Genomic DNA, 124,583 nt, shown 5'->3' on the forward strand with positions numbered 1-124,583 from the left:
CTGATTTTGGAAGCATAATAGCAAATGCATTAGAATTGACAGTGACGTGTCATTGCAAGAAGAGGTTAATGAATTCATGAAGAGATCGGCCAATTCGTCACAATAGCTGATGTCGATCCCTCCGATGAACAACAATACATCCGTGTTTTGCTATTATGGCCTCAAATCTCCTCTACGAACAGCAAGGATAAAGGACAATCAAAGAAGACGATACCAATCATACCATGGCTGCCCAAGATATAACCACAACAATAGAGGGGAAAGTTGTTTTTTCATTTGGGTTGATGGGGAAATTAGTCAATCGACAATGAATGCGTCCAAAAGTTTTCACCGGAGCAATGTCGAACAACAATCAATGTTGACACATAATGAGGATCATTATGTTGTTCGATGGATGCTAAAGTCAAAGTTCTGAAGGCACAACTGAAAGATGTGAAATAAGATTCGGCAAACCTAAAGAAAGAAAATTCTAGATTGAAGATAATATTGGTTGTGTTGTTGATGTTTATAGTAATAACACCATTTTATGAGTTTGTCATAGAGTGTGTTATTTTGAACATGTTTTGTATTCATCACCATGTTTGGTACATATATGTGCATCTGTTTATGGGATGAATGAAATGAAGGTTTTTTTGCAGTCTGAAAAGCACAAATGTTTGTGGCAATGTTCTTCATGATGTTTGAGTTTTCAATAGTCGAAATCCTATGTGGAAACAAATGATGCCTAAATCAGGAATAGAGCTAGGAAATCTCATGGCCTGAGTGACACATGTTTCAAAGGAAAAAAGAGAAGCTAACAGGGACAAAAGGAATCAATTTCTTATAACATACATGTTAACTAAAATATTTCTTTAGCAGTAAGCTAAGAAAAACATGGGGGCCACTTTGCTAGTTTTTCCTCTTATCCCTTTAATCAGGTTTCCACTGAATAGGAAAGTAATAAATTGTAAATATTATATGCATAATGTTGACACTATAAGGCATAGTTCTTGCGTCGATAAAATTTTCGAAGTCGGACCGATCAACTTTTAGTAGCATTTCTCATGGGTATTAGTCTTTGTTTAGTTCACTTTGGCAGCATCTCAATAGACGAACAATGATCAATGCATGGATAAAATTGAACATCAACTATCCTTCGAACACCTGCTTCAACTTAAGCATTTATTTTACTTGTTGTAGAATATGTAACAACTAGTAATAGTAACAACAAATGAACTCTAATTTATTAGAATGAACAAGAACATTTCATTGTAATAAAGAAGGGATTACGAGTACAGTACTTCACAGATCCCCCAACCAAGTCAATGAGTCATCATCAAGCCAAAAAAAAAGAAAAACTCACAACACACTTCACTGAACCAACCTGTCATCAACAAACATAAGCATGTTTCATTGCAATAAAGAAAGGATTATAAGCACAGTACTTCAACGATCCTATAACCAAGTCAATGAGCCAAAAAAAAAAAAAACCCACAACACTACTTCAATGAACCAACCTATCATCGACAAACAAAAATATGGGCCATCATGCTACTTCATTGAACCCATAAATAACAAACAAAAATACAGCCACGACACTACTTTCTATCACTTTTTATACATTGGAGTTGCCTCCTCTCAATATTTTTCTTCTTTTTTGATGGGCCTTTTGCTTTAACTCGAAGTTCAACTGTAAGTGCTTGTAATGTTGATTCAACCTGTGTTTTTATATCAACTCTTTGTCTTTTGTCTTGTATGGCACTTGTACTCTTAATATGACATTATTAGATTTCATTAGTTAACAAAAAATTGTTAATATATTTGAATTAATCATAATACTACTCACCGTCCCTTGAACATGAGTTTTACGAGTAGAACTCGCAATTGGTGTCCCGCCAACACTGCCATTTGAACCTTTGCTTGTACGTCTCTGAACTTGGAAAAAGTAAGTTCATTTAAAGTTTTATCCATGAAGCAAGCATGACACCTTGAAAATAGAAGTACTTACAGTAAGTTTTTGCCTTGACAATTGTGTTTATGAAGTAGTAGACCAAGCCTTCTAAATGGGACATGTCAAATTGTTGTGTCCCATCTTCTTGCAAGTTCGACGAGTCATCTTCATTCCTCTTCTCGACATCCTAATTCCACTTGCCACCTCACTTTCCTCCCTTAATTTTTTATGTTTACATCTACCAAGCTTCACCTTGGTTGAAAGTCGTTCAAGTGCCTCCCTGTTAGTTTTATCCAAAATCTCTCTCCTCGAACTGGCATCATCATGTTATATGCAGCAAAGAACTTTGCCTTCTTGTAACACTCATCCACATAATCGTATGCATCCTCATGCCTATGATTTAAAGAAGAAATGGCATGGGGTAAGGGATTCCTGTAAGCTGCCACCTCCTGTAAATACAATCTCTCTTGAACACATCCATCACCTCATATCTAGTATCACCATTCTATATCACTTGGCAGTTAGTCGAACAAAGTTTATTTTCTTCCAACCTTTTTACGATTCTGGAACTACAGTACCTCCTCCATCAAGCACATGCATCCTTTTGTGTATACATCCTTGTCATTATCATTATCCTCATCTCTTCCAACATACTATAAATGGATTTACACCTAACACCTATGATTCTTCTGTTGAATGCCTCATATAAGTTGTTATATTTGACCTCAGTGGTGAAAAAAGCCCTGAACTAGTGCTTTGGCTGTGTTTGAACCAAGTCATAATACGCAACAGGATTGATTTTCTTCAGTGCTCGAGCGTGTTTATCATACTTTACCATAGTATGTTCTTAGCACATTGCCAAAACAGTCTTTGCATATGTATCTTCTTGTACTTCTTGCCCCAATCAGCATAGGTATGTCTAGCACACATTCTATACTCAATTGCATGAATAACTCAGCCACGGCTTGTAGAAGGCCCTACAAAATATGATTCCAATGAAAACAACACAATACAAGTGTGATCATTTAAGAGGCATAACAATAAAAAAAGAAATAAAGACTTAACTTTTGCTTGTTACTAATTATGACCCAACCTCGTTCATATGTGTTTATAATGTTGAGGTCCCACATCAAATTTGTCAAGAACCAAGTCCAAGTGTCTTCTCTCTCAACTCTGACAATTGCCATGATATTAAGAACATATGATCGTTTGCATCTCTTCCAACAGCACATAAGATCTCTTTTTACAAATTCTCCTTAAAAAGCAAGTATCTAACCTTACAACTTTCCTACATCCACCAAAGAAGCCTTTTTTGCATGCAGTAAAACAGATGTACAATCTCTCAAACAATGCATTTGAGTGCATGTTGGGCTTTTAAACTTTCAATGTAACAGTTTTCCAAGATTTGTTTCCCTAAGATAATTCCACAACTATAAAGGCAAGCAGCTTAACCTTAGTACACTGATTCATACTTACGTTTAAACCCAATTGATCCTTGATAAGCTCCTTCAAAGCAATGGTTTCATAATTGGCATTGCTTTAATTGTACCGAGATAGTTCTTTACCAACGAAAAACTGGTGACCCTTTTATTATTGAAGTTAAAGCTACATGTATGTTCTTTGTGGTGGGTCTTCACATGAAATAATCCAGTTCAAACATCAAAAGATGCAAAAATCTTCAAAGGACAATTTTCATCAACGCATTTAGCTTTGGCAAATTTCTTTTCATTCTTAATAAATTTTATCTCTCTACGCTCAGTCACTCAATACTCTATGAGAGCATTTTTTAAATTTCCTACCATCATAAAACTTCATAGACGTAGTAAAAACATGAACTGCGTAGTCAGGACCATACCTTAAAAACATGCTTCTCCTTCTTGTCATATCGTCATCTTCCCGCTCTACATCAGAATCCAAACTCTTATCTCTATCTCTTTCAGGACGTCTGGTAACCAGCTTCAGCAATAACCTGATCAAATTATTGGGGATTAGATGATTCTCCTACAGATTGCTGGGATATTCATACAACTTCCATGAGTAATTTTGCTATAATCTAACCATTTGTGGCCTTCCTGTGGAATTCCCTAATGTTCTTCCTTCCTTCTACAAGGTCCTCATCATCCTTATCCTCATCATCAATCAAGAACTTTGCATCGACTAGTAAGTCTGAGTGTTCGTTGTTTGAATAAATTTCCTCACCCTAACCAACACCCTCATCATCTTGAACCATAATCTAAACTAGCACCCTCGCCGGCACCCTCACTAATGCCCTTACCCTGACCAATACCCTGTCTGGCACATTCACCTACCTAATCGGCAAAATATTCTCCATAATGCATAGAAAAGTAGATCGACAACGGTGCTATCATTAAATATGTATTTTAAACCATTTTTTGGATACTTCCCAGTAAACTTAAAATAAAGCTTTTCAAATTTACCATTTATCTCATTCTCGATGTTTGTGATGAACCTTTCATAACTCATTGAGCTATTATCTATGTGTATTAAATCCATCTTCCCCCCAACATATTCAAGCTTTGGGCATTAGACTAATCTTTCACCATGGAAAAGGCAAACCAATGACTAACTTGTCCTCATCTCTACCGTATACAAAAAGACAACATATATACTACGCAGACACGTAACGAAGGGTGAACATAATAACACACATGAAGACAATTTGCCACAGACATTCTGTATTAATAGTATAATTAAAAACTCTTTTATGACCAAATATTTAAACCTCTCAGTGACATCCTTAAAGTATTGGTTATTCTTTTGTGCGTGTATACCTGCAATTTCTTTAATTTTATTGAAAATTGTAAGTAATAAGTGACAGGTTATAGCGTGGAGAGGGTTCATGAAATTCACAATTTAAACGGATATGATGTAGTTTAATTATCATGTGAACGTGAGATTTGTAGAACATCTTAAGTTCTTTTTTGCTAAATATCTTGAGTCTCACTCAAAGGACTTTAGAGCTTCGAAATGACTTAGTAAATTCTCACACGTTCACATAAACCATTGTTCATGGATCAAAATTTTCGATAAAAAAGCCATCTTTCAGGCTTCCCAACATAGAAGTGTTGAGTACAATAATGGAAAATGAGAAATTCAAGCCATGTGACCCCCTTTTACGATGCTGATAGCACCGGCAAAATGTTTCCTAGAAAAAAGAATAGCAAATGCGAACAACTGTCCTTAAAGCGCTCATATATGAATAGAAGTTCAAAGACGAAAATTTTCCAACATTTTCGTCCTTGAACTTCTGTTGGAAAATTCAAACCCTAAAGGTATAATGATGTAAGAAGATTCTAAAAACACACATGAAGACAACGAATCTTTTCATCGCATTCGAGACCAGGACAACATACCTTTATGTCACGTTCGCTGAGTGCCGACAACACAAGCAAATTAGGACCACACACTTGGTCATGTTCGTTGCAGAATCTCGAGATCGAATCGGGTCACGACTAGGATTGGGACGGGTAAAGGTGTAGGGATGAATGGGGGAGCCGATTTGATGAAAGAACAACTTGGGCTTAAGCGAAATCATTCGAATCCCTAACCGAGAAAAAAGGCAAATTTGAATAACCCTAACTGAGATTTATTTAACTCAAAAAACCCAAATCTGAAAACACGCAAATCGTTCGACTCAGGCTTGGCTAGGGTTATTTGTGTTGGAGCGACATTGAGGGATTTTTTAACGTTAGGGGCTCTCTCTTTTTTTTTTTATCTGGGAAAACAGCACTGTTTTGATCTCTGGCGTCCACTTCAGCGCCGACCATCCGCCAGTCTGGCCATGTAGGACGGCCGGCGCTAAGTGGGTATCCATGTAAGCATTTTCCGGGAAAAATTGCCCAAAATAACTAAATTGGCAAAATTGAAAAATTTAAGACTGAATTAGTCGTTGTACAATAGGTTTAGGACTTTTTGGACAATTTTTCCCTTAATAGTGGGAGATGTTTAGTTTGAAGTTTGAATGTTTTAGTTTTATTTGCACGTTTCTATATCACATCTCTTGTAAACTTGTACATATAGGAGACCCAACGATAATCTAAGCTTTCACAGGGAATTTTGACCTTGTTGGAAAATTTATATGGCATCAGAGCATATTATGTTATTTCATCGCAATATTTAGTTAGTAATATGGTTGCTCATCGAATTGGAAATCAGCATCACGAAACCGATGAGGCCATGTCGATAAATAGGATAGTGAACTTTCCGAGCGAGTATTCCATCTAGCAGAGCAAATTATTCTCTGGTTGCGTTGAAATTTCTTGGGGCTTTATGACGATGGCTTTATGACGATGGACATGGGATAGAATGAGAACTGATGGAGCCAATCACGAGTAAAATGTGGATAGATGATGTGTGTGGAAGAGGAGAGCTCCACACCAACATGAGCTAGAAAAGTCGAGGATAACATATGGGAGGGAGTCCTGTTCACTTGGTTGCGCCTTTGTAACTAGTCTTGTTCTTCAAGTCTTTCGTGTCCATTTCCCTTAGTTAACTCATGTCTTCGAGTAGAGGCGAAAGAGAAAGATCAACCGAAGGAAAGTGTCAGCCTCCAACAACAGAAGAGAACAAAGCAATGTTGCTAACTTTCATAGGAGTGAAATCTTTAGAACAATCAAAAAGATTCTTGATGAGAATAATCTATAATGAGTTCGTACAAACTTGTTTAACAATTATTGCCAAATTTATTAATATCTATGCTTCTGTGACTATTCCATTCTCTCACCTTTAAATTCTCAACCTAACAATGTAAAAACTACCATTACTCCACCAAGCTTTGGGGAACTCCTAGTTCTTTGCTCATTGTGTGGAATAACGCTTACGCAGACATGATGACGCTAAAATTTATTGCGGCAACTTTAACAATTCAAATCTCTTTATGACGTTGAAAAAAGGGAGTAATATTTGCACCACGTATTTGGAAAAGGAATAACATCAACATAGATTAAAAATAAATTCCACCATCATTAATATATGTGACCATTTGGACCGACACCGATATGGTTTGCGAATTTTTCTTTTGTAGCAAAAACGAGTGAAATCATTGAATTTGATAGCGAAATAGGAAATTTGTCTTTACAACCGAAGTAAAGACAAAGATGGGAAAAAAAAGAAAAGAGACATATATTTTTTTAATGTGGAGCTCGGATATAAATACCCTAGTAGGATGGTGCAAGATTTCTCAGAGAGAGAGAGAGAGAGTAGCGAGGGATTAGAGCAATGATGGCAGCTAATTACAATACCTCTGTCCTAACCTTATTTGCGCTTATGTTTTGCTGCATGCCAATGGCAACTCGAGCTGCTTCGGGCACCGCAACGTATTACGAGACATACGTTTGTAAGTTCCTCTTGTGCATCATTGCAAGATGTTTCTGCATAGAGTTGTGATGGAGTTAGGGATTAAAGTTAGGGGCGTTTGAGTATGATTTAGGCTCGAAAAACGTATCTAATTTTTCAATTCCACTAACTTATGAACATATGTTCGAGTCGTTCTCCGAGTTTTCAGCCCGCGTCTTATATTTGTCTATGACCTTAAATAGTATAATCCGTTGGCTCGAGAATTTCTTAAGTGGGTTTCTCATCGAAATGATGATATAAGCGCATGTCGCATCCGAATATTTATAGGAACAAAGGTATCGCGAAGTCTGAATTTATTACTCATTCGATAACGTACTTAATTTTTTTTTTCCCAATCGGGTCCTCAGATTCAATACTTTTTTTTATGCAAGTCAGTCCTTTCGTCATATGCATAGGACTGGAAATATTGACATTGCAAACCACATTAGTGCCATGTCATAGCGCTTGTCCAAATAATCGTGCGCCCGGAATAAAAAAAAAAGTTATGAAAAATCACGATCTTGAGAGAGACGAGGCTACAGGCCTCTCCCGACCTCACCAGTCACCACTCGACCGGGTCAAATTTTTGAATTAGATCGTGTTACTTTGAAATCCAATGATGTTTTTTGTAGCAGTCCAAGGGGTTGGTTTACTTTTGGGCATGCTTTGTTTGCTCTGCTCTTCTTCTTGGGACGCCCGTGGTTCGACATTCAAATCCCTTTGATGACAATGTTGGCCGGCCCGTATGGCTCGGCCGAGCGCCCTAGGATCACCATAGCGAGATATTAACAGTACGGTAAAAGGATAGATAGAATTTGTGCACTTGATTTGGGTTCCATCGTCCTGGATGCGGAAATGACGATGAACCGGTGCCGTAGGTCTTCTCCCCTGTCACCCTCGAAGTCCCGGCGCTATGAGACCGCCTCAGCTAGCTCACGGAAGCCTTAGGTGAGTTTGAGAGCGTTTGAGAGAGATTGGAGAGTGTTGGGTGCATAGGAGGGACCTGCAGCTCTATTTATAGAGTTTCCAGCCAGGCCCTCTCATAACGGGCCGGGCCGAACTCGGCCCACACAAGCAGGGCCCATATCCGACTAATTAAGAAACCTTATATCCAACCTTATTAGATCAGACTCGTAAGCGGGTAATAACAATCTCAATTAATGTAACCCACATTAGAAAAACGTTACATTCTCCCACTTGGGCTATATTAATTGAAATCGTACCTTATGTGCTGTTTTATTTGGTCTATGGATAATTCTTAATAGTCAATCCGATCCCATAAAGTTTCAAACACCGAATCATGGCGGTAACTGCATGTAATCACGCAGAGCCTTCCATGGTCATAAGTGTCTTAGACTTTACTGATATGGATTCGATATGGTTGTGTGGCAAACAGATGACACCTCATAAAGAGTGATACCTCATGTGTCATCCCCTTTGTCAGTCCTCATTCTCTTTCCTTAAGTGTCACAAAAACCTGATGTGTTACTAGAGAATATCTTTATGGTTCCAATGAACCTACATATGTCTTATCCTTATTGTTTACATTACTTTATGTGTAATAAGACATATCCTTAAGACTAATAACTGAATGCCCATAGCCTTTACTCAAGGTTTACACGGTACCTTAAGATTTTCACCTTATATGTGTATTTAACATGACAACAATGCATTTAGAAACACCTTATTGAATGTAAATGAGTTGATACACATCCAAAATGTTACAAAGAGTAACAAAATACAGATGTAAACTTTATTAGAGCATAAATAAAAGCAGCTCCCACTAAACAATAGTATCTCATGATACTCCTAAACCCATGCTAACGACATGTCTTTCAAAAATACAGGGGCGAAGGCCTTTAGTTAGTGGATCTGCTAGCATATCATCTGTGGAAATGTGCTCTACTGTAATGTCACCATCCCTGACTTTTTCCTTTATGGTCAAGTACTTGACCTCCATATGCTTAGACCCCTTGAGACCTCTGTTGTTATTAACAAACAACACTGCAGAGTTATTGTCACAATACAACTGTATGGGCCGATCCACAAAATAAAAAACGGTCAACTCCCTAATGAGGTTCCGGAGCCAAATTGCCTGAGTAGCGGCCGAAAAGCATGCTACAAACTCTGCTTACATGGTAGAGGATGTCATTGATTTCTGTTTCTCACTTTTCCATGATACTGTACCTCCTGCTAACTTAAAGACGTAACCCGTTGTCGACTTTTTTTCATCCTGACAGCCAGCAAAGTCTGAATCCGAATACCCTACCAGCTGTAGGTCTTGAACATGTCTGTAGATCAGCATATAGTCTTTTGTCCTCTTTAAGTACCTCAAAACCTTCTTGGTAGCAACCCAGTGATCGTGTCTTGGATTTGACTGATATCTACCTAGAAGTCCTATTGCAAAAGCAATGTCTGGTCTAGTGCAAACTTTAGCATACATGATACTTCCAAGTGCACTAGCATAAGGTATATCCTTTATTTGGGTTTTCTCAACATCTGTATGAGGACACTGTGACAGACTCAGTTTATCACCCTTTACGACAGGAGCAATTCCTGGCCTGCAGTGCTGCATACTAAATCTTTCTAGAATACAATCAACATATGTCCTCTGAGACAAACCCAATACTCGGCGAGAACGATCCCTATGGATCTCAATGCCTAGGACAAAAGACGCCTCATCAAGGTCCTTCATGTCAAAATTCTTCGACAACATTCGCTTTGTCTCATGTAGTAAACCAATATCACTACTTGCAAGCAAGATGTCATCTACATAGAGTATGAGAAAAATAAATTTCCTCCCACTGACCTTGCTGTATATACACTGATCCAACCTGTTCTCAACAAAAACCGAATGAAGTGACAACACTATGAAACTTCAAATACCATTGTCTAGAAGCTTGCTTAAGGCCATAAATAGACTTCTTCAATCTACACACAAGCTCACCCGAATCATCAACTGCAAAACCTTCGGGTTGCACCATATAGACTTCCTCATCAAGGTCTCCATTCAGAAAGGCATTCTTAACATCCATCTGGTGTAATTCCATGTCAAAATGAGCTACTAATGCCATAATCACTCTGAAAGAATCTTTAGAAGAGACTGGAGAAAAAGTTGCCTCATAGTCTACTCTTTCTTTCTGAGTGAAACCTTTGGCTACCAGTCTGGCTTTGAACTTCTCAATCTTTCCTTTGGAGTCTCTTTTAGTCTTATATACCCATTTGCAACCGATGGACTTGTAACCTTTAGGCAATTCAACAAGCTCCCAAACACCATTATATTTCATAGACTGTATCTCGTCTTTCATTGCATCCACCCACATATCTGATTGAGGACAAGAAATAGCATTTGAATGAGTTACTAGATCAACCACGCAGCCTATATCGTAGTCATGCTCTCCCAGATAGACCATATAATCTGGTGGTATAACCGATCGTCTCTGCCTGATAGATCTCCTTAGTGGAGCTATTACAACCTCATCCTGCACCTGAGGGGCTTAAAGTACTTCATCAGGAGCTGTTTCAATAACAGGATCTTGGACCACAACAGGCTCAGTCTCTGGTGTAGAGGTCTCCATTATCATCTGTATAGGTAGAGAGAAAGACACACTAGTACCTACCATATCATTATCCTCAATAGTCTGAGAGCAACTACCTTCTTCGGCCACATCAAATTCCAGAAACTTCGCTGTCTGTGATTCCACAATTCTTGTGCCTCCATGGGGATTATAGAACCGATACCCTTTCGAATGATCTGGGTAAGATATAAAGTAACATCGAGTGGTTTTGGATTCCAACTTGCTCAATGTTGGATTGTATAACCTTACTTTTGAAGGACACCCCCAAACTTTAAGATGATTTAGGCTAGGTTTACGTCCAGTCCATAATTCAAAAGGAGTCTTTGGAATAGCCTTGGTAGGAACACGATTTAGAATGTAGAGAGCTGTTCTCAAGGCTTCACCCCATAGAAAATTATGTAAGTTCGTCCTGCTAATCATACTCCTCATCATGTCCATAAGGGTGTGATATGAATCTGTGCGGAAGATGATCGTTCTACGAAGATCTGTGAGTTACGAATTGTTGACCTCGACCCCCAATCGAACCTGTGATTGGTAATCTCGGTATGAACGCGACCTGTTGACGAACCTGTGTCAACCAATCCACGCTATAACGCCACGAACAAGAGAATTCGCGATCTTGCTCGATAAGTTGAATTCGATCGCCACAAAGGAGCCTTGATAAGATCTAGTCCTCAAGAGAACTCAAGAAGAAAATTCCTCTATATAAAATTCTGCCCCCTCTTAGAAATCTATAAGCAACCTTATATAGGGTGCTAACCCTAATCCTAATCCTACTAGGCTTAAAATTACAAAAATAACCTTAATTACTAAAAATTCGTCCAAAAATGGAAAAAGGCCTAAAAGTTCATCTAAACGATTTCAAATCGCTAAAAAACGTCATCATTCACTACTAAAGTAGTGTGTATTGATCAGCGGCCCGTTTCCAAGCGTCCATCCAAATTTGAGCCAATTCGGAGTTTGTCAATTCTAAGCTCCTTCGGAATTCGCTGGACCAAGAGTAATCATGTTGCGCCAAGGAGCTTCATAATCTTCAAGTTTCGAATCCAGATTGTCTCCATTCCAAATATCTTGAACCATGATGCCGACAGCTTGTTTGAATTCCTTCGCTCTCGCTCGAGTGATCGGGCCTAGCGGATAGAACAACAGGTCCCTAGCACCTCCTCCTCGATAGGGTTCGATGTCCACATCAGGGTGCGATTTCGCCTTTCGGCCACACCATTTTGTTCAGGACTCCCGGGCATAGTAAATTGAGCAACTATTCCAGAATCCTCCAAGTATTTGGCAAATGGCCCTTTCAGCTGTCCAGCATCGCCATGCCTGCCATAATATTCACCACCTCGATAAGATCTGACAATCTTTATGACTTTTCCCAGCTGTTTCTCGACTTCAGTCCGAAAAATCTTGAACTTATCAAGAGACTCAGACTTCTCCTTAATCAAGAACAGATAACCATATCGGGAACAGTCGTCTGTAAATGTGATGAAATAGAAATTTCTACACAATGTTGCCGTATAGGGTCCATTGATGTCAGTATGAATGACCTCCAACAGGTCAGAACTACGGACTGCGGTTTTCTTCTTTATCTTGGTCATCTTACCCCTACAACAATCTACGCAAGTATCTAGGTCACTTTCAAGAGTAGGCAAGATGTTTGTCTTTATCAGCCTTTCCACTCTTTCCTTAGAGATGTGACCAAGTCGTTTATTCCACAATGCATAAGACAGTTCCTTAGGTAAAGGTCTTTTGGAAACAACCCTTTCAGCTATATAAGCGACGTATATATCATTGGGAGATAAACACAATCTGTACAATCCATTCGATATGTTGCAGCACCCAACCTTATTTGAATCAAAGAACATAAAAACCATATTGTTCTTTATTTCAAAAGAGTAACCACAAACATCCAAACTTGATACGGAAACTAAGTTCCATCTGAAGGAAGGTACATAAAAGGTGTTTCTTAACATCATATTAAAACCAGAATCCAAAATTAATATGACATCTCCCACGAACTCGACGTCGACTCTCTTGTTGTTTCCTACAGTGAGCTTTAATTCATCCTGATTTGGCTTCCTTCTGTTTGTGAATCCCTGTATGGTATACGCAACATGATTAGTTGCACCGCTAACTAGCCACCAAGAACTGGATGGGGCTTCTAATAGGTTGGATTCACAAACAAGTGCCAAAGAATCAATACCTGACTACTCACGCTTGGACAACCAAGTTTTATATCTATTGCAGTCTTTCTTCGTGTGACCCTTCCTCCTACAAAAGTAGCAGTGAACACCATTCTTCTTCAAAGGTGTTTTCTCAGGACCCAGATTATCTAAATGACCGGTGGTTTTAGGAGTTCCTTTCTGAGTACGATTCTTGAACTTACTACTCTTCCTGCTACTGGAACTAGAGGCATAGAAAGCAAGATTCCCTTTATCTTTCTTCAGTTTCTCTTCCTTTGCCACTACCCTAACTATCATGTCATTGACCGACCACTTTTCATCTTGGGAATTATAGTTGGTCTTTATAATTCCATACTCAACAGGAAGTGTGTTCAGGGCTTGATGCACAATGAAAGCATCAGAAAGGATAATCTCATGAACCTTTAGTTTCGTCTGTAGGTCTACCATCCTAAGGACGTAATCCCTAACCCCACTTGAACCATCATAACTCATATTACTGAGTAACTGCATGTATGTCCCAGCCTCAGCATTAGACGAGTCACGGTTCCTTGCTTGCAAGGTTTCCGTCATTTCTTTAGCAGTGCAGTCAGCTGGCAAACTACTCTTCAAATGGTCCTTAATGGATCGCTTCATCAGTAACAAGCAAATCCTATTGCTCTTTGCCCAGGCGGCACTCAGTGCTTTTTCCATATCCGTACTATCAGCAGTGACATCTGCTGGCTTATCCTCAGTGAGAGCAATATGAATATTTGCCAGTTCCATACCAAATAGAAAATCCTCTTTTCATTTCTTAAAGTTTGAACCAGTAAGAACCTCAATACTTATGGAGTTGCCGTTTATGGAGAAGGTGACTGTTAAAAAACAAGCAATGTCTATAATCAGTATCATGTGAGTACTTTCCTGAGAGTTACACACATCATCATATAATCACCTTTGGGCAGAATACATGACATGCAATTGTATACCCTCTACATAACAACGGCCATGAGAATGTATTCCAATCTTTTATGAATTCACCACCTTTGGGTGTATGAACCACTAGGATCAGTCATTCCTCACGCATGCTGTACATGCATCCCTCCATGAACCAATACATAATCACCTCCTTTGGGAGTATGACAACACATTAGAACATGAGACATCCTAACAATATGAGACTGATATTTCTCAAACTCAATCAAATGTGCCACTTTGGCGGTCACTACCAAATTGAATAATTGAAACTCTCTCATACTAAGGCATAAACTTTATGTCTCACATATACTATAAATATGTAATTCTAGACTAGAAGACATGGGCAATGTCTCTAAAATTACATACCATGCTAATTACATTGCTCTATACATTGATATATGTTGAACCTTATACATACTATCAATGAAACATGATCTACATGTCCTTATGTCATCATATACATGTAAGCTTTAATCTGTATCTCTTAAACCATAGAGAAATACAGGAAAATACGAAAATATACCCTAAAAATACGCGCATATAGGGTTCCATATGTATTTTCACATCCTTAAAAGTATCAAACATGTAAAATAAATATACCACATTGTAGATAATTCTTATACGAGCACGCCGGTACCTTGCACGCTCCAATCGGAGATTGGAAGCGCCCTCACGCGCCTCCTGAAGGGGCGGCGCGTGGGCTTCACGCGCCGGCGCTTAAGCCGGCCAAAAAGGCCGGTCCGACCGGTCATACCGCAAACCGGTCTGACTGCTTACCAATCCGATCGGTTGACCAGTTCGGTCAATAGGTCAGGTCCGGGTCGGGTCAATCCAGGGGTCGGGTCAACGGGTCGGGTCCGAAGTCGGGTCGGGTCAGCCGGATCGACCCGGCTCGCGGAAACCCTAGCACGTGCGTTGCACGCGCTGGGAACACCCGCGCGTGGCCGCGCGTGTGCCGCCGGGGCTCTCCGACGCCCTGGCGCGTGGGGGCGCGTGGGGGCGCGTGCGGCCACCTCCGGCGGCCCCCGGTGACCGGCGACCACTCATTTTACTCATCTCGCGACGATCTATCCATCTATGTAATTTATTCTAACATTCAACGGATGAAAAAAATAAAAACACATATGAACAGTACCGGCCCGTTTCTCAACTATGGCGGCTCTGATACCACATGTTGGCCGACCCGTATGGCTCGGCCGAACGCCCTAGGATCACCATAGCGAGATATTAACGGTACGGTAAAAGGATGGATAGAATTTGTGCATCTGATTTGGGTTCCATCGTCCTGGATGCGGAAATGACGATGAACCAGTGCCGTAGGTCTTCTCCCCTGTCACCCTCGAAGTCCCGGCGCTATGAGACCGCCTCAGCTAGCTCACAGAAGCCTTAGGTGAGTTTGAGAGCATTTGAGAGAAATTGGAGAGAGTTGGGTGCAGAGGAGGGACCTGCAGCTCTATTTATAGAGTTTCCAGCCAGGCCCTCTCATAACGGGCCGGGCCGAACTCGGCCCACACAAGCTGGGCCCATATCCGACCAATTAAGAAACCTTATATCCAACCTTATTAGACCAGACCCGTAAGCAGGTAATAACAATCTCAATTAATGTAACCCACATTAGGAAAACGTTACAGACAATACTCCGAAAGACAAGATGACTCTTAGCCTGACAAGATCGCAGTATGAAAATAAGGCATTTTCAACTTGGACTCTCTGAGGTGTCTAATGAAAGTTGTCGAGCTGATCCTTATTTTTTGGCTAATCAATTACATCGTCAAATTCTTTGGTCTTACAGCTTCCGCATGTTATGGATACCAGCCTCAGGGCGTGATGATAGCCGCAGCCAGCAACGTGTTCTGGTAAGGCGGGGCCGCCTGCGGAAGAAGTTACAACGTAACGTGCACCAGCGCCGCCGTCCCGGGTACTCCTAACCCGTGCACGAGCGGGACGGTCAGGGTGAAGATCGTCGACTATTGCCCGCCGCCCGGGTGTGCCGCTACCATCGACCTCTCGAAAGAAGCTTTCGCAACCATCGCCAACCCAGATGCCGGCAATGTGGAAGTCACCTATTTTCAGTACGTAAAGGATAAAATCTCTTGACAGTCGAGAACAACTTTTAATTTGCTAAATCAATCGTCATGCTCGAGGAAACGGATTGTCTGTTCGTCGGAGAGGTTTTGGAAAGGGACTCTTGGTGAATTAAAGATGGAATGATTTACGCATGCGGTGCTTTCTGTGGACAACCAATGTGCTTCTGGAGCGATACGAGTTTACATGATTGTTTTCCACGCAACGTTCGTTTACTTTCTAGTTTCTGTGCATATAATTATTTGCCCATGAGTCTTTTTGCTAATGCTCCTTCGATTCTTCACGCAGGGTTCCATGAAGATCTATGAAGACAACAACCACCCTGCAATAAAGACGGCTAGAAATGTCGATTCTAGCTTTTGCATGGCTTTTTATGTTATGTTGTCTCATCAAACGTGAACTCAGCGTCTCGAAACTGTCTGAGATGATGTCTCTATGAATAAGACTTGTAAACGTTATTGTGTAAGGTATAAAATGAGTGCTTTATTTACTCTCTGTCCTTGGATCTACCATTTCCAATGGCAACTTTTCTATATATATAAAGCATCCCAGGACAATATCATGCTGCTTCAACGAAAAGATATCGAAACCTCGTATGCCGGGCAGATATCACAACGTTTTTCGTGTCTCAAAACAAGATTCGATGAGTGAATTCGTATCTACTATATTGGATCTAAAGATGCATCGGTTCACGTCCAATTAAGTGAAACAAGGAGATGTTAAAGATACGAATACCCATATAAAAAGAAGATGAGGTGTCTTATAAAGCTTTCTTATATTCACAATCAAGATTGTGTGATTGTATGGGATATTTGATATTCCCAACTTCTACTTTAAATACTGGGATTTGAATTTTGAATGTTCTAATAGTATATCACATCTCTTGTAAACTTGTATGTGTAGGAGAATCAATGATAAGTTAAGCTTTCACACTAAGAATTTTGACCTTATTGCAAAATTTATTTGATATCAGAGCATAAGATCATTTCACCACATTATTTACAATCTTGTTTCATTGTCTTTTGTTGATCCTCCGTGGCTTCCGATCAATCCAATGTGATAAATAACCGATCAAGAAGTCAGACCTTACATGACCTAATGGTGATGGATACAAATGATCCATTGTATATTCATCCACCGATAAATAACGGTATGAGTTTAGTCTCTCAACCTTGATTGGTCAAGGGAACTCTTCAGCTTGGATCGGAGCTATGACTATTGGCGCTTCATGTGAAGACTAAATTAGGACTTATGGATGGGAAAATTCCCATGCCAAATGAAGATGCATCGAGTAGGGCTGCATGGATTACAGTGCAATGTGTTTGTTCATTCATGAATACTTAATTGAGTTTCAAATGCACACGATTATGGGCTTGACAGCCCATGGGCCCGCTGGAGCCATATCGGTCCAAATGGCACCTTTTTGCGGCTCGATTATATCGAGTATAAAACTTTTATTATGGGTAGGCTTGGACAACACTTTAGGCCCGACCTAAGTGACCTTGTAAACCCACCTATTGATCACCTCTAGTTTTAAAACAGGTGTCAAAAAAATGTTTTATTCCTCGTCACAGATCAAGAAGTGTTGAAATACACTGTCCGGAAAAGCACTATTTTTTGTGGGGTACAAGTCAAATGGATAACATTATGAGAGACCCAAATTAACTTAATTGTTCGCTAGGGCGTGTCTGTACTACCCCAATCTTGATCCTCAAGCCTTTCATGTCCTCATCTCATTTCAATGTCTCAAAGTCGAGTCGTTTTACATTTCTAAACTAAAAAAAAAAGCGGGTAATCCAGCATATCCTTCCCACCACAACTCCACGCGCAGGGCATGGAACTTTTTCGCGTCGCCGACAATGTAAAGATCGATTCCATATCACATTGGGTAGGTGAAACACGAGAGCTTGTAACCATATTGCAGTTGCCATCTTATGCACGTTTTTTTCCACATGGCCTAAGGGAAACCCCCTACTCCATAATGGGCCTTATTGTGAAAGTTCCTCTTCCTGTGGACCCGATTAGGACCTAAAGCTTAAATAGCCGAGGCCGGCAGAATCCTCAGCATAGGGCCGGGCTCGGCCTACATCATCACATTAACCCAACTAATCCTATTTATGACGTCAGGAATTAATATCACGTGGGGCCCGACGACTGTTAATTTCTGATTAGCGCAGTAATGCCATGCAACTCGGCTCAACTCGGCTCGGTTCGGTTCGGTTTGGAGTTTGGATAACGATGAATGCGGGTTGTTAGGGACGAAGGAGGTGGCCAGACATACCGGAAGGAGGAGGGCATATATTCAACGCGGGTCGTGACAAACGGAAATTAGATTTAAGATTAAGGGGGAGGGTTTCGATTAGATTAACATAAGAAGATGATTATGTTCGGGAAGGTGCGCGCTCGCATCGCCACGTGGGACCGGAATGTCCTGGAGAGACGAATATTTTATTTTATTTTTATTTATGTTTTTCGGTTTCTTTTTTTTAAATTGTCCGAATGACGGAAAAGGACGAGCGGATCTTTGGATTTTTTCGGGTCTGGGTCACGGGTCGTCTGTGGGCCCCCCCGCCACCTGCAGATGCTTCCATTCGAGAAACTGTCATCTGCTTGTTTGTTAACACGTATAATTTGTTATCTGGTGTCGCGATTAAACTAATCTGGAAAATTATTATTGGTAAAAGAAAGATTAATATTAAAAAAAGGGGTAACTTCCAAGTTAAATGACGCACCGCCAGCTTTGCGTCGATTTTCCTCGTGTCTTTTTCGGAAATTTGTCTTTTTTCACCCTTTAAATACTTCACGCGATGGCACGCGCATTAAATTAATAATGCAATTTTGAGGTTTCGTCGATGATTTCTTGTTAGCATTTCACGGTACAACACTTCATGGAATAAAAGTGATTTTTTTTTTCTTAAGTTTTCAACTTTTTAATTTCTTGCACACACATGAACCCGTCAAAATGAGTCATAGGCGCATTTCTTAATCTATATTTGATGGGTTGAGTTATTATATGCATTAATTTTATTCAGTAAATGGGTTGTAAATTGATTTAAAATGGTAAATCTCAAAATAATACGGATGTTAAATGAGTTCACAATGTACTTCGACCCAATTCACCTCTATGATTCTCTCTTTATTCTCTCTCGCCCTTGCTCGATCTCGCTCACTGCACGCTCCTACCTCGGTAAGGAATTGTTTTAGTAATATGGGTCGGGTCGGATATTGTCTTCGGTCGGGAATGGATCGATGAATTTGCATTGTATAAAAACGGGTTAAAAACGGGTTAAGTTGATCGATTTAGGTCGGACCATTTCCGACCAACCTAAATTCGATCCGGCCCACTCGTTTAATGGGTATCCACACGCAAAATGCGCGCGGATATCCCACATGCCCATACGAGCTTTTCAAGCGATCCATGTCTCTCCACGCGATTTCACTTCGTTTCCTCCCCCCACGCGAGCTCGCATGTGATGCACTTCCTAGTTTAGGGTATCAAAAGATCTTTAGCAGTAACGCAAGCGATCCTGGTCAATATCATGCTCGATTAGTCAAATCTAACCACATTCCACGTCGCGAAGAACAGGGCATTAAATAATCTAAATGCAGGCCATAATCTCCTCCGGTTGATTACAACTGTACATCGCCTCCTTAAATTCTTACACGGTCCCTTTACGTGTCCGGCATTTTGGTCCTAAGTCGCACCTAATATTTGATTTCCCGATTTAAAAGTCCCCGCGGGCCCCACGCGCATGTGCAAGCTGTCGCGTTACCCCTACCCCCACACACACACAAGAGCGCGGTCAAAATTTTGTCCTTTTCTGAGAGGCGGAAAAAAAAAACGAAAATTAGAGAAAAGGAAAGCACGCGGGGACGTAAATATGGATTTAAGAATCGGGGTACTTACTAATAAGTTAACTCATTTGGCGCGAGAAGTAATTTACATGCCTTATTACGGGAGATCTGGCACGAGGAAGGAGTAGCTAAATTTCAAATCACCACGATGACGACGACGAAAAGATAATTTATTTTATTTTACACCGAGATCGGTCTTAATATGTTCAGGATTAATGTCACGAAAAATTCTAAACTGAAATAACCCATGACGAATTTACCCAAAATTAAATACCAAATCGGCACACTTGTGAAAAATTTCACAATCAGATTGCTGAACTAAATGGCACGTGATAGCTACCCGTTTGTCGCGAGAGTACCATTTTATGATTTTTCATGATATTTATTTTAATTTAATAAAAATTAACGAAAGGTAAATTTATCGTGAATGTATTTATTTCGAGGGGTTTTGGTAGAAATGTTTTTTGGGGGGGGGGGGGCCGTCGTCATTCAATGAGCAATCCCTTCTTACCAAAAAGCAAAAGGAAAGAGAGGTTTGGTTTTTCCCTCTTTTACTCTCACTTTCCATCATAACCCACGCTTACTCCAAAAGCATTTTCCTCTCTCTCTCTCTCTCTTGATTTTCTGCATCCTCAATCGCCGCCGCTACTTCTTCTCCTCTCTCCCTCCCTCTCTCTCAAAAGCAACAGTACATCACCTCTCTCTCTCTCTCTCTCTACTGTGCGTGCAGTTTCCGTTTCCATGGTCGAACGTCAGGAGAGGCAGCGCCTCTCCCACGCGGCGGACGCCCCGCATGAACCCTAGGAAGGCCCCCGTCAAAGACCCCCCTTCCGCCTCCGCCTCCGTCCCCCGCCGCTCCCCCGCCGGCCTCCCGGCGGAACCCGCGGAGGCCCCAGATGGGTCGCCGGGTCCTCCTCGCCCTCCTCCCGGCCTTCCTGTGCTGCTGCCTCCTCCTCCTCCTCCTCCTCACCGCCGCCTCGGCCCAGACCCAGCAGGACGACGTCCTCGCAATGCAAGCGCTCAAGAAGAGCCTCGCCCTCCCTTCTTCCCTCGACTGGTCCGACCCCGACCCGTGCCAGTGGACCCAGGTCTCGTGCTCTGATAACCGGGTGACCCGGATCCAGATAGGCAACCGAGGCCTCACCGGGACCCTCCCGCCGGTCCTCGGCAACCTCACTTCCCTGGTGCGATTCGAGGTCATGACGAACAAACTCACCGGCGCCCTGCCGAGTTTCGCCGGGTTGGCTCAGCTGCAGGTACCGAGTTTTGTGGGAATTTTTTCCTTTTTTCTCTTCTGGGCTTCTCGCCGGAGCTTGCCTAGAGAATTCTTCAGGCGAAAGGTGAGTGATTTTCAATTTTTTTGTTGGCCCTTTTTTTGTAACAGGTGTTGTTTCTTAACAACAACAACTTCAGCTCCATTCCTCCGGATTTCTTCTCTGGTATGTCAGCTTTGCAAGTGGTTGATCTGAGCTATAATGACTTCGCTTCTTGGGAAATTCCTGATAGCCTGAGAAATTGCACCTCCCTTCAAAATTTCACCGCGAATGGAGCGAACGTGAACGGTCGAATCCCCGATTTCATAAATGTGGAGAATTTCCCCAGTATGTTCGAGCTTCAATTGGCCTTTCATAACCTGGAGGGCGGGTTGCCCGCGAGCTTCGCCGGGTTGCCGATTCAGATCCTCTGGCTGAATGGGAAGAGTGGGAATTCCAAGCTCAACGGGACGATGGACGTGATAGCAAATATGACCCAGTTGGCTCAGGTTTGGTTGCACAGCAACCAGTTCACGGGTCCTATACCCGACGTTTCGAATTTGAAGAATCTGTGGGATTTCAGTGTGAGGGACAATCAGTTGACTGGCGTTGTCCCCGAGTCCCTGGTGAAGCTTCCTAGCCTCAAGGTTGTGAATCTGACGAATAATCTGCTCCAGGGACCGATGCCTGCTTTTGGTACTGCTGTTCAGGTCGATATGCAGGGTCAAAATAGCTTTTGCTCGTCCACTGCGGGTGCTCCTTGCGATTCCAAAGTTAATATACTGCTCTCCATTGCTGAACCAATGGGTTACCCTGTTAAGTTCGCTCAAGGTTGGCAAGGGAACAATACTTGTGACTCGGGGAATTCGTGGACAGGGATTACGTGTTCTGGGGGCAACATCACAGTTATTAATTTCCAAAACATGGGTCTTTCTGGAACTATTTCTCCTCGATATTCTCAGCTTACATCGCTGCAAAGGTTGTTACTGTCCAAAAACAATCTTACCGGTACAATACCTGTTCAGCTTGCGACTCTGCCTAATCTCATAGTGTTGGACGTTTCCAACAACAATTTGTCTGGTAAAGTACCTAGTTTTCAGAGCAATGTGAACGTAATTACAAGTGGTAATCCTAACATGGGTAAAGACATTGCTGTACCTCCTAGCGCTCCTGATTCACCTCCCCTGGGACCGGGTGGTGACAAGAAGAAATCCAGTATTGCAAGGATTGTGGTTCCTCTAGCTGCTGGTGCTTCTGTGATTGCACTGCTCGGTTTGTTTATTTGGTATAGAAAAAGGCCCAAGAGTTCTGGTAAAGTGCAAAGTCCAAACAATGTAATGGTAATACATCCTCGATATTCTGGCGACCAAAACGGTGTGAAGATCACTGTTGCAGGATCGAGTGCTAATGGTGGTTCTAGCGAAAGCTACAGTCAAGGCAGTGGTGGGACGGGTGACGTTCATGTGGTTGAAGCTGGGAATATGGTCATTTCTATTCAGGTGTTGAGGAATGTAACGAACAACTTTAGTCAAGACAATATATTGGGAAGAGGTGGTTTCGGGACTGTTTACAAGGGCGAATTACATGATGGGACAAAGATTGCTGTCAAGAGGATGGAGTCCGGTGTAATGTCAGAGAAGGGCTTGAATGAATTCAAGTCTGAGATTGCCGTTCTTACGAAAGTCAGGCACAGGCATTTGGTTGCATTGCTTGGGTATTGCTTAGAAGGAAATGAGAGGCTTCTTGTTTACGAGTACATGCCTCAGGGGACTCTCAGTAAACATCTTTTCAACTGGAAAGACGATGGAATGAAACCTCTTGAGTGGACAAGAAGACTCAGCATTGCCTTGGATGTTGCCAGAGGGGTCGAATATCTTCACGGTTTAGCTCATCAGACTTTTATTCATCGTGATCTTAAACCATCAAATATACTGCTTGGGGATGATATGCGGGCAAAAGTGTCAGATTTCGGACTTGTACGTCTTGCCCCTGAGGGTAAATGCTCGATTGAAACGCGTCTTGCTGGAACTTTTGGGTATCTTGCACCAGAATATGCCGGTAAGTCTTCTTTGAATTACATTAAACATGAAGTTGCCTTTGTGGTGCTGTCTGTTCTTTTTCCCCGCAGATGATTACCCTCGATCAAATGACAACATGTCTTGAAATGGCTATAAACCCATAGGAAGCTACTTAAAAATGTCCAGGATTCGAGCATGTAGACGATTTCCTTGGATTTTGGCCATGATTAGGGAACCATAATTAGGTCAGTCAAAAGTCAAGTATGAGTTTCGTGTAGAATTATTAGAAATATTAGGACCAGAAGCAGGCTAGAAAATAATTAAATCATAGCGTGCATGCATGTATACTTACTGAAGAAAGAAAACGCTTGGGCTATTTGACATATTAGAAGGAAGATATCCCATCCGGAGAGCTTTATTTTGTCTATCATGCTAGATCAGTGTGATTGATGTGATACCTTATTTGGTTCTTGAATTATTGGTTTCTTGAACTAGAACTCCGTCGGTTTTTACAGTTAATAGCTTTTGGATTTTCAACACTGGCGGATTACTTGATCGCAGGTTAACGCGAACAGTAGGATCAGAGCAAAAATATTTTTATTTTCTTAGGTGATCGCATGATTTGAAGTCTTTCTCTGATTCTCAGTAGCTCTTTTTTTGGTTAGAGAGAGTCTTCCTTGGCTGCCTTGGCTGCTTCTTGCTTCCCGTGCAATGCTAAAACGAGCCCTGTAATGTTTTTATCTAGCAAATGAATGTTGCCATTGTTAAGGCGTGTCTTAGATTGGATCAGCCGACTCCTTTGTCCCGTTTCAAATGATGTGACACTTCAAGCTTTTATGGTCCAAAACTTCCAATACTTGGTGTTGCACTCTAGAATCAGCAGATTATCATTGATTAATGAACATTTGAAGGTGGCAGTTTGTGAGTTGACTGAAGTTAGTGGAATAGCATCCTACATAAATGGAGGAGCATTCTAATCTGCATGTGCAAATTCTTTTTTTGGAGCAACTGAATGCTCAATCATTTGAATAATGCTGATATCGCCAATTTGCTACTCCCAAAACGTCAAAGTGACAACCTCCTTACTTTATCTATGTTTTGCCGCTGAAGAGAATAATATTACTGTCGAATCTTATAAGTGAGGGGTGATATTAGAAATGTCTGGTAATGATAAGTAGAATAGGGATCATATACTGCATTTTCATAATGTCCTGCAAAAACTGCTTCATCATCAATACTTGATATGGCCCTACATCTGTACTTTACAGTGACTGGACGGGTGACCACCAAAGCTGATGTCTTCAGCTTCGGAGTGATCCTTATGGAGATGATCACGGGAAGAAGGGCTCTTGATGAAACCCAGCCTGAGGACAGTGTCCACCTTGTGACATGGTTCCGGAGAATGCACCTCAACAAGGACACATTCCGAAAAGCCATCGACCCAGTCATCGACCTCGACGAAGAAACACTGGCAAGTATAAGCACAATCGCCGAGCTCGCAGGCCACTGCTCGGCAAGGGAACCCTACCAGAGGCCGGACATGGGTCACGCGGTTAGCGTGCTCTCGTCGCTTGTAGAGCTCTGGAAGCCATCTGAGCCGGACTCCGAGGACATTTATGGGATCGACCTGGATATGACCTTACCCCAAGCGCTCAAGAAGTGGCAGGCCTATGAGGGAAATAGTAACATCGACGAATCTTCTTCCTCATATTTAGCGAGCGGCGAGAGCACCCAAACGAGTATACCTACGCGGCCGTCTGGGTTCGCTAGTTCATTCACTTCGGCAGATGGGAGATGAAGGTATGGGAGTTCTCGAAAGAAACCAAAAGTAAAACGGTAAATGGAGGAGTTGGGGTCGTATTGATGGTTCATGGGGGTTTGCTTTGTTCCCCGTCGTCTGTTAATTATGAGATCTTTGCTCATTTATCTCTCTCTCTCTTTCTTTGTTCCGGTATGTGCTGTAGAGATGATCATCCTATGTAGCTTAAACTTGAACGGCCGAGGTATAATTTATGTGCAGGTTTTTCTTGATGTCGGACTTGACTGTCGAACCGTTTCATGTCGAATGAGGCAGATCTTGTGGAGCTCTGAAATAAGTCGGGACCGTGTGTGATCCACATTTTCTGGTGATGAATTCAGACTCTTGTGGTCATATGTTTCATGTGCTGATTGTGTGTTGGGGAGGTCTTCGGCGTCTTTCTTTGGATCCTTTTTTGATTTCTGCTTAGTCCCCGGTCCTTTTGTTGAAGCTGAGTAGGTCAACCGTATCGACCAAGCTCGAGAAAGTATTTTTGTGGTCTTCGATTGATGGCGTCGCGAGGAGCACAGAAGGGAAAAAGAAAAACCTCTTTCTCGGCCAAATTGGTTAAGATTCGATGGCGGCAAGATAGCAAACCAAAGGGGTGGAACAGCTAAGCCAAAGACCCCACCAAATTTGTCTAGCGTTTGCTTTTTGGTATTGAATGATGATTTCTAATGGGAAAAATTCGAACTTTCTGTATCCCAACTTTCGCGTTTTTTCTACTAAATCTTTCGGTTCTCATAATCTTTTCTAATCAGGTTCTTTCCGACCCAAAATTTGTCTAAATCCAGCCGTTCACGAGGACGCGGGCATTCATATTGGTTAAATTTTGTCCATATCATGCTCCAACTTTATCTACGATGTCTAAATTTTTCCTCACATGCCCGCTTTGGCATTTACACATAGTTTTTTTATTTACATCATATCCTGGCATCGTCTGACGATCGCGTTCAGTTAAATGACATTCGAATTTGGCGTCAGAGAAGAACTCGATCAAATAAATTAAAAGTACAGGAATTTAATCAGACCAGGCTGTCTAGATGTGGTGGTGGACAGCTAAGTGTGGCGCTTTGGAGGGTTTGTTGAAACCACGACTGTGACTACGGGACCAGCATCAAATTCTATTTTTTTGGCCCCGACAACGATGGTTTTCTGTATTAGGGAGATACTGGTGCTTAGTTTCTTGTCCACTTCCCGACTTTAATAAAATCGTCTGAAATTGCCATATTCGCCTTCTTCAATAGGGACCTCGTGTTTGGGCAGGACCCCATCTTAGGTTCGTGATGTTGTGGAGGGGACCTATCGTGTGGAAAGAATATTCTACGCGACGATTTCGCGATTGACGTGGCGTAGCCGACCAATCGTGTTACATGTCCGACGTGCTTATCGATCGACTCTTACATTTCAATTTTGAATCCGATGTTTTTTTGTCGATTGGTACACAAAATACAATCTCATATCACGTCGTGCCGGAATATTCTAGAATGACGACGCAATCTTTGGACCATCGATATGGCCAGATTGGCGGATCGATTGACATATGATTTCGACAAGTGACAAAGTGACAAATGATTCGATGGAGAAGGGTTTTCACTCAATTTTCAACTCTCATCATAAGCTCTTCCTCTCCCTCTCTCGAGCATGATGGGTGTTTCCCAAGTTGTAAAAATGTGCGAATCGGCATAATTGGCACGATCGTGGCCCAAAGTGCTTGGACTCATTTGGACCGGCATCCCCCCCCCCCCCCCGTTACCCCTACCGCAATAATTCACGAATTTTCTGCATCCGGCATTATATGCTTGTTTTCTCTTTTTATAAAGTTAGCATATGCTTTTCATCTTTTTTCATAAATTCTTGCCCCTTATATTTTTTTTCAACCTTTTTTTTTTAGTAACTTTCGTAGGGTAGGTGGGTCGATGATTTCGAGATTTGGTGAAAGCAGAGTCATCAAACCTCCTCCCACCTATGCAGTGAGGCCCCTGTGCCAGAAGTGGTCACGTCACGGGGGGGCCTCGTCTTGTCCCGTCGCATTCTCTCGTCAATTATCGCTGCTATTCTATGTTTTGCCTTTTTTTTTCGGTCGTTCCGACTCGTTCAATGTTGCGGAAATCGTGGAGGGATTTTGTTTTGTATAAAAGTTCCGATTGCATTTTGACCGGGGCAAAAACAATTGCATGGTGGGAATTCAAACCGAGTGTCCCGTGTATGAAAGCCAAGTGTGCCGCGCGACGACGGTTGCACCCACCCGACAGTGGGGAAGCGGCGTGGCCAATTGGGAGCGAGAGGCTTTTGAATTTCGGGCGTCACGTGGATTGACATGTAAGATGCGGTTGTTGCGATTCTTGTGATCGGCATATTCCGAATGGCTAATGGATATCGTCAGGACCGAGCAAATAGCGCGGGAAAATTCACCGAAAAAGTTATAAAGGCTATTGCACTAATGTTAATTCGATCCTAAACATTTTAATTGTATCGATTGAGTCATAAACCTCTTTACGTTTTATCAATTAAATTCATCCGATCAATTTTGGCCGGACATCACTGACGCGGATATTTTTAGATAATATTTTAATATTTTGACAAATTTTTATTAATTTTTCTGAATTTTTTTTTTTATATTTTCTTTACTTTCCCTTTTCTTTTTGCCGGAGGCCGTCAAGCGATGGCCGGGAGGGCTGGTCTCGCCAGATCTAGGGAGACCGACCCTCGCCTGTCCAGCACCAACGGTGAACACAACAACGACCCATTTCTTTGCAGTGCTCTAAACCCAAGTTTAACCCAAGAATCATCATAGCTTGAGACCTCGAAATCCGATTCCTTCATTCTCGAGCTTGAACTAGCTAGAGCAGGATCTTGCAGAGAGAATACTCGCCGCCGCTGCGAACCAGCAATGGCTCTGATAAATCTTGAAGGGATCAAGGCGAAAAATGTAAATATCGAGACTTTCTGGCTTGACTTACTCCAATCGATTCTGGGCAGAGAGAAAAAGGAAAATGGCTATTCAACCAGGAAGAGATGCGACATTGTTGCACGAAGACTTTTGAGTTTGAAGTCTGAACTGTTCATCAGGTTATGTAAAGGATTCAGGCTTGTCTGAGTAGAGAGTTGTTCACTCACTTCAGCACTACAATTACACGCTTGTTTGGAAAATGGTCCGGCCTGTTCATCAGGCCACAGGCGAGAGGGGCCCTCACCGGCGCTCGCCCTCGCCTCAGGCCAGGGCAGCCTCGCCTAGGCCACATATTTGGCGAGGCAGACCTTTGCCCAGGCCAGTGCGGCCTTGCCGGACGTCGTCTGGGTGAGGCTTGCTTGGGTGGGGCGGGGGTCGACCTCATCGGATCTAGTGAGGGGAGCCCTTTCCAGGCGAGGCCAGCCATCTTGGCCATTGCCTGTGACCGTTGACCAGCGACCTATAAGAAGGAAAGGAAAGAAAAAGAAAGAAAAGGTTAAGAGAAAAATTTAAAAATTATTCCCATCAACGTCGCCCGACGTCTATGTCAGCAATGTCCAGTAAAAATTGATCGGATGGATTTAATTGACAAAAATATGAAAATATTTAGGACTCAATTAACATAAGTGCAATAGATTTATGACTTTTAAAATAATTTTTGTCACAAAGTGCTGTTGGCGTAGATTCACAATGCATAAAAAGAGAGAATGAATGTACCAATTGCGGGCATTCGAAGCGTGCGGTTGATTTCGGTGGAAAAGTTCGACAGCTCTTCTGTTCTGGTTCAACGAACGCGGGCCTTTTGTGTCCGCAAATGGTAAAAGCCCCCAAGCTACATTACCCTTCTCAAGTTGACTTGCTCATAAAAGAAAATTAGGTGTTCCAATTTTGTTTTACAAGATACACGTGTCTTCCCACCGGGTTTCGACCGAAAATTTTAAAAAATAATAATTTATATATACTTTTTAAGTTTTTTGTATAGACCGCGTAAAATAGTATAAATTTTAAAATGAATAATTTCGCCGATCTTTGATCGGTTTCAGTACATGGTAATCCTTCGTCACTGTGTTTGCCCAAAATAATGCGATCCAAACCCGAGATCAGTCTCCTAAAGGCAACTGGCTGTTGAGTAACCCAATTTGTCAAAAACATTTTTGAACAAATAATTATTTTTTTAACGATAAAGTTGGCCAACAAAATCTAGAAAAAATTTGACGGAAAAGTTTCTCTATAAAATAAAAAGAAAAAACGTTAAACAATGGATTAGATGGTCAAACTAGAAGGCTCGCCATCTGCTCGTGCAGCTTCGGTCCAATTCCATGTACAAGCACGCACGTGCATCGACACGAAATCACACTAATCGTAATGAACTGACGTGAGAAGAAATTTCGAGAAAAGACGTGGGGAACAAAAGGTTACCTAGTTAATCTCGTATCTAGAAGTTAATTAATTAACGGGATTTCGTGGCTAAATAGTCATACTTTTCGCTTTTTTTTTTAAACGCAGGTCAGATTGATTTGTTTGGTTAAAACCCATGTTTTATTACTTTTATATTATTAACTTTTTTTTGGGGCTAATTTTCCCGAGGCGTGAATTTAGGCGAATTTCCATCGCTCGCGTGCCATCTCTTTTCCCCCCGTCGTCGTCGCCCCCACATGCACGTACCAAGGGAAAAGTGTGGGGGCGACCGAATAAAGATGTTGCTTTTTTGACACATTGGGAAAAACTTCACGTGCTACAATAATAGTGTTGCTCCAAAACTTTACTATTCGCGCACATTCTATATGGTCAGAAATGGAAAATTCGTCGTGAATTGCTGGGAAAAGAACGACGCTCCATAGTATATTTCTTTTTATCAGGCCACATGGGTTTAGATTGCACGCATCGGGACCTCTTGCCGTACATCGCCAACAAATGTTGAAGCTGATCGCGTGATCGTCGGCGAGTTAATTGGGTAGAGTCAATTCGACAAAAAAAAAAATTTGGATACAGTCAAGACTTAGTTTTTAGCCTGACCCACTACACAAAGTTTGTGTATTTGCCAGCTTTCCTATCTCCATTCAAAGAGCTTTACAGCACCAATTAACTACTAGGGGTGAGCAACTTGGACCGCCCAAACCGGGATCGGACCGGACTGGACCGGACCGACGGATTTGGTCCGGTTCTCGGGACTATTGGTCCGGTTCCCGGTTCCTAAAAGTGGAACCGGTTTCCGGGCAGTCCGGTTCCCGGTTCCAAGGGGGAACCGGACTGGACCGGACCGACTATTTAATATATATATTTGTTATTTTTTTAAAAAAAAATTAATAAAATATGAACTAAACTCTAAGTGAACTTCATTATCATAAATTCATTGATAAAAATTAGTAAAATGGGAATTAAACCCTAAGTGAACTTCATTGACATAAATTCATTGACAAAAATTAGTAAAATATGAACCAAACCTTAAGTGTTTAACCAAAAAAAAAAACTAAACTCTAAGTGACAGGTTCCATTGGACAGGACCGGAACCGAATCGGACTAGCGGTCCAGTCCGGTTCTCGATTCTAGAACCAATCGGTCCGGTCCGCGGTTCCCAAAATTGGGAACCGGTTCTCTCGGTCCGGTTCTCGGTTCCACCTTGAAACCGGACCGGACCGGGAACCGATCATCCCTATTAACTACATAATCCGACCAAAGACCATCTAGAAGAAAAAATTGTCAAAAAAAGTCATAAATCTGTTATACAATGGCTAATTCAGTCTTAATTCTTTCAATTTTGTCAATTCAGTCCTAAACTTTTTGATAACTTGCCAATTCAGTCCTAAGCCTTTTGACAACTTTCCAATTCAGTCTTGAACCTTTTGATAACTTTCCAATTCAGTCCTAAACCTTTTGACAACTTTCCAATTCAATCCTAAACTTTTCAATTGTGCCAATTTAGTCCAAAACATTTTGATGATTTGTCAATTTAGTCATAAATTTTTTAATAAATTACCAATGTAGTCATTCCAGGTAATTTTGATCAAAAATCGCTAACTTGGCGGTCCAGTTGGTGTTACCCGGCCTACATAGCACGGCCAGTGTTGACGTGGATAATTTTTTATTTTTTAAAAAAATTTCTATTTTTAATTATTTTTATTGATATTTTTTATTATTTTCTTATTTTATCTTTTTTCCTTTCCTTCTTCAATGAGCCGGCCGGGCCTGTGGGCAACAAAGCCCTCGCTAGCCATAGCAAGGGTGAGCAAGATAGCGAGGGCGTTGCAACCCTCGCTCGCCCTCGCTGTAGTAGACGAGGGCCGAAGCGAGGGCTCGCAAGCCCCCAATGCGGCTGACAAGGGCATTGCGAGCCCTCGCCCAGGGGCCGGCGGGGGTCGCCGACCCTCGGCAAGTGGCTGGCAGCCTAGCCAGCTCAATGAAGAAGAAATAGAAAAAAAGAAGAAGAAAAGAATACAAAATAATTAAAAAATCATAACTTTTTAAAAAAAAAATTATCCACTTCAGCGTCAGTCGCACCACATAGGACAACTGGTAACGACTGGACCACCACGTCAATAATTTCTTGTCAAAATTAACCGAAATGACTGAATTAGCAAATTGTTAAAATATTTATGACTGAATTGGCACAATTGAAAGGTTTAAGACTGCATTGGCAAGTTATCAAAAGGTTTAGAACTGAATTGACAAAATTGAAAGGTCTATGATTGAATTGGCTGTCGCACAATAGGTTTATGACTTTCTTTTTTTTTTTTTTATAATCTTCCCCTCAAGAGCATTTATAAGATGCCCATTTTCCCCGTTTAAAATTTGAATTCGCCTGCTCTCTCGGTGTCATTCCAGGAGAACGAACATTCCGTACCCGTGAAATCGGTAGGCTACTCAAGGGATTTCAAAAATCTTGTAATTAAAAAAAGGGTTAATACCACCAAAAACCCCAAATTGGTATGCGTGTGACAATTTTATCTCGAACTTTTTTTTTTACCACAAAAAACCCCAAACTAGTACACCTGTGACAATTTTACTCCAAACTGGTAAACTCGTGACAAATTTACCCTAAACTATTTTTTTGACCATGAAAAACCCCAAACTACACCTATGACAATTTTACCATGAACTAATAATTTTTAATATTATTTTTTTATTTTTTTGAATTTTTTTTGAATTTTTTTATTTTTTCTTTTCTTTTCTTCATCTTCAACTTCTGGTCGGTCGCCGGACCGGCGACCGGCCAGAGGCGGAAGTCGGCGAGGTCGGCCCCGCTGGCCGCTGGCGAGGGCCGCCCTTGCCCGAGTCCGGGCGAGGGCGGCCCTCGCCGGCGTCGAGTGAGGGCTGTCCTCTCCCGCCAAGGCGAGGTCGGCCTTCGCCCGACTCAGGCGAGGGCTGCCCTCACCGGCGTCGGGCGAGGGTCGCCCTCGCTTGGGCGGGCGAGGATAGCTCTCGCCCGACGCTAGCGAGGGCCGCCCTCGCCCGACTCAGACAAGGGTCGCCCTCGCCAGCAGCCGGCGGGGACGACCTCGCCGGCCAAAGGTTGAAGATGAAGAAAAAAAAAAAGAAAAGAAAAAACAAAAAAATTAATTAAAAATTTGAAAAAATAAAAAATAATATTAAAATTTTCTCGCCAGCAGTTGGCGGGGCCGACCTCGCCGACTTCCGCCTCTGGCCGGTCACCGGTCCGTCGACCGGCCAGAGGTTGAAGATGGGGAAAAAAAAAGAAAAGAAAAAACAAAAAAATTAAGTAAAAATTCGAAAAAATAAAAAATAATATTAAAATTTTAGTTCAGGGTAAAATTGTCACATGTGTACCAGTTTGGGATTTTTTGTGGTATGTTCAATTGTCACAGGTGTACAAGTTTGGGGTTTTTTGTGGTATGTTCGGGATAAAATTGTCACAGATGTACCGGTTTCAGATTTTTTGTGGTAAAAAAAAAGTTCGGGGTAAAATTGTCACACACGCACCGATTTGGAGTTTTTGATGGTATTAACCTTTAAAAAAAATAAGAGAAATATCCATAACGTACGACCAGCGGGACCTTGGGTTGGTTCATGGCTCGAGAGCATCCCAATCTTAAGGGACAAGCATGCATGCATCTACCTAGATTTTGAAAGGGTCAGTCAACAACACGGCTAAGGACGAACCGACCACACAACTCCCGAAGCTCTTGGGTTACGCGTACGGGTGCGTGTTGTTAAGTGGCCAATATTAAGGGAGCTTAATGACGGCCCAGATCAGGTCAACGTGTCTTCGGCTTTAAGATTGATTAGAGCGATAATTAGTAATTAAAGCCAAACTAATCTGTGTACAGCAGTAGTACCTTCACATGCATGCGGAGATCGTGCGCATGGTCAGCCCCACCGACTCCGTTGACCAGAGACCACTTCCACCTCCACCTCCACCGGCTCCACGAACGTCAAACCTTTTGACCTTTGATCCACTATGTTTAAAAATATGATTGGACAACTAAGACCCTCCACTGTTTAGGTTGTCAGCCTCCTCTCTAGACGCTGTCCAATTCGTCTTTTCCCTCTCTTTCCCACCATTTCAGCGTTTCAACGGTCAACCGTTCAAAAACTCATGCCACAATACTTGTCTCTCTCTGCAACTTCCCTCTTTATCTTATTCCAACATAATTATCCGAGTTTTGAAAGTTGAACCGCGTGCATCACCCACCCTTAACCTAGCTTTTGCCTTTGCCTTTGCATTTGCATGCCCCTTGTATAAATACCAGGGAATCATTCTCCTGTCTTCCTTCAAACATTGCAGGCTGTACCTAGAACCTTGAAGACTTTCTCGTTTCCAACAGTTCAATCTCCCCCCCCCCCCCCCCAGAACTCGTTCCTTCGGCTGAAGAGATGATCTCGACGTGGAGGCGACGGATGGCTGCCCGGCGTGCCCGCAAGCTGGAGGTCCGGAGCGGGGACGAAGCCTACGAGGAAGTGGAGCTGACCGTCCCGAGCGAGTTCAAGTGCCCGATATCGCTTGACCTGATGAAGGACCCGGTCACCCTGTCCTCCGGGATCACGTACGACCGTGAGAGCATCGAGACGTGGATCGAGGCCGGGAACCGGACGTGCCCCATCACCAACCGGGCCCTCGGGAGCCTCGAGCCGGTGCCGAACCACATGATAAGGAGGATGATCCAGGACTGGTGCGTCGAGAACCGATCCCACGGGATAGAGCGGATCCCGACCCCGAGGATCCCCGTGAGCTCGATGGAAGTCGCGGAGATGCTCGCTAAGATTTCCGAGGCTAGCAAAGTGAAAGACCAAAGTGTTTGCAGGAAGCAGGTGGTGAAGATCAAGGCCTTGACCAAGGAAAGCGAACGGAACAAGAAGTGCTTCAAATCCAACGGAACGGGTTCCATCTTGGCGGCGGCGTTTGAAGCTTTCTCGGAGACATCGAGCCCGGATGAAGAGAATGATGCCGTCTTGAAGGAAATATTATCGGCTTTGACATTGTTGCTGCCTCTTGGTGTAGAGGCCAAGTCGTGCCTAGGATCGCCCTCTTCTTTACGCTGCATGGTCGGGTTCTTGACAAGCGGCGACTTGTCCTCGAGATGGAACTCGGCTTTGGCGCTGAGAGAGATCGTCTCGTCGGACAAGCGGAAGATCGAGGCTTTGGCTGAGATCGAAGGGGCCTCGAAATCCCTGTTCAAGCTCGTCAAGGAACCCATTTGCCCCGCGGCAACGAAATCTTCATTGATAGTCATTTATCACATGGTCACGTCGTCCCATCCGGCTAAGGACGCTATCATATCTAGATTCGTGCAAATGGGCTTGGTCTCTTTGCTTGTGGAGACGCTCGTGGACGCTGATCGGAGCACATCTGAGAAGGCGTTGGGGGTTCTTGATGGGATCTGCGACAATGAAGAAGGGAAAGAAGCGGTGCGTGATAATTCATTGGCCGTGCCAGTCCTGGTGAAGAAGTTGCTGCGGGTCTCGGATTTGGCCACGGAGTTCTCGGTGTCGGTTCTGTGGAAGCTGATGGCGATATGCGAGAGCGGCGAAGATGGTGGAGGGGTTTTGGCCGAAGCTCTTCTGGTGGGTGCTTTCCAAAAGCTGCTGTTGCTGCTTCAGGTTGGGTGTGGAGAGACGACCAAAGAGAAGGCGACACAGGTGGTGAAGCTGTTGAATCTGCACAGAGAGAGGTTGGAGTGTATCGATTCTCTGGACTTCAAGGATCTGAAGAGGCCTTTTTGATCGTTAACTGATCGAGTGTGTATCTTTACTGTTAATTGTAGATAGGAAAAAGGCAGGAAGTGTTATAGATTATAAGACTAAGTTATTACATGCTTCATGAGATTTACATGTACAGAATTTCGACCGATTGGAGGAAAACAAAGATACAGAATTCACTATTTCGGTTTGCTTATTTATCAGGATCTTCATATACATATGCTGGTGCAACTGTGCATGTGGAGGTAATGTTAATTTGTGATTATGATTGCAGGAAAACAAAGTTATTACATGCTTCATGAGTTGCGCTATGTTAATTTGTGAATATGATTACTTCTGATTGTCGTTCCTCTTTGTTTAGGGTCTTTACTTTAGCTCATGTTGTCTTTTGTTATAGTTGTTTAAATGTTATGTGTAACTTTAACAGATGATTCTCCTTAAGTGCTCTTAATCAAAGATCAAACGAACTAAGATTGTTTTAAAATAAATTTAAACATGAAGCGATATCTCGATATGGTAAGGAAAATCTTGTATTGGCCTTGTCATAGCCTTTCTGAATGATACAAATTTCCTTGTTTAATGAAGAACAATTGCTAGAGTCATAAGCATGCCTCGATTGAGAATGAAAGTATCCCAAGGATTGTAGTTGCATTTCTTCAGTTGTGAAATGACTATCTCAGACTATGTTTTTATTCAAGATCTTGTAGAGAAATGAACTTTCATAGAACCTTTTCTCAAGAAAGAAGATTGAACTTCTGATTTAAGGAAAACAAAAAACTTCTGGGTTAAGAATTTTCTGTCATCCATTATTTCGAAGCTCGACTCTTCCGAAATGATGGGCTGGTTTTTTCTTCATTTAATAAAAAATTTACACTTCGCTTCTTTGAGCAACCCCTGCATTAATTTTCATGATGGATAATAACACAAATAATCCCTCAACTTTGATTCAATATGCAATGTAATCCTTAAGTTTTAAATTTGTTAAATGATGCCCATGAACTTTAGCCTAATATGCAATATGATCCATGAACTTTTAATTTGTTCAGTGTAGTCCCTAAACTTGTGGTACATGTTCAAGCTAGTCCCTGGACTATATGAAAATGTTCAATATTTATTCTTCCATTAATTCAAGTCAAGTCTAAGAACAACATTGAACATTTTCATATAATCCAGGGACTAGATTGAATATTTATCAAAAGTTTAGGAATCACATTAATTGAATAGATTGAAAGTTCATGGACGATATTGCATATTGAGCTAAAGTTTAGGGACCACATTATACATTAGGTTAAAGTTCAGGGATTGTTTGTGTCATTTTCCTAATTTCATATCAAATAACCGAATGATTGCTCTATCAAAATAATTATTTTTTTGAACCAAACTGAGTTGTTTGTTGGGGGTGAGGTTTATTGTGGCAGATGAGATCTCATGATACGAGGTTTATATTAAAATGAGAGGGCCATAAGTGAAAATGAAAGGAAATATTTTTTTTGGGGGAAAATTACCCAATCAGTCCTAAAATTCCATTTATTTCATAGACTATGAACAATTTGGAAAATATTTTCCAAAAAATAATCGCTCGTATCGCTTATAAAAATAAATGAACAAAAAATATATTCATCGTTCAATAAATTTGTTATACATAAATTATTGTCGATAATAAAAATATTTTTCATTAACTAATTATTTCAAGCGATTGAAGTGATATTTTTTGGAAAATATTTTCCAAAACATTTATTTTCCGTGAAATAAACGGAGCCCACTCTATTGTATGGATGCTAATTCAATTTTAAAATTTTCAATTTTGCCAACTTAATCCTAAACCTTTATGCGGAATTCCAATATAGTTCATCTAGTCAATTTTCGTCGAAAATCTCTGACGTGGCGGTCCAGTCATTGCCCGCCGGCTATCCTGCAGGGCACAACGCTACGTCAGCGATTTTCAACGAAAATCAACCCAAAGGACTAAATTGAATTTAGCGCAAATGTTTATAACTAAACTAGAAAGTTGGACTTATGACTGAACCGTATAATAGTATTAGGATTAATTGGACACTTTCTCCCCCGACCAACCTTAATTTTCTTTCCAAAGGTGGGAGGAAATGGAGGGAGATTGCTTCGGCGTAGTTTATTTCCAATTTTACTCTTCATTCCTATTTTAAAAGAATAGGATAAAGGATCAATTTTTTTTTTGTCGTCTTATTTCTAATCCTCTCCTCATCATCTCTCCTCAATGTGCGTCCAACACAATAAATTATCTCTATTTCCTCTTTTCTCTTTATTTCATTTCTTTTATTTTCCCTTCACTTCCCTCCCAAATTCTCACATTTGAACAAAATTTCAATTTTGAAAAATCATGATAAAAATGTGAATGTGCTTCCTCATATCCATACTTATATGTGTTCGAAGATTACAGATGCTTTGTATTAAATACAGGTCAAATCATAAGAGTCACAAAACTTGTCAAACAATAGAAATAGATGCAAGCTAAAGCTAAAAACAGATCCTACATGTGCCAAATATGATTAGCTAAACAGATCCTTATATCCACTTGCTGAGAATGACCACTTACTGCTCCTATTAACTTGCTAAGTATAATAACATACTGCTTATATCCACTTCCTGAGTATGATTATTTACTGCTCATATTCACTTGCTAGGTATAATCACATACTGCTCATTTTTATTTGCTGAGTATGACCTCTTAGTGCTCATATTCACTTGTTGGGTATAGCTACATGCCGCTCATATCCACTTCTTGAGTGTGATCACTTATTGTTTATATTCACTTGCTAAGTATAACCACATGATGCTTAAATCCACTTCTTGAGCATGATTATTTACTACTCATATTCACTTGTTGAGTATTGTCTTGACCTAAATTTTTTGAAGCGGTTGGGAGAAAAAGAGGTTTTAGGGTATTGCCTAGTGGCGGGCCAATTGGCCCATCGGTTTAGGTGCGAGCTCTCTTAAGTCCATACCTCCCGTGATATTGGATTTCGTTTTAAGTTCAATTAGACTAAAGCATTTTTATGAGTTGCCGCTAGCCATTTGGGGTTGGCTAGAAACCAAATGAGACATGGGAGATTCGTCCTCTTTTCTATGCAACCAGAGATTCTAGTTCGGGGACTTGATTACGCTAATGTCTATTAACGCCCTTTCAGTACCATTAACTTAGAATGTGCATAAATTAAATACACAAGTATTGAAAACTGCTTAAAGTAAAGTACGAGAGAGGAAACCTGATACTCGTCGGGCAAACAATATATATACATGGCGTCGTTCTAAACCCATGGACATTATCCCACATGAGCTTGGTTCAAATTAAGTCCAATTTCTAACATAAAAGTTCAATTTATCTAAACCTAAGCAATCTGTAAGGTAATCACTAAAACCCCTAAACTAAAAGTTATGTCAACTCAATGAAATTAGGCATGATCTAGTACTAAACTAGGACAACCTAATAAAGACCTACCTCAAAGCCATTTTCCAAATTTTCCAAATTTAGTTAATTTTTTATTTTTTAAAAATTATTTAATTCCGAAAATGGGGACTCGGGCCTGGTCAGAATGTGGGCCGTCGTGGACTATGGGATCTGGGCCAAGGGCACAAAGACAAATGGGCTCTCTACATTAGGAAGCTTCAATTAACAAAAGAATTGGGCTCAACTCATGTAATTAAGCCCAATTCCTCCAGCAATTAACCGAACCCAACCTCAATAGATGAAGTTCAGCCCAAAGCTAATTTCAACAATCAAAGCCCAAAACTAATCTAATAACTGAGACAAGCCCAAGACATTAAACCCCAAATTTAGATAATAGCCTAGTGAGCCCATTTTCTTACTATTACCTCTTTCTTTTTAACCCAACATCCCCTTTACATTATTTTCTCTCCTAGCACGCCCAGAACACCCAAATCTCCAGCCAAGAGCCTCACATTTCAGAGTCATCCCGTACACACTCATTCATCGGAGCTCCACCATCGGCCACCATATTCAACCATCGTTACTAGCCACCACCATGAACGTCTCTACTTATAGGAATGTCTCTAATCGCAGGAATGCGACCATCGACCATCACATTGAGCCACCAACATTCACAATACAACGGTAATGGAAATGGGTTGACGCAAACCGGTGTGAACACCTCAAAGAAACGATATTCGATACATCATTAGGAAAAATTCATGTGTCAACAAGTATGATCACTTGCGGTTCATATTCACTTGCTAAATCCACTCGTGGAGTTTGACCACTTACTACTCATATTCACTTGCCAAATATAACCACTAGCTGACTATACCCATTTGCTGAGCATATCCATTTTCTATTTGCCGAATGTAAACACTTACCAAGTATTGCCCATTTGTCGATTTGCTAAGCGTGTTATTATTGCTTGTATGATAAATTAAAGGAGCTAAGCATGTTATTAGTACGTGATTAGTAAAAGGGCAAGGCAATAATATACATTGTGTAATGTACGTTGATTGTTGAAATGAGTGTTGATTTCGTTGTTGATGTATGAAAAGTCATATGATTATGATATTATCATGAACATTGTTGCTGTGCGATAAAATATGGAAAGTATTATATTTATTTCCGTCACTCATATAATAATGATGACGAAGCCCCCATGTCAAGATACCTCGTGAGTCGGGATGTCCCGTGTGTCGGGATGCCCCAAGAGTATTCGGGATGAGAAGTAAAGAATATAATACACGTATATGTGCATATATAAATATATATAAGCACACGTGTCTATTAATGGATTAATTGGTGATAAGCGTATCTCATACCATGATATGTCATTCACTTTCATTTGGAGTAAATATCCCATGCAATGTTGTTAATGGCTTCCATCGATGTATCATGAATGGAAAAATAATACATTCATTCCTACACTCGTCATGGTTATTTTGTATTGCTTTGAACTAACACTGTTTTATACTAGATTGAGTGGTAAGGTGATCTCCTACCTTAAACTTAGAATTGTCATTTACCGGGCTTCGACTTGCTTCTTTATTTTTAGATGTGTAGGATGAATCACCCATTGTCGTTGCTTTTTGGAGCTCATATGTATTTCGATTGTGTATTTGAAGATGCGCTTATACTTGGATCAGCGTTAGTATATACTAACTGTTTCACCATATGGGTCGACGTGGGGTTTCCAGGATGGGTTCCTCATCGATTTATCGCTTGGTACATGAATATCGATGTGAGTTGGTGAGATCGTTGAAGGGCTTTGATCACAACGGCAACGAGTTGCTGGGTGAGGTTGTCGATTCTTAGTGGATATTTTAACTTTTGTACAGGCAGGCTTTCGGGTGTAGGAATATAATGTTGGCGACATATGACTCCGACCCTTCCCGGGACTTTTGTAATATTTTGTAGACTATATAAAAATAATAGCTATTGATGTTTGCATAAAGATGAAGATATGTGTATTATTAAACTCGTGCGATTTCTTGTATGAGATATTGTGAAAATTCTGTTGTGCTTTTGCATGCTATTCCTAATTAGAAGATATAGTTAGAAAGATGTGTCGCCTGTGACGTTCTGTGGCATCACACCCTGCATCGGAGAAGGGCCATCAAATGGAGGGTCGGGTTGGGTAAAAAATGGTTCGACCCATGTTGACTCATACTCATTTTCATGTACTGTAAATTTAATGACCTTTAACCAACTCGATCCATATTACCGAAACACATTAATATTTAACCCAATTTAGGAAAATCCATACCCACCATTTTAACCCACTTTTATATGTTACTCGGATTAAAATTTCACATCAAATTAAAAAAGAGAGTAAATCAAACAATAAAAAAAATGAGTAAATAAAAGGTCAACACTTCGATGTTACCCTCCAATGTTACCTTTCTAATTGTTTTCCTAATCAATCATTGATCAGGATCTAATGAGAATTTAAAATGACATTATTTATGTTATTTTGGTAGCTAAAAATGATAATTTAGCCAAAGTTGCTTGTTATAATAAAAAATGTCAAAACTACGAGAGTACTAAAGGTTATTAACAAAAGACGCAACAACATTCAAGTCATATGGCATCGTTTTGTGCTCATTGTTCTCTATAATCTATCTCCCTCCCTGCCGTTCTCGGGTTCTTCCTCTCTCATGCTCTATGTCCTGCTAAACAATCGATAAATCGATCGATCAATTGAGAGAGAGAGAGAGAGAGAGAGGGGGGGGGGGGGGGGGGGTGATGTCAGCCATGGGCTACATGAAGGACGAGTTGCTTGCTCGTTTACAAGCATACCTGCTCAAGAAGCATTTGAGTGCTCGTATTTGACTCGTCGTTCACAATCGTGAAGGAGAAACATTGACCCACAACTTACGAGGATGTCCATTTTGGTGACGAGAAATGCAAAGACGCAACCCCTACAGAAATCGCAAACACAGCACAACACCACTAAATCAAAGGCCAGGCGAGAGTTTTAAGTCTCCAAAACGGAGCTCAACCCAGCTCCCACTCCCCCCCCCCCCCTTCCGTTGCTTGTAAACACACAGAAAACAACACTCTAAAGCTAGGATGAAAAAAGTAGAGAAAAAATGTGTAAGCACGAGAGCGAGGAACCCGAGCGAATCGAGGATGACAATGGAGGTTAACGACGGAGAAATGACAGGTTTTTATTTTGATTCCAAATGCATTTTTGGAAAGAAAATCGAGAGGTGTTTCTAGGGTTTATTTCATTTGCGGAGGGACGGAAGAAGCAGGGAGGGGGAGTGGCGAGATTCAAGAGGGAACGAGAGGCGAGGAGCATTAGAGTGAGAGTGGTGGTGCTGCTTCGTCGTCTATAAAGGGAGGGAGAGAAGAGAGGAGGAAGAAGTTAGACTTAGGCTCCGTTCGTTTGACGGAAAATATTCTCCCGGAAAATATTCTCCGGGTTTTCCGGTGCTCGGGGGGCGAAAAACGTTTTCCGTGGGAAAATATTTTCCTTCCCCCCCTCACAAAATAGCCTAAGTCTATGGAAAATGACTTCCGCTTCTTCAAAAGCGGAAATCATTTTCCGGAGCTTCTTCTTCTTCTTCACTAAGGTCGCCGGCCGTTGCCGGTCGCCGTCGCTGGTCGCCGTCGCCGGTCGCCGCCGCTATCCGCCTCCGCCGGCCGCCGCCGATCGCCGCCGCTATCCTCCGTCGCCGGCTGCGGTGCCACCGCCACCGGCCGCCGTAGGTCGCCGGCCGCCGCAGCCGATCGCCCGCCGCGCCGCCGGTCGCCGGCCACTGTCGGTCGCCGGCCGCCGCCGGATCGCCGCCACCGCCGCCGCCGCCGCCGCCGCCGATCGCCTGGCCGCGGCGAAAAATATTTTCCGAAACTTTTTCATATTAATCACCGAACACCGGAAAATTATGTTCCGGGAAAACATTTTCCAGGAAAATGACTTTCGAAAAAATATTTTCCAAAAGGAGAATATTTTCCGCGAAACGAACGGAGCCTCAGGCTCCGTTCGTTTCCGGAAAAAAAAATTTCCGGAAAACATTTTCCGCGTTTTTCGGTGTTCGGGGTCGGAAAATGTTTTCCTTCCCCACCCCCAAATCCTTCATTGTTTTGAGGAAAATGATTTCCTCTTTTCACAAAGAGGAAATCATTTTCCCAAAAAGTGAAGGCAAAATTGCTCATGGGAGGGAAAATATTTTCCGTGATCGCCGGTCACCGCCATCCGCCGCTTGATCGCCGCCCTAGCAGTCGCCGCCGCCGCCGCCGCCGATCGCCGGCCTTGCGTCGCCCGCCGGTCGCCGTCCGCCGCCGCGCCGCCCCGCCGCGGTCGCCGCCCGCCCGGTCGCCGGCCCGTGTGTCGCCGCCGCCGCGGTCGCGATCCGCCGCCGCCGCCCGATCCACCGCCGTCGCCGGACGCCCGCCGGTCCACCGCCGGTCGCCGGACGCCGCCGGATCGGCAGTCGCCGAACACCAGAAAATATTTTCCGAAACTTTTTCAAATTTTAGCCGAACACCAAAAAATTGTGTTCCAGGAAAACATTTTCCAGGAAAATGACTTCCGAGAGAATATTTTCCAAAAGGAGAATATTTTCCGGCAAACGAACGGAGCCTTAGTTCTCAATTTGGGTTGAAAATGGATTTGTTACTTTAAGGGGCTGTTTGATAATTAGCCGAATAGTACCAAATTCTATTCTTTTGTTTTCTGAAACAAAAAAAGAACCGAAATCCGTTTGGTAAATCTTTTGTTCTTGGGCACAAATTTGTTCCCAGAATTAGTTTTGGAATATAATCAATAAGTTGATTGTTGATTCTGGGAACAAGAATCAGTTTTGGAACAGAATCAATAAGTTGATTGTTGATTCTGGGAACAAAAATCAGAAATGGAAAAGAATTTTTTTTTTTCCTTGTTCTTCTTCTTTCTTGGCCTGTGGCCGGAGATCGGCAGGCAACTATAGGCTAGGGCCGGTGAGGGTTGGACCCTCGCTTGTGGCCAGCGAGGGCTGCGACGCCCTCGCAGGCCATGGCCAAGAAGGAGAAGAGAAGAAAAAAAGAAAAGCAACTAAAAGAAAAAAATAGAAAGAAATATTAAAAAAATTTAAAAAATTATTAATAAAAAGAAATTTTGTACAGTTACCAAACGCATTTATGTTCTTTTTCTATTTCGGGAATAGAAATTTTGGCCCGTTACCAAACGCCTTCAAATGCTTAGAAATTATTTTCGGGAACAGAATAAAAAAAATTATTTCTGAGCAGAAATTATTTTCGGGAACAGAATGGTTACCAAACGCACCCTAACCCACCAAAACCCATCTTTTTTTGGCCTTTTTTCTTTGAAACCTATTTTGACCCATATTTTAAGTTTAACCTGACCCATTTATGATCCACTTCCATAAATATGAGTTAAGATATGGATTTGTGATCCATTTTAACTACCCTAATCTTAGCTTAAGCCTATATGCTCTCTCTGTCAAAAGCACCCTAAAACTGTGGAGCACATCTTTCTCCTCTACCAATGGACAAAGAAAGTATTGTGACACCTGATTCGAACATAAAAATCTCAGATCAAGGCCTCACTCGAATGGAAGAGTGGTTTTCACGACAAGGAAGTCCAACGAACAACTTACCTTCACCAAATTTGCCGTCCGAGGTTTTCGGGCATTTGTATAAATCAAGAAATCATTTTGTCTTTAGGCAACAACGCCGGAAATCGAATAACATGTCGGGGCAAGGAAGTGTCCATTTTCCAACATCCTCCTGCCATCACTACAATAAATGCTTCGCGCAAAGGAGGTGCGAGTGGCCAAGATTGAGCAGGTGGAAGCCTTAGCTTGCTTTGAAGCACTCTGGTATTTCAGATCTAGTTTTGAATGCAAGCTCCCATTGGAGACTAAGGGCCCAATTGGCAAGTTGCTAAATAGTGAAAATTTCTATTCTTTTATTCTCAGAATCAATTTGGGAACAGAAATCCGTTTGTTAAATTTTTTGTGCCCGGGCATAAATTTGCAAAAAAATGTTCCCAGAATCAGTTTTGGAATGAAATCAAGAAGCAAAAAAAAGTAGCTTCTTGATTCTGGGAACAATTTTTCCATTTTTAATTTTTCTTGGTTTTCTTCTTCCTTTTTGGTTTGTTGTTCTTCTTCTTCCTGGCTTGCCGCCAGCCATCGGCGACCGGCCATGGCCAAGGAAGGGAAGGGAAAGAAAGAAAAAAAAAGAAAGAAATACTAAAAAATTCAAAATATTATTAATAAAAAGAAATTTTGTGTAGTTACCAAACGCATTTATATTTTTATTCTATTCTAAGAATAGAAATTTTGGGCATTTACCAAATGCCTTTAAATGCTTAGAAATTGTTTCCGGGCATGGAATAAAAAAGAATCATTTCTGAGCAGAATCAGTTCCCGGGCATATAATCGTTGCCATGCGCACCCTAATAGCTGATCAATGATAAGTGCTCTCACAGATCGTGATCTACCAAGTTGGGAAGTATGACCAATTATCACCGAATGCAAACTTTTGAAGGCCCATTACAAGAACATCCAATTGGCCCACATTTGAGGAAGCAAATCAAGTGGCAGATTATATCGCGAAAGACCAATGGCAAAAAACTTTCCCTCGTAATTGGGCTTCTAATCCCCACAAATTTATGGGACCTAATTTGCTCTAGGCCAATTTATCGTATACTCATGGACTTATTTGAAATAACGAAAGCGGTTTGTTCCTGACAATAAAAAATTAGACAAAGATATTACTATTTATACGACACAATTATCAAATGATGGAAGAAAGGAATAAAAGATGGGGAGAGAGAAAAAACAAGAAATTTCATAATTATGCATGGAAAGGGGTTCTTAAAACGAGGAGCTCTCCTTACATTCCTCGATGTAAGATACAAGGTTAACCAACCTTTAAAATTGGGATCCTTGGTATAAGGTTAAATGTTAACTTCACCTAAAAGAGGAAGCTTTCACTCCTATAAAGGACCTTCGCGGCCTTTTCTATTTCTAAAGGGTGGACTTTACGAATGTATTTCTTATTTTAACGTACTGATGTCTGCACGCCTTACACCCTCAATTTCTTCAGTATCTTTAGAATTTTTACATCCTGACGATTTCAAGGTCCGGACGAAGACTAAGATGATTCCTCTCTCTCTCTCTGAAGGTCTTGCTCCGGATCAATATGGACATGATTACGAGGTATGATGTACGGATTGAATGAAAGATGAGGAGAGAGAGAGAGAAAACAAAAAAGAAAGTTCATAATTTATGCACGAAAAAGCAGGTTCTTACACCGTGCCGTCCCTCCGGAATTTGCCTTAATCACACACACACACACATAACCACCGCAAAGTCGCGAAATTTTGCAGAGCAGGGAGAAGAGGAGCGAGGTAAAAAGCAAAAAGCACGGACCCGGGAGCGGAGCGGGGGGGACAATCGACCCGATCCCACCGGGCGAGCGCATATACCTCTCCGTCGTCTTCCCCCAGAAAATCCCAACCTGCAAAACCCTAAATCCTCTCCCTTCTCCCCTTCTCCCTCTCCGAATCGGAATCGAAGCCCCCGACCTCCTCACTCCCGCTCCACTCCCACTCCAATCTCCCCCACCCTCTCCCTCCTTCCTTCTCCGTCTCCGCGTTCATGCCGGTGAATCGGCTGAGACCCATCTGGGCGTAGCACCGATCCCATGTCTCTCCCGTCCGTGGAGTGCGCGTACGTCACCGACGACCTCGTCCGCGAATGGAAGTCCGCCGCCGGGAGCTCCGTCCCCAGGCCTCCCGACCCCGCCCCCGCGCTCCGCTTCCTCTACGAGCTCTGCTGGGCCATGGTCCGGCTCTCGCGCCCGCCCCCCCCCCCCTGATTCTCCGCTCCTTTCGATTGAATTATGCGCATTCGATTTCCGGGTCTTTTCCCCCCTTTCGGGTTGGGTTTTTTTTTTTTTTTTGTGTTCGTGGGGCTCCTTTCTCAGTTCTGCTTGTCCTGCGACAGGTGCGGGGAGAGTTGCCGTTTCAGAAGTGTAAGCCGGTGTTGGACTCGGTGGAGTTCTTGGATAGACCGTCCAAGGAGGAGCTGGGCTCGGGTTTCGCCGACATCATCAGTCAAATGGCTCTTGACGTAAGTCGTACCATCTTTTCGAGCTTCCTTTGGTTTGCTGTCTCCATTTGGTGGGTTGCCGTGGAGGAGTTGGGCTGGGGAATGTGAAAATGAGGGCTTTTGACTTGATTTTAGCGGCTGAATAGGGTGGTCTCCCTCAACGAAATTTGGCCAGTCGTGACTACGTTGCTATGGGTTATCGTAATATTTGTCATAGAAGCATCGGCTTGATAGTATATAATATGTTTGTTCAGAATAGCTCCTTTGGTACGGTTGGTGGTAGAGTTCGAAAAAATTTCTTCGGCAATTTAGCAGAAGGAAGGAGACTAGCTAGTAATTGATAGGGCTCTCAAGTTCCGGTCGCGTGGATGAAAGATGGGGTGCTGTTCTGTGGAAATGGAGTAAATCGTGGTGTTCACGGTGAAACGGCACTAATTGAGCCTTGGAAAATATTGTCGATCAGTTCGTAAGACTTTCCGTGAGAGGTAACTTGGAAAAGAAATATCCCAATAAATAGTTTCTTAATGGGGGAAGTGTATGTGGTCTTGTTCTCAGTTTAGACAACCTTCCAAAGGGAGGACAAGTTTCGGCAAATTGTTGCTTTCTATGTTTTAAGAAAGAGGAGATCGTTGCTTCCGTCTTTCTTCAGTATCCTTGGATAAGGCAGACATGGTCAAGTTTTTATACTTCAGCAAATGAATTGGGTCATGGCAGGATCCGTGGAGCATGAAATTGGGTTGGCAGTGTATAAGAGTCTCTTTTGGTGAGAACAGAGTTTGTCAATACTGTTCATTTCTCCATACTTTGGCTAGTTTGGATAAGGAGGAACAAAAGAGCTTTTCAGGGAAAAGAGCTTTCTTTTGATACTTTTAGGGTTTGAAACTTTATTCTTTTGGTATAGTGGAAGATATCCATAAATGTGAATCTGTTGATAGACATTTTAGAATCTCTCATAAATGAGCTCCTCGTTCAACTTCAAGCTCTTTCAGCCCGGTGATAACTCTTTGATGAATTTTTTAGCTTTTCAGCATTCAGAAACATTTATCTCCCACCTAAATCAAGGATAAATCAGAATGCAACACTCAATACCAAACAGAAATGGAAAATTGTGTATTGATAATAAGTTTTGTAATTTTTTCATCAAAGTTAAAACTGAATCCAAAACCAAGCACACTGGCAGAATTACTTCATATTTCAGTCATTCTAAACTACAAGATCAAGAACTCCCTTTTAATGTTTTCATGCTAAAACATTCAGCGATACCTTCCAAGAGTTTTTGTCCTACATTTTGTGAATTGCGCTTCTTGTATTTTAGCGACTCTTTGCAACATTGAGTTGTCTCATGCTATTGAGTTTTAATACCACTTATGTGCACCTTTTGATCAGAGAAGTTTTCTCTTTGCCTCTAGGTGTTTTGTTCTGCCTATCGAAAGCTAAATCTGGCTTTCTGTCTTATAGAATCTTAGTAACAGAAATGGCTGAGCTCGTACGATGGGGTATGTTAGGTAAATTCTGATCGTTCTGCTGCCTTCTTAATGGTGTTGTTTGTCAAGAGGCATGGAGTTGCACCAAAATTGTTGAGATTGAGTTACATGAGGTGGCAGGTGTTTATTTTTTGAATGTTAAAGATGTTTATCGAATGGGTGTCAACGTAGGTACCATATTTATACAAAGCTAGATGATAGTCTCATTTTATAGGATGCTCAGCTAAGTGGATCTTAGCATTAGGATAGTCTTGTGCAATTTCTTAGAAATTCAATCTCTTCTATATATGCATAAGATATGAGTCTAAAGACTCTTTGGTCAGTGGCAAGTATTCAAACTTTTGAGAGTATGTTTAATTGTGTGCATGTACCATATAGATAAAGAAAAGGAAGTTATATAATGCCAATGGAGAAACAGGTGATGCTGTTGAAGTTTGTATAATGATAGTTGCATTGTGGACGGAAACTGTCTGAGAGAGAAGAAAGTATTTGTAAAGGAAGAGGATGGAATTGTATTTTATTCAATAGAGGAAAGTCATTAGAGGGAGAATGCAAAAATGAGCTAAAAGGTCAAATTACCAATTGGGAAGTTGGAATAATAGGAATAGAGGGTAACTTACTCCAATTCCCCTTATATTTTGACCAACAAGTGTGGACACCCCTTCACCTTTCCTCTTTTTTTTTTCAAGGGAACTACTCAAAAACATTGTCAGTATGTTGGATCCACCAATTTAATAAATAAGATGAGTGGTTTGAATTTTGCGTTTATTTTTATTCGAGTAGACTAAAAATGTTAACTTGAAAGGATGGTACCCATGTCACCAAGCAACAACAATGTGAGCCTCATTCCGCTAAATGAGATCAACTATATGTTCCTACCCTTTTTAACCTTTTCTCCATCATAGAGTCCTATACTCTCATAGGAGCATCGAAAGGTTTAAGTGTCTAATTGACTTTAGATGTGCCTCTCTTTTTCTGTTGATTAGGGCGACATTGACTTTTTCTCAATTACACATTTTTGCGGGTTATGCCAGTGCTTGCACATTCAAATGAAGCATCGTAATCAACGTTATGCTCATTTTGTGCACATGATGGTTCTTGATTGCCTTTCGTGCTATTGAACATTGTTGGCTTTATTGCCATCTTGAAGATATGAAATTGGTTTGTACAGACAATGTCATAATGTTTGATGATCATTTTATTTGTTGGCATAAACATGTAATCTACAGCATAATGCACTTGCCTTTTGGGGTTGAAAACTTAGAGTTTCTGTGCATAAGGTAGGTTCCGTGGTATGACAAAGGCCCTACTTACCTCGGATGCACACCCCTTTTGACTTTATAAGCATGTTGATTCTATTGAATCAAGAGGCTCTTGACAGTCATGCCGATCATGAATGCTTATGTATGGAGCATTTATGTGATAAAGGTTCAGTGCGGCTTGCACGTGTTCTAGGATTTTATTTATTTATTTTTCTCTTTCTTTCTTTAGAGAAATGATTCTGTTTTGATTTTCATCTTTGATTGAGCTAGTCATTGCTATTCAAGCTGTGATGTACTTTTTTATAGCAGTTTTGGTTATCCATTGTGCTTTGGTGACTAAGTTTTCACTGATGACGGAAATTGAATCTTTTTTGCAGCTTACTCTGCCTGGGGAGTTTCGTGCTCGTTTGACAAAATTGGTAGGTTCTTGATAGCTCTTGTGCGGTTGTTTCATGCAGAAAGATCATTCTAGTACTTCTTTATGGATATAAAAAGGTGGCTTTTCTGTTTGTTGCGCAATTTCTTGAGCAGTTCTGTATTGCTCGTGGTTTAATGTGATTTATCACTTTTGGCACATCGAGTAAGATTTTTGGATCAATTGATGAATGTTGGGTTTGTCCAACTCCAGAGACACTCTTCACAGTAATGATGGGGAATGTAATTGGATATCTCGACATGATGGGATCTCCATCTCCTCTCCCCTCTCCTCTCCTCCCCTCCCCTCCCCTCCCCTCCCCTCAACCCCAAAAGCATTGGATAGGTCCTTTTTATTCTTGCTGAAGATTGCCCTACCCCCTTGTAGGATGTAAGTCTTATTTTTTTTCCTTAAATGATGTCTCCGGATTGATGGAAACTTTTCGGCGAGGACTGTCATTTGCTTGATGTGTTAGTTGGTTAAATAACATCATGGTAATTTGTTCTTGTTTTGCACTAATTCATGCAATTGCGCAACCATTGTAAATAATTATGAACAAACTACAAATAATTCTACATATCAATATATGTATAGTTTGAAAGGTTTAGGTGTTTCGCAGTAAACCAAAGTCAAATTTTGAGAGCCGCAAGATTTGACAAAGTAGAAGTCACTCCAATTTTGTATGGGTACATTATTGTGGCCTATCACAGGAATTAGACGTCCTTGTTATATTCTTTTGGATACCTTACCAAATGTGTTTCGTATGTTAATAATCATTACAGACTGTTGATAGTACCAGTGTCAATTGTATGATACCCCACTGTTAGAATGTCCTTGTTATATTTTTGGGTACGTTACCAATACTGTTTTGAATGTTAATAATCGTTATAGACCGTTGATAGTGCCAGTGTCAATTGTATGACACCGCACTGTTACATAAAGTATCAATGTTTTACTAATATCCAGCAAGTTTTTCTTCGCTCCTCTTTTCTAGTCAATAAAGAGAATTATCTTATTGAGCATCAGCTCTAATGTGGTGAGAATATCTCACATTTTCATAGAGTTTAGCTGACCAGGGTAGAGGAATGTTATTTTCCCTTGAATTCCGGAGTCGTTTCTCTACATTTACTTGAAGTTTTTGGGTTTCGGAAAGTTGGTATTTCTTGTATCATCTGTGGCATGGACTTCTTAATTACGATGCCTCAATTTGTGGCTTGGAATATTCTTCATCACCTGTGCCTTCTCTTCTAGGCTAAATGGCTTGTAGACTGTTCACTGGTTCCGCTTAGACTTTTCCAGGAACGCTGTGAGGTGAGTTTTCTGTAATCTTGAAACTGTCCTTGGTTACTCATATTTTAGTGTTTATAATTTCAAAAAAAGAAAAATATGACTTCTATTATTGCCTTTTCATGTTAACATAATATCTGATGTGTATCTATGGAATGTAGGAAGAATTTCTTTGGGAGGCTGAACTGATCAAGATAAAAGCTCAAGAGTTAAAAAACAAAGAGGTGAGTTGCTTGTAAATATCCGTTGCATGTCCCATATGCTTCTCGTCTAGATTATTTAGGAACAGTCACAGGTACTTAGGAATTAGCAAGATCGATGGGTTTTTTTTCTCCTAACTTCTTTTTCAGTCAAGTGATATTAACGAATAATACTTTCCCCCCCATTTACCGTGTTCCAGTCTGTCTAAGTTCGATCTACTAGATATGCACGTACTCGATGTATTCTATAAAAGATTGTCAGCAGTAACATGAAATGATAAATGCTATGGAGTGCTTGTATTGCCACATAGAGAGACGGAACTCAGTTCATTTAATAACATGTGCAAAATGGCAGGAGGACGCTATTTGTATTAGGAGAGAGAATAATAGGAAAACATGTTAAATTGGTGCTAATTTGCTGATAATGACAGGTCAGAGTTAACACACGTCTACTTTATCAGCAAACAAAGTTTAACCTTCTCCGTGAAGAGAGTGAGGGCTATGCCAAACTGGTATGATCCTGATCTATCGCAACATTTGATTCTAAAATTTTACTCTGACTTAGTTCTCCATGATGTCTTTTAGAGATAGATTTTAATGATATCTACATAATTACACGGATGCAGATATGGCGTAGATATGTGTACATATTTCATTTGTAGACACTACTTTTTCATGCATCGCTTGTGTAGATGGCTTTATCCACCTTTGCAACATGATTTACTAGTATGATTTGGTAATTGTCCTCTTTTGAAATTTGAGTTTCTTAAATAGTGTGTTTTGCTTGAGTACTCTCTAGAATTTTAGCGATCGAGTTGTTGATGACCTGGACGATGCTGTAATTTTTCAATACTTTGAAATTGCTTAGATTGGCCGCTAGTGATGTTCTGTTTGAGCAATAGGGATGTATAGTACCTCTAGTTGGAGCAATTGCTTGATCGTTGTCACAACAAATTCCCATAAGTCAGCCACTAAGGGGGGAATGGAGGTTCTTTGGAGACTTTGGATGCCTCTGTATCTGACAACTATTTCTCTTGATTCTTATGGTTCACAGGTGACCCAACTTTGTCAAGTTTCTGATGCTTCCAGCGATAGTGCAAAAGCAGCTACAATAGGCGTTATTAAGGTTATTATTAATGCTTACATGTCTTTCAGTAATCAATTTGTTCTGGACTCTAACTGTCCATATTTGATAACCCCTGCAGTCATTAATTGGGCACTTTGATTTGGACCCAAATCGTGTTTTTGACATCGTAAGTCTCTTTTGGCAAATACTTTCATCTTCTTATTTTCTGCGGGGAGGTTGTCTTCCTGCCTTACACCTGTGCCATATGTATGTGCTGTCTTGTGTGGATTTGTGCAGATTTTTACTTCTGTTTAGGAAATTCCAATATCCATAATTTCCTTGTTTGTTAATAATTGGACCTGTCAGGTTTTGGAGTGCTTTGAACTTCAGTCTGATGCAACTATATTTTTGGACCTCATTCCTATTTTTCCGAAGGTAGTGGGATGCTACTGGAGTTAAATTACATAATTTTTCTGTTTAATTATTTTGAGGAGGTAATAGTCGATCTGCTAACGGTTTCCTATTTGGTTTTGCAGTCACATGCTTCACAGATCCTGGGGTTTAAGTTCCAGTATTACCAGAGAACGGATGTAAAAAGTCCTGTACCATTTGGGCTCTACAAGCTTACAGCTTTGTTGGTGAGGGAAGCTTTCATTGATCTCGACAGTGTGTGAGTTCTTCGATCCTTTTAATTAAATGTGGTTGCATTATTTTCTTGTTTAGCGCCATAGTGCAATTTTCATCTTGTTGGGCTTGCATCCGTAGGCTATAATGTTTTTGCAAGGCATTTTTTAGGCTAAGATCATGTTTTGCCAATGCTTCTTTGAGGTGAATGGTTATTAGGTTAAGTTGGGTTGGTCTAGTTTTAGTCTTTTGAGTAAGGATATCTGGTGTGTATGGTCGAATGTCTTCCGTAGAAATTAATATAAATCTGGATGCATCACTAGGTGTTAATAAGACATTTTATGTGCTTTCAAAGCCAATGCCCTCGAAAATTATGTGGTCTAAAGCGCCTTACCCAAATTTTCTTCTGCTAAATCACTTATAGTGATGTTTGGTTTAATCTTAGTAATCTAAAATAATTCAAATTTAGGGAAGAAGAGGATATGTCTATATCTTTGTCATAAAATGCTTGGAGCATAGAAGAAGAATGTAATCATCTAGTGCCAGCATGCATCAGCTTGCTTATTGCTCTTTAAGTAGATATGCTGATTCCTGGTGATGATAGACATGTATGTCTTTCTCATTTGTAGTCTTATATACTTGTAAGATCCAGACTTGGCACTTTTAGGCTGAAGTCCCGTCAAAGTGATACTCCACAAGTGTGGACACGAGATCTACCTTAGAAATAGTCTGCATTTGGTTAGAAGAAGAAGAAAAAGGGGGGGAGGGGGGGAGAGGGAGAGAGAGAGCAGTAGTGTGGTTCTCCGCAAAAAAAAATAGTGTCTGCTTTTGTTGCTGTCATGCTTGATTTTCACAAAGTGCACCAACAAGAGCGAAAGGAAATAAAAGGAAAAGGCCCAGCACAAAGGAAAACATCGAAATCATTTTCGCAATTATTGTAATATTTAAATATTAAATTGTGCTTTTATGTAATAACTTAAGCTTTTAAAATAGTTGGCAACGGTCTTACAAAAATTTTCAGGGTCCAAGTAAGAGATCCTGAGTTTAAATCTTTTCCAACCCTCTTATTTACCTCCCCAATCCTAGCCTAAGTGTGAGTGGAGTGATAAAAACAAATATACATTACATCTCACGCTCATCTTCTAGCTTAAGCTATAGGAACAGGCAATGGTCCACCAAAATTTTTTAATAACAAGTTCAATAACGCTAGGTTCCTAGACCAAGTCATACTTGTATGTACAGTTTTAGAAAAGATGACTATCTTTGAAGAGGAATTTAGGAAAAAAACCTAAAAAGCATGTGTAAGTCAAGAAAGTAGTCAAAGATTGAGTTGAAATTTGTGCTACGATGCCTTTTAGAATTAAGATGAATTGGTGTGTCCCTGTACCATGTCCATTTGATAAATTCTTTATAGACTAGTCCCCATGTCTAGCATTTTCTCAAAAGGAAAGTTAGACATGCGGAATCGCACCGGCATTGGTCTCGCGCAAGTGCAGGTGACATAGCTTATAATGTCATGAGCTTTTTTGCTGGTGGAAGATCACTGGTTAAAATGATGTTTGAAAATCTTTACAACATGAGTGCATCTGTGTACTAGTTTAATTAAGAGGAGATGACTAAAGTTGGGGATACTTCTCTAATTAATTTATTTAAAACATGTCTCGTACTTGTTGATGGTTTAACCTCCCTCTACTCGTAGGACAGGTTCTTGTCTCTGTGCTGTGTGCCTGTGTGGATGCATGTGTCTTTCTATATCAATGTAATGTGTGTGGGCTTGTTCCTTGTGTGTATGTGATTGGGCGCGTGCGTTTACTTTGCATAAGAGGAGCATTTCTTGATATATGTACCCGAAATGGTGAAATTTGAATACGCAAAATTGTTGGTTGTTTTGAGGTCAATGATTTATGTGTGGCAATACGTGTATAAAGGTCCTTTTCACTTTGTTTTTGAAGTTGGTTATGGTATTATGCCATTGCATTAAACATTGCTTCAAGATTTTCTTTGTCCTGATTTTTTCTTCTTTTTATGCTGTGTAGATTAGGAATAGGGCAAGTTGTCTGGTGTGAATTATTATTATATCTTCTTTTCACCTCCATTAGCAGGTTCTATGCGATTGAAAGAAAATTGAGATGCGTGTTTGTTTCCTTATTGTGCGTGCGATGCAGATGTGCACATTTACTTCCTAAGGACGAGGAGGCATTTGAGCAACACAATGCGTTTTCTGTCAAGCGACTTGATGAGGTATGTAAAGCAATCTATTGAATTTTGCATTATTTTCTCTTCTGATTGTTGTAGAATTTTATTGCTTTTCCTTTTTGAGGATATTCGAAATCATCAAATCTTGAAGAGCAATGTTAGTGCTTTCTTGCAATAAGGTTTATTGTGAGCCAAGTTTATGCTCTGCTTTGCTACCAAATGATATCTAGTTTTGGTCTGTTACTGTTTGTCTTCTCTTATGAAGCCTACTTATTTGTATCTTCTTTAGTTTAGTTTGAATTGATCTTTGCGACCGTTGAATGTGTTCTGCTATCAGTGGAATGACTGGCTATTTCGTGCAGGCTAATAAAATTGGTAGAATAAACCTTGCTGCTACTGGGAAGGATCTTATGGAGGATGAGAAACAAGTCGATGTGACGGTAGATCTTTTTACTTCTTTGGACATGGAATCTGAAGCAGTAGCTGAGCATTCTGCAGAACTGGAAAACAACCAAACTTTGGGCTTGCTTTGTGGTTTCCTTTCTGTGGATGACTGGTATATTAATAGCAGTTCTTTTATTTTCAACTTCCTGGTTGTTTTACTTTTCTGTAACTATTGGCGTGAGTATCCTTCTTCCTCAGTTTGGGGTCTCTGAGCTGTGAGTGTCAGTTATTTGCGTCTGTTGTCTGATTTTGTCTGGCACTCCTGAATTGGGCAAACTACATCATGAAGTCTTTACGCATTCAATTAGAATGTTACACAAGATTCTTTTTTTATTTTTGGTTCATAAACTGAAGTAATGGTCCAATCTATGCTTTAAGTGAGGCATTTATAAAGGGTCACAGCATGATGCTGTTCCCTGGGGCAGGTTTAATTAACTTTTTGCGAGTATATCGGAACTTCAGATTTGAAGTTTGTCTTTGTCATGTGGCAACTTCTTGGATCATAAGTATTTTTTATTTTGTCAGGTGCCATGCCTACACTCTACTTGATCGACTGTCACCCCTTAATCCCGTGGCACATCTCCCAATCTGCAACGGCTTATTTAGGTAAATATATTGATAGGTTCAGTAGCTGGGTTTTCTCATGATCGAAAACTTTGCAGTGCTGACATTGTGTCTCTTAGAAGTGAGATCAGACGTTTTGCTACATTCTTTTTACGAGCCACCATTTCCTGTAGCGGTATGCCCTGGTGTGGGGAGGACAGAGCTGTCTTTCACTTATCGAAGTTTTGGTCTTGTTTCCAGGCTCATTGAGATGACGATGACTCCATCATATAATATTGTTCGGCAAGCACATACTCTAGTGTCTTCCTCTGCTGCTGCTGTGGATGCCATGGGTGCTACAGAGTTGGCTCATAATTCTTTTATTGATCTTCCTAAAGAACTTTTTCAGATGCTTGCTTGTGCTGGACCTTATCTCTATCGTGATACTATATTACTGCAGAAGGTTTGACAATCTTTTCATAGACGTGTGATAATATTCTGGAATTTGACTTTACAAATTTTTGTTGAACTTTGCTCACATCCATGAGCAGGTATGCAGAGTTTTAAGAGGTTATTACCTTTCTGCACTTGGACTTGTGGAGAATGGTGATAAAGTATCAAATCCCGAGTTTCTTGCCGGTCAAAATAAAGTTCCTCGCATGCACCTTAAAGAAGCCAGGCTAAGGGTAGAGGAAGCTTTAGGAACATGCCTGCTCCCCTCTTTGCAGTTAGTGCCTGCAAATCCAGCTGTGGGACAAGAGATCTGGGAAGTTATGTGTCTCCTTCCATATGAGGTTAGGGCTTCCATCAAGCAATTTAATAATATTGGTTAAAACCATTTTTGGACCTTAAATGGTCTTACCAAACGAATCTTATATTGTTAGGTGAGATATCGTTTATATGGTGAATGGGAAAAAGATGATGAAAGAACGCCCATGATTTTGGCAGCACGGCAGACTGCAAAGGTCCCAATTCACTTGCTTTGTTTTATATGTGAGAGTTAAAATTTGTGGTATATTTGTCTTGTTTGAAGCTCAGTTTGTACTTTCATCTCATTATAGTTGGATACTAGAAGAATCTTGAAACGACTTGCAAAAGAAAACTTGAAGCAGCTTGGTCGAATGGTTGCCAAACTAGCTCATGCCAACCCAATGACAGTGCTCCGTACAATTGTTCACCAGGTAATTAACAAGCATTATTTTTATTTTTGTGGAATTTGTACTTTAAGAGCAGATCCCACCTAGTGGGAAAATGCTTAATTTGTAGTAGCAGTACTTTGAGTGTACTGAATATAATGATTTCGATGCTATATCCAGATTGAGGCATACAGGGATATGATCACTCCTGTTGTTGACGCATTCAAATACCTGACACAGGTGTGCATACACTATCACTTCATGACTTTTGGCTGAAGACTTCTTTCTTTTTAATATTTTCTTCACTTTACAATGGAAGAGGTCTCAGTTTCTTGAACAATATTTTACATCAGAGGCTTTCTTGATATGTCGTTGTGTAAAATGGACGCCCTTCACTAAATAAATGTTTTTCTTCTCCTGGTATGCTAATCATGCACTTTTGTCTCACTTAGTACTAGTTTCTTTGGCTTACCGTGTGTTCTTTCTACCTAATTTTATTTTCGGTTCTTTAATGAATAATTTTACTTTTAGAAAAACAATAATCATGCACTTTAAGTGCATCTTCCGCCTGTGGCTCCACCTGCCATTTGCGCTAAACCTCAAAGTCTAAAACGCTTCATTCAAAAACTTAGCTTAGTGAGGCTGCTGCTGTATGGTAAAAATTCTGCCTTCCACAAATCACATTCGTTTCAACAAGCACAACAAGGTTATTGCACATCTTCTGAAGAATTTGATGAGTTGAATGGCAGCTATCGTGGTGGTCGTTGGAAGTTATCCTGCCTACTTTTCCTGCTAAGCGAATGAGAGGCTCCAAAGTAGAGTTAGTAACAGTATGCTGCTTTAAGGAGAATTTTGTCAGCATGAAGTAAAGTACAACTCAGAAAGTAAAATACTGCTGGACCCCTGCATAATAGAATCAGTTAGAGGTGCGGTGAAGAAATGGTAAACCACTATTATGCTAGTAGGGATACTAATTTTGCTTGTGAAAAATAAAATTCGAAAAGCAAATAGGTATCCGGTGCAGTTGGCACAGGTGGTTAAAATTGCTGTTAAAGCTCTGTAAATCTATATGCCTTTAAGCTGGTAAAATGTTGCTGGATGCGTAGGTGACTAATCCCAAGTCAGCGTTAATGTCATGAAGGCTATAATATATACAGATCCTTGGTCAGTCTTGTGAGATTTTGTGGAACCACATCTAACCGTACTAAAAGCTTTAGCTATAAGATGAAGGCATGGTTTAATATTTAATTATTTTAACACTCCCCCTCACGTTTAGTCTGGTCTTTTTGCCTAGTACTAAGCATAGACATATTTAATTAGGGAGGCAAATGGGGCCTGGAAAGATTTGAACTTAAGACCTCTCGCTCTGATACCATGTGAGATTTTGTGGAGCCATAGCCAACTGTTCTAAAAGCTTAAGCTGTTAGATGAAGGCGTGGTTTAGTATTTAATTATTCTATCAAGTCTGAAATGCCACGAGATAGCATGTTGGAAATGATTGCAGTTAAATCAATTACCAATGTCCCATCTGACCACTTACTATTTAGGATTCTTTTGTAGAAGCTTCTTGATCGTCATTCTGGATATCTTCTGCTATGATCCATTTTGGGAACTGCATGTTCTTCCATTATGATTCCGTTTACTTCAATCTCACTCTTCCAGTTATCTATGCAGCTTGAGTACGACATTTTGGAATATGTGGTAATTGAGCGCCTGGCACAAGGAGGGCGAGAAAAGTTGAAAGATGATGGACTTAATCTGTCAGACTGGCTCCAGTCACTGGCTTCATTCTGGGGTCACCTGTATGTATTAGCATTCTTTATTGCAGATTTTTCCATTCATTCTTAATATGAATACGAAGTTTTAGGAATTACTACTGAGCCTTTCTTTAATTTGCTCTATGTGTATTGCTTGACATAACATCTTATACTACCAGAGGTTAGACTACTTGTTTGCTAACGTATGAGGAAAAATAGCTTTTGGTGGATTTTTCTTTCTATATGTGTAGTTGCTGTTCCATTCTTGTTGATGTGAGTTCGTTGTGGTCTAGCTAAGATAAACTTTATGATATTCGGCATTCTTGGATGTCAATGTTGTCTTTGCCAAATAATTGTACTGTCCCTTTCAATTAATTTTAGTTATAGATCTACTTCGGTCACAGTCGACATTCACCTCATTTTAGCTTGGAATACAGTTACAACTCTTAGTTTGTTTATGCACCCTTGATGACTGGAGAATCCTCATTTCAGTGTCTGGGTTGCAGATTGACCCCAGAAAATGAGTGTTAACCGATGGTGGAAACTTTATGAAAGTTCAAGGTTCAGGTCCATTGATGAACGTTAGGTCATTTTGTATGACCCGTGTCACTATCTAGGAGGCAATCAAGGTCAAGCACTGTTTGAATATTGCTCATGTCATGCATGTGCACAGATTTGACTGATTGGAACGCGTGCTATTCCCTGAAGAGCAATGAGGCAGGATCTTATTAGGACTTTGTTGGAATGGTTCATATTCTCACTTCAACTTCAGTTTGCAGATGTTAATTGGCTTGTTATAAGAGGTCTTTGATCGCATTGGTTGGTGAATAATCATTTGACTTCTTGGAGCAGCTATTAGGATTAAAATTTTTCATATGGAGTGGAGGGCATTTGTACATCTAGTAGAAGTTTGACTGAGATGGGTTTCTTTGTGCCATAAATATAAGAAGATTTGGCTCAAATTGTCTTGAGTAGAAAGGTCATGGCTCAGGATCTTATTAGGACTTCATTGGAATGGTTCATATTCTCACTTCAACTTCAGTTTGCAGATGTTAATTGGCTTGTTATAAGAGGTCTTTGATCGCGTTGGTTGGTGAATAATCATTTGACATCTTGGAGCAGCTATTAGGATTAAAATTTTTCATATGGAGTGGAGGGCATTTGTACATCTAGTAGAAGTTTGACTGAGATGGGTTTCTTTGTGCCATAAATATAAGAAGATTTGCCTCAAATTGTCTTGAGTAGAAAGGTCATGGCTCAGATGGAGAAAGGCAAAATCTCTACTAGCCCACAGTAACACTAGTAGATTGCTGATAAATTTTCAGTTCTTGACTGCAAAAAAATTGGAAGTTGATGCACATTTTACTTGCATCTGCATCAGACCCAGAGAGGAAAAAATAAAAAATTAATTGCATCTGGATATGATGATTGGACATGAGTTTACCACCCCCCTTGTAAGACTACTGGTGACTATATTGGAGCTAAAGAAGGGGGATGCCTCTCTGCATTGTGATTATAGATTTTCTCTAGTCACGTGTGGCCTCTCCAGGCAGCTTGGGGATGCCGAATTTAGAGGCTTGGTCTGGCTTTTGAGGTTCCTGCTGGCATTCACTGTCTTTGAGTTGGCAGCTTCATATTGCTCATTTTAAGCCATTGAATTGGACCATGGGAGTTATGTTCATGGTGTTTTGGTTGAGTTTACTATGGATGGAATAAATAGATGGTGCTTGTTGCATGAATGAAGAATGGTTGAATGGTTCCTGTTCTATCAATATAGCTGGCATTGCCGTCTTCAAGGCTTTGTCAGCTATCAGTATAGCAAAAGATCTGTTATGATTCAGCCCATCTGGTTTACTGGGATGTAGTTTGTTGCATTTTGATCAAAAGAAGCACTATGCACCTACTTCTGAGCGCTAGAGAAGGATGCCAGATCAAAGAATTGTTCTATCTTGTTTGAGTTGAAAATCAGTAAGTTAGAGGGCCAGAGCTTATCATTTACCTTGAGCTGCAAAGTTGTCAGAAGTCAGTTATGTTGAAAATAACGTTGTTGATAATTAAAATGATCCATTCTTTCTCTGCACATGTAGACATGGACATGCACATGTACCCAACTGACATGCATGCATGCAGACAAACTCATACACTGGCTCACATAGACACAATGCTGCATCTGGGCTCGCAAATAATAGTTGGAGCTTTTATTCATATCTTGTCTCTTTTCTTTTGCTTTAGGAATTGAGTACTAGTTTTGCATTTATTGAACTTTCCGTAATTATGTTGTTTCTAGGTGTAAGAAATATCCATCAATGGAATTGAGGGGTCTTTTTCAGTACCTTGTCAACGAGCTGAAAAGGGGTCAAGGAATTGAACTTGTTCTTCTGCAGGTGATAGAAATCTACAGGTTATGCCAATTTTGATGCACTACTCAGTTTTTCTTGTCTGTGACTAAATGAATCTCATGCCTGAAACAGGAGCTTATTCAACAAATGGCAAATGTCCAGTACACTGAGAATCTAACAGAAGAACAACTGGATGCCATGGCAGGGGGTGAAACTCTCCGGTATCAAGCTACTTCTTTTGGTGTGACTCGCAACAATAAGGTACTCTGAACTTGCTTTTCCACAATCACAGTCTCTGCTTTCTATGTATGGTTTTTGACTGATTTTTTTTATGTAGTCACCTTCTTAATACTTGAAATTTGTCCAAATTGTTTGTTGAAGATGCCTGGTATTTTATATTGCTTTTCTGCAGAAGAATTATATATAGGTCTTACTCTTAGGAACTTGGGTACATTCATTATTTTCTAGTTTCTTGACTTTGGGCTTCAGACACATTTTCAGTGATCCTACTATTAAGAGTTAACGTATGTTCCCCATTTTGATAATATAGTAAGTGGATTTCTTTCTGCCAAGTGGCTGTTTATGGATCTGAAAAGGAAAAAAAGATTCATGTACAATCTGAAACCTATTCATCATTTTCTTCTTTCTCAATTGTGATGATGGTGCAGGCATTGGTCAAATCAACTAACCGGCTAAGGGATTCATTACTTCCGAAGGATGAACCAAAGTTGGCCATACCGCTTTTGTTGCTCATTGCTCAACATCGTTCTGTGTAAGATTTTCTGATTAGTATTGTGTGCATAAGGACTTACTATTATACATGAACTGTCAACATATTCTACTACTAACCTAGATTCATTATCCGTGAAAGATAAAAGTGGAATCAAATGATTGTTTGTTTGGTGTCTGTTGAAGCGATGGCTTACATTCGTGATGAAGCTAATGGTGTCATTAATCTTAAAGTCATACTTACAATATGTTTGATTTAAATATCGGAACCTCTTCCCATGTTAGCATGATTATGTCTGCCGTACTTTATTGTTTGTTGTTGTTGATACAGCACAATAATACCATGGACAATGTGGAGTTGATGCTTGACAGTCCTTCCTATTGCTTGTGTTCTTCCTTGGTTTTTTTGCCCCTCAACTTTGAAGCTTATGCTGCATCTGTTTCCCACCTTGTTGAGGAGAAAAATGTTTTCAGGCATGAGAGACTCTAATTGAATGCAAAGTTGCTGCATCACTTTCTCTGTTTAAAGACATTGTTATTTTCCTTAGGCTAGGCATAATGAATTTCCCTTTACTTCGTCCAAGTTGTTGATCATTCACAAATAATTGCTGCAATGGTTATTTTTTTTATCCTTTGTGAAATACTGATTATGTGATTGCAAGCCCAATTCTTTTGCTCTGTGACTACTGTCAAGTAAGACATGTCATGCCTTTTTCTGCAGGGTTGTCATAAGTGCTGAAGCACCATACATTAAGATGGTCAGTGAGCAATTTGATAGATGCCATGGAACCCTTCTTCAGTATGTGGAATTTCTCTGTAGTGCTGTGACACCACCTACAGCATATGCGCAGCTGATTCCCTCACTTGATGATCTTGTTCACTTGTATCACCTAGATCCTGAGGTCTCTCTCTCTCTCTCTCTCTCTCTCTTTCTCACTCTCAGAAAAATAAGAAACAAAGGGAGAAAGATATTCACCTCCTTGGTTTTTATTGTTACTGAGTAGTGTGATTATGCGATTGCTAAATTTTTGTAGTATTATGATCCTTTTTTTTGTTTCACCTTGATTCAGGTAGCTTTCTTGATATACCGTCCAGTAATGAGGCTTTTCAAGGCTCATGGAAGTTCAGAAGTTTGCTGGCCTTTGGATGACAATGAGACTATGAACTTAGAGGCTGAGTCTGAGGATAAGTCTTGCAACTTAGCTCTCAATCTTGGCCGACAAATGAAGCCAATCATGTATTGATGGACTCTCATGTCGTCATCTTTTTATGTGCATGTGTCGAAATTTGAAAGCACTTTTCTCTGCATGTAACACCCTTTTTTTGTCTTTCTAGTAGATTTCTGATGTGTGGACCTTATAGAATTTTATTTAACTTGTAGCTGCTAAAGCGTCGTTTTATGCAGGTGGTCGGACCTTCTTGTGACTGTCAAGTCTATGTTGCCTGCAAAAGCTTGGAATAGCCTCTCCCCTGATCTTTATGCTACATTTTGGGGGCTCACATTATATGATCTCTATGTTCCTAGGAGTCGTTATGATTCTGAAATTGCAAAGCAACATGCGGCACTTAAGGCTTTGGAGGAACTTTCTGATAATTCAAGTTCTGCAATTACCAAAAGGAAGAAAGAGAAAGAGAAAATTCAGGAATCTCTTGATCGTCTGACCAGCGAACTCCACAAGCATGAAGAACATGTTGCTTCTGTTCGGAGACGACTTTCACGTGAAAAAGATAAATGGTTAAGCTCCTGCCCTGATACTCTGAAGATAAATATGGAGTTCCTTCAACGTTGTATATTTCCACGGTGCACTTTTAGCATGTCCGATGCTGTCTACTGTGCTATGTTTGTACATACTCTTCATTCCCTGGGGACCCCCTTCTTCAACACAGTTAACCACATTGATGTTTTGATATGTAAAACATTGCAACCCATGATATGCTGCTGTACTGAATATGAAGTGGGAAGACTTGGGAGGTTCTTGTATGAGACTTTAAAGACAGCCTACTATTGGAAGGTAATTTTCGGTCTGGTTTTTGCAGTAATAGCATCGTGGTCTTTTCTTATATTGTCTTTATGCAGCTTAGGCTTCGAGGTGTATACATATATGTATGACTCTTCTTCATAGTTATTCAGCTGACGGACTTTTTTTTATAACATCTTGATCATGATAACAACAAAGACTTATATGTTTTTGGCCTACGGGGGTCAACTCGCGCTTTTTTTTCAGAGTGACGAATCCATATATGAACGTGAATGTGGTAACATGCCAGGCTTCGCTGTCTATTATCGTTACCCAAACAGCCAGCGTGTTACATATGGGCAGTTCATAAAGGTAATCTTTCATTGATTTCTGCCTGAAACTCTTACCTTTATGTCATAGGAATAAGATTTTTTCATGTACCTCCTGAATGCTTTGTCTCTTTTCTGTGAATAGTCTCTTATGGCAATATTTGTGTTCTATGCTGCTAGATGTGGGTTTCCTTATTCTTGCTGCTTGTATATGCTGTATATATGCTAAATTTCCATGAATAGGAAATTTCCATATTTAAACTATTCTTGTATTATAATGATCATTCATACAATTTGTCTCGGATATCTATCCACCCCATTCATTTCATGATCATTCAATGTAAAACCAACACGATCTCACTAAAGAAAGGATATATTTTCACTTTTCCTTTGTCTTTTTTTAATTCATCATTTTTCTATTTTTGTTTGTTATACAATACCTTAGAACTTTGTTTTATGATACTGGTGCATAGAACTACGGCAAACAATGAAGAAGTATAGAACTAGAAAGACTGCATCGGGCCTCTTAAAGTGTATTTTCTTTCATTATTGTGTTGTTTGAAGAACTAAGGTTCTTTACTCAAAAAGCTATACTCATTATCAAGTGAAAGCTTGTTCATTTTGCATATAGGTGCTGTCGTCTGAATTTTCCTTTTTCGCATAGGTGCACTGGAAATGGAGTCAAAGAATTACGAGGTTATTGATCCAATGCCTGGAATCAACAGAGTACATGGAGATACGGAATGCCCTCATCATGCTGACAAAAATTTCTGGTGTTTTCCCAGTTACTCGAAAGAGTGGGATTAACCTTGAAAAACGGGTTAGCATCGTCTGCTTGGTTGTTAATGATTTTAATGTGAATTTGATGATGTCTAAATTGCTTGTGCCATTAGACAAGATGTACTTCTAAGTCATTGCCCAATAGATACTATATCTATCTTTATGAAGAAAAAATCAGGCATCGAAGGGAATTCTTATGTTTATCTCTCCAAATCTATAGGTTGCTAAGATTAAAAGTGACGAAAGAGAAGATCTCAAGGTATTGGCAACAGGTGTGGCTGCTGCAATGGCTGCTAGGAAGGTAACTTCTGATTTTGATTGTTCATTTAACTTTTTAGTTTACACTGTAATTAAGTGCTCTTGTTTGTAGCCTTCATGGGTTACCGATGAAGAATTTGGCATGGGCTATTTGGAAGTAAAACCACCATCACTTGCTTCGAAGTCTGTTTCAACCAATTTAACAGCGTCAAACGGTCCAGCTCTAGCTCAGAATGAACATGTTGGGGGAAGAGGAGCACAAACCGATGCTGGGAACTCAGTCAAAGAGCAAGCCTTAAGGACAAAAAATGCAGAGAGAGGGCTAGAGAAAACAGATACTTCAGGTGGAAAAACTGATACTGGAAATCTAAAAGTGAAAGGTGGGTCAGCTGCAAATGGTTCAGAGGCTCAGATAACTACTATTCCAGCTGTTGCACAGTCTGGATCATCACATCAAAGATATGTGGAAGAATCTGCAGCAAAATTTGATGAAAGCAATTCTAAAGCTGCTCCAAAGGACTCCACTGATTCTGAGGTACTCCTTATTTTAACTGTTAATGGTTAGTTTCATATTGCAGGAGTTGTAATTCACTGTATAGATTGATGGATTTGTGGAGATTGAGGAGAGTAGTAGGACCTGACTCGCCAGACAATAAGAGTAATTCAGTATAGTGGGATAATTTCGTAGTGCTAAGCTGAGGGCCTGTGGGATGCATGGGGTAATAAGCTAGTAGTTGTCGACGTGGTGGTCGGTCCTGTATCATAAAAAATGCTAATCTATGGTTGCTTAGTTATCACGTTGCAAACTTAGGATATATTCATTTACTCAACGCAAATGTTTTAATCATTTTTAAATGAATCTTTACACTGTAGTCACACATGGCCACAAGCATGCCAATTAATCGGGTTATCCCCATGTGAGCTCTCTCTTTTTTGTCATTGCATTTTCTCCTGATTTTGTTTAGCCAAAACCTTACCATTTTGTGACTGTTATTTACTTGTGATAGGAATTAATTGCCGCTTAGTAATTTTCAGCCATTTGTTTTGCATTTTTATGTTGCTTTTGTTCGCTTTTAAAAATAATATCAAACAGGTTTGTTCGATTATCTTTGCAGAAAACTTTTACTTCGAAACAGCTTATGTTTGCCTTTGAGGGAATACATCAAAAAATGGAGGATACAAATTGGATATTAAACTCTAGTGTGATTGTAATTTTTGCACTTAGGTTTTATGAGTTTATCAAGCATGCATATGTAGGCATGATGGCATTTATCATTGTGAGAGGGAAAAGTGTATCGTATTATTCAATAAAGTTCAATATATACATCAAAATAACCCTAAAGGTCTTAAAGACCACTTTACCCTTTATACTTCTAACACTGGCCCTCAAGCTAGAGCATAGATATTAATCATGCCCAGCTTGTTACAAATATAATCTATCCTTCCATTACCCAAAGATTTAGTAAAAATGTCTGCAAGTTGTTCACTAGTTCGAATGTGATAGGGAAGAATCAATCCACTTTGCAACTTTTCTCGAATAAAATGACAGTCGACCTCAATATGTTTTGTTCTCTCATGAAACACAGGGTTGGAAGTTGTATGCACTGCAGCTTTATTAACACACCACAGAGTCATGGGTACTGAAGCTTTAAAGTCTAACTCAGCCAATAACTGCTGAATCCACACTGATTCACATGTCACTTGTGCTATGGCTCTATATTCTGACTCAGCACTAGAGCGTGCCACAACACTCTGTTTCTTACTCTTCCATGATACTAGACTTCCTCCAACCAAGGTACAATAGCCAGCGGTAGACCTCCTATTGTTAGAAGCATAAACGGTAAAGTAGTCTTTAAGACCTTTAGGGTTATTTTGATGTATATATTGAACTTTATTGAATAATACGATACACTTTTCCCTCTCACATGGTATCAGAGTTGGAGGTCTTGAATGCGAATTTTTCCAAGCCCCATTTGCCTCCCCAATAAATTATTTCCACGCTTAGTACTAGGCAAAAAGATCAGACTAGGCATGGGAGGGGGTTGTTGGAATGCCATCATCTAACAGCTTAATCTTTTAGAATAGTTAGCAGTGGTCCCACAAAATCTCACATGGTATCATGGTTCTTCATGACTTTTGAATAATGTTCAACAACCCAACATAAAACGTTTCCTTGAAAGATTAAGAAGTTCTTTGGAATGTCCATTAATGATGACATTATAAGTACATGAGGCCAAAATACATAACCGCGTCTTGTGTATAAAAGCTACTTAAGTTTTATTGCCATTGAAATTTGGAATTATCTTTGGTGTTTAGGCTCTTATTTTGTTTGTGCAAAGTTGCTTGAGAAGAAGTTTACCCTCATGCCCAATTACTATTGAGAGACTTGCTCGTCAGGAGTACTATTAATGTACAGAGGGAAGGAGAGAGACTGAAGTTTACTGCTTAGGGGAGAAAGCATGTGTGAACTACCATTGTTGTCTATGAATTGCTTTTATGCTTTTTGTTAGCATTTTCATCCATTTGTCGATTAAGTGTTTTAATTTGGTCCAATAGCTTACTGCTGGTTGATAAAGTATTACACATGATGATTGATGCTTGAAATTCTTTCTTCTCATGGGAAATTGGCCATTCTTCTTAGTGATAGATAGTTTAGTTGACATTTGCTCGGTGAAAAAAATAGCTTCTTGAGGCTTTCAAAAGACAAAGAAACGAGAATATAGCCTCTTGAGAGTATTGTCACATGCTAAGCCAAAACAGTGCCACTATATGCAGCATCTGATTATCATCATAACCAATTGTACATGGCGGTGCACTGTTAGCCGTGATATTTCAGTGGAGACTGCTTAAAAACAGTAGCTTCTTTTAAGTGTGGTCTGAGTACCTTAGATTTTATTTGGTTGGCTTTCCCCTCCTACAAACTATTCCTCGAATTGATCATTATTTCCTCTACAAGAAATATGGTTGCCATGGGGTTTCCATTCTTATCTTTGGATATTATATTAATTAGTTTTGTTGTGGAAATGACTCTGTCATAGTTGTATACATATTAAAATTTCCTGTTGCTCAATGTGTTTGCTCCTTGTGGCTTTGTACATGATCTGGAAGCTCAATTGATGTTCAATGCCAATTTATTTTCTTAATTTTGACTGATGACAGTTGAAAGCTCCAACCAAAAGAGCCATACCTGCTGTATCACATGCTAAGCCGCCAAAACAAGATGGTAAGGATGAGAAATCTGGAAAGACTGCTTCTTCTACAAACGATAGGAATGTTTCTGCTCATACATCTGAGGGTAGGCAAGTAGCTGCTACGAGTGTGTCTACAACTCTGACAACTAATGGGAATGCTAAAGGTTCTACTCCATCTGCAAGATCTTCAATTGATGTGCATGGGGTTGAAGCGAAGACAGAGAGTGGAGCTGCCAAGTCATCTGATGGGAGGTCTTCTCATGTTAAAGATGATGGAAATGATAATTATGATGCACTAAAACCTCCTTCTCGACTTGTTCATTCCCCAAGACATGAGAGTTGTTTAGCTTCTTCGAAGTCTGGCGACAAGCTGCAGAAAAGGAGTAGTCCTCCAGATGAAGCTGACAGGGTTAGCAAGCGTAGAAAGGGGGACAGTGACTCCAAAGATTTGGAGGGAGATGTTCGGTACCCAGATAGAGAGAGGTCTGTAGATGCTCGATTTCTGGATCTTGAGAGAACGGGGAGTGATGAGCAAAGCATCTATAGGAACACAGATAAGATTTTGGACAGAACAAAAGAGAGAATTGTTGATAGATATGACCGAGATTACAGGGAGCGTCCTCGTGGAGATGATGTAGTGGTCGAAAGGGCAAGGGATCGGTCAATGGAACGACATGTTAGAGAGCGTTCAGTTGATAGAGTGCAGGAGAGAAGTAATGACAGGACTTTTGATAGGCTCCCTGAAAAAGAGAGGGGAAAAGATGATAGAAGCAAGCTGAGGTACGGTGAAACTGCTTCGGAAAAAGTTCATGCAGATGACCGGTTTCATGGGCAGAGCCTGCCACCGCCACCGCCCTTGCCACCCCACGTGGTACCTCAGTCACTTGGTTCCAGTAGAAGGGATGAGGACAGCGATAGAAGGTTTGGAGTTACCAGGCATGCTCAAAGACTTTCTCCAAGACATGATGAGAGGGAGCGCAGGCGGTCTGAAGAGAACATAGCTTCACAGGACGATGCAAAACGAAAGAAAGAGGATGATTTTCGCGATAGGAAACGAGAGGAACGAGAAGGGATGTCATTGAAGGTATGCGCCACCTTTAATTGTGTTAAAAGTAGTTTAGTACAATGGCTGGAAGGATATTTTATCTATAAGTACTCAGAGATCGTTGTGTTCTAATCGGTGGGCATTGTGTCACGGCAACAGGCCCGTGACAATTGCATATATCTTAATGTTGAGTTCTATATTGGCGAGACATTCTTTAACTTCTGATAAAGGTTTTTGGTTGAAAAAGAAAAAACCGAGGCTTGGTTTTGCTAAGTTGTATGTACTGTCTTTGGTGCAACACGGAACCTCGTCATTCCACTACAGGGTTTTTGAGTATGGCAAAAAATGATACTCATAATCACCTCTGTACACTCAAGTCGTTTTTTCCTGGGATGATAGTCAAACTTGATGTTTGGACGCATGATGTTGCCCTCATCTATCTTATATATGGGGGCTTATTCTGAAAGACAGTGGAACCCTTTGGCTGTAAGCCCTGCATAACTGCCCCACCAGATTGTGGCTCATGAATGAAGTGAGTTCAGCTGACGTTGATAGAAACTTGATGGAAGATAACTAAAGTTTTACGTGATCTAAAATGCTTATTTTCCCCCCGTAGGATTATTGTTGTGGGTTTTTTGATCTATTCTCAAATTCTAATTAATTTAAGAAATTATATTAAAATATTCCATATATAATGAATGGCCTTTCATCAAATGTTAATTATATTTTTCTCTCAGATACATGTTACTGGTTATGCTGTATTATGGAATTTTTTATCCTTTCCTTTTAATTTTGAAGAAACAAGTATCAAAGTTTAGATTATTGATTATCATTCTTTAGATTGGAACATTTTTGCTCATATTGTTGACTTTGTGCATTAAGGTGGATGAGAGGGACAGGGATAGGGATAAAGCGAACCTTCTGAAAGAGGAAATGGATGCAAATGCTGCTTCAAAAAGGCGGAAACTGAAAAGGGAGCATCTTCCATCTGGGGAACCTGGGGAGTTTTCACCAGTGGGCCCTCCTCCTGCCCTAACTGTCGGCATGTCACAATCCTATGATAGTAGGGACAGGGGAGAAAGGAAAGCTCTCATGACCCAACGCCCAGGTTACATGGAGGAACCAGGACCAAGGGTGCATGGTAAAGAGGCGGCAAGCAAGATGGGCCGTCGTGATGTTGACCCGTATCCTTGAAAATCATTTTCTATCATATTGATCTTGTTTGCACACAATAGGTTTGAATTATAGCAAGAGGCCTCGTCATGAATGATGGCACTTGTTTGACCCTCTAATAATGTCTTGCTGCTGCTACTTTTCATCTCTTCCGATCATTTTCTGTGTCTGACACATTAATGACTTTGTTCGTTGGTAGTTTGTTCTAGTATTTAGAAGTTGCGCCATCGTTGACATCAATGCGGTGTCAGCCTCCCTTGTGCATTGTAGTTGTAGATCGGATCACTGTTAGAAGAGTGCTGCCATTTTATGGAACCTCCCATGCTCTTTGAGAGAAGAGGTTTTTGTGCGAAAAAAAGTTTTCCTCTGTTTGCAACATTATTTTTGCATTTATTATGTTCTCTGGGTTGATGCAATAATGGCATCGTCTTTGAAATTAAGATCCTTAACTGGTGTAGGATGTATGAACGAGAATGGGACGATGAAAAGAGGCAAAGAGCTGAACAGAAGCGAAGGCATCGCAAGTAGATGAGTAGAGATTTTGAGACCTATAATTTCCAAGGCATCGGCGAGATGTCGCTTTTAGCTCAGGAAATGGACCAGTTACCCCTAGAGACCATCTGGTACTGTGCTGTCTTTGATCCTCTTGGTATCCTGAAGCCTTTATTACAAGGAATCGGCTCACGAGCTTCATGCGATTGGTTGAAGTTCCAATTCAACATTTTGTGTGCTGAGCTTCTCCTTAATCCAGTGGATGTTTGCACAATGTCTTATTTCGTTTCTTCAAACTACAGGACGATAGTGCGCTGGATTTTTTATGTAATGATTTTCATGTAAAGAGTATTCTTGAAGCTGGATAGAAAAGAGGATGCTTTGTTTCGCCCCATGTAATGTACATAACCGAGTACTCCAGTTACATATTGCGGCTGTATCCCTAACAGTTTTGCCTATTGGTTCAGCGAATGGTATGGCCTAGCGTGCTCAGGCACAAAATTGTTTCAAAGAGTTCCTTGTGGGATCGTCTGCTTGTTATGGTTGGGTTGTGGACCGCTTTCACTATATTCCTTGCAGAGTGGAAGAGTTCTCACGATATTCATTTGACTGTCAACTGGATTCGTGTTTCTCGTTTTAGGCCGGTTATCGCTACTACCTAGTCGTTTCTCGTTAGGTTGTCCGTGTACAAGAGTAGCTGTAACTCAAGTTATTAACTGAGATATCTCCATATGAAATTGGATGTTCAGTGCTCTTAACAGCCTTATCGCATGTCCAGAATTTAACAATAGCATCCGGAAAACCGGTTTCACGTTTGGTGGTGTTAAGTTTCTTTGGCAAAAGAAATGTGGGCGGTGTGGGGAATCTGCAAGCTTTAGTAAATTTCTCGTGATATATGACAGGTTTTATGAGCTTCGTCTTGATGCATAGAGCTAAATATAATTCTAGTCACTAAATGATGGAAGACTGCGATATATAATGGGAACAACTATCAAAAAAGTTGTAAATTTATTGCACGTATATCAATTCAGTCATAAATCTTTTAATTATATCAATTAATCTCTTAAGATATCTCTCTTTCGATTTTTCTCTCACTTCAAGCTCCCTCGACTGAGATGGCTCCATCTTCTCAACTCGAATTGGGATTTTCTCTCCCGATCTGGTCTGGGAGTTTCTTTAATTGTTTTTATATAGCTTTTTGTTTTTTTTTTTTGTTTTCATTTACTCGCTATTGATGCTCTTCTCTGCTTGATGTGCATATCTTCCGCTTCCATCGTTAGGAATCAACTTGCTATTTTAGATCTTCCAAACCGAGAAGTCCGACAAGTTCGGAGATGAATACAGTTAGTTCATACTACACTGGAAGCGGTTATACGATTTCTCCGAGTTTTGAAAGCTTTCATCTAGATCTGGGAGCTTTTCTCTTCCGATCTAGATATAGATTTGGGAGTTCCTTAAAGACATTTTTGTGCTCGTTCTATTGTGCCAATTTTTGGCATAACTAGGTTTATAATTTTTTTGATAATTTCCTATGTATAAAGTGGAGAAATTATTCAGTAGTTTGATGCCAACACATCATAATCCCATGTAGCGTGTATTTTTTCACTCTTGTCCACCGATCCAGTTACTCGGAATCTAAGTAAAAAATTAAAAAATCTTCCTTCTCTTCACCTCTGAGCTCTCTCTTGCTCCTTTTTCGTCCTCAGCGATAACATCACTGTATGTGTTTATGGTGGTGCAAGTCTATCAACTTCTGGCTTTTTGTGCAACTCTTTTATGTTCGTCTAAAGTCAAGGCCATGATGACCTCTGAGCTCTCTTACTTGGTGTTGATTTACCGACAAAATCTTATATATCAGCAACATATATTATTTTTTGAAGGTTAATGTAATAGGTTGGTACTGAAATAGAAATGAATCAGAGAGCATAAATTTGATTAGAAATATATTTAGTTTGTTCGATTTTCCATTTACTTTGTTAAAAAAAACTGCTAATTTTGTGGAGAAGCCTCTTATCATCGCATTTTGACCCCCCTAATCAAATAATCTTGTTAGCAATCTATATCAACAGTTAAGATTTAGGATCATAAGGCCGCAATGAGGATGTAACAAGAATTCAAAACTCCAAAATTTCGCTAACAGAACATTGGCTCGAACAGAACCTACCAAATCTTAAACCTTGCCTTTGCACTGTTTATGTTTCTGGGTTTCCACCCTTTTCCTCGAACTTCCACTTTGATTTCCTCATCTTCTTGTCCTCTCGGATGTTTCCATCACTGAAAGAAAAATGGTGAGAGATTAGGGTTTCTGATTCGCGGTGTTTCTTGATGATTCGAGGGTTTTTGCTTCTCCCTAAATGATGGCACTTTCACTGTTTATTTTTTGTGATTTTTTTCAGCTTGATGGTCTGGCTTCACTTCACCTTATGATCCACTTCCATGCCATCGAACTCTTTTATGACTCCATAGGTTTGTTAATATTATTTCAGAGAGGACGAAAAGCTTCTTCGCCCGAAGGAAAGAAGAGGCCGGAATGGCTGAGCGATCTCCTGCGGTGCGGCTTCTTTGGCCCGTGCAGCCGCCACTGTGAGATGCCGAGGAGCGAGCAGAGGCTCTACTGCATGGACTGCAATCTCGCCATCTGCAAGCACTGCGCCGCCGACGACCATGGACACCATCCCCGTCTCCACATCCTCAAGTACAAGTGCGACAACGCGGTTCGCGTCCAGGACATGCGCAGCTACTACAATTGCTCTGAAATTAAGGTTTCTACATCATTTTTCTTATTCTGACATGAAGAGAACGATTTGAAAACTCGAGTGCAAGACAATGTCTATTGTGCTTGTGTTGCTTAATGAAAATCACTCGATTTCACGCATTGCCTGGGATTGGATAGTTGATTTGTCAATGGGTAATCAAAGTGATCTTTTGTGATCTGATTTTCTTTCCAAATAATTGTTGGGTTTCTATGCATGCAGTCGTACATAATCAACGAGGACAAAGTGGTGCTCATAAGTCCAAGATCTCCATCGGAGACATCGGAGCAACCCAAGAACTGCCGTTCGTGCGCAGCTTGCGGCGTATCCATCCAACGCTCGTCTGATACGTACTGCTCCATTGCTTGCAAGGTACGTAGTTCGGTCGCCAAGTATGTGTACACAACTGTGACTCGCCAAAACGTATTATATCATATGTTGCGGAAATTAGATTTAACTCGATCATCATAACGACAAATAGAATGTGATTTTATTTGTTTTATTACTAGCTGTTGGTTGTGCTTTTTATTTCTTTTTGCCTTACTTAATGTTTGTTTTCTATTCCATGTCCATATTTTATTGATTTACTAAATTTCTCCTCCTGCTTTCTCTTCCATTTTTGTTTATGTTGGAAATTTTCTTGCATTCCATATCTCTTGTACAGTGATCTTATTCCATTGGATTTTAGCATCACCTTCTTTCATCGAGTGACTCGGCCACTTTTTAAGGTGGTAAATGGGTGGGACTGAGTCGGGTTGGGATCAGATCATAAATAAGTCGACCCGTTTTTACTTATTTAAGTTGTATCCATTCATAGCCCATGCCCACCTATATATCCTATTTCCACTTAATCATTAGATTATATATGTGAATAATGGAAAAATAAAATTCAAGTTTAAAAAATATATATGAGAATTTTAGCACATTAAAAGAAATCAAAGTCGAAGAAATATTGTAAAACTTACAAATATGCAACTACGGGTCTGTGGTTCTTTCTAGACCACGGCAAGGTGGTCCCTGTCACCTTTGCCAAGGCGAGGTGGCCGTTAGGGATGGTCATCAAAGGCGACGATGGCGGCCATCATCAAGATTGTTTGCCTCCGGCCACCACCGTGATGTGGCCATTAGGGATGGTCATCAAAGGCGACGGCGGCATCCCTACTCATTTGCCGCTCTTTTATGATGGATTGTTTTTTCTTTTCAAGTTTTGATAATATTGGGTTGAAAATTGTTATGGTCCAAACACATCCAAACCTATATCTATTTGGGTTTTATTTTTTAAAACCCATTTCAACCTCTTTTAGAAAATTTTAGATAACTCATTTAACATGGTTCAGAAAATATGAGTTAAAAATTCTGTCATACTGGTTTGAGATTTTGTAAGACTTATCTGCTAGCGCAACGACTCGGATGTTAATTTTGTGTGATTAGAGACGTATCCAAAACCCAACTTGTCTTGGCCTGCTCCAGATTCGGGGGTAAAGAAGCTCGTGCAACTGCAAATGTTAGAATGTCGGACTAGGTGGAGCAGTTGGAAACCATCTTGTGACATCTCCCACAAGCCTATAACTAGGCTTTGTCATTTCGACTGAGCCCCTTCATGAACGTAAGATCTAGCGACCCCCTTCATGAAGATATTAGCGACATGTTTCCTCCGTCCTAGTAACCGCGGATCACCCTCCGCGACACAATACATGCGGAACGCGTTTATCTCAATCGAGTTTTGGTATAACCTCGTGTGCATGCGTTTGGAAAGTTACTATCTTGACGATGGAAGTACAATAACAAAAGGTAAACCGCATCGACGGACCTGATGAGGTAGTTTGTTTATGGCTGTTTCGAGGAACTGCGCAGGCGTCGTCGGAGCCGGCGGACCAGCAAGAGAAGGCCGCCGACGAGGGCTCTCGGAAAGAAAGCAGCACGATCACATTGCACAATGGAAAGGAGGAGTCGAGCAGCAGCCACGAGAATGCTGGTAATGCTCGGAGCGGCGGCGACGAGCCGAGGCGGTCGTTCAGGCCGAGACACCGCCTGTTGAAGAGGAAAGGGATTCCTCACAGGGCTCCCTTCTTTTGACCGGGAGAACCTCAAAGTTTCCAAACCACGAGCCGATCTAGCAATATGCTTGCTGTTTGCTTTTGCAGCTCTTGTTGTGTTTTCTTTGGTTTTAGTTGGTCCAGTTGGATTTAGAGGCCCATTGCTTTGAAGAAGCGAAGGTGGGAAAGGTCGGAGTCCTCGTGTTTTTTTTCGTCTTTCCATTTGAATCCATTCAGTTCAATTGATGGCGGGCACGGATCTAGATAATTCTTCTAGCTGTTGCAAAATTCGGTCAATGATCTTTTTAGTACTTGACGTAGTATCGTTACGCTTAGAATCGCAGTGAAATTCTAAAGCGCTACTAATGTACTGTATCATAAGGTGATATAATCAGTTTTCATTGGTAGATGAACCAACTGCTTGCCTTGCGCATTTGTACAATTTTTATTGCACTTGGTAATCTATTACTGGATACTAGATTTGAGAATATTTAAGATGTTATTTCGCGGTTAAGTAACAATTTAATTGACCGGTCCTCCCGTAAAATTTCGATGCACTTTTGATAAACTCATTATTTCCGACGATGGATTATGAGCTATCCACTGGGTCCACCTGTAAGATGTTAAAATACTTGATAATGTAATACTAGACACTAGTCTTCGCGATGCAAAACTGTTTTCGCAGTGGTAAATTACTAATTAATAAACGGGGCTCACACTTCGTAACCTATCACTAGATGTGGCTGTGAAAACATTATTGTTTAAATAGAATGTTACTAACTACTTGCCTGGCCCGATTGTTGAGTTTTTATGGCACTTAGTAATATACCACCAAATATTAGATTTCAAAATGGTGAAACTAGCTTGTTCTTCGGTACTAATTGGTTGACTAGTCCACTTATCAATTTTTAGAATACTGGGTAATCTGCTGTAGATGTTAGAGCAGTAAAATCATTATCTTGTTGGCAAGCCATGGACTCATATTTTAATGTGAAATGCATTGGTAATGTACTACAGGATATTAGATTTGAAAATAGTAAAATTATTCATTTGTTGGTAAACCATAAATAGTACACCGGACAAAGAAAAGTTTCCAGTCGCGAAACATTGTTCCGTCTTTAGGTGCACGGAACACTACTTGTCCTTAAAAAAAGTTCATAATGAGGCCGTCAGCTTATGAAAGAACTTCTTGCGAAGCAATGGCATTGGCATGGGGTTCCCCGATTTGTTTTGTCACTCCTTCCCTCTCGATGCAGATAACACTTGACGGGTTATGGGCTTTTGAAGTCCACAATCCCGTTTGATGAGTTGAAAAACCGTTTGTGGATTTTTCAGTAATAATACAGATGTGAGATGTTTATACGTATACTTATCCAAACGGTGATCGCAGATCTGTCTCCCCTTTTAACTTTTGAAGTTACATCCAGATCAATGGTGATGAGGATGACGAGTAAATGCGGCTTTAGGTTGGTGAGTTTCTTGTATAAAGATAATTTTCCAATCCTTCCTTTCATGTGTTCCTTTACCTGAAGGCAATAGGAACAAATACAGGATGCAAAACGCATTAAATAGCAGACAAAGGGAAAAGTCTTATCATTTCGAAGCCACAAAAGTCAAAAGCAGTCTATCTTTATGTTGATGGAGACCCACGCTGCTTTCAAATCTGCCACTAACCGATCAAAATTGGCAGCTGCGAAATGATGTAAGGAATGTGCAACGGTTGTTATTGAGACCATTAAAACAGAATAAAAGAATTGTATTTCATCTAATGTATTGCCCACTCGGGCTTCAGACATAATGAACTTCTGTAGTATATGAAAAGAATGTTTTTTAATCAATCAATTTGTATGGATATAATGGAAAGCAGAGAGTTTAATTGAACATAAGGCTGATTTACGGCGTCGCTAATCTGCTACTTCTGCAATGTACTTTGCTACCCACTGCAAGCTCTGCCAAGATTAGAGCACACTGTGTCATTGGTTTTAATTGAGATGCTGAAAATTTAAGAATAGATTAAACATAATGTGTCATGGAGAATGCTCTAATGCTCTGATGGGTGCATCTTTGCAAATTAGAATGTCACATATGCATGGCGAAGTGATGTGAGAGAAAGAAGTGGGCTGAACTCGACTAATTATGAACCCATAGACATACCTCTATGCATCTCACTATATCATCACCTTCTGTTCCGAGATGAGTCTGTAAAATCAGAAGAGTATTAAGAAGGTAGAAATGAATGTAATCAATTCCTATATTGGATCAGTCACTCAAAGTGCAATGCCATTAAATTTTCTCTGACAAACAAGAAAACTGTAAATGATATAATAAGACACGGAGAATCCTCGCCAAAGCAGATGATGTTTCATTGTATCATGTTCGGCTAACTTGCGGCATATTTAAAAAGCTTTGGTGCCTCGAGCGACAATTTAGCTATTGAAGTCTTCAAAAAACACTGGTGCTTAAACATGTCACATTCATCCAATGAAGCTGCTTTAAGACAGGTTTACTTACCTGCATGACTCGCTTGCAGGATGCATCTTCCACTGATGCCAGGATGACCAGCGCAGCTGCAACTGTGGAAGGCCAGTAGGACAGCTGCTCATGGTCTAGCAGAGCTAAAGCTGCCAAGTTTATGGCCCTCTTATTCACTCTAGCATCAGCTCTTGCAGCTCTTGAGTAGAACCTGCAATCGTTTCTTCATATTTCAGTGATATTCAGCAAAATCACTTTCTTTACACAGATTATTCAAGTGATTGGAATTTGAAAAGTCTCAAAAGTGGGTCCAACACATGAAAACACGCAAAATGAAGAGAAAAGAAAATAAGTCTGCCGGTCGAGGTTGCGCAGACAAGATATGGACTGTACCATAAGAAGTTGTGCATGGTAGGCAATGCACACTGAAAGTTGAGAACCTCTAGTACCAACCACTCCATTGCCACCACTTCGCATCTGCTGTAGTTGTCACTCCCCACACGGAAGTTCTTTTGTCTTACGCTGAAATACCAGTACCATTTGCATCTGTTAGGACTCAGCATAACCCAATTGGGTGTCTATCATCCACAAATGAGTTATGCAGTGGAGTGATTGTAAGTCACTACTGGCAACTCGGACATAGTGAAGGTTGAGATGATTGGCAATTCCTTTGCGATGGGAAACCTTTGAATTTGTTCATGATGTATTTCCTAACGGTCTGCTACATGTAACTGAAATTACCCAATTCCGTGAACATTCTAAATGTGGTGTTGTCTTAAGTTATGGCGAAATGATTGCTGGGAGCTGGGCATAAGTAAAAAGGAGATTTGTAAAGATCGAGGTCTTGAGCATCTTTACATTTGCTAACCGAAAGGCCCAAAGCAATTATTGGCTTCTAAGGAGGGCTTTGATTGGCATCCCTCTATATGAAGACGAAGGTAAGAAATCTAATTACCTGTTGTAAGGTTGATTCTCCTCAATCCTGGTGGCTAGGGTGAGACAGGCTATTCCAGCAATTTGAAAGTTCCTTCGCTGTTTGAAGTATCCTTTACTAAAGAATCTGTCAAAGAGGCTCACCCCTAGAAACAAAGTCTCGTTGTGGAGCTCTCTTGCAGTAGATTGCTGTTGACATGGAATATCAAACTTAGAAGAGGTCAAAGGAAGGTCCACAGAAGGATCCATGTAAACATATAGGCATGACGTGTTGTCCAGCTTGAAGCAATCTCTTATGTACAGGCATGGATCTTACAGTAAGGAATGTCCGCGGTTATCTGTATGTCATGCGAAAGTAGTTTTTTTTTTTTTTTATAACCGAGGTGTCCGGGCCAGCTTGTGCGCACCTCGACTATTCCTCGGGGGAGACTAGCACAGCAACCCACCGCCATGGCCCCCCACTTAAATCACAAGTGCTTAGCTGGGGAATCGAACCTGGGACTAGTGCGCCTAATCACACAATCCCGAGTACGCCCAAACCAACTGAGCTACCCATGGGTGGGTGTCATGCGAAAGTAGTTTCTACAAGCAATATATGCAAATTATAAATGGATCTCAACATATCAATGCAATAATATCGGAGAGAAAGAGGAAGAAGAGCCCTTGAATTCAAACTCTATGAAATTGCATTGGCCAATCCGATGTGTGCAAAGCAAAACATCTTAGCGTCTTCTACAAAACAATCGTGAATTGATATGGCATGTCTTGGCCATCGACATGTGTATCTAATTAAAGATGAGGGTGGAAAACGTGGACCTAACTGACTCTGCGAGTAACTCACCTCAATTATCCAGTGAACCATTCGTGTCCTTTCCTTGAGCACGGGCTCACCGTATTCCTCGACGTAGTTCCGCAAGAAGACTTCTCTCCTCTCTCTGTTTCTCAACAGCTGGTAGCTCTCCGCATCCTCCTCGTCGCCACACCCATGCTAAAATTCAAGTTTCCAAAAACAATAATCAAATGCAAAATTTCAAACGATGAAAATCGTACGCGCCGTACAGTAACAGCTTACATTTACTTGGGAAATGAGACTCCAAGCTTTGCGGTTGTCTGAACGGGTACTCGATCTCAAAAATTGCTCCCTGTACTGGATGAGCAAAGAGAAGGTTGGAGAAGGATTCGAATCTTCATCTGATTTCTCGGAGAACTCAGGTCCAGATTCAGAGGAAATCGACAGAATGTACTCGGAGGAGTATTCGTCCGAGTTTTCCTCGAATAGCTCCTTTTGTAGCTCGGAGAATGAGTCGAGATCGAGATCAGAAGAGTAGTCCGAGATGCCGTCGTACGGGATTTGCTCTGTGCAGGCGAGGTCAGCGTCGTAATTGATGTAGCTTGGCTTTTGATCGACAGTCGATTCCGACTTTGAAGCGGGTAAACAACCGGCGACGTGATCTTTTGACGTTTCGGAGAAGATCTCCGACGATGCTCTGTTCTCATGGCATTCGACTGCAAGCGTGTCGTCCTCCAATTCGGCAAATCGGAAACCGCTAGTTGCCTTAGAGCACAAGTCAACGAAAGACGGACGAGAGACGACCTCATTTTCAGCATTTCTGTTCCTCGACAATTCGCTGGAGAGCTCACCGGACGTCGCCGGCTCATGCTGGTGAACGCAAGAGATCTCCGACCGCGCGATCGACTCCGAAGCCGCATTCTCTCTGAATTCCTCCAAACCGCGGCAGGCTCCGGTGTCCTTCAACTCGGAGCTCTCCTCTCTGGAATCGACCTCGAAAGACGAACCGGAGCACGTCTCCGACACCGAGGCCTCCGCGACAGCTCCAGCAGCTCCGCCTTCGCCCTCCGCCCGCCGCCTGCACGACGGCCTCGCCGCTCTCCTGAGCTCGCAGTCGCCGCCTCCGGCAGCAGCATCCGATCGCCGCTTCCGAGTGCTCCCGACGGAGGCTTCGCCGTCCAGGTAGCTGGAATCCACGGAAGCGGAGATGGTGGAGTCGCGCGAGAAGCAAGGAAGGGGAGAGAACTGCGACCGCCTCCTCTGGGGAAGCTTCGACCGGAGCATCCTGCGTATCGGCGGCGGCGGCGGCTTCATTTCCCAGCGGGTTCCCTATCCGGCTCGGCTCCCGCCGTCGTCGGAATTGAACTCTGTCGAACTAGTTCGAGCTTCGAGACAATGCCGTGTTACGAGTTTGGTGATGGAGGACGACTCAGAGAGAGAGAGAGAGAGAGAGAGAGATTGGTTATGGTTTTATGGAATGTTGTGAAGTGATCGCAGTGTAGTGAGGAGGAGGAGTAGCAGAAGAAGAAGAAGAAGAAGAAGGAGTAGAAGAAGAGGCGGTTATGGGAGTTCGGGGAGTGTGGTTTTACGTGGGTTTAATGTGGGGGGTGGGAAGTAACCAAACCATCACGTCGTGAAGGGGGACGCGATGTAGTGGATCGCTCCACATCTCCTGCGCTGAACTGCGGGATAGACCGCGGCCGTCGATATGATCGACTCGGTCATCGTGCGGCCCGCACTGGCCCGGGACGTGGGCCCCACAATGATATCGGGAATTGGTCAGGAGCCGAGATGATTTATGTGTTGCCTGGCTTTATTTCATGAAAAACTCAATACGAAACGTTTGGAATAATATTAGCGGACGGAAAATATTTCGATCATCCATAATAAATTCCGTCTAAGTATTTTCGCGAGCGATGAAAATGTTTTTCATTCATTTTAATAAGTTATGCAAAGTATTATTTTTCGGAAAACATTTTTTAATTCTTTTTCTTCTCGAAAAATAAGTTTACCGGTTATCGAGTTGTTTTTGAAGTGGTTGTGCGGAATGCTCTCGTAATGGCAGTGCTGCAATTTCCGCCAACATGACGGGCAACAGATTTGCATGTGAGAGATAGTCGGTCTTGCCTTTTCGTCGGAACATATAGTATGGGGAGGCCAAATCGTTTCCCCTTCCTGCACATATAACTTGTTGCCGATATTTTTCTTTCATTTGACGGATTATTCTCGCCATCTGCACGATCAGCTTCAACGTCCTGCAAATTTTACCAACAGTAGACTAGACTCGCCCCCCCAAAAGTTGCCAAAGAAGCTTCTGCTTCTTCCTTTCTCGAATTCCCGTACGTGAGCCATTTCACTGTTCAGTTCGTCATCACCTACCGGCCATTCAAACTCCCCAACGACCCGACCCGACCCGACGCGGTGCTGCTTTGGGCGCACGGAGCTCCACATCATCCGTCGCCTTCGCCGCTTCGCTCCTGCGTCGTCTCCAAGGCGAGATTAGGTCGAAATTCTCGCGTCGGAAGACGAATCTCCGGTCCGGTCCGGCGCCGTTCGCAGATTTCCCCTCGCGCGAGCAGCGATCGATTCGTCTACGCCCGCGCGACCTTTGGATCTGGGACATGATTGCGATCGGTGCGCAATCGCGGTTCTGATTTCGGAACTCGCTCTCTAGGGTTGAATTGACTCGATAATGGGCTTGTCGTCGGTCGCGAGCAGCAGCGAGGCCATGCGGTTGTGCATCTTCGACCTGAGGAGAGGGCAAAACGAGGGGCAGGAGCTGGACAAGATCCTCTTCTTCTATCCTGCCGATTTGCCCTTCTCCGCCCAGCTCTCCGTCATTGGCCTGAGCGAGGGCCTCATCACCTTCACGAGGTTGGGCGACAGATCCCCTTTGCGAATTCTACATGGAGTGGCGTTGAGTAGTTTGATCACCCCCACTTTGTTTTAGTTGTCGAGTGCTCTTTGGCTTTGTTGAAAGTTCGTTTTTTTTTTTCGTTTGTTTCGTTGATCTGTTGGGGTTAGTGGAGTGAGCTTGCTTTGTGTTTGTTCTTTTTGTCGGGTCAAAAGGATTTTCTCTCCCGAGGCTGCTTGCGAGGTCATTGAAGCAGAGAGGCACTCTCATGTGTTCTTCGAGGCGGAACCGGATATTTGGATGGTCATGGTGCGTTTTCTGTTCCGTCTCTTTTTACGCTCTCGCATCTGAAAGCGTCGATGTCTTTCGTTCTTTACCCTTGATTATGCTTTTCTTCTTCTTTTTGTAAGATTGTTGAGAAGAACAAGGAAGCAGAAGCGATTTGGAGAGTCGACGCCTTGAGAAAGGTCCTGAAGGAAGTCCACTCTCTTTTCTTGATGTTCCATGGGCCTATAAGGTCATTGCTCGAGAAGGAACCGGCTGCGGGATTGGTCAGATCTCAGTTGTACATATTCATCATGGATTATCTTAGTGGTGAGTTTTTTTTGTGTAGTATTTTGACCATAGTAACGTTCTTAATTTAGCGTGCAAGTTATTTCCGAGCATCATATTATCTATCATTAGTTCAAAGTATTTCATCGTAAGTCACTAATTGTCAGCATTTGAAAAGCGGTCTCCATTGGATTACTGCTGCTGGGGTAATGCGAAGTTTGCTCTATCAAATGGTCACCTTTGGATTTCTGCTACTCCACTTGTGCTGAAGCTGCTGTTTCTGGCACCTCACACATGAATTTTCTCTTTGAGGCAGATTTTCTCTCTTCGAAGAAACTCCAATTACCATCATTCCGTGATTCTTTGAAGGAGCGTGGAACTGTACAGATGCTGACCGTAGGACGTGAGGCTGCAATAGAAGTTCAGGTAGGTTTTGTATAATTTTCTTATTGCACGATTCTCTGGGGAATGTAGATGCCAGTTTAACTTGATTCTTATTGACATGGCGCATTAATACTTTTTCATTGCTGACCATGATGCACTGTTGGGAATTAAAGGGCCTTCTTAATGCATTGACAAATTGGGCAGCTCCTGTAATGCTTGGTTATTTCTGCAATTTTTGCTATGCATACATTCCCGGTGGTGGATTCTCTCAAATAGTTGTACTGCTGTTTTGTCAGTCGCTTGTCAGGGTTGTAGAATCGTGCACTGGAAGCCCATCATGCCACTCGTTGCTCTTGTTTCAGGACCTTCTAGTTTCTACGACACTTTCTCCAGTATGTTTTAGCTGTAAAGCTTATTTCAATTTTCTGTTTTTCCATAATCCATTTTTATGCGGCTCTTTTGTCTTAAATTTGACAATACGGTGTACAGTAAATTTCTATCTTAACCTAGCTGTCATCATTCTCCTTTTTTCTCAGGACGACACCATCAATCTATTTACATATGCTGTTCTAAGATTGACTCCCCGTGCTCTCTCTACGGGGTCAAGCTCCTGGTCCTATCTACGTAAGGGAAGTACTGCATCTGCTGCTGCGACAGGGCCTGCTGTGGGAAGCGCAACTTCTCTTTCAGAACCTTTCCACGGTTCACGTGGTACCTCCACGGGTGATGATCACAGTCATGCCATGAGACCTCTGCAGCATGATAGATGGTCCAAAGGAAAGGATGGTTTTCTTATCACAGATATCTGGCAAGCTGAGCCTGAGAGCTTAGTTTCTGTCACCCCATCAATTTGGCTCCAGCAGACCGAAGAGAAAATGTATCTCTGTGCTTATCAGCACAAGAGCGTTACCTTAATCCTTCTGATTCCTGTGTCCTCTGTCATTAATGGGGAACAAGGCATTTTAGCAGTGAAGCAGCTAGTTTTCGAAAATGTTAGTCTTCCACTGATGTCTGTTTTAGCTGTTGTTCTTATACTGCTATACTTCTATATGAATTATGGGTGGCTAGGCATTTCAAGGTTAACTTGCATTGTGATATGCTTTTTAGGATGGCATAGTTAATCTAACAAATTAGGGGTTTTTACTGCCATTAACATTATTTCACATCTTACCTTACCACAAAAAAAAAACATTATTTCACATCTTCATATTTTGTGGGTCATCCTTGTTCATGGCTGGACAGTTTCTGGCGCTGTTTTATGTACTAGTTATTTAGTGTGAATTTCCCATCATTCTTGTGTAGCCGCCACTCTATATTTACGTGTTTTTATTGTGAGTGTCAAATTCTAGTCTACCGAGTCGTTTTGTGTTCATGCTTTGTAAACTAAGCATCTAACATATCTGTGATTCTTATTTTCTGCTATTGAAACTTTGAAGTTCAGAGCTCCATAAGTTTTCCTAGTTTGTGTTGGGTTAATGTTCCTCTCTGGAGGTATGATGGTTGTCTACATTGACATGCTGCATTGGACTCTGTGATCTCATTGTTATACACCACCATATTCATATTCTTCCATGATAGACAAAGCTGGACACAGTAAAGGAACCATGATGTCGTTATCTACTTATTGGGTTTTGTACTTTCTTCACGAATCATTCTCTGCAAATAGCATGATCACCTTACTTAAATGCCATTTGTTTAGCATTCGATGTGATTGACTTTTGTCAACTTGTGTTTGCTGATTTGGTATCTTTCAGCAAGGATTAGATATAATTTACTGGAAAAGTACTTGAACTATCTGTCTTTTACTCCTTAGAGAATTATCAGCATCAGGACTTGTCCCTCTGTCAGTATATTGAGCGCTGGAGCATAATTCGATATACACATCTTTTATCGATGTTACTTCCATGGGTCCAGTAGGTTGTGTTTGCAAACGCATTCCGTCATATTTTAGTATTCTCAGTTCTAGGTAAATTTGGATTGAGTGGGAGGACAATGCTGAAAATGACAAAAGTCATCTTGAATCTTCATGTTGGTCTCAAAGACCATTCCTTTAGGAATTAGAGAATTCATGCCTTTCTTATTGGCACTGACTCTGATATGTGAGTTGTTTCATGGACGACTTCTTTGTATGAATATTGTCCAGTTTCTTCACTGAGAAAGAGATTCCACCGGAAAAGGGTTGATGAGAATCTAAAGCATTTACATCTAGTGATTTTTCCTTACTGCTGCTAGTCCACCTACCAAAGGCTTGAGGAAAGCTTCTTGCTTTCATCCGTGTGCCATATTTGACTTCCTACTCTCCATCCATTTGCTAATTATTTTTTTTTTCCTGAATTGTCAGGCATCATTGAAGATGTTGAAAGTTGAAGAAAAGCTTTCAAAAGGATGGGGTGGTGAGAATGCATACCATGTCAGTGGGTACCGTTATTTGCTTGTAGATGGTGACAGAAACTTATCCAGGGCTTCACCGCCAGGCAAAGTTACTACGCTAACAAAGGTCAATTGCTGTAACTGTTTATTTTTGTGTATGGTCAATTTGTTGGAGATAACTTTACCCTAAGAGGCTAGCCTTTGCTGATAACAAATATAATCTCTTCCTGGGCTACTTAGATTATCATCCGGAGCTCTAATTCCCTATAAAGGGCAGGACTCGGGTAGTTGCATCAATAGATCATCAGTATAGTGCATTGACCAGAGTGCTTGGTGAGCTATATATAACTATGCAAGGATTTTCTTATTCTAAGTATGCATATTATGGAGCCTCTTCCACGGTACAATATTTAATCCGACTTTAAACTTCCTTGGGATCATAAGCAATTTATGTTCTAGGTGTAACTTCGGTGACAAATACTGGAGTCTGCACCATCAAGAGAGTGCAGTTCAGTTAGCTAATTCTTGATGTGTTCTCTTACATCCAAATTTTGTCATTTGGGACTACTTATGATTATCATAAGAACTAAATTTTTTTTCTAAGGAAGCAATTTATGGACCCTCTCCCTCAGACCAGATATAATATAACTTTAAAGTTCCTTTGGATCCTACGCTATTTATGTTCTCAGTGTGAACGAACGAAAATCATCCTAGTGAGATTGCAGTTCAATTAGCTAAGTCATGAAGGTTCTGTTATCTCCTTAAGTATAAGTGCACCTACGTTATATGGCACATGCCCATTTAGCTAGCATTTTTCCTTTTTTTCTTTTTGGGATGGGAAGTAGCTACTGAACTATTATCACATCTACTATATGTGGCATGTTCCCATTTAGCATTAGGAATATGCTTTTTTTCCCCTTTTATTTTTTATTTTTGGGAGGGGGACGAGGGGGATTTTGAAGTTAAGTTCCTTTTTTCCCAGTGGCAGTTTTGCAAGGTGGAATTCTGGCTCCTCTAAAATATTTGTGTTGTATGCTTCAGAATTCAATTGCAATTCATAAAGCTAGAATTATTCTGAGATGAATTTCTTTTGCAGGATTCTTTGCTTACATTGAGTAAGCTCAGAGAAGAGGTTGACATAGAAAAAAGCAGGGCAAGATGGGATAATGATGGTCATGAGAAAGATCTTGAAATATGCACTAGGGCTAGAAACAATGCATGGGTTATCTCTCGTGTTACAAGGGGAAAAGAGCTTTACATGGTTCTTGAGAATGCCAACGAGACCCTTCTTTATGCCTCTGATGCTGTTCAGAAGTTCAGCAACAGGTAGTGTCGCTTATGTTTTCTTTGAAATTGTGCTTTTGCCATCCTGCCAGGGGACATATAATCCCGAGACTGTTATCTTGAAAATTGTCAAGAGTAGTTCAAATGAGAATAATATGGCTTTACATAAGCCTAAAAGGAGAAACTCTTCCCCTTTTTGTCTACTTTTTGCTAATCTCATTCTATTTTCGATGTTCTCCAACTAATTATGGAAAACTTGGATTAAACCTCCTAAATCAACTGAACTTCTTGCACGGGCATTTTTTCCATTGAAGCTCTCAAAAAGTAACACTTCTTGGGACAACTTATTTATTGAATTTCTGATACTAACAGAGTTTTACGTGTTCCCATTTGAGTTTACTGTTTATCTTGGCTCTTTTGACATTTTTTCAGATGACTGAAGAAAAAGTTAAACTTAAAAAAACTTCCTTTCCTTGACCATCTGTTTGTAAATAAGCCAGGTACTGCAATGGAGCCTTCTCCTTGGATTGAGAACATTCAGTTTTGCACATTTGGAGCAATTTCAGCGGAATGATGCAAGAAATTATAAATATCCCTTGCTTATACATTTACCTGGAGAGCAGATGCAAGGTACAGGTGCCCCTCCTCTGTACATCACTCTCACTTCACTGTAGCATAGGAAAAGCTAATTATTGTAATTTGCTTTCTTCCATCTTGCTGTGCTATATAAAATTTTGGCTGTTATGCTTTTAGACTTTGGGATTCTTATCCTGAGCAGGTCATGTTGAATTCCTCTGGACTGTGACCCTGAGGACACATTATTGTGCTTTCTTCAGATGAAAGGGTCACAATGTATTTGAGCAGTAGGAGGCATCAGTACATATTTTCGCCGATCTACATGATGTTTACTGTTTAGTTTTAGTAAGCCTCATTGCCTTTTGTGACATCTTGTGTAAAAGTTTTTTTGTTCTTCTATGTGAATATCTACTCAGCGAAACGAAAATTGCATGGTAGTACTGCTTCAACTGTTTGTAATGTTTTGCTTAGATAGGATTGGATGTGAAATGTCGCAAAATGGCACGATAACAGCCGAAGCCGCCGGACTGGACACCAAATCACGTCATGCTCAGGCTTCAGTAATTGTCCTATGCCATTGGTGGAGATGAGAGAATGATTCTACCATCGTCGAACGTCTATAATTAGGCCATGAGCTGATGAATAAACTTCCTGGAAGCATATCCATTACCGTGGGGTTCGGCGATCTTGTTTGGTTATTTCTACCCTCGTCGATGCAGACAAACTTAGGGGCTATGGATGTCCGATTTCAGTTCCAACCGGGCGCGCGCAGACAGCGAAAGAGAGAGAGAGATCGAGGGAGATTTTCTCCTTTTCCCTTCAATTTGCGAGATGAATATCTGCGATTTCTTTTGTGTTCGCTCTTTTTAAAATTCAAAATTGCCAATAATATGCGCACGCGATGTGCCCTCGATGCACATCATTTGTATAACTTTTGTTCTCTCTTTTGTCGTTTGGTTTGTCTTAAATATCAGAACTTACCTCGAACATTTGAGAACCCAAAAAAGAAAAAAAAAACTTTAAACAGTTACGAAAAACGAATGTTAATAATTTCACGAATTTCTTTTTTTAATCGTGCTCGAATTATTTCAGGTGCCCCGTGTTGGATAAAAATAAAAAAACTTTCGAATTCTTGAGGAAAAACATAAATGCATGATTATGAAGGAAATAGTTCGTTTTAAATTTGTGCAAATTGAGTCAAAAAAGAAGCAGAGAAAAGGAAAAAGGGATCAAGCATCATGCTGGCTCCCCATCGCTTTCCAGTTTCCAAGAAGCGAGGGGGGCATCTGGTCTGGAAAAAGGACAGAATGACACGCGCAAGCGGTCCAATAATTTTCGAGCTTTGCCAGCCAATCGTACCCTCTCTTTTTTTTTTTTGGACGTACGTCTCTTTAATTAATTTAGGTGCGTGTGGACGACACACGGTTCATCATTATGGTCAGACGAAATGGACCCTATCTTTAATTTATAAGCCTAGAAAATTATTAACTCGCAAGGGATAATCGAACTGATTGATAACTTTCGATAAGATACGATAGATCTACTTGATTCTTGTCCCGTCTCTTCTAGATTGATTATCCGCATTAAAATTTTGTAATTCCCTCGTTTCATGTTCTTCATTATTCTTACTTATCGATTGTTTTAGCGTGGCATGATATTTCAAAAGCTGAAGAAAGGTTTGATCTTGATTTCATGGAAATGAGAATGCAAAACGATGCTAGTTTCACTCCGCTACGCCATTCTATGCATTACTTGCGTATCATTGACTCTATGGGCCCAAAACGATGCTAGATTCGTTATCAGACTGAAGTTCAAAGGACATCTCCTCTTGACCAATGCATGTTTGTGCACCAATTCCATTTAAAGAGCTCGACTAGTTTTCAATGCTTTCTCCCTTCTTTTCTCCCTTGGACGCTTGAAAATCCCCCCTGGGCAAAAAAAGCTATGAACGACACACATGATCGGTCATTCCTATCGCCTGGTGTCGAAAATTGTGTATCCGGATAGTTCTTCGAGATTCTAACCTGCGCATTATCATCGGATTCATGAAACACTCGATACATACCACGGGCTTTTCGTGGACGACCTGACATTCGAGTACAAACGAGTCTATAGCCGGATCAATCACGCCTGGTACTTCGATCAGCATCTTATCCGATGCATGAGGCTGGTAGATATATGTCGTGGACCTACCTAAAAAGCGTAAAGGTTGGCTTTACATATACGAATGTATATATCGAATTTGGACCCACAAAATGTGGATGAGCGGGGCCTGTGTCTGACATACGCCCAAAAGCGACATGTGAATCCGACGAGCGACCACGATGCCGTGCAAAGGGAGCTGACAAAAGCAGCACGGAATCTTATGCATTTACAAATCTTGTCAACGTGAAAGGCAATCATAACTTTATATTATCTCCGTATTTTCGCCAGGCCCAGGCAAGTGGTGAAGATATCGTTCACATTCGGGATGACTGTTCGAAAAGTTTAAAGCTTATTGTATGGAGATGATTACGAGGCTTTCAATTGTACTGATTTAGTCCTCAGCCTTTCTAATCATTTGCCAATTTGGTCATTCCGATCGATTCTAGTTGGAAATCGGTGACGCGAATGCCAGCCGACCTGCGTGGCTTGGTCGGCGCTAACGTGGATGATTTTCGAATTTCTTCTACCGTCCGCGAAGGCCGACCGACAGACACATTGGCAATTTTCGATCAAAATTGGCCAGAAGAGCTAAATTGGCAACTAATATTGAATCGGTCATCATACAAAAGGTATAGGAATTTTTGGACAATTTCCCCTTTCACATTCATTTTGTCAAACATAGTGCAAGCCGTGCCTCTTAAACATGCATGCACAAGATACAGAGTAAATTACTCAAACAACCTTAACCCTATTGTATGGATGTCAATTCAGTCCTAAACTTTTCAATTTTGCTAATATAGTCTTGAACCTTTGTGTGAAATAATCATTGTAGTCTTTTCGGTCAATTTTCGCTGAAAATTACACAACAATTTTAAGACTGACTGGACAATTTCTCCCAACATATGGGACAATTCTTGCTCACAGAAATTTTCAAAATTTATTTATACCAAAACCCAAGAAAGGCACATGCTTCAATTTTCTAAATTTTAACAAAGATAGAGTACCAATGGGGCCTATCTTTACCATGAGATCGTCTTCACCGCAAGAAATGTAAACGAAGAGCACTGGCTGCGGATTGCGAAGCAGAAAGTGAGACGAATTGGTCATATCATATGCCAAAAAAGAACATTCTTTATGTAAACAAAAAGCCATGCTTAGGTACTCTTTGTCACTATTCCTTAATCTATAAAGCATTTTTTTTATTTGCATTTGGAAGTAATAAAAATCTATTTGAGAAAATTAGCCCTTCTATTTGTATGATAATCACATGATTCCGGGAAAAAAAATAGCTTCCATAAGAATAATGTGTGAGGTCAAGATTTAGAAAGGAGGAACTAGGTTAGTGGAAGGAGAAACATACAAGTATCATACAAATAAAAATAAGAAATACTAGCTTTTAGTCGACAGCCAAATCTCGGTGCCATCACTTTTCCTTCCTATGTTGCCGAGCACGCTCAGAACGGCACTTCGAATCTCCAATGGCACCTATTGGATGAAAACTCGACAAGGGTTGAATTTGAGTACCGATCGAAAAATCGGCGCTTTTCTCATGAGACATTAAAAAGTTTAGGTTAGAATTAAGAACTCGAATTAAAGTCGGTGTATTTTCGTGAGATAAAATAAAATTTGACTACTTTTGAGGTACGTTTTGAGTATATCCAATTTAAAAGTCTTTTGGATGAGAAGGCGTGTCTTACACACGCCCTAGGGCTTCCCATGTGAAACTCTGACCGATGATGATTGATGACGAAGGGATGTCGTTGGAAAACGACGAAATCGAGCCAAAGTGTACATAGCTTTTTCCAGAAACAATCTACGGCGGCCGAATGTACAAGAAGACAAGTACACCCGTCACATCGACCGTACACTTACCCTACTTTTTTCTTGGAATCTCCGCAGAAAACTCTCTTAATGTGCAACCGGACAACCCATTCATTTTACCAACCTCCCAAAAGATTTAATTTAGGTTGTTTAATGGTTAATTAATTATTTTTAGTAATTCAATGTCCATTAAAGATGTTAAACGGGCCATTGTAAAGGAATATTAGGGAGTTGTAGCTACCGCCCTCACTCAAGATCGCGCGACCTTAGGCAAGCCATGTCTAGACTAGAGGCGAAGCAAATAAAGCAAACGAATCAATAACGAACAAAGCAGTAGGTATCGCCCTTGCCCAAGGTCATGCAATCCTAGGCAAGGAGACACCGGAGTCGCGTAATCTCAGGCGAAGGGTAAGCTCAGGTGCCGAATACAGGAATGGTAGAGAGCTAGACCTGGGAACAATGACGAGTTCAAGCGCAGCACTTGAGATACAATTCTCGGCGAATGCTAACGTGCCTACGTGACAATTGGCGACCGTCGGCAAGCCTCAATTTTCCAGATTTTGCCTTGACCCTCTAGACATGGCGAACCTCGATTCTTTAGATCTCACATCGACCCTTCAAATCCGGCTTGGCTGACTTGCGATCCCCGACCATCGACCCTTAAAGACACTCGACCCTGGCGATCGTCCCTCGACGACCAAAATTTGGAGCATAGTGCCCTTGGTTCAAAGATAGAGTCGACGAGTAGTGGTAGAGAGATGAACAATATCAATATTCAGGAGCAAAAAGGGAATACATAAAGTTGGTGTGGGCAAAATTCGAATAAAATTTTTCATTAATTATGGGCCCTAGTATTCCGAAAATGCTGGAATGCCCAATGCTGGTCTTTAGTGGCCTTGAGAGAAAGACCTTTGGCGGACTTCGGAAATGCATTGCATTTCCTGATTGAGCCTCCAAATTTCTTCATCAAAATATTTAGCATTTGTAGCTTAAAGGACTTTAGGATTATATTCCAAAACGGACCCCTAAACAACTAAACTTTCTTTTCGCTCTAGGCCATGTAATGAAAAACCTTGAAAACTCTCCACCCTTCTATTAGCCAATGCTGAACAGTTTTTTCATTATTAGTAAATAGGGTGAGAAGAAACGACTAGCACAATTGTCCTCTTTGAGTATTATCATAAGGATTTCATACTCTCCACATAATGTTCGGTTCATACCATAGTCACTAATTTCACCCGTAGATATACGAGCCCGCCATTGCATATGAGGTGGCAAATATTCAATGCACAATCTGTCAAAACGTCCCTCTAGGACACAGATTTGAACATGTTACCTCACGAAGACATTGTGATTTCTTTAACGCTGGGCTACCACGCTCGGTGGTGCCAATTTCGTTTTATGTGTGCTTGATGACGGAAACGCTAATATGAAAATGGTTATCAAAAGGCGTGCATCTGTCTCTTTTGTCCTTTTCTTCATAAAACCACGTTCTTTTCCTATAAAAACAACCCCAAAACCATCACCAGCTCTATTCCATTGCCCAAAGAGAGTTCAGCTTTCTCTCTGAAGTCTCCATTCTCTCTCTGTTCTTTTCCTATTTTAACATAGCTTTATAGCGGTCCATCAATGGCGGAAAATGGGCATGTAGACCTAGAGAAGCAGAGGCTGCTTCTGCAAGACCATGGGGAGAAGCACTTCATGTCCAGCGAGGTCGTCCGGGACATCATCATCGGCGTCTCCGACGGCCTCACCGTCCCTTTCGCCCTCGCCGCCGGCTTGTCCGGGGCTCAAGTGAAGTCGGGCATCATCCTCATCGCCGGGATTGCGGAAGTCGTGGCCGGTGCTATTTCTATGGGACTTGGAGGGTAATTATAACTATTCTAAATATGTTCATTGCAGTATAATTCCATGAAACGTTCATAGTTAGCTTTCTCTGTGAAGACATAGTTGGAGAAAGAGTTTCTAATTCATGTTACGGAAAAAAGAAAGGCTGCTTCGCTAATATTCTGGCTATGAAAATGACTATATTCCTAACAAGAGAACAACGCACGCAGGTATCTAGCGGCAAAGAGTGAAGCTGATCATTACGCGAGGGAGCTTAAGAGGGAGCAAGAGGAGATAGTCAATGTCCCTGACATAGGTCCCTCTCTCTCCCCCACGCTTTCATCTTTATCACTTGATTTTACTGCAAGTACTTTGGGAAAAGACTGATAGATTAAGCTAATCTTTTGAACGTTGAACTGCAGAGGCCGCTGAAATCGCAGAGATTCTCTCACAGTACGGTGTGGAGCCACATGAATACGAGCCCGTAGTGAATGCTCTGAGCAGGAATCCCCAAGCATGGCTAGATTTCATGATGAAGTAATTTCATAGTCAGTTCATCTAAAGAAATTTTAAACTTCAACCTGGGTTATCCTAATTAACATCTCGAGGCACACGTCCTGAACTTGATCCAGGTTCGAGCTCGGGCTCGAGGAGCCGGATCCACTGAGAGCCCTGTGGAGTGCGATCACGATAGCGCTTTCCTACGTCGCAGGCGGGACGGTGCCATTGTCGCCGTACATGATCCTACCGGTAGCCCAAGACGCCCTGATTGCGTCGGTCGTGGTGACCATAATCGCCTTGCTCGTCTTCGGCTTCATCAAGGGCTACTTCACCGGGAATCGACCCTTCAAGAGCGCTTTCCAAACCGCCCTCATTGGCGCAGTTGCGTCCGCCGCTGCTTTCAGCATAGCTAAACTCTTCAGGGAATGAACTCGTCCTCTCTTTTCGCTTCTTTGGGGTTCTGTTTGTGTCAATAAAGTTGGTTTGTAGTTTAACATCAGAGTCTCTAGTTTCTTTTGGTTTGATCTAGGGGACAAAATTGCCTCTTCATGATCTCCACCCAACTTGTTTGTATGTCATGCTTTGAGATTAAAGTTGAGTTGTGATAAATTGCTATTCTTGCTATGGGGTGACAATATTGTTGTACTAAGTTAAAAGATACATATAAGAAATGGAAAGATAATAAAGGAACTACTTCAAATGTTTCTTGAATCATATATGAATCATGTCCAAATGATTAGTCTATATTTAACTATGGCATACCACACCTTTCGAACTACCTAATCTCCATCATTGCACTCAAATTCAAACATCTAGCCCATGTATATTGGGTGAGACTCCACCGATAAATAATCGGAAAAATTGTCTACAAAGTCCAAATCCATTGTACGGCGGCCAATTCAAACCTAAACCATGCAATTGTACCAATTTAGTTATAAACTTTTTAACGATTTGTTAATGTAGTCATTCCAACCAATTCATTGAATGAAAATTGCTGATCTAAATGTCGGTTGTCTCACATAGCACGATCAATGCTAACAATAACAAAAAAATTGAAATTTTTTCTTTTATTTTTTTACTATTAAGGGCCAGTAGGGGTCACTAAACCTCTCCCAATGACCGGTAGGGGGCCATGTCAACATTGCTTTTAGGAAAAAGTCACAAAAAACTCCAAATTATGTCAACTGTTATACATTCACCCTAAACTTTTTTTGTGACATCAAAAATCCCAAATTGTGCCCACTATGACAAATTTACCCTAAACTTTTTCTTGTGACACAAAAAACCCCAAACTTGTACCTATGTGACACATTTACTCTTCTTCAAGATTCTATTAAGCCAAAACAACAGGCGTTTTTATTCCACTTAAGTCATGTGGGCGTCATGTCAATACTGTTTGCTTTCTGGAGTCTATATAGGAAAATTTAATCGGTTATCATTGACAGAACTTTGACGGAGGGTAAATATATCACACAGGTACTAGTTTGGAATTTTTGATATAACAGAAAAAAGTTTAAGATAGATGTGTCACATTGGCATAGTTTAGAGTTTTTGGTAGAGGTGGTAAATGGGTCAAGAACCTATATATTAACCCATAATTAATAATAGTTGGTTATAAGTGGGTTGTGTTTAGTTTTAAAAATAGACTTAAATGGGTTATTAATGGGTTACTTATTAACTTAATGGGTCTTAAATAGGTCTGTCGCGACCTCCCCGAACCGGCCCCGGCCGCCTAAGGGGTTAGGCTAATGGATTACTAAGTTAAACCTAGCTCGAGCTCTCCCAAGCCCATACCAATTCGCGACTTAAGTTTAAGTTGTTAACATGCAAATCAATTTCATCTAGGAGTCGCCACTAATCAGTTTTTGACAGGTTGATTAGACACCTAAGTAAAGCACGGGAGAAATGCTTCACTTCTACGAACCAGAGATTCAATGGGTACGGGGACTTGATTACACTAATTGACTAATTAGTGCCCTTTCGGTACCTAATCTTTGCTCAATTCACCACCTACGTGTTCACACTAATCGGGAGTCTCAAAATTCCATTCCTAACTAAGCCAAAGAAAGCAACAGTCAACGCCTAGACTTAACATGCATAATCAACTACGTGCAAGGTTAAATTAAACACGCAATTCGAAGTGTGTGAACCAAGCAACGTGCAATCAAACATGACACTAATCATACCATAGGGCAAAAAAAAAAATTCCAAAGTCTAAATAAATTTTTTTATTTTTCGAATTTTTTTAAAAAAAATTTTAATAATTTTTTAATGTTTTTTAAATAATTTTTAATATTAAAATAATAAAAATAACATAAAATCGGATCCGGGTCGAATCTCCACGTCCGACCCGGATCGGGACCGACCCGGGCGCACCGGCCCGGGTCCACGACCGGACCGGGTTCATTTATTGAGCCCGGTCTGGCAAACAAAATAAAGAAAAAAAAAGGGGCCCGGCCCGAAATTTTTTAGAAAAACAAAAGCCCAGCCCACTATAAATAAAGAAACTAACAACACTTCAGCCCAAATTCGGATTTTGGCCCACCCGCGAAAGGCCCAAGACCTAATAAAACACTAAAGCCCACACACTAAATAAAACCCTACCCGGTCAGACCCGCGACCCGACCCGGACGTGAGAGACCCTACTCGGTTCGCAGCCGCCACGCCGCGCCCAGGGACTCGCCTGAACACCGGCCACCGCCCAGGAACACCGGACGTGGAGCGCATGCCCGGTCACCGCCACACGCCGGCCGGCGTGGACGCCGGCCTCCCCGAGCCCCGGCCTCTGCGGCCGACGCTCCACCTTGGCCCGCATCGCCGCCCCGACGAGGGGCGGCGAGCGTCCTCCAGCCGGGTCGCCACCTGGCGACCGGCGACCACCTGGGACCGACCGGTCGAGCCTCGGCGAGAGGCTGGCAGGTCGATCGGCCGAGAACCGGCCAGATCCCGACGGGGGACTGGCCGCCTTACCTCACCTTGCGGTCGCGCCCGGACCGCCGCCCTACCCGCGGGCCTCCTCTGCCCGCGTCATCGCCGTGGCAACCAACTCCTAGCCGGGACCATCCGGCGTTCCAGCCCCCAAACAGAAAACGCAACGAAACAGAGACAGATTCGAGAAACGGTTCAGGCATATCATCAAACACCTTGCAAGCGTCGACGGAAGCGAGGGATTTCAAGCACGATTGAGGCTCAAACACATCCGAAATTCACACACAATAACACGCAGAGCAGTAGCACCGAGCCCGAGGTGTCACGGGCCGGAACTTGCGCAAGCCGGACGGCCGCGAGCTCCGGCCAGTGACCCCCCCAAAAAACTGAGTAAAAACGAAAGCAGGGGAGGCGGCCACGGTCCCTACCCGACTCGGCGGTGGCGAATGGAGGGCGAACGTGGTGGATCGGGCTGCACCTGCGCGCCTCGCACACCTACGAGCCGGGATCCTCGGGAGACCGACCCCGAATCGAACCCAAACCGAAACAAAACCCGGCGAGCGCTCGAGACCGGGACCTACCGTGACAGAGGATCGTCGGCCGCGGCTTGGGCACGGCGGTCGCCGGCGGAGGACCGACGTCTCTCTCTCTCTCTGGAACTCTCTCTCTAGGATCTCTCGGTTCTCTCTCTCTCTCTAGGATCTCTCTGTTCTCTCTTCACGACCAGATCTGGTCTTAAAGGACTTGGCCGGCACGTCCGCGTGGCCCCTGCTGCCGGCAGGCGCGCATGGCCTCTGCCACCGCCTGGCTGCCGCGGCCGGCCGATCTGGCGACCCGCGGATCGCGCTGCCAGCCCCCCTCGCGCCTCTGGCTCCTGTTCCGTCCATCTGTGGCGTTATGCCACTGTTCCTCCCCCGTACGTTCTGAAATGTTGACTGGGGAGGGAGAGGTGAACAGTGCGCGGGCCGGGCCGTGGGAAATGGGCCGGCCAGCGTGAAAATAGAAAAGAGAGCATGGGTCGCGCGCAATAAAAGCAAAACGGGAGGAAAAGAATGGGCCGACGAACCCGACCTGAATTTTTTTTTTTTATAAATCTTTTTTTATATGAATATGTCCTAATAGGCCTTATTAATGCAAATGTACCTAATGTCTATATGCCATGCAATTCAATGAAAATATTTTTTGTTTAGTGGTTTAAAAATTAAACCCTAAAATTTTTTATACGATAAAACCCTGAATGATTTGAGCAAAATTTAGGTGTCAACAGCTGCCCCTCTTTGAAGGGGAGCTCGAAGAGGTTCCTTTCAAAGATAAGAGACGCCTAAATTTTGTTGACAGAGGGCACGGGATGATGCAATGCAAGGAAGAGGAGAAAATAAAATAAAATCTAAATAAACGAAAAGCATAGTTTAAAGAAAAATGTGGTTTAAGGTTGGACCACAAACCTTTTGAAAGAGTGGTTTAAGGTTGGACCACAAACTTTTGAAAAACGTGGTTTAAGGTTGGACCACAAACCTTTTGGAAAGCGTGGTTTAAGGTTGGACCACAAACCTTTGGAAACGCGGTTTAAGGTTGGACCACAAACCTCTTGGAAAGCGTGGTTTAAGGTTGGTCCACAAACCTTTGGAAGCGTGGTTTAAGGTTGGACCACAAACCTTTGGAAGCGTGGTTTAAGGTTGGACCACAAACCTTTTGGAAAGCGTGGTTTAAGGTTGGACCACAAACCTTTGGAAACGTGGTTTAAGGTTGGACCACAATCCTTTGGAAACGTGGTTTAAGGTTGGACCACAAACCTCTTGGAAAGCGTGGTTTAAGGTTGGACCACAAACCTTTGGAAGCGTGGTTTAAGGTTGGACCACAAACCTTTTGGAAAAACGTACCTAGGTGTACATACCTGTAGGTTAGATCGGATTGTCTAAAGGCTCTCTGTCAGCGGGGCTTGAAAAGACCCAAACACTTAGGGGTCCTTGTCCGAGGGTTTGATAGATCGCCTATTATGTCCTTGCCAGCAGGGTCTTGGGAATTCATGAATGCTTGGATGCTTGGAATTCATGAATCCTATTGTGTCCGAAGGTTGATGTTTGAGGAAACGTCACCTGTCTTACAGGATTAGTAATAACAGGTACATGTATTCATCTAGGAAATCGACGACCGGCACTCTCTAAAACACATGCTTCAAGATCAGTTCCATTGGAGTTCATGTGTAACGATTTTAACATGTCCGCATCACCAACTTTCCACCGGGGATAATTATCATTTAAGACAATTTCCACTCATAACATGAATCATCTTGAAAATGCTAAATGAGAGACTTTCAATTAGAAAGGACTTTTGTTCACTCTCATCTAAAAGGGTTATTTTGTGAGAATCACTCTGTCTTACCATCATCACGTCGACAAATGTCCGAGTATTCTCGCAAACAGTACAACCTTACCAATCTGAGAGGTCTTCATCAGGACTGTAATATAGGCTTGGTCGATGGTTTAACAAATGAGACTGTCCAAGTCGAAGCTATGAAATAAATACTTCGAGATCATCTTCGGGTTTACAAGTCAAGAACTCTGCGAAATAGGATAAAAAATAATCTTGTTTGCACTTCTTCGAGCGATGCTTATAAACATATGAGCTCCTACGTTGACTCAAGTGCCCCAATCAGAAAAGACTTTACGAAGGACGTAACGTAGGTTAGGTCCATGGGTTGAGAAACGAAAGGATCACAGGCTCAATGATGTGTATTGGGGTGAGAGTTGGTGATCATCTTGACATTGTCACCGGTCTTCTTCTTCGCCATTGGGGATTATCCTCAGAAATGCACTATCGATCTTAACCATTTGGCACTCGTCTCCTTGAGACTTGAAGGACGACTATTGCTTGACTAGGGCTGATTTTGTGATTTCAACACATATTGTCTCAACATTTTGCTTCTTATTTAATACATGGGCGCCGGCCTCACTCTAATGGGCATACTGCCTTTAATGCCCCCTAGTTCATCTTTTTTTTTTCTTCTTTTTTTTTTTCAACATTTATATCTATGGGCATTGGCCTTGCTTTTACCAGGTACACTGCTTTTCCGTGCCCCTAGTTTTCACCTTTTTTTTTTGGGCTTATGGATTGGCCTAGACAAATTTAAACAATACAATGCTATTGAATTCTCAAGTCTTCATCTTTAGTCGACACTCCGGACCATGATGCTCGAACAGCGGTGACTTTTGCCTTGCCCCGGTGTTGGGGGCGATCACCAACTGAGTTCATGAGAAGCAAAATTGTAGGCTCAATTGGGTTGTTCAATGGATATAAGTGTGTAGGATAGAGAAAGAAACGCTTTTCGTCGTCCTAAGGCACTTGAATTCACGTACTAGTTCATTTGTAATAGAGGCACTCAAAGATTGATACAAGTGAAAGCAAGAAAAATTTTCTACTCATTTTCTCACCTCGATATGCCGACTCACCTCCGATTTGCCCCGGTGTGGGGTGGTTCTTGACAGGGGTAGTATGAAAGAAGCTTCACAAGTGTTTGAGCTCAAAAGGGTTAATCAAATGAGAGCCGATAGCATTTGCGATGGATGAATGAAATGCCTCTCATCACTTTAGTTGCCGTACCTTTTGTGAGATAACCCTTCACCTTGTGAACATGGAATTTTTCCGCTCAACTCATTAGGAATTAGTACATGGGACAGTGTATGGAACATGGCTTGCCTTTCATCATTCCGACACGTCTCATTTAGCATATTCAAGCATTTCCGCACCACTCATTAAATTGTCCATTTTAATGATCCTCAGTGGAATTGGCGACTTAGACAGATAAAAATCATTACAAAGTCCATTTTCAAAAGACATGGGCATTTTTGACTCATCATTCACATGCACAAGAAAGTTCATAACCGCATAACGATCAATCACCAAACATGACTTTGAGCATTCATTCAAAGAATTATTATCACGAGAAATGTTTCTCGTCCCTGTACTTCAGCCTCTTCGTCGTCCATCCTTCATTTCGTTGCGGTTGGATACCTGAAACACAAACACATGTACATATATGGAAATGTATGCATGACATGCATGACACTAAGTGATTTGGATTGCACGAGAAACAGCTTTCCAGCCTTGATTTCATTTATGGAAAATACTTCTTGACTGCGTCAGAGTTTACAGGTTTTGACAACTCGTGGCCATCCATTTCCACTAACACTAAAGCACCACCTGGCAGGATCTTTTTGATGACATAAGGGCCTTCATAAGTCGGGGCAAATTTGCCATGAGGGTCACGTACAATTGATATCACCTTCCTCAATACCAAGTCGTTGACTTTGAGGTGTCGGGGACGAATTTTTCGATTGAATGACTTCGCTACTCGTTTCTGATAGCATTGACCGTGACATATGGCTTGTAATCTGCTCCCATCGATCATGTTCAACTGTTCATGCCTTTGTCGTACCCATTCAGCCTCATCAAACTTTGCCTGAGAGAGAACCCTTAAGGACGAAATTTCGACTTCCACAGGTAGGACCGCTTCCATTCCATATACTAACGAAAAAGGGGTTGCTCCAGTCGAGGTGCGGATCGATGTCCGATATGCCATCAATGCATATGGAAGTCTTTCATGCCAATCGCGATAATTCTCAGCAGTCTTTGATAATATCCTCTTTATGTTCTTATTTGCCGCTTCAACTGCCTCGTTCATTTGAGGGCGGTATGGTGATGAATTAAGATGCCGGACCCGAAATGTATCGAGCAATCCATCCACGATCTTGTTGTTCAGATTGGAGCCATTGTCAGTGATGATTGCTTCCGGAACTCCGTAACGGGCGATGATATCGCGGCGAATGAACTTGGCCACGTTCTTTGCGGTGACATTAGCATATGAATTGGCCTCAATCCACTTCGTAAAGTAGTCGATTGCTACTAAGATAAATCTGTGTCCGTTTGACGCCTTAGGGTTGATCGGTCCAATCATATCTATCCCCCACATGGAAAACGGCCAAGCTTGAGACATCTGATGGAGTTTGTTCGGCGGAGCATTAATCCTATCTCCATAAATTTGACATCGATGGCAGCATCGCACATGCTGAATACAATCAGATTCCATGGCCAACCAATAGTACCCGAGTCGCATGATCTTCTTTGCTAGGAGATGGCCGTTCATGTGGGGGCCACATTCCCCTTCATGTATCTCTTTCATCAAACGATTGGCCTCTTTCGCGTCAATACATCTCAGTAACACTGAGTCATAATATCTTTTGTAAAGTGCGTCCCCGCTAATGAAGAATTTTGAGGCCAGCTTCATCAGATATTTCCTGTCTGATGCTTCACTTCCTTGAGGGAACTCACCTTTCTGCAGGTAATTCAGAATGTCATGGTACCATGGTCCTCCATCAGGCTCTTCTTCAATTACCATACAATAGGCTGGACGCTTAAGGATTTCAATCCTTAATGGTTCGATATCCAAGCCTTTTGTTGCTTGCAGCATTGACGATAACATGGCTAAAGCATCAGCGAACTGATTCTGAGACCGGGGTAGGTAATCGAATGATATTTTTTGGAATTCTTTCACCAGCTCTTCCAGAAACTCATGATACGGGACTAGTTTTGGATCCTGCGTTCGCCACTTGCCTTCGGTTTGCAGGATAATGAGGGCCGAATCGCCATAGACTTCCAATTTTTGGATCCCCATGTCAACAGCAGCTTGGAGGCCAAGGATACACGCTTCGTATTCCACGATGTTATTCGTGCAAGGGAAAGTCAATTTGGCAGCCACGGGGTGGTGCTGACTATCCGGGGAGACGAGAACTGCCCCAGTACCGGAACCAGATAAGTTGACTGCACCATCAAAGTACATGGTCCATTTGTTATTCGACGCAAATAAGATTTGCCTATCCATGTCACCATCTTCATCGGGGTCTTCCGCTTTTTCAGGATTTTCCGCTAACATGTCCGCTATGGCTCTGCCCTTTACGGACTTTTGCCCCAGGCTTTGCACGTCGAATTCTGAAATTAGAATCTGCCACTTGGCCAGCTTCCCCACCAAGGCTAGCTTCTCTAAGAGATACTTGATTGGATCATTCTCAGTTACTAGCAGAACTTGGTGATGGAGGGTGTATTGGCGTAGCCTGTGCAACACCCAGACCAAGGCTGCGCACGTCTTCTCAACCTCCGGATAGTTCGCCTCGGAGGTAGTGAATTTCTTGCTGAGATAATATATTGCGCGTTCCTTCCCATCGTCCGGCCTTTTTTGGGCCAGCATGGCTCCCAGCGATTCATCATGGATAGTTAGATACAAAATTAATGGAACTTCGGGCACTGGCGGGACCAGGATCGGGGAATGAGTCAGATAATACTTTATCTTTTCAAAGGCATCCTGACATTCGGCGTCCCATTCGATTTTCGCATTCTTCTTCAAGAGTTTGAAAAATGGCCTTGCTGTTTCTGACAACTGGCAGATAAATCTTGCCACATAATTTAACCGTCCCAACAAACTGCGGACTTCTTTGACAGTGGCCGGAGGCTGTAAGTCGCAAATGGCCTTTACCTTCGACGGGTCAATCTCGATGCCTTTGTTGCTGACCATAAACCCTAACAACTTTCCAGACTTTGCCCCAAATACACATTTCGCGGGGTTGAGGCGCAACTTAAACTTTCAGAGGCGATCAAACAACTTTTGCAAAACTTCGACATGGTCTTCGTCTCGTCTTGATTTCGCAATCATATCGTCTACGTACACCTCGATCTCCTTGTGCATCATGTCGTGAAATAACGCGACCATGGCCCTTTGATATGTTGCCCCGGCGTTTTTCAGACCGAAAGGCATCACCTTGTAGCAAAAGGTCCCCCACGGGGTTATAAACGAGGTCTTGCTCCTATCCTCCTTCTTCATACGGATTTGATTATACCCTGAAAATCCATCCATGAAGGAGAACAATTCGAATCTTGCAGTACTATAGACCAAGACATCTATATGTGGGAGTGGAAAGTCATCCTTCGGACTAGCTCGATTTAAGTCGCGATAGTCCACACAGACCCTGACTCGACCGTCTTTCTTTATCACTGGTACAATGTTTGATATCCAATCGGAGTAATGCGACACTTCGATGAACCCCACTTTTAGCAATTTCATAACCTCTTCCTCGATTTTCTTGGACAACTCTGGCTTGGTCCTTCGGAGTCTTTGCTTCCTTGGCAGTATGTCAGGGTCAGTTGATAGAGCATGCTCTACAATCTCTGGATCCAATCCCGGCATGTCAGCGTACGTCCAAGCGAACACATCCTGATATTCTTTAAGAAGGCGAACCATTCTTTCGACCTCTGCTTTCGAAAGACTTGCCCCGATCTTTATTTCCTTGACATTTTCATCATTATCCAAGTTTATGGTGATTGTTTGCTCCACTGTTAATGGCCTTGATTCCTCATGTCGCTTCCATTCACGCTCAATCCCCTTCGGATCATTGTCATCGCTATCGATATCTGAGAGATTCCCTTCATGCAAATCCGAATCACATGCGTCCTTACCATGATTATGCATAATTTGATGCCTGAGATGTGATGAGATGAGTTAGGACACAAAACATGGTACATGCCATTTTGAAAATGCTTTTGAAATTTTTTGGAAAAGGCTTTTAAGAGCTCATCCTCATGTCATCGGATTTCCTTGCTCATGAAGACTATGAAAACAGGGAGCACGTGGGACCCCAGCCCTCAGCGACCATCATAGGACTAGTTTGGTACGGTTCCACGTGTCCTTAATAAAACATGCACGCATTTCATTGAATTAAAAGGATAAGGCCGCATTACAACACATACCGCCCCGAACCAACGGCTCAAGATTCGGGGCTAAACAAAGTTTTCATTACAAACGAGTTTAGATTAGCAAATTGAAACAACGCTAAGCTCCCACGCAGGGGAGAGAACATAAAGCAAATAACAACACTAACGGGAACCGCCCTACTCTGCAGGGTCGGCGACACTTCCAGAAGATTCAGCTTCTTCACACGTCAGGATAGTGCATATGACATTCTCCTCGAATAGCTTAGCTATACTGTCGATGGCCGCCTCTTCCTCATGTAGCATCTTCGGAGGCCCGGGGAACATCTCTTTCAATAGGGGGAGTAATAGGCCTTGGCAGCCTTTTTCCACTCCAATATGTCCGCCATGGTCCCCCTGACCTGCGCCTCGGCCTCCTTGGTTGCCCCGGCCTCCGTCGCTACCTCGACCTCCACAACCACTTCGGCCTCCATTGTTACCTCGACCCCTAGAGCCGCCTCGGCCTCCGCGATTACCTCGGCCTCCATCATTGCCTCGACCTCCGTTGTCCCGACTTTCACGATTGCCTCGGTCTCCATTATCTTGGCTTCTCTGATACCCTAAGCCTTCCCTCTTCGCACCTTTTCCGACTTCGATGGGTTTCCGAATCCCTTGCCCATGCAATCCAAGGCCTTCCCCGTGGTTGTACCCGTTTGCGAGCATAATTTTTCCAGCTGCTAGAGTTGGCTTGGACAGTTCAGGAGTGCCCATGAGTGAGCCAACGGGAACGTGGACCATAGATACCAATTCCAGAGTTTGGAAACTGGATTCCTCTTTGCATTCGGGCTCCACGTACGGGATGGCTGTCTCGTGATAGACTTTGAAGTCTGTTTCTCCATGTACTGTAACAAGCTTGCCGTCGACCACAAACCGCACCTTCTGATGGAGACTAGAGGGTACAGCACCCGCGGTATGAATCCATGGTCTTCCTAATAGAAAGTTGAATGCACTCGGGATGTCTAGTACCTGAAAAAGCATCAGAAACGTCACGGGACCGACCAGGAGTTCCAACTCTATCTCTCCTATTACTTCCCTTCTAGTGCCGTCGAACGCTCGTACGGGATTTTTGGCAGTACGCATCTTCCCTAGATCGACCTTTAAGAGACGGAGAGTGGCTAACGGGCATAAATTCAAAGCGGAGCCATTATCGATCAATGTCCTTGCGACCATCATATCGTGATACTTAACTGAAATGTACAAGGCTTTATTATGATTCCGGCCCTCTACCGGAAAGTCTTCGTCCGCAAAAGAGATTTGATCCTTCAACAGGATGGTCCCCACAAATTCCTCTAACTAGGCTTCGTCGATCGTCTCCGGGACATGAACCTCGTTAAGGACCTTTAATAAGGCATCCTTGTGTTTCTCAGAAGATTTGAAAAGATCCAGGAGAGAGATTTGGGCTGGCATTTTCCGCAGTTGGTTTACCACGTTGAATTCACTCGTTTTTATTACTGCCAAAAATTGCTTTGCGTCTTCTTCGGTCACTGCTTTTTTCTCAATTCCCCCGGCAGGCGCATAGCAGCGACCTGATCGGGTGATAGCATCCACTTCATCCGTTTCGTAATCCCACGGGACCGCCTTAGTATTGAAATCCGGAGGGGCTTCAAGGATTATGGCCCCTTCTTCTTCTAGGGGTGGCAGCTCAATTACAACTCGCGTCATATCCTCCCTTCCAACCTGGATTGCTGATAATTCTTCAGTTGCGAGATCAATTATCACTGGCTCGACATCCTCCACCTCCTGATCACTAGCATAATCTTCATCAGAGAAGTATATCACGACCAGTGTTGTCATGGCGACTAATCCCTGTCCCATATCAGCACTCCAAATTACGCCCATGCTCATCATTCTACGAACATAGTCTAATTTTTCTTCCATCATCACATCCTTTCCTCCTTCGTGGTGTCCAGCTAGCTGAAGAATTTCGTATAGCCTTGGGATGTTCACCATGAAGGTTTGTTTGCTCACATTCGCTTTTTCGAACACCACATTTACGCCCTCGGCATGGTCGGGCAAAGGATTTTGCTTCACATTGGGTCGCGCTCTCTCGAACGATAGAATTCCCTTGTCCAACAAGTTTTGAATCTTAATCTTTAGTGCAAAGCAATTGTCCGTGTCATGCCCCCTTTCCCCCCGGTGGTATTCGCATGTCTTAGTCATGTCAAACCCAGGGAACCTTGGAGGATTGTCCCTAGGTACTTCTTTGGCTACCATCCTCCTCTCAATGAGCATGGGCAACAACTTTGACAAGTATTTTGGCAGCGGGGAGAATTCCCTATGAGGAAATCTCTTATTTCGATCATACCCTTGGGGCGCATGCCCTTGTACGATTGATGGCTTTTGTGGGGGTGCTGAGAAAGACTTAGACGGTTCTTGGACAAATGCGACTTCGACAGCAGTTTCCTTGTTCTTCTTTGTTGGGAATCCTTTGCTATTCCCTGCGGGCATTCTCCCATCGACAATAGCCCATTCTACCCCTTCGCCCACTTCCACCAGTTGGGAAAATGTTTGACATCCAGAAGTTAACATTCCGTGAAAATACTCAGGTGGCAGGGTTTTCAGAAAAAGTTGCCTCATCTCCCTCTCGATCAGCGGGGGCTTTACTTGTGATGCCATTGTCCTCCATCTTTGAGCGAATGCCTTGAAAGGTTCATTCCTTCTCTTTTCTAGCTGAACCAAGTCTTCTCTCGTGGGGATGATTTCAGAGTTGAACCTGTACTGCTGAAGGAACTCTTCGGCAAGATCTTCCCATGCTGTGATCGTCTCAACATCCAGCGCAATGAACCATGACAAGGCAGGGCCAATCAAGCTATCTTGGAAGGTCTGGATGAGGAGTGGTATGTTGTCGGAATAACGAGCCATTTTTCTCAAGTAATACTTGAGATGAGTCTTAGGGCAACTGGTGCCATCATATTTCATGCTAAATTCCGGTTCCTTGAAGGTTTCAGGGACTTTCACTTTAGCATACGGAGATAACTTATCAACCCCTCGCATCTCGTACCCTTGAAGAACACAGAGTCGTTCCTCCATCTTGGCTAGGCGCCTTGCGCTTTCCTCATCGAGGCGGGAGATAGGCTCCTTCCTTGGAACAGGGTCCAGATTTACAATGATCGGTGTGACAGAAGGGGAATCTGATGCTGTCCCCTTTTCAGGAGGATCCGTGGCATGTGGATCAATGGCTAATGGGGGAGTATGCCCTGACGAGGTGGGGACAGAAGCCTCGGTGGCATGTGCAGGCGGAGGATCCTTGAGTTTCTGACTTATTTCGGCCATCATGGCGGTAAGTTGGGCCAGTTGGTTTTCCATGTTGGTCATGCGCGTATTGGCTTCTTCGCTCTCCATTCTGACTTTTGCACGGGTTCGGATCGGGGATCTCCTTTTAGCCGTCTCGGTTATCTTGGTGGAACGGATGCACCAGCTAAAGCCCGGTTGTGACGGCTACAGGAAAAAGCTCCTCAATCTCGATTTCACTCTCCGCGCGTTGATTGAGCTCGAATTGACAAATACGGACGGTTCGTAATCACCTGAATCATAAATAAGCAAGCATACATAAGCACATGATTCATATAGAATACCGGTCCATGACAATGGTCTAGCCGCTTTCATTCATTAAAATGTTCTTAATTGAGTAACACTCCTAAACTTGAAAAGTGAACTAAAAATTGAAAACTCAAAGCTCCTAAACGTCAAGCTAATAAAACAAAATAAGATAAAATAAGAATCCTAAGACAGATGAACTAAAAACGGAATGACTAAACCCAAAACGACAAACTCAATCTATCCTACTCCTCTTGATCTATATGCGAATGGGAAGCCAATGCTCGACGCAACTGCCTATTCTCCTTGGCAACACGCTTCAAGCTTTCTTCGGCCTTCTCTGTTTTCCTCTTGAGATAGTTGATTTCTGCTTGGCGCGTTGGCTTCTTGGTCACGTCCGGGATCTTTGGGAGAAACTCGGTCAGGATCTTATGCCGACGGATGTATCGGGCCGTGGCATAATAAGTCTTTTCTTTCCCTTCGAGCTCGTCTTCAGGCCAATTTAACTTCTGAGCATGGCAGGCGAGCCAAGCCTGTTCAGCATGGCGAAGCTCTCTTTTGTAATCTCCTCCTTTTCTGGTAAATCGGACTTGTAGCGAATCTGGCTTGAGAGGAGGTGGTAGATCCTGGACGACCCGATATTGGCGGGCCACTCGGAGCGGGTAGTAGGAAGTGATGCCGGTGATTCTGTAACATCCTGAATTTTGACCCGTTACCGGGACCAATGAAGTGTATGTTAATGCTCGTTTGATTTTAGTAAGTCGCGCTCTAAACCCAATTTAGGACTTCGGGTATCAACGGGTGATTTTGGGCGAAATCTGTATAAAGTTAGGTGCGGAATGGTATGAATTGGTAGTGAAAATTTTATGGCGGGCCTTGGGATTTAATTCAGGCATTAATTATTGGAAATTAGAAAATAACAGTGGCTGTGATCTTTTGTTCATGGGGTCGTGATGGGCCGATCGGGACACAAGTTGGGTTTTTAGAACCGGTATTTTATGGCGAGAAAGTTCCGTGAAGGATCGGAATTAATCCGATGCCGTTTGGTGGGAGAAAAATGAGAATTTACGGTTTTACCCCTCAAAATTTCCGGACTAATTTTCGAGGGCTTAAAGAATGATTTTTTTTAAGGATCCGACACCATATTATGCTGGTCATGCATATATAGGACCGGTATGGACAAAAATTGGAATTTCGGTTCGGGATCGAAAAATTACGAAAATGCCCCTAGGGCTATTTTGGCTAATTCCGAAAATTGGACAAATTTGGGGGAATTAACCAAGGTTAATTAGGCTAAACCAGGTCTGGTCAGCCTTTGGTTAGGGGCAAATGACCATTCTACCCTTGAATTATTGGATGAGTATGAATCATGACCATTGGATCAAGGGCAAAAGTGTCTAAAGGCCTAGGATCTTGACATGTGGAATCCACTAGCTCAAATTTGACCCATTTTGACCAGCCCTTTCTCTCTCTCTTCAGTCACTCACGCCAGCTTTCTCTCTCTCTCCCGTCCCCCCCTTGAATGCCGTTCTCTTCCTCCTCCGTTCCTCTTCCGTTTCTGCTCAGCCAGCTACTGTTCACGCCGGAGCAAGCCACACCGCCGGAGCTGCTGGCCGTCTGACCACCACCGTCGCCCCAGCTGACCAGCACCGCCTCACCCTTCCTTTCTCTTCCCTTTTCTATTCAGCCGAGTATCATCGCCACCGCCGGCTTGCCCCCGGAACGCCGCCGTCGATTTTTACCGTGTGTCGGTGATCGACCGCCCGTTCTCGTCGTCCCGAATCGGAATTAGGCGAGTATAAATCCCTAAACCCTTAATTAGTTTAATTGTGCATTTTAGAGGGTAATTAGGGGGTTAACTAAGCCTAATCATGGTCTATTTAGGTCTAATGTTGTGTGGGGTGATTAGGGGACCTAATTAATGCCTAATGAGATGATTTAATGGTGGATTAAGGCCCAAAACAGCCCTTGTTCTGGTACTGTTCACAAAGTACCGAAAATGTGCATATTTGTCTAAGTTTTGCACAAATTGAATTCAATGATTCAAGGCTTGGAATTAAATAATTAAGGTGTTAATTAGGCTCATTTGACGCTTAATTAGGTGTATTTGGTGGTTGGATGTTTAGGGTAAGTGATTAGGCCCTAATGAGATAGTTTAAAGGTGGTTTAGTACCTAAATGTGAATTTTTCCTGGTACTGTTCATGGAGCTCCGAAATTGTGTAAAATTGTCTAAGTGTGGCACTAATTAAGTTCAAGTACTAATGACTTGGAAGTGGACATTTTGGGGATTATTTAGGCTTATTTGAAGCTTAAGTAAGTGTATTTGGTTGTTGGGTGATTGGGGTTTGAGATTAGAGCTTAATGAGGGTGTTTAATTATGGTTTAGTGGACAAAATGTGTCCTCCCCTGGTACTGTTCATTCAGTACCGAATTTGTGAAATTTATCCAAGTTGAACATTGAATGGTTTATTGATTGAGGGCTGGAAATTTAGTCATGTTATGGATTGATTGGGACTTGTCTAAAGCCTATTAAGTGGCCCCGTGTTGATAAGAACAACTATTGAGATGGATTTGCCCAAGGCGGGCCCTTAGCGCATTGAATTACCTTGGAATGAATGCGCGAATGAATGTGGGATTTGTTGAACCAAAGTGGAATTATATTGAATGTGCCAAGGATGCATTGAGTTCGTTGACTTGATGAAGCCGAGAGTGCGTTAGATTCATGGGCTCGGTAAATAATAGAATTTGGCATGTTGGTTTGAGTGTTGGCATGAATTCCCGAGTGTATCAATTGTTGGCCTACGGGTCGATTTATCAATTGTGGCCTTCGGGTCGATTTATCAACTGTTGGCCTTCGGGTCGGGCCTACGGGTCGTTATAATCAATTGTGGCCTTCGGGTCGGGCCTACGGGTCGATTTATCAATTGTGGCCTTCGGGTCGGGCCTACGGGTCGATTTATCAACTGTTGGCCTTCGGGTCGGGCCTACGGGTCGTTATAATCAATTGTGGCCTTCGGGTCGGGCCTACGGGTCGATTTATCAATTGTGGCCTTCGGGTCGGGCCTACGGGTCGATTTATCAACTGTTGGCCTTCGGGTCGGGCCTACGGGTCGTTATTATCAATTGTGGCCTTCGGGTTGGGCCTACGGGTCGATTTATCAATTGTGGCCTTCGGGTCGGGCCTACGGGTCGATTTATCAACTGTTGGCCTTCGGGTCGGGCCTACGGGTCGTTTTATCAACTGTGGCCTTCGGGTCGGGCCTACGGGTCGTTATCTCCAACTGTGGGCCTTCGGGTCGGTATAACTGCACGTGATTTGCGTTAATGTCAAATGCCTAACCTGCAGGGCTATGAGACAATGTATTGGGCTGTGAGCCCGGATGAAATTATGTTGATGTGCTGGTTCATTGGTTGATGCGTTTTATTTACCCTTCTGGAGGTGCACTTTAGCCTAGTTTAGAATTAGGGGTTTTGTACTTGCTGAGTTTTATCTCACGGTTGTTGGAAAACCGATATTTCAGACCCCCGGCAGTAAAGATGGCGGAGCCGCTCGTGCGTTTTGGGATTTCCCACTTCATCGAGAAGACCATGTCGGTTCATCCAGTAGGAGAGGGGAATATGTACATTAGGTATTATACTTTAGTATGGGCTATATCTTTTTGACTGAAGCCCATCTTAGTTCAGCTTAGTACCCTGGCCACTGATCCTTTTTGTTGTCTGAGGCCGCGACTCGTTTTGTTGTGGCTCTTTGTAAGTGGATACTGTATAAGCTTCTAAATGTTTATAAAAGAGTAAAGTTGTTTTTATTTGGTGATCGTTTATGTGCGGCTATCCTTGGTCTCTGTAAATTCTGTCTGGGTGATATATATTTACTTATATATCGTGCTTCCGCATGTGACGTGATCTCTGTGTTGGGTTTTGGGTCGATGACGTAACTTGGGAGCGCCGCACTACTATTTCGACCTATAAGCGGGATGCTCATGCTTCGTGGGGTACGGGGCGTGACAGATTCCCAGTAATGGGATTGGTTCATTATTGCCATAAGAGAGACGTCCCTCACGAAGTCGGAACCACTTAGCTTGCCATAGGAAAATCTTGGTTTTCGGATTTTTCAACAAATTTACCCATTCTGAGAAAGAAAGATTCGGAGTTCGATCCTGATGATTCTTAAATGCCTCAATAGGGTGATTAGACTCACTAATGTCATTGATATTCATGCGAATACCAAATTCACTTGTATGAGAGAAAAACCAGATTTGTAAAAGCTCGACAGGAGCACGGAAAACTTTTTCTTCATTTTCTTTAAATCGGGTGAGTGATAAAAATGTTTCAGCCAAGATAGTATTAACAAAGCTAACTCCACCACATACTTGTTTGACCACCCATGCAACGGAAGGATCAATAGCATTCTTGCGAAAGGGAAAAATTATGAACCCAAAGAAAGCTAGAAGGAAGATCTTACCTTTTAAAAGGGTCTCAGCATTTGCAAAACACTGACCTAAGAAAGAAAGTGGGCATGCATGGCAGTTATCTTTTAGCACCCTTCCGATTTGATTCTTGTTCATCCTAAGAGAGTCAGACAAAATTGATTCCGATTCAGACCTGAGGGGTGGATCGATTAACTCCAAATCCAAAGGTTTTCCTATGGCAACGCTATATTCTTCCAAAGTCGGAGTCAACTCATGCTTATGGAATATGAACGTGGACGTTTGGGGACACCAAAAATGGGCTATTGCTTGCATGACCCCACTTTGGATGTCGATGTCGAGAAGAGGCAAAAGGCGACCAAGTTTGTTCTCCACATAGGCTCGGCCCTTACGATCCAACTGATCCCACCAATGCTTGAGCTCGGCCTTCGGAGTAGGAACGAATCAAATGTCGGATCTTCCCATTGCATATAGACCAAGACTCGACCAACCTAACTGTCATAGACCAGCCAAAGCATAAAAGTAAGTAAATTGCAAAAGAAAATGGTAGGAAACTTACTTCACCAAACAATTACGACAACCACATAGACATACGCATGAAGCGTGTGGCTCGACTTCTATTCTAAACGGCTTAACAAATTGGAGCTACGAGGGTGGAATGACTAGTCGCGGCCTCGCGTACTAAGCCAAGTCCTCGCGACTCCGGCTCAGTCGGGAATGATACCTCAATGCGACGCGGCCTCGCGGGCAAAGGTAAACATTTTCGACACCAAGAAAGAAGCTTTCGGGATTGAGTTGGGCAACCTCTACTACGCGGCCTCGCGGTCGAAGTCGTATCCAACTCAATACCAACCTAAACATTCCTAGTGCGGCCCAGGACCGACGGCGGGTTGTGTGTGTGCCATAGTGTAGTGCTAATGCAACAAAGGCATACACAACAATTCATATGCAATCACCACTTCAAAAAAATGCAAAATAAACATTCATTCCAAAACCCCCAAACCTGCAAAACAAGGGTTAACAATCATCTATTCCCTTATAACTCCCAACTGCAAGAACATTCACATTAAGGACATAATTGAACAAGATAACCGGCCTAAGTCCACTAAGAATTTTATCAAGTCCCCAGCGGAGTCGCCAAGCTGTCGCGACCTCCCCGAATCGTCCCCGGCCGCCTAAGGGGTTAGGCTAACGGATTACTAAGTTAAACCTAGCTCGAGCTCTCCCAAGCCCATACCAATTCGCGACTTAAGTTTAAGTTGTTAACATGCAAATCAATTTCATCTAGGAGTCGCCACTAATCAGTTTTTGACAGGTTGATTAGACACCTAAGTAAAGCACGGGAGAAATGCTTCACTTCTACGAACCAGAGATTCAATGGGTACGGGGACTTGATTACACTAATTGACTAATTAGTGCCCTTTCGGTACCTAATCTTTGCTCAATTCACCACCTACGTGTTCACACTAATCGGGAGTCTCAAAATTCCATTCCTAACTAAGCCAAAGAAAGCAACAGTCAACGCCTAGACCTAACATGCATAGTCAACTACGTGCGAGGTTAAATTAAACACGCAATTCGAAGTGTGTGAACCAAGCAACGTGCAATCAAACATGACACTAATCACACCATAGGGCAAAAAAAATAAAATTCCAAAGTCTAAATAAATTTTTTTATTTTTCGAAATTTTTTAATGTTTTTTTTAAATAATTTTTAATATTAAAATAATAAAAATAACATAAAATCGGATTCGGGTCGGATCTCCACGTCCGACCCGGATCGGGACCGACCCGGGCGCGCCGGCCCGGGTCCACGACCGGACCGGGTTCATTTATTGAGCCCGGTCTGGCAAACAAAATAAAGAAAAAAAAAGGGGCCCAGCTCGAAATTTTTTAGAAAAACAAAAGCCCAGCCCACTATAAATAAAGAAACTAACAACACTTCAGCCCAAATTCGGATTTTGGCCCACCCACGAAAGGCCCAAGACCTAATAAAACACTAAAGCCCACACACTAAATAAAACCCTACCCGGTCAGACCCGCGACCCGACCCGGACGTGAGAGACCCTACTCGGTTCGCAGCCGCCACGCCACGCCGCGCCCAGGGACTCGCCTGAACACCGGCCACCGCTCCTACGTGGAGCGCATGCCCGGCCACCGCCACACGCTGGCCGGCGTGGACGCCGGCCTCCCCGAGCCCCGGCCTCCGCGGCCGACGCTCCACCTTGGTCAGCATCGCCGCCCCGACGAGGGGCGGCGAGCGTCCTCCAGCCGGGTCGCCACCTGGCGACCGGCGACCACCTGGGACCGACCGGTCGAACCTCGGCGAGAGGCTGGCAGGTCGATCGGTCGAGAACCGGCCAGATCCCGACGGGGGACTGGCCGCCTTACCTCACCTCGCGGTCGCGCCCGGACCGCCGCCCTGCCCGCGGGCCTCCTCTGCCCGCGTCACCGCCGCGGCAACCAACTCCCAGCCGGGACCATCCGGCGTTCCAGCCCCCAAACAGAAAACGCAACGAAACAGAGACAGATTCGAGAAACGGTTCAGGCATATCATCAAACACCTTGCAAGCGTCGACGGAAGCGAGGGATTTCAAGCACGGTCGAGGCTCAAACACATCCGAAATTCACACACAACAACACGCAGAGCAGTAGGATCGAGCCCGAGGTGTCACGGGTCGGAACTTGCGCAAGCCGGACGGCCGCGAGCTCCGGCCAGTGACCCCCCCAAAAAACTGAGTAAAAACGAAAGCAGGGGAGGCGGCCACGGTCCCTACCCGACTCGGCGGTGGCGAATGGAGGGCGAACACGGTGGATCGGGCTGCACCCGCGCGCCTCGAACACCTACGAGCCGGGATCCTCGGGAGACCGACCCCGAATCGAACCCAAACCGAAACAAAACCCGGCAAGCGCTCGAGACCGGGACCTACCGTGACAGAGGATCGTCGGCCGCGGCTTGGGCACGGCCGTCACCAGCGGAGGACCGACGTCTCTCTCTCTCTCCGGAACTCTCTCTCTAGGATCTCTCAGTTCTCTCTCTCTCTCTCTAGGATCTCTCCGTTCTCTCTTCACGACCAGATCTGGTCTTAAAGGACTTGGCCGGCACGTCCGCGTGGCCCCTGCTGCCGGCAGGCACGCATGGCCTCTGCCACCGCCTGGCTGCCGCGGCCAGCCGATCTGGCGACCCGCGGATCGCGCTGCCAGCCCCCCTCGCGCCTCTGGCTCCTGTTCCGTCCATCTGTGGCGTTCTGCCACTGTTCCTCCCCCGTACGTTCTGAAATGTTGACTGGGGAGGGGGAGGTGAACAGTGCGCGGGCCGGGCCGTGGGAAATGGGCCGGCCCGCGTGAAAATAGAAAAGAGAGCATGGGTCGCGCGCAATAAAAGCAAAACGGGGGGAAAGTATGGGCCGACGAACCCGACCTGAAAATTTTATGTATTTATTTTTTTTAAAATTTTTTTATATGAATATGTCCTAATAGGCCTTATTAATGTAAATGTACCTAATGTCTATATGCCATGCAATTCAATGAAAATATTTTTTGTTTAGTGGTTTAAAAATTAAACCCTAAAATTTTTTATACGATAAAACCCTGAATGATTTGAGCAAAATTTAGGTGTCAACAAGGTCATAAATGGATTACACAATAAGCTTAAGTGAAATTTTAAATTTTTAAATTTTTTTAATTTTTATATTCTTTATATTCTTTTTCTTTTTTTCTTTTCCTTTTTCCTTTTCTATTTTTCTTTTTTCTTCTTCCCCACCGGCAGCCGGCCACAAGCGAGGGACAAGCTCGTCGGAGGCCGATGAAGCTTGGGCTTGCCAGCCACTGATGAGGCCGAGGCCTTGCCAGCCACTAGTGAGCCTTGAACCTTGTCGGCCTCACCAGATCAGCGAGCTCGAGCTTTGCTGGCCTCCGGTGAGCTCATCCCTCGCTGTGGCCGGTCATCGGCCATTGCCGTGGCCAGCCACCGGTGGGGGAAGAAGAAAAAAGAAAAAAAGAAAAGGAAAAAGGAAAAGAAAAAAAAGAAAAATAATTAAAATATGATTTTGAAAAAAATAAATATTAAAATGAGTACACAGAGGAAAATATGATTTTTCATACCAAATGGCGAAAAATATTTTCTAGCTCATTTCTAGGTTTCAGCCGAATATCAGAAAATATTGTTATTTTCCTAAAAACATTTTCCAGAAATGTTATATTTTCCGCGAAACAAACAGAGCCTCAATTTTTTTTAAAATATTTGTATTGCATGAAGATATTTTAGCAGTACAATTTTTTAAAATAATTATAAGAAATAAGCTTTCCTAGATTTAGTTAAATGGGTCGGGTCGGGTCGGGTATAGATTGGGTACAGGTCAGGTCGAGTCAGGTATGGATCAAGATTTTACCATGCAATAAATGGGTCATAAACGGGTTAAACGGACCATTTATGACCCGACCTAAACCCGACCCGACCTACCTGTTTAACAGGTCTAGTTTTTGGTAACTTTATACCTTTTTTTTTTCTTATTGTTGATGATAAAAGTTTATTAGAGTTCATCTAAACAGATTAGTTCTCAAATATGTTTGGGCACATACATCATCTGAAAGGCAGAAACCTCAAAGCCGGGCTATCTAGTTATTTAAAAAGGGCATTATTTTTTTGTCAGATAAAAAGGGCATTATTATCTAGTGGGGAAAGCACCAAAAAGGTCTAAAACCTATTGTACTTGTGCCAATTCAGTTTTAAACCTTTCAATTATATCAATTGAGTCCTAAACATTTTGACGATTTATCAATATAGTCCAAATTAGCCGAAAATCGCTAGTATGGACGCTGGCCGTTTCACGTGAGCACGATTGGCGCTGACGTGGACAAAATTTACAATTTACTTAGTTTTGATGGTAGTCTGGCATGCTTTTTGAAACAATAGGGTTGATTGGTACACATTACACGGTCGTGGATATTGTTAATGTTGCAATTTACTCTCTCTTTTTTTTCCTCCTTTTACCATAGCCATGTAATGGTCTTTCGAAGTAGATTCTTGATTGAACGTATAAGAGTAGGTTGTCTTTTATGGAACATTTTAATATATAAGAGTTCTTTATTTGGTTCGCCTTAAATTCTTGCTTTCCTCGAACCTTTGGCAACGGAAAAAAAAAGTTATAACAAAGTTTCAAAAACAGTGAAAAATGTAAATGCGAACCATATGTTAATACTATAATAAGATTATATGTCAGATATTTGTATTTGAAATGTTTTAGGGGTTAATATTCGTAAGGAAGAACATAAATGGCTAATTGTGAAGAAAAAATGTTGTTTTAAATTCATGCAAATTGACTAAAATAGAAAAAAGGGAAGATCGAGACACGTGACGGGCGCATGTGGACCAATAATTTCTAGTTTGGGAGCGAATCATTTTGGCCTCGTACGTCTCTTATTATTCAATTTGGGTGCGCGTGGACTACACATGGTTCAATCACTATTATGTTCAGATGACAAGCACCTAAGCATTAATTAACACACCATCCAAAGAAGAAAGATAACTTATCACCATTACTAAGAAAGGTAGATCCATGACGGCCTTGCTAGATGATGCCAAAGTCCTAAAGACTTTAAGCACCGGGCATGTTCATATCCCGCTTAACATAACGTGATGCGTCTCGATGAGATACGACACGATAGATCAGCGTGATTCTGTCCGAGTCGATCCTTCGGCTAAGTCCTATGCATTTTTTGTTCATTATGAGTAAATTTTTGTAGTTCCATTATTTCATGCACTTTTATTAGAAATCTTACTTATCGGTTGTTTTTTTTTTTGGTAAGGATCTTACTTATCGGTTGTTCACGTCACATGGCATTTCAAAAGTTTTCGATCTCACTTTCACGGAAATGGGCATCGAAAAGCAAACGCTAGTTTCGATTCATCACATATTCTATTGCTTTAGTTGCGCATATTTGGTTTTCAGGGCTAGATCACACAGATTTCCTTTTTTTGTAGTTCGAATCTCCTGAAAAAATGGGGATTCGAACTACCCACCTCATCCTTCTCAAGTAGAAAGGGTGGCCACTGGGGCAAACCCCAGTTGTTACACGCATTTCCTTTGACCGTTACATGTTTGTGAGACTGATTCAATTAGAAACTGCACTAGTTTTCGAAGTTTTCCAATTCTTCTTTTCTCTCTCTCGGATGCGTGAAGATTTCCATCAAGAAGTTATCAATATATACATCACGGCTCTGTAGACGACTTGAAATCAATTATCTCCATCATAGTCGGGCGTAAATAATTTCATATTGGGATCGATTGCCAAGATTATGATCGGCATCTTAACCGATTAAGGAGGGTTAGTAAATATATTTCATGGACCTACCTAAGGTTAGTAAAACGCTTTGATGCGGTGGATGAGTCCATCGTGCGACACCCGCCTGAAAGTGACCGGTGAAACCGAAGACCACGATGCCGAACTAACGGAGGCGACGCAAAAGCAAGACGGAATCACTAGCTTTTTAAAGCTCTTTTTCAACGTGAAAGGCGAATATAACATTATAAACTATCTCCTCATCTTCGCGGGCCAAAGGCAACTAGTGAAGAAGCCCGTCGCATTCATTTCGTCAAACATAATGCAAGCAAGGCCTCTTAAAGCAATCTCCCACGTATCCCAAGCTATTTACATCAACATCTAATAACTTATACAAACTAAATTTTACAATCTGTGCTTTCTCTTTTATGATACAAAAATTAGTTCGGCATAAATGTGGCGTGAGTATATCTCGAGAAAACAAGATTAGAGTGCTTTCGGATGTTGAAAATATGTCTCGAGTTTGAGCACGTAACGAAACCCGACCCTTGATGAATTAGTATTTGCGGACGTCCAAATATAAGCCATGGAAATCAAGAGTTTCCTTTTCGGTTTAAAAGTTTCGTTGCTCAAGGATCCCAAACAAAACAAGAAAAGGAAAATCTAAGTGAGTCTTCTTCTTTGACTCGGTCAACATGGGTGCAAAATAAAAGATAACGATTATCTATCGAACTCGGGAAGAAATTAGCAGGATTGAGTCCAACGTTGGCCTAGAAGACTTTGACTGTGAAAGGGGAAATTGTGGACTTCTTGCCACGTGTGTCAGAGAAAGTTGGATTCGGAAAAGGAAATAAGTATATTTGCATGGAGTCCACATTGACCGTGGAACCTAAGCATAAATACGGGCTGTTATGTTTTTGGCCGCACCGAGGTCTTGGTGCGCTATTGTTGATGAAGAAGACTTCTTGAAGTGCCGTTGGCTTGTGAGTGCTTGGTGTGCGAAGACGTGCAGAGGGAATTCGTGAATTACATCCATGAAGTTAGTGTTGAAGCCGATTAAATTCTTGTGGTAATAATTTGTATATAATTCCTTCGCGAGATTGAGAGATTATTTCATGAGGAATTGTGGGGCTAAACACTGCATGCGTTATTAGGTATAATTGGGGCTTGGAAAACACTGAGAGTGTTTGAGTGGCTCGAGTATGGTTGTAATCTCCGTTGTATCGCTTGATCTATAGTGGAATTCCGTGCTGCTCTCCCCGTGGATGTAGGTCACTATGATCGAACCACGTAAATTTGGTGTCCGATTTATTTTCTTGTTCTGTCAAATTTATTGTTGGATCGCTTGGCTTTCGCAACAATTGATATCAGAGCTAGGCCTGCTTAAGTTGAAGCGAATCGATGGCGACAGAAGAAGGAAAAGTGAGAATCGACAGATTTGATGGGAAGGATTTTGATTTCTGGAAGAGGTAGATTGAGGATAATCTATATCAGATGAAATTGCACTTGCCCCTATCTGGGGAGAAGTCAGAAACGATGAAGCAAGCTGATTGGGACTTGCTGGATAGACGAGCTTTGGGTGTTATTCGGCTGACGTTGGCACGTAACGTCGCGTTTAACATCGTGAATGAGAAGACCACTGCGGGTTTGATGAAATCCCTGTCGGACATGTACGAGAAGCCCTCTGCGATCAACAAAGTCTATTTGATGCGACGTCTGTTTAATTTGAAGATGAGCGAAGGTGCGTCAGTTGTTGATCATATTAATGAATTCAATGTGATCGTTAGTCAATTGAGTTCAGTTGACATTGACTTTGAAGATGAGGTACATGCTTTGATTCTATTATTCTCATTGCCTGATAGTTGGAATACTATTGTTACTGCTGTTAGTAATTCCTCTTGGTCAACAAGTTTGACGTTTGATGGCGTTCGAGATTTAATTCTAAGTGAAGACATCCGTAGAAGAGAATCTGGCGAACATGTATTTACTGCTTTAGTAGGTGAAAATAGAGGAAGAACCGGTACACATGTTAGCAGGAGTAGTATGAACTCAAATAGACGAAGTCAGTCTAGGACTGGTGGTATTGTCTGTTGGAGTTGTGGCAAGAGGGGGCATCTTAGAAGGGATTGCCTTAAGCTGAAGAACGACAAAGGTAAGAGAATTAGAGTTGATCATGCGGATGATGTTGCAGCTATAGCTGATGGTAATTTGGATAATGCTGATTATGTTTTGTCTGTCACTGATGATTCATCGTTTGATGGATGGATTATGGATTCTGGTTGTTCTTTTCACACTACACCAAACAGGAACTGGTTTACTACTTATCAGTGCACGGATAGTAATAAAGTGCAGTTGAGGAACAACGCTGAATGCGATGTTGCAGGTGTTGGTGATATTAAAATCAGAATGCATGATGGTATCGTGTGGACATTGACTGGAGTGAGGCATGTTCTAGAGTTGAAGAAAAATCTGATTTCCTTGAGTGCCCTGGATTCAGCTGGGTGTCGATATTCTTCAAAATGTGGACTTCTGAAAATTGTTCGAGGTGCCTTGGTGATAATGAAAGGAATCAAGCATAGTGGCATGTATGAGCTGCAAGGTGAGACAGTGACAGAATTCGCTGCGGAGACGTCAGATGCATCTGTTCGAGAGTCTGAATTGTGGCATATGCGTTTGGGGCATATTAGTGAGAGAAGCCTAAAGGTTCTAAGTGAAAGAAATTTGCTATGTGGTTATGTGGCTAACGAACTGAATGTATGCAGGTGTTGTGATTTAAATCAACGGTGGAAAGTGCACTTCAATACGATTGTCAAAGAAACCACGAAAATTGCAAAATTGATTCACTTGGATGTTCGCAGGTTGTCGCGGTTTCCTTCAAGAAAGAGTGCAAGATTTATGCTAACAGTTGTTGATGACTACTCGAGGAAAACTTGGGTGTTTGTGCTAAGGCACAAGTTTGATGCTATTGTTAGAATCATGCAGTTGAGAGCTTTAATCGAAAAGGAGACTAGTAAGAAGATCAAACATGTGCGGACTGACAATAGTATGGAGTTTTGCTCGGAGCTGTTAAACGAATTATGCATGAAGGAAGGCATAGGGAAACACCGCACTAATGCCAATGAACCACAACATGTTACATAATTGATGAGCAGAACATTACTAGAGACGGCCCATAAAATACTCTATAGTGCTGGTATGGCTAGGAGATTCCTGGCGGATGCGCTTAGTACGACGAGCTACCTGAAGAATAGATCCCCATCAACTGCGATTGGATGTCGGACTCCCGAAGAAGTGTGGTCAGGTAACGTTGCTGATTATTCTGTTCTTAGAATATTTGGTTGCCCATGTTATGTTCGAGTTAGTGATGGTAAGCTCGATGGAAGGGCAATGAAGTGCATGTTCGTAGGTTATGCACAAGGTGAGCGGGGCTATAAGTTGTGGTGCCCAGAGTTAAATTCACCTATTATCAGCAAAGAAGTTACATTTGACGAGTCTCCAGTACTTTTGACTAGGAGTGTTATTGGCAGTGTTCATACGGATTTAAACGGTGTTCAGCTTGAGGTGGAGTTGCAACCAGAAACTCCTGAGGTAGCGGGTACTAGCGAAGTAATCGACACAGATGGTGCTTGTAGCGAGGTGGAGCCTATAGAACCGACAGTTGCTGTAACTGCTGAACGTTTTTTTTTTGTCAGAACTGCTGAACTTGACAAGGTGCGTATTCGGTCTCCTCGTAGATATGGATGCAACGATGGTTTTGCTTTATCTTCGGTTAAGGAGATTGTATCGGAAAATCCTTGTGGAGCAGTTAAAGGTGCAGGTGGAGTTGGTGTTCTAATGAGATCCACGGCTATGGCGAAGTTCAAGCGAGGCTTGGACTTGAAAGACGTCTATGGCGGTTGAACCCATTAATGTCATGGGAGAGTAGTAGCGAAATTCGGATTTCTATCAAAGCAATTGTAACTTGGCTCAAACGTCGAGCCAAGGTAGAGATTGTTAAAAATATGTCTCGAGTTTGAGCACGTGAACGAAACCCGACCCGTGATGAATTAGTATTTGCGGACATCCAAATATAAGCCATGGAAATCTAGAGTTTGGTAAAAGTTTCGTTGCTCAAGGATTCCAAACAAAACAAGAAAAGGAAAGTCTAAGTAAGTCTTCTTCTTTGACTCGGTCAACATGGGTGCAAAATAAAAGATAACGATTATCTATCGAACTCGGGAAGAAATCAGCAGGATTGAGTCCAACGTTGGCCTAGAAGACTTTGACTGTGAAAGAGGAAATTGTGGACTTCTTGCCACGTGTGTCAGAGAAAGTTAGATTCGGAAAAGGAAATAAGTATATTTGCATGGAGTCCACATTGACCGTGGAACCTAAGCATAAATACGGGCCGTTCTGTTTTTGGCTGCACGGAGGTCTTGATGCGCTATTGTTGATGAAGAAGACTTCTTGAAGTGCTGTTGGCTTGCGAGTGCTTGGTATGCGAAGACGTGCAGAGGGAATTTGTGAATTACATCCATGAAGTTAGTATTGAAGCCGATTAAATTCTTATGGTAAGAGATTGAGATATTATTTCATGAGGAATTGTGGGGCTAAACACTGCGTGCGTTATTGGGTGTAATTGGGGCTTGGGAAACACTGTGAGTGTTTGAGTGACTCGAGTATAGTTGTAATCTCCATTGTATCGCTTGATCTATAGTGGAATTCTGTGCTGCTCTCCCCGTAGATGTAGGTCACTACGACCGAACCACGTAAATCTGGTATCCGATTTATTTTCTTGTTCTGTCAAATTTATTGTTCGATCACTTTGCTTCCGCAACATCGGATATGTGAATTTGTATCGATTTATCGGTACTCAGATGAGAAGGCGGGTGCCGGACACACGCCCCAAAGCTTCCCGGCGGACCAAATTGGATCGGTTGGTCCCCACCGTTAAGAAAGGACATCACCAAATTGAATG

At 42.0% G+C, this 124,583-nt stretch overlaps 8 protein-coding genes, 2 long non-coding RNA genes and 1 pseudogene across 13 annotated transcripts; 8 read left to right on the plus strand and 3 right to left on the minus strand.

The window, feature by feature from the left end:
* Positions 1-7,142: 7,142 nt before the first annotated feature.
* Positions 7,143-15,900, plus strand: LOC130137786 (uncharacterized). Its single transcript, XR_008816222.1, has 2 exons — positions 7,143-7,286; positions 15,790-15,900. It is a non-coding gene; the product is annotated as an uncharacterized LOC130137786 (long non-coding RNA).
* A 74-nt stretch (positions 15,901-15,974) lies between these two features.
* On the plus strand, positions 15,975-16,548 carry LOC130137787 (uncharacterized). Its single transcript, XR_008816223.1, has 2 exons — positions 15,975-16,069; positions 16,371-16,548. It is a non-coding gene; the product is annotated as an uncharacterized LOC130137787 (long non-coding RNA).
* A 4,039-nt stretch (positions 16,549-20,587) lies between these two features.
* On the plus strand, positions 20,588-25,753 carry LOC115670645 (receptor protein kinase TMK1-like). Of its 2 annotated transcripts, XM_056309356.1 has the most exons (4): positions 20,588-21,193; positions 21,322-23,248; positions 24,477-25,008; positions 25,229-25,753. In XM_056309356.1, exons 1-3 carry the CDS (start codon positions 20,834-20,836, stop codon positions 25,004-25,006), a joined length of 2,817 nt encoding a protein of 938 aa, XP_056165331.1. In that variant the 5' UTR covers positions 20,588-20,833; the 3' UTR covers positions 25,007-25,008; positions 25,229-25,753. The 2 variants fall into 2 exon arrangements, with proteins under 2 accessions (XP_056165331.1, XP_030447823.1); XM_030591963.2 differs by lacking the exon at positions 25,229-25,753 and having other exon boundaries at positions 24,477-25,227.
* Positions 25,754-33,734: 7,981 nt separating this feature from the next.
* Positions 33,735-35,296, plus strand: LOC115665347 (U-box domain-containing protein 21-like). The gene has a single exon (XM_030587223.2). The coding sequence runs from the start codon at positions 33,792-33,794 to the stop codon at positions 35,136-35,138; it is 1,347 nt and encodes a 448-aa protein (XP_030443083.1). The 5' UTR covers positions 33,735-33,791; the 3' UTR covers positions 35,139-35,296.
* Positions 35,297-46,135: 10,839 nt separating this feature from the next.
* On the plus strand, positions 46,136-71,871 carry LOC115670689 (THO complex subunit 2). Of its 2 annotated transcripts, none has more exons than XM_030592009.2 (32): positions 46,136-46,386; positions 46,548-46,673; positions 49,776-49,817; positions 51,065-51,124; positions 51,262-51,324; positions 51,732-51,812; positions 52,355-52,426; positions 52,506-52,553; positions 52,733-52,801; positions 52,903-53,036; positions 55,156-55,231; positions 55,549-55,742; positions 56,156-56,236; positions 56,435-56,636; positions 56,725-56,967; positions 57,058-57,138; positions 57,235-57,354; positions 57,490-57,549; positions 58,984-59,111; positions 61,354-61,450; positions 61,538-61,666; positions 62,074-62,177; positions 62,856-63,036; positions 63,205-63,371; positions 63,540-64,146; positions 64,360-64,464; positions 65,086-65,241; positions 65,422-65,502; positions 65,572-65,994; positions 68,619-69,734; positions 70,578-70,879; positions 71,327-71,871. In XM_030592009.2, the coding sequence occupies exons 1-32, from the start codon at positions 46,246-46,248 to the stop codon at positions 71,394-71,396; spliced, it is 5,559 nt and encodes a 1,852-aa protein (XP_030447869.1). In that variant the 5' UTR covers positions 46,136-46,245; the 3' UTR covers positions 71,397-71,871. The 2 variants fall into 2 exon arrangements, with proteins under 2 accessions (XP_030447869.1, XP_056166216.1); XM_056310241.1 differs by having other exon boundaries at positions 46,325-46,462.
* A 1,980-nt stretch (positions 71,872-73,851) lies between these two features.
* LOC130137701 (protein RGF1 INDUCIBLE TRANSCRIPTION FACTOR 1-like) lies at positions 73,852-76,189 on the plus strand. Its single transcript, XM_056309634.1, has 3 exons — positions 73,852-74,122; positions 74,336-74,485; positions 75,968-76,189. The coding sequence occupies exons 1-3, from the start codon at positions 73,949-73,951 to the stop codon at positions 76,187-76,189; spliced, it is 546 nt and encodes a 181-aa protein (XP_056165609.1). The 5' UTR covers positions 73,852-73,948.
* Positions 76,190-77,884: 1,695 nt separating this feature from the next.
* LOC115670671 (cyclin-SDS-like) lies at positions 77,885-81,902 on the minus strand. Its single transcript, XM_056310096.1, has 7 exons — positions 80,627-81,902; positions 80,396-80,542; positions 79,577-79,743; positions 79,015-79,143; positions 78,661-78,832; positions 78,304-78,348; positions 77,885-78,098 (listed from the first exon to the last, which is right to left on the minus strand). Exons 1-7 carry the CDS (start codon positions 81,656-81,658, stop codon positions 78,054-78,056), a joined length of 1,737 nt encoding a protein of 578 aa, XP_056166071.1. The 5' UTR covers positions 81,659-81,902; the 3' UTR covers positions 77,885-78,053.
* An 888-nt stretch (positions 81,903-82,790) lies between these two features.
* On the plus strand, positions 82,791-88,813 carry LOC115670690 (vacuolar fusion protein CCZ1 homolog B-like). Of its 2 annotated transcripts, XM_056309875.1 has the most exons (10): positions 82,791-83,218; positions 83,414-83,507; positions 83,609-83,792; positions 84,067-84,176; positions 84,308-84,343; positions 84,431-84,526; positions 84,671-85,126; positions 86,476-86,631; positions 87,601-87,830; positions 88,289-88,813. In XM_056309875.1, the coding sequence occupies exons 1-10, from the start codon at positions 83,037-83,039 to the stop codon at positions 88,317-88,319; spliced, it is 1,575 nt and encodes a 524-aa protein (XP_056165850.1). In that variant the 5' UTR covers positions 82,791-83,036; the 3' UTR covers positions 88,320-88,813. The 2 variants fall into 2 exon arrangements, with proteins under 2 accessions (XP_056165850.1, XP_030447872.1); XM_030592012.2 differs by lacking the exon at positions 84,308-84,343 and having other exon boundaries at positions 82,794-83,218.
* A 5,146-nt stretch (positions 88,814-93,959) lies between these two features.
* On the plus strand, positions 93,960-95,271 carry LOC115670856 (vacuolar iron transporter 1-like). Its single transcript, XM_030592229.2, has 4 exons — positions 93,960-94,198; positions 94,388-94,473; positions 94,580-94,694; positions 94,790-95,271. Exons 1-4 carry the CDS (start codon positions 93,960-93,962, stop codon positions 95,085-95,087), a joined length of 738 nt encoding a protein of 245 aa, XP_030448089.1. The 3' UTR covers positions 95,088-95,271.
* A 6,429-nt stretch (positions 95,272-101,700) lies between these two features.
* LOC115664678 (uncharacterized) lies at positions 101,701-105,102 on the minus strand (annotated as a pseudogene).
* Positions 105,103-106,673: 1,571 nt separating this feature from the next.
* Positions 106,674-108,722, minus strand: LOC115664677 (uncharacterized). Its single transcript, XM_030586573.1, has one exon. It carries the CDS (start codon positions 108,720-108,722, stop codon positions 106,674-106,676), a length of 2,049 nt encoding a protein of 682 aa, XP_030442433.1.
* Positions 108,723-124,583: the final 15,861 nt, after the last annotated feature.

This window comes from Syzygium oleosum, unplaced genomic scaffold (genome assembly GCF_021117445.2).
Source record: "Syzygium oleosum isolate NSW1041296 unplaced genomic scaffold, Sole_v2.1 Sole_v2.03, whole genome shotgun sequence".
NCBI classification, from domain to species: Eukaryota; Viridiplantae; Streptophyta; class Magnoliopsida; order Myrtales; family Myrtaceae; genus Syzygium; species Syzygium oleosum.

Bases quoted from the DNA above. Each gene is read 5' to 3' on its own strand.
- LOC115670689 (XM_030592009.2), top strand. From the start codon at position 46,246: ATGTCTCTCCCGTCCGTGGAGTGCGCGTACGTCACCGACGACCTCGTC. The intron at 56,237-56,434 runs GTAAATATATTG...TCTTGTTTCCAG, and splicing joins ATCTGCAACGGCTTATTTAG to GCTCATTGAGATGACGATGA. The intron at 70,880-71,326 runs GTATCCTTGAAA...TAACTGGTGTAG, and splicing joins GGCCGTCGTGATGTTGACCC to GATGTATGAACGAGAATGGG.
- LOC115670856 (XM_030592229.2), top strand. From the start codon at position 93,960: ATGGCGGAAAATGGGCATGTAGACCTAGAGAAGCAGAGGCTGCTTCTG. The intron at 94,199-94,387 runs GTAATTATAACT...CAACGCACGCAG, and splicing joins ATTTCTATGGGACTTGGAGG to GTATCTAGCGGCAAAGAGTG. The intron at 94,695-94,789 runs GTAATTTCATAG...AACTTGATCCAG, and splicing joins TGGCTAGATTTCATGATGAA to GTTCGAGCTCGGGCTCGAGG.
- LOC115670645 (XM_056309356.1), top strand. From the start codon at position 20,834: ATGGGTCGCCGGGTCCTCCTCGCCCTCCTCCCGGCCTTCCTGTGCTGC. The intron at 21,194-21,321 runs GTACCGAGTTTT...TTTTTGTAACAG, and splicing joins CCGGGTTGGCTCAGCTGCAG to GTGTTGTTTCTTAACAACAA. The intron at 23,249-24,476 runs GTAAGTCTTCTT...TGTACTTTACAG, and splicing joins TCTTGCACCAGAATATGCCG to TGACTGGACGGGTGACCACC.
- LOC115670671 (XM_056310096.1), bottom strand. From the start codon at position 81,658: ATGAAGCCGCCGCCGCCGCCGATACGCAGGATGCTCCGGTCGAAGCTT. The intron at 79,744-80,395 runs GTGAGTTACTCG...CCATGTCAACAG, and splicing joins TGGTTCACTGGATAATTGAG to CAATCTACTGCAAGAGAGCT. The intron at 78,349-78,660 runs GTAAGTAAACCT...CTGATTTTACAG, and splicing joins CCTGCAAGCGAGTCATGCAG to ACTCATCTCGGAACAGAAGG.
- LOC115670690 (XM_056309875.1), top strand. From the start codon at position 83,037: ATGGGCTTGTCGTCGGTCGCGAGCAGCAGCGAGGCCATGCGGTTGTGC. The intron at 83,219-83,413 runs GTTGGGCGACAG...TCGGGTCAAAAG, and splicing joins GGCCTCATCACCTTCACGAG to GATTTTCTCTCCCGAGGCTG. The intron at 86,632-87,600 runs GTCAATTGCTGT...TTTCTTTTGCAG, and splicing joins AAGTTACTACGCTAACAAAG to GATTCTTTGCTTACATTGAG.
- LOC115664677 (XM_030586573.1), bottom strand. From the start codon at position 108,722: ATGGAGAGCGAAGAAGCCAATACGCGCATGACCAACATGGAAAACCAA.
- LOC130137701 (XM_056309634.1), top strand. From the start codon at position 73,949: ATGCCGAGGAGCGAGCAGAGGCTCTACTGCATGGACTGCAATCTCGCC. The intron at 74,123-74,335 runs GTTTCTACATCA...CTATGCATGCAG, and splicing joins ACAATTGCTCTGAAATTAAG to TCGTACATAATCAACGAGGA. The intron at 74,486-75,967 runs GTACGTAGTTCG...GGAACTGCGCAG, and splicing joins ACTGCTCCATTGCTTGCAAG to GCGTCGTCGGAGCCGGCGGA.
- LOC115665347 (XM_030587223.2), top strand. From the start codon at position 33,792: ATGATCTCGACGTGGAGGCGACGGATGGCTGCCCGGCGTGCCCGCAAG.